Here is a 137,265-nt window from a genome sequence, read left to right on the forward strand (position 1 = left end):
TTGTATTTGTAATTGTTTGATGTGTTTAGCTGCCACAAGTATCGCGTAAGCTTCCGCTGTGAAGATACTTGTGCGTGGATGCAGAGGGCCAGCATCCGAAAAGGATGGGCCGACAGCAGCGTACGACACAGAGGAGTTAGTCTTGGAGGCATCTGTGAAGAACTCAGGACGTGTGTATTTGTGTTGAAGTTCCAAAAAGTATGTTCGGATGTGGGCAAGAGGTGCATGTTTTGTAACTTCTAGGAAAGACACATCGCAGTCTATAGTCTGCCACTGCCACGGTGGCGGGTATGCTACAGGAGCCATTAAACTGTGTTCAAGTGACACTGCAGTTTCTTCAGCTAGACACTTCAGGCGAACCGAGAAGGGCTGCCTCATCGAAGGCCTGTTTTGAAACAGAGTTGAGCTCGAGAAATCATTAATTGTAGAGTATGAGGGGTGCTTCTTGTCTGCTTTCACCTTAAGGAAATAAACAAAGGACATGTAAGTTCTTTGCAGATGAAGCGACCACTCATTTGACTCAACGTAAAGGCTTTCTACAGGGCTGGTGCCAAAAGCACCTGTAGAAAGGCGGATGCCCAAATGGTGCACAGGGTCCAGCATCTTCAAGGCACTTTGAGTAGCAGACTGATAGACAACGGCCCCATAATCTAAGCGGGTGCGAATGAGGCTTCTATAAAGGTTCATGAGGCATTGCCTATCACTACCCCACGTAGTATGTGACAACACTTTTATAACATTCATGGCTTTTAAACATTTTGTTTTTAAATACTTGATGTACGGCACGAATGTCAACTTGTTGTCCAAGATTAGGCCTAAGAATTTATGCTCGGCTTTGACGGACAAACGTTGCCCGTTCAGTCGAATGTCAGGTTCCGAGTGCATGCCTCTCTTTCGAGAGAACAAAACACACGTGCTTTTTTGTGGGTTAAGTCGAAATCCGTTTTCATCTGCCCATTTGGAGACCTTATTTAAACCCAGCTGAACCTGCCGCTCACACATTGCCAAGTTGCATGACTTGAAGCCAAGCTGAACGTCGTCGACATATGTACAATAAAACATATTGCGAGGGATGGACAAGTGCAAGGAATTCATTTTGATAATAAAAAGTGTGCAGCTAAGTACACCACCTTGTGGCACGCCTGTTTCCTGGACAAATATTTGTGAGAGAACACTGCCCGCACGGACACGGAATGTCCGATTGGACAAGTAACTCTCAATTATGAAAAGCATTCTACCGCGCACACCCAGGTGAGACAAGTCTCTTAATATGCCAAAACGCCATGTTGTGTCGTAAGCCTTTTCGATATCGAGAAACACAGAAAGAAAGTATTGTTTGTGGACGAAGGCGTCTCGGATCTGTGCCTCGATACGCACCAGATGGTCGGTGGTAGATCTACCCTCTCGAAACCCACATTGGTATTGGTCAAGCAGATTGTGTGTTTCAAGGAAATATAAAAGTCGGCGGTTTATCATTTTTTCAAAAAGTTTACAAAGGCAGCTGGTTAGTGCAATTAATTGGCCTATAACTTGAAACAGAGGAAGGGTCCTTGCCCTGTTTCAAAATAGGGATAACAATGGCTTCTTTCCAGGAAGTAGGTATGGTGCCAGAAAGCCAGATAGCATTGTATAGGGAGAGTAAAGTTTTTCGCGTTTCAAGCGGCAGGTTTTTCAACATTTCATACATGACATGGTCGTGGCCTGGGGCAGATTTACTGCAGGAATTTAGTGATGTTTGTAGCTCTGCTAAGTTGAAAGGTTGGTTGTATGCCTCGTATTTTGTACACTTGTATTCCAGTTTCTGCTTTTCGATTTTTGCTTTGTATCTTAGAAAAGCTTCAGTATAGTGTGACGAGCTAGAGACCTGCTCGAAGTGTGCACCGAGGAAGTTCGCCTGATCTTCCAGGCTGTCACCCTGTGTGTTCACGAATGGGAGTGAATGCACTTGTCTTCCTGCTACTCTACCAACCATGTTCCAGAGTTTAGCCTCTTGGGTATAAGAATTAATCCCCGATAAAAATTTGTGCCAGCTTTCTCTTCTGGCCTGCCGACGCGTTCTCCTGGCCTGAGACTTGGCTGCTTCCATCATGGGGGCGGCCACCACACCCGATGGCTCAATTTGTGTGGGCCTAGGCAGTGGCGGAGGGTGATGCGACGCTGCCCCCTGACGCGCCTCATCAGCGTAAGTTGTGCCGTGAAAAGCGGAACACCTTCGGCGTGCTTCCTTGAATGAGATATTTTCGCGAATCTTCAGTGTACTAATGTCTTTTTCTTTTTTCCACTGAGGACAAGAACGTGAATATGACGCGTGGTCTCCGTCACAGTTTACACAATGTAGGGTTTCATTACAATTGTCAGAGATGTGGCCTTGGGCACCGCATTTGGCACAAGCAGGTCGACCACGACAGCTCTGAGAGCCATGGCCGAACCTTTGACACTGATAACATCGGCGGGGGTTTGGTATATAGGGTCTGATTGGTGTCTTTGTATAGCCAGTTTCTATTGTTTGTGGTAGTTCACTGGTGGCAAAGGTCAGTACCAAGCGTTTTGTGGGGGTTTCCTGATTGTTCCTTCGGATAGTGATTCGCTTCACGTTGGTCACATTCTGTTCTTTCCAGCCCTCGAGGAGTTCAGCCTCCGTCAGGTCAAGGAGGTCTGCGTCAGAAACAACTCCACGTGCAGAGTTCATGGATCGATGAGGTGTTACGCTGATGGGGATGTCGCAGAATGTTGCAAGGTTCTTTAGTTTGTCAAATTGTGTTTTGTCACGGAGTTCTAAAAGAAGGTCACCACTAGCCATTTTTGTAACTTTGTAGCCATCACCTAATGTGGCTGTCAGGGACCGCGATACTATGAACGGGGACACTGTTCTGGCTGTTTTGTTGGGCTTCTCACTGTGTACAACATGATAGCGAGGGAATACTTCTTTGGGTCGGCTGAAAAAGGAAAATTCTTCGGTGCGTACGCGCTTTGAAGCGGCACGATCATTGAGGAGTGGAAAACTTCTCTGCATGATAGAGGAATGTAATTCAGTAACGATGGCGGCCACCCACCACGGAGCCCAACGAGGGGACGCTACAAGGTTCATGGAACGAGAAACATGCAGACGCCTGCCGTACACCGCTACGATAACCTAATGCGCGTAGGCCAAGGTTGGCTAGTTGCACAAGGTTAACCCAAGCCGCCCATGAAAATGGGGAAGTAACAGAAGAAATTAGAAGACAGGATAGATTTAAAGAGGAGAAAAGACGAAGGTGTGGGGGAGAGAGAGAGATAGGAAAAGGCGACTGCCGATTTCTCCTGGGTGGGTCAGCCCAGGGGTGCCGTCTACGTGAAGCCGGGGCCAAAGGGGTGTGTTGCCTCTGCCGGGGGGCCTTAAAGGTCCAATCACCCAGCGTCGGCTCAACCCCCAGGATCCCCTTTTCCCCGAACACGGCAAGGCCACGCACGGCTAGGCGTGGGAGGGAGTAGAAACTCCCCTGTTAGCTCGGGTCCGTGGTGTCGCTACACACCAAACGCCTACTTGCGCAGGCGCCCCGGCGGGGATAAGTGGACCCCAGATAACTAACTTCGCAGCAGTTAAGAAAAATTGAGGGTGCGCTAACACAAGAAGCACCAAGTTGTTGAATATAGAAAGCTTCTTTAATCTCGTGCTCGCGCCGATTTTTATAACCCCCGTGATCAACTCGTCAATGATTGGCTGACAACAAGACTTATTACAATGGTCTGCCAAGTGGCTAGGAAGAGAACCTTTTAGAGAGTTAGCGTGCTCCATCAACCGATCATTTATGCATTGCCCTGTTTGACCATGTAACCATGCCCAAAAGTAAAAAATATCTTGTAGAGAATCGCTAAAACACATTAAACATTCGCCGAGGTTCGCCGAGGGTCAGATTGATCGATGCGGTAAAACACTGAAAAGTCGTCAACGTAGCCGAACACTGTAACTGTACTCGTGTGATCGAAGTTAGCCATGAGACTTCTTTCATACTGGCGAGTAAAAGGTAACAAAGTACCGGTGCTAAACATGAGCCAATGCACACATCTGCACTGGTGAGATATTTGACGTTTTTCAGCGTGAAATGAAGCAACTGAAACTAAAGTCTGAGTTTAATTCATGACGACAAGTTACAATGTCTAGACTTGAAAATGCTTTTTTTGGTTGACCATGTATATTGGCGGTACAAACCTTGCTCAAGAAAAAACCTTCTTTTTACGTCCACCCATTCTAAGCTAGTCAAGTGAAGCATCGCTTTTTCCTGCCTAAAGGCAATTCTAACTGGCTCTTGTCACCGCCAGATAGAGTGCAGTTTCTCGCTCTAAGTTCACCGCCTTCAACAAACAGGCTTTTCTAATCCCCTGCTAATTTCTATTGCCGAGACTCTCCTAACGTCACTAAGATTGCCTGATAAGACACAAAGCAACAGCTAACTCAACAAGCCTCATTCTAGCAAGACTGTTATTCCCTACGTACACGAAGTTTCTCATAGGCTAAAGAAGGTCGCTGGAAAAGGTGCCGTCTCCAGTGTGTGACACCACTGGTCGTCTGCGCAGCGCATCGAATTGCGCACACACCGGCGGCGAGGCGCCCGCGGCGGTGGCGGAGTATCATTGCGCATGTGCAGACCAGTGATACGCGAAATTGGCTCATCGAGGCCAGTGTAGCTAACGCTACAATATAGTGTAAGCGTTGCGTTCTGAACATGCGACAAGCTCGCTGGCCTATGTCGCAGGGTCAACAGTGAAGGACCTAAGAAAGAAGCAGGCACTAAGAAACACGCTATGTGCCATGTTGAATGTGTTCTAGCGATTTTCTACAAGATATTATTTACTTGTGGACATTGGCCAAACAGGGCGATGCATGAATGGTCGGTTGAGGGAGCACGCTAACTCTCTGAAAGGTTTCCTTCCCAGCCACTTGGCACACCAATGTAATAAGTCTTGTTGTCAGCCAATTCTCGACAAGTGTTTGATCCCGTGGGATATCAAAATCGGCACGAGCACGAGATTGGTGGGGCCTTCTATATTCAACAATGTGGTGCTCCCTGTGTTAGCGTACCCTCAATTTTTCTTAACTGCTGTAAAGTTAGTTATCTGGGGTCCGCTTATATGACCGGTTGTTGATAAGGTAGGCCGTATCGTGCATGTATGTGCAATTCTGCTTATGGTGCGTGGTTATGCGCAGATTATGCTTTCTATATATTGCAGTTGGTTTGCAATAAACTTTGGTTGTATGTTCAGGGCTCTGTTCTCGTGTCTTCTTTCTGTTCTTGTTGTTTGCGCTGTTAAACACTTTCTTCATCTACCAAAATGTGAACTTAGCCAAAATGTGTTATATTTGCATTTTTTTCTATTGTAATACTGCACTTTCTATGAATGTCTGAGTAATGAATACTAACTACACAAAAGGTATATTTTGAGGAAATAATATTATGAGACGCGATTTGCACTGTCCAGCGGTCCAAATAAATATGACCTTCAAACCTAAATCGAAAGGAAAAAAAAAGGTATTTTCATATGCCAATTGTTTTCATTAAATATTTTTGTTTTAAGGAAGAAAATAAGTTTTGAACTTTCCCATTGATGAAAATAGGGAATTTCAAGGCGGCAGCTGTCGTATGACCAAATGGGAAGATAGGCGCCAATGGGAATGCTAAAAAATATTTTCTTCCTTAAAACAAAAAATGTAAGGATGGTATATGGAAAGAACTGTTTATTTGCTTACAATTTATGTTGAAAGGTAATCTTTAGTTGAGCCACCACATGGCGTAATCGCATCTCAATATGGACAAAAATTACGATTTTGTAAAATTTATGATTTTTTTTTTCATAAAGTTTACCAGCTTGAGAGGTCTCAAATATTCTTTTTCTCGAAATATACCTTGCGTGGAGTAAGTATTCACTACTCAGATATTCATACAAACTGCAGTATTGCAATAAAAAATTGCAAACATAACACATTTTGGGTTAATTCTTGGAAGCATATGTGCCAGTATAATTGCAATAATATTACTGAGCTTCAAACACCTTACACAAGAACCTTAACTCAACATTAGGCCAAGTTTGCTATAGAACGTACTTTTAAAATAGATTTTTTCACAAACACCCAAACGACATTCCGGAAAGTTCCGAAGGCAACCACGTGACCGAACATTTTTTTCTCTTCGAAATATCCTACCGTTTCACTGCTTTCAATACAGTTAATCAGCACAATATTTTTCTAATGCATTTGAGATGGTCGCCAAAATGGCTGGGCGTTTGGCATGAAATCACCCTAACAGCATGTCATGAGCACAGAAAAAGGTCCTATGCTTATTAAGCCCATTATTTACCAAAAAATATATTGAAAGTGCCTCCTCTGAGGCACTGTATAACGCTGCTCTTTTTCACAGTTCTAAGGCGGCTGCACGTGCTGTTGTTGTTTACATGTGCAGCAGTGCCGTTCATATCTAGTAGAACTCGCTGTTGGGATAGTTGGTGCATGTTGGCATTAAAGATTAGTCAATTTTGCGCCAAAATGACGACCACACTACAAAGAAAACACATAAACGGGATGGGCACTCATTTGCAATTGTTCATTTCTTGAGGAAACAGGCTGATATAAACCCACTTTTTGTCAACGCATGTGCAACCTACTTGGGCCGTCCCTCACCTAATCACGCTATAGGACACATGATCGCTAGATACCGTGCTTCCAGCTCATACATGATGAGTGAAGTTTTGCTAACGCAATCGATACCCCGTTTCTTTTGTGAAAGCCCTTCGAAATTGCTGGTGGTGTGAATCCACATGAAGTGACATGCGCTCTTGAACAAGCACCGTGGTTATTCTTTGCCGCAAGGGCGTGTTCCCTCGCTCGATCATTGACGCAGCGCCTCGTCGTCTGGCTAACATGTCTCTTTCTGCACGATAGGGGTATTTTGTAAACCACTTCAGTGGCAGACTTCGTGAATGGCCACGCGTGCTTGTTTTTACAGCCTTTCAGCTGCTCAGGATGATTTCCAGCGATGCACCGGCGCAACTTCGCTAGTTTGTTAGGGGCACGAACTCCATCAGTACTTCATGCCGACTCGTCACCTTTTTAAGGTTGTGTGTATGAATATATGCTATATTATGAATATATGCTACAAACAGCTGCTAGTGAGCACCCGTCCTGCCCATGTGTTTTCTTTGTGTGGTCGTTGTTTCCTCGCGAAATTGACTATTCAATTCAGGCATTCATGTCTATTTACAGCACATGTTTAATGTCTGTAGCACAATATTACATGCTAATTTCGTATTTTATTTGCATGTTCAAGAGAACAGCAGCAGCGTCAATTGTGTCAATTGAATACAATTTCCTAATTTTGCACGAAACCATTATGAAATGCCCAACCAGCTTCAATTATTTCTCAGTATTGTTAATTTTATCAAGAAACATAAAATCCAATATTCAACGTAAGTTTGTGCATCACCATACAATTGATTGATGTGTGCAGTTTGATGTCCTAAACCCACCATTTGATTATGAGACGCCTTAGGGGAGGGCTCCAGAAATTTCGGCCGCCTGGGGTTCTTGTGCGCCCAAATCTAAGCAAATGGGCCTACAGCATTTTCGCCTGCATGAAAACTGCAGCTGAGTACCTTGGCGACTAAACCATCGAGGCGGGTTCATCATCATCCAATCTAATACAGATGCCCGCAATTATAACTTTTAATTGACTATATTCTAACCTCACAGCAAAAGAAAGGAGTAGAACGGTTTAAAGGAAAGTTCTCCCCCTTTTCTATGACGTCCATAACGCTTTTTAAGTCACTTTTGCCAGAGTACGCTTTCGCTCTGCGGAAAAGTGTTTTATGATTTAGAAGTGGCTACTAATACTCGCTGTCACAGGGCACAAAATATTTTTTCCCTATATTACTCTGCCATGCAGATGCCATTCAATAAGGAGTACTAGTATGAGTGCTGGCCGTCTTTCAGAGTGATTTATGAGGTTTTTGCAGCCTTAAGCGACAATAAGGAAAATCGTATGCGACTTTTTTGTTTTCGCCACCCCCCTTGGGCTTCTCCTTTACGAATATCTGGAATTTCTGGGTCGCCTGTCAAACAGTTTGACAAGCTCGGCAAATACTACTGTGAGTTTTACCCCCGTATTTTAAAACGTCCCTTCACTAAATGCTTCGCCTTGACTTGAGAAAATTGATTCCAGCGCAGTCTCTAGGCAGAGTAAGTCACCCAATATCAGTGATAATCTGCAGCGATTCTCGAGAAACGCAGCATCATTTTTAGACAAGCGGTGGCGCTGTGCTCAGCTTGTTGAAATAAGGACGAGATTCGAGTCGAGGAGCAATCGTAAATAGGGAGGTTAGCAATGTTTGCACTGTGGAACAGTTCAAGAGTGCTTTTATTGAAATAGCTGCGCTCTCGTATATTTTGAATGAATTAGCGGATGTCAAATAAGTTCTACATATATTTTTCCTTTTGTGTGATTCAGTCTTATTTGTTGTACTACTGTAAATTTGGAGCTCCACCGCGGTGGTCTAGGGGCTATGGTACTAGGCTGCTGACCCCCAGGTCGCGGGATCAAATCACGGCTGCGGTGGCTGCACTTCCGATGGAGGCAGAAACGCTGTAGGCCTGTGTGCTCAGATTTGGGTGCATGTTAAAGAACCCTAGGTGGTCGAAATTTCCGGAGCCCTCCACTACGACGTTTCTCATAACCATATGGTGGTTTTGGGACGCCAAACTGCACATATCAATCAATGCTGTAAATTTGGAATTTCAGGCTCCAAAATGCTGCATTTGTTTTTCCTGAAACCTGCTCCAAATTTAAATTTTCTCCCTGGAAAAGAAGATATGATGCTCCAAAATATTGCTCCAGATGATAGCTTGGCTGCTCCACCTCTGCTAGCTGTAAGTGGTTACTCTTTCACCCTACTTTTGTGTGTCCATTTTATGTTCTTTGATGTTGCATTGTTTCAGGGAGACATATGTGATGCGCTCTATATTTTACATCTTTAAATCAATTATTCTGCGTGATTAATATCTAGTGACACTGTTAAGCTATTGTAACTTTGCCTATTGTTTTCACTCCTGTATTATTGTTTCTCCAGTATTATGAATGTCTGAACACACAAGGGTTATTGTGAAATGAAAATGCCATTTTAAGACTGTTTTGTCCTTACATTCATTAGACTATCACTAGCCTTGCATAATATGCTTAAGGCATGCCGTAACACATGTAAACTGTGGCGTATCAATAAGGCAATTGTAGTGTGCATTGATATATTATTTCAGTATATTGGAGGAATAAGGCATGCTGCATTGCACTACTCTTGCTGTTTGTATGCTTCACTGCACTGTGCTTTTGTGCTGCATTGAAGAGTGTTAAAATTAGTTCTCCATTTTTAAGTGCAAATAAAGGCTCTCCTGTTGTACTTTGATATGCATGCATCGGTAGTTAGAGCTCCATGCCACACCATTGATGTCTTATTTTCGGTCTTTTGTAGTAAATGGCATTCTGTTCTGCACAATTGAAAGAGGCTTTTGATTACGGTACAATTTGTCTCTGAAGCCTGTATGTGCTCTGTGTCTAATAAAATAAAGCTTGATTTCATTTTGCACTATGGCATGACTTTGTGAACGTTCTGTTATGTGTGACAGCTCATTTTGAGTGATGCCTTCGCATTAAGCTAGGATTACATGTTATATGTGAGAGCCTTATATGCCGTGCTTCATATATGCACCATAAAAGCTGTGCTAGGGCCAGGATTACCACACTGTGGCAGGAGCCACTACAATAGGACATCTGCACATGAACGGTAAAGGGTAAGCTTTCACGTGCTTCCACGGGGCCTACTAAAAAGGGGTAACACTCGAATCATGGTATTTTTCGCATGGGTGTTGGGGCATTATTCAGCATGAACACCCCCACACCCTTTTTGCTGTTTGGGAGAATTACACCCTTACACTACTTGTGTTTTTAAGGGTGTTAGGGTGTCAGCAATGTTACACCCTTAAGATTATATGGGTGTACATTCGCTTTTACACCCTCACTCCCTTAAGGCCACTTGGGTGTACATTTGCTTTTATACCCCAAAAAATATTTGTGTCATAGGGTGTAAATTGGGAAATCCGCCCAGGGTAATAGGTGTAGCCCTGCTTGATACACCCATTTCGTGGGGTGTAGGGGTGTGAGTTATAGACACTATAAAACACCTTTATGAGTTTAATTTGGTTTACAGTGCATAGCACTTTTGGTGAGTGTTCGTGTAAAAGTTCTTGGATGTCGTCGAGGTTTCTGAGAAGGCCCCCGACGTTCCATTGTATAATTTGAATGTTCATGATGAATGTAAAATCGTGCTGTGTGTACGAAAAGTGAGTGGCTGTTTAGAAAAGGAGTTTGAGTTCATGTACAGGGCTGTCACCATGCCCTGTTATCTGTTTTGTTTTCTTAGCGCTCCAAGGAGCCATGCCGCTCTTTCGGCACAAAGGGTACTGACGTATCCATTGCCTCCTCGAAGGCACTAGATGCCCACACGTGCGGGCCATTAGTTCGAATGTTGGGCCTCGCCTGGTGATATAAGGCCTTGAGACCTGAAGAATCTGGAGTCTCCGGTCTTTGTTTGGGAATAGGCGGTGTAGCCTGGACTACAGCCACCTTGGGGGCAGATGCCACAGCTGCCGGCTCGGTATGCGCGGACCAAAGAAGTGGCGAGGGCTGGTGCGGCGGTGCCCCCTGACGCACCGCATCAGCGTATGTAAGTCCATAGAATGGTGCAACTCTTTGCCCTGCTTCCTTAAATGAAATGTTCTCCTTCACCTTGCCTTACCTTCAATGTAATTCTTTCTTTTCCTTTTTTCCAGTATGTGCAGGAGCGTGAATACGCGGCATGGTTTCTTTCGCAGTTTACACAGTGTGGCGGTTGTTTGCAGTTCTCGGACACGTGACCTAGGACCCAACATTGTGCACAAGTCTGGCAGCCACGACAGGTTTTAGAGCCATGGGAATGCCTCTGGCATTGGAAGCAACGACAAGGGTTTGGTATATACGGCCTGATAGATGTCTTCGTGTACCCTCTTTGAATAGATTCTGGTAGTTTAGTGGAAGCAAACGTGAGTATTAAGTGTTTCGTCGGTGTTTCATTATTATCTCTTCCGATGATAATTCACTAAACATTAGTGACATTTTGGCTCTTCCACCCCTCCAAAAGTTCAGTTTCGGTCAGGTCAAATGAGTCTGCGTCAGATACCACTTCGCGAGTTATGTTCATCGATCTGTGTGGTGTTACATTGATCGGAGTGTCACCAAAAGTTGGAAGGTTGTGTAGTTTCTCAAACTGTTCCTTTTTCTCGAACTTCGAGAAGGCGGTCTCTGCTGGCCATTTTGGTAACTTTGTATACGGCCCCAAGAGTTTCTGTAAGACACCTGGCTACTACGAAGGGGGATACAGTTCTGGCTTGCTTGCCACTTATCTCACTATGTATAACATGAAAATGGGCTAAGTTTTCATTTGATCGGTTGAAAAAGCCTAACCCCAAACAACGAAACATTCCTTTCCTTCGACGGCGTCCTATCCTCACTAGAGGCTTCCTTACAACCAAGTACCGACGGAGGAAGCAAGCACACTCTGAAAGCTCTTTTCACCCGTCCTCGCGGGAGGTATAATTGCTGCGCTCCTGCATTCGAGATTATCGAATATAAGCTTTGCTCACAAGCGTTTATTCTGTAAAAAACGTTAGGTCACCTTATCACTTCCAAATTGAAGTGTTATTATATAGACACGTGTGCACGCTTTCTTCCAACTACGATTACTGAATGTGAAAAGCCACCGTAGTGGAGCACAAAACGTGGTGCGTTCTAGCAACACTGAAACGCCCGCCTCTTTAAACGCTGTTATGGTGGCTATAACGCTGTGAGTCTAAACGCGCTTCACGAGTCAGACATGCCTGCGAAAACACCCTTCTCCGAAGACGAGAAAGATCTCGTCCAGGACCTCATGTTGAAATACAAGACCCTCCTCGAAAATAAGTGTACGGACGCAATATCCATCAATGCGAAAGCCAAGGCATGGAAAAAACTGTGCACGGAATTCAACAGCAGGCCTTTTGTGCGCCCTCAGGACGTCAAGCAGCTAAAGAAGCTGTGGGATAACATGAAGCAAAGGTGGGAGCGGGAGAAAGCAAAGCAAATCCATGACGTCCTAACTACAAGTATGTTTCCCTTCTCTGTAAAAAGGTCGCCGGTGCTATGAGTTTTGGGGTATTTGCAGGAGGTAGCCCCCCACCACCGCCCATGGGCGAAAAGCTTGGGCAGATCGAAGCCATCGTTCCGCACCTGACCACGCGGGTACCAAATCCTTTCGACAGCGATCGGTCACTTGCCATGCCAGCAGCCCAAAGTGCGTCAGAAATTCTGAACGGGATGATCTGTGAAAATGGACCAGCTGACAGTGATGAAGGTATGCCGCCTTCTGCGAACTCCATAGTGCCGCCACGGAGATAGAAACTTCTGCAGGCAACGTGGGCGTTTCTAGCACACCACAGGTCACGAAAAGCGTTTGTGCTTACACGTTGTCGTGATATGGCAATGCATGCAGATTCCTGTCCAATTTATCTGCACTGCCACCCTGTAATGCCTTGTTCGATGTTGCCTCTTTTTTCCATTGCATAGTAGTACACTTGCATAAGTATATTTCTTGCAGTTGTTAATTCATCCGTTGTTTTCACATTGTTTTGGAGATAACACGCTAGATGTCTCAAATGTTATATTTAAATGTCGCCAAGTGTGGTGTCTGAATGCACATGTGCCTGTTCAGATGATGTTTTGAAGTTTTCATAAAGTCATTTGAAAGTATGAGCTGTGTCACATACACCTTTTATTTACTGAAACACCACAGCGGTGCAAGTAACACTGCTTATATAAATGCATGCAGGACTCTTTAAAGTCAACCATACTGAAGAGAGACGATGTAGAGCAGGAACATATTTTTTTAAACAGCGCCTGAATGTAGACACTTCAGGTTTGCACTGGACCTGTGTGTTCATTCCCAGAGGAAAAACACCAGCGAATGTAGCAGCTGCATACTTGTGCACCAGCAACAGTGTCGGAATCTACCTGGCTAGGGTTGTCAGGTAAATTAACGTCGGGGTCTACTTCATCAGAGAGTGGACATGGGTCCCGACCCAAACAGGCAATGTTGTGGAGCGCTGCACATGCTGTTATGATAGCTGCAGACCGATCAGTGTTCGTCAGCTTGGAACATACATAATGCGTGCGCTTCCTCGGCTGTGCCAGTGTGACCCAGTGTGCAGTATGTGCAGTATGCAGGGTCAACCAGTATGCAGTGTCTACCAGTGTGCAATGCCACACAGTATGCAGTGCCACACCGGTCCTGTAGGTATGACACTGGCAGTGGCACTGAATTTTTCAATAGGGTCACGCTTCGTGTGGGCGACTGTGTAGGCGACGTATACTTGTGGCGGCACGTCGACAGCTCCAATATTCAGGAATTTTTCGTTCCGAGGTGAGTTTGAAAACCCGGGAGCAGATGAAGCCCAGAAAGGCCCTCAAGGGTCGCAAGTTTGTGTAGAGTGGCCAGGTACGGGAGCTGTGGGTGCAAAGTCCCCGCCGACACTGTGGTCCTCGTCACTCAAGTAAGGCGTGTTCCATTGAGGAGCGCTATTCTCATGCACGTGCGTCGTACTCCACGTAGAATAACAGCGCAGTGGGATGAGAGCAGGCTTCGCTGTTCCCGGCCATGCATGTGCAGTGGCGGCAAGGACCTCGCCATCACTCTTGCCCATGAAGAAGACGTCGACGGCGGCTTGTTAACAAACTGGAAGTTTAGTCTGAGCAGAAACAAACATTAGCATCTGCGGCGAAATCAAGTGATTTAACACGTCTTACTTCAGTGTGGATGATCACGATATCAGCGGCGAATTTCTGCATTCACAACTCCCACAACCAGCCACTCGTCAAAAAGTTGTGGACCTTGATTGCCTTTCTCGACTCTAACTGCCACCGGGTAATCAAACTCGCTCTCGGAACGAGAAATTCATGAATACTGGAGCTGTCGACGCGCGGCCACAAGTGTATGTCGCTTACACAGTTGCCCGCACAAAGCGTGAATGGGTCACTCGGAGCAGATTCTCGTCTTGGTACGGCTCGAGGTCTTCCTGGCACAGCGTTGCGGTGTAGTCTTCCGGTTAGGCTGGCATCGTGCACGACTGTTCTGGGAGTTAAATTTGAGTCAAGCTCGCACTTGATCATGCCTGAAAGCTACGCCAACGCTCGCAAACACGACTGTGCTGCTGCACTTTCCGACTGCCTCTGACAAAAAACGGCTGCCTACCTAGAGAGCGTAGCGTCGCCACCGTTCATGCAAGCTCCCTATATTATAACAGTGGCTTTAGCACCAGCTATGATGGGACAAAAGCGATGCATCTAATAGAATGTATTGCGCATTCTCTCCACAAGCGTAGCACCACGGGCAGCCAAACATGTCATTGAACTGCACCATGTTCATAACAGCGGCACGGGCAGGTGCGTCGACATAGCAGCAGATTGCGTGAACTGTAGACTTGATGGCTGAGGATGCCGTCCTCCAGACTAGGTGGCCAAAGTTGTACACTTCTTCCACTAACTTGCTCATGAACAGTGACATGTCCGGATGGGGTCCAAACTAGAGACCACCAACCAAGCAGTTTTTCATACTATATTCTGGTGGCAGCTCATTTATCAAGAACAGAATGGGCCATATCGACAGTGTTGATGCCATAAACACCGGGCTTCCATCTGTGATGAATGTGATTGTCAGATCCATCTTGCCTACTTGCCCATTCTGGCGCAAATTTCTGAGCATTGTCCCCCTTGTCATTGAAGGCCCCAGGTGTTAGGTTGTTCTCATCATTTAACTGCGTGAGTTTTCTAAAGAGTACATCCTTGGTTCGAGCAATTACTGATTTTACCTGTTCTTTTAAATTTAGAATTAAAAAGTTTCCTTGGGCCTTCAATGCAGAGACGTAATTCTCTACACAAGTGGGACACCTCATGGTTTTTGCGCCAGTTTGTGGGTTCAGCAGGCTGCCACAGTCATTGCAATAGAAAAAGTGCTTGACTAGGCTCTTCGTTCTGGATGACCACATCTTTCTGAACAAGTGCTTCGTTCGTGGAAGAGTGTTTCCTGCGAATCCAAAAGGCCATCAATGAGACTCTGGAGGTCATCCAAGGCCACCCAGCTGAAGCCATGCGTTATGACAAAGGCCATGAGCATTATAACTGCAGCTGCCTTTGTTGTCGTCGAGCCTAGCAGAGTCTGAGACTCCAAGTGGGCAAAGTCTTCAACCAACAACTCTGACTCATCCAGAAAGGTGGGGCGCACTTCTTCAGACTCGTTGCCGATTTCAGCGTCACCATCACTTTCGAAACTGTCGTAACAGTCGCTGAATGTCTCGTCCATCGATGAAGGCTCATCCGGGGCTCCCTCTGAAGCATTGGAGCATGTGTCACCTTCCACATCTGTGAGGGCGCCGAAGCTGTCGTCGTCAACAAGGTCATCGGCCTGTGGCGGACGCACGTCTTCTGGACTGGAGCCGGCGTTGTTGTCTGGCCTCAATGAATCACACATAAACTCAAATGTGAGTGTAACGACAAGTCGGCGGCGGTCAATACAGGGTCACATGATAATGACAGGTCACCAGAGAATATTTGAGTTTCTGAGGAAAATCGGTCATCCTGGGAGTCATAGTCACAAGCGCGGCTGCGCTCTCGTTGCTTCTTGCAATACGCAGTCGACTGCGGCAGTTTGAATGACTCGTCTCTGTCGAGGTAACGCTTCCGAAGAATCCTGGGTGAACGTTGGCTCATTTTAAAGGCAAAGGCGCGGGCTCACCGAGACCGGTGGGAGCAGTAGCTACAGCAGAGAAATGACTAAGTGGATGTCCCTGTGACACTTTCGCTACTAAAATCAGGAGACCGAACCATTGCACAGTCAAATTTACGTTGCCTCAAATGCCTCGAACTGCCTCAAAAAAAAAAAAAAACACGGGAAAACATGTGAAGCCCTTGCAGAGTTTACATTTTAGTTGCAAAACTCCCCTCAGCCTACACGTATCAAAGTCCAAACACGTCCTTGGCCCCTTTACTGGAAGTTAACGAACTGTCGCACCATCTGTTGGTTGTAAACCCTACAATTATTTGCTTTTTTGTGTTTTGTACTACAGTGCCCAGGTGATGCAAATATCAGCTAACGTCTGAAAAGTTGGACCAACTGCGTGTCTATATTTTTGAATGCAGTTGTGCGATTCGTGTGGTTCAATAACTCTGCCTTCTACTGGGACTCTAGATGAGTGAATGTATAAGGCGCGACCTACACTAGATGAATAGATTATGTGACTCAAGTACCCAACTGTGCCGTATCTGTGGGCAAACTACATTAGTGAGTATTAAACATTGCGGACTATGAGCACGTGCAGGCAAAAAGAAGGATGCATACAGATGTATATATTAAGACATTAAATTAGAAAGGCGTAATAAATCGTCCATATCACTGTGTATATGTAAGAGCACATTCGAGTGGCTGTGTGACAACCCTCCGAAGGCTCTAAAATACTGATGTAAATGAAAAACTAAGTTCAAAGTAAAAATAGCGCAACTAAAGAAAAAGACACCACAAAGAAGGAACACTTACACAGGTCAAGCGCAACAAAACAGGTTGCGCTCGACCTTTTTCCTTTGCCATAATGAACCAACTAGCCCCCGAGACGTCCTGATAAAGAACTAAGCGTTATTACTGAAATAAGCGGGCTGTAGATGATGAATAGGGAGGAAATAATACATGCATACCTGCTTGCTCTCGCTGCATAGCTTTCAGAAAGTAGAATTCGCCACTTTGAGACACTGTCAGAATGGTTTCAAGCTACCAAACCAAATTTCCTACCATTCAGAATTGATAATAGAGTTTTGTTTTTTCTTTCTCCCGCAAGTACCAGTTACCAGTTTTCGTCGATAGTCTCTACCACAGTAGAAAACACCGATGATCTTCTAACGTGCTTTGACTATTGACTAACTGATCTTGTAGATGAGTAGCACTTGTAGAATGCCGTCTATAATATTACTTGTTTTTTCTGTTTCTGTTTCGACACTTATGAAAAAGCATGTGCCGCGACGACAATTTGCAATAATTAATTGTGGTCTCATTTGTCGTGCTCGGGCTCTCCGAACTCAAAGCGGGCTGGACCCGCGACGGGTCACGAAGCATTATCTCAGTCGCGGGGTGTTTCTATTGACCCACTGAAATCTATCATGCCCTCATTCGGTTACTACGCTTCAGTCGTTATAATGCACTCGTATCCTTGTCTTTTGATATAGTCGACGTTTCACAAAGATCTTCCATCGTGTCCCTCCTTACAGCTCCATGCAAATGAAGAGATTTCGCGAGACACTTAGAATTTGCGGGCCAATTAAGAACCGAAATTCAGGCAGTCCAGCAGGCCCACGACGTCGCGGTGAGGCTTGGCCTTGCCATCCCAACGTGGGAGCGGCCCGCTGTCCTTGCTCTATGAATACAGGAGTTACTCAGGATATCAGTAAAGTTAACCACTACCTACCTACCAACACAATGTACGTGACTATATGATATGCAGGAGTTTCTTGGTACAACGTAGACATATCCGCACAGTACGTTTGGTCAGAGATCCTCAAAGGTGCAACTAAAATTGAATGACACTTCGCAAGTAATAATGCCAAACTGTGCACTTCAGGCATGTTCAACTTGGCATTATTACAGTGTGCCTTTTCTTGCAAGTATTTATAATACAATAATGTTGGGGTTTCATGCCTAAAACCCACAATATGGTTATGAGGGACACCACAGTTGGCGGCTCCGAAAGTCTTGACTACATATTGGGCTCATTAGTGTGCGCCTTAAATCTAAGCACATGGACCCATGGCTCTCGCATGCCGCTTCCATCGACCACTGCCCCCACAGCCGGCATTTCATCGCCCCAACTTAAGGTCAGCTATCGACGTAAGTATAAGAATGTTAACAATGCACATGTAAATTATGTGTGCCCTCGTATATCGTTAATTATTGCGTCTTTCCCGTAACTTGTCACGCCCGGCATTGTGAAAGACATGCAATGATGCAAACCTCTCATGTTGCTCTGCTGATTTGCGAATGAGAAGAGTGGCATTACTAATTCACCTTCGAAATACAATACTTTACTTTGTGCTACAACTTAGTATAAGCTGTAAAGAAATCGGCACTGTTTCATATTTATCAATTTTCTGTGATTAGAACGCTTCGAGCACCACATTCTCTTCAAGAGAGTGTAGCTACAAAAATAGACGACACCATAAAAGTCAAAAGTCATAAAAGCCAAAAGCAAACAAAGCCATCCATAGCCTCTTAGGTCTAGTGGTGTACAGTGTCTAGAAATATAATTGGCGCAAGTCACTGCTTGCAAGCCCCTATTCCCGCTGAGACTCTGGTGCTGCGTTTTTTTTTTGTTTTATCAATTGTTTTTTTGTTTAGAATCATGTATGCCTACATCCCGTATAAAGATGGCGCAAAAGCCGTTGTGGCAGCCTCACTCATACGTGATTTCAGGCCGTCCGAAACAGACCTCGCCTCAGACAAAAATAAAATGATTTATTGGCAAGAGAAGCGGGAAGACGGCGACCTCGAAGGCTACTTTTCTGTCGATGTTGCGGAATTAGCAGGTGAGGAGCGTGCAGCTTGCTGTAAAGTGTAGCTGTTCATTACTGCTTGTGTGCTTCTTTTTTGTTTACCGTCTCTTCCTGCATTGAGTTATAGTGGCCCTTTGCGACTGTAAAGGCTATTTGTGTGGTGCAAGTTGTTTTCGGGGGTTCTTAGTTCTTGCGCTAACGCCTTGTGCAATAGAAGTGTACGAAGTTGCGCTTATTGGTACAAATTCGTGGTGGAACTCAGCTTGAACAACGATGACGAGAAAGACCTAACTGGGCTAGCGCAAATAGGCAGTGCTAGTCCTGTTTGGTCAATCTCGTCACCGTTCCTGCTGTGTTCTACAATTAATCTTGAACATGCGCGAAACATTTAACAGTGCTGCACGCACGCACGCACACACACACACAAATTCAAGGCCCTTAATTTAAACCCTCAAAACTAGTGGCGTATACCTGTGCCCAATAGAAGTTGGGCAATCGTAGCTCATTGTTATGCTAGTATGCTCGCAGGACAAAGCGCGGACTGGTCAGTCAGCTATTTTTTATGCATTTGATGAATTTAAACATTTCTGTATACCACCTTTGTCTAACCCATTGTGCAGTCGTATCGCGCGGGCTTTGAAATGCACCTTACCTCTAAGCAGGCCTTGCTACTTATAGATATACGTTTTAATTCGATCGTAACCACGCATTTTCAACAACATTGTTCTCTTTACGGGCTAAAATGTTGTCGCTTTTGGGCATGATGTCGCAGTGAGCTATCAGTGCTAAGTTGCGTGCAAGGTATACATCACCACATAGGCATAATTACATGCTCCACAGTTGCAAAGTGAACTTATGAAGTGCATGTCGAAGCTAAGCCAAATTCCAAACCAAATAATTTTGTCTTTTGACAATCAAGGCAGTTGAAGTGAATGCACATAAGCCACACACTGGAAACAACTTTACTCTCTCATCTTGTTATACCCCTGTCACACGGGCACTTAAAAGTCTTTGAACTCTTTCGCCACCGCGCCTATTCAAATCGTTCAATTTGAACGATGCATTTCAAATTTGAATTCTCACGCCTCTGTGCAGTTTACGGGTGCCTAACGCCATCTAGGTTAGAAAGTCGGAAACACACGAAGGGACCTGAGATGTTTTGCTTGTTTTTTGCTACGGAAAAGTTTTCTCTCACTGCGATAAGTTTCCGGTTGCGGCGTGCGCGTACTGATCATGGCGTCGTCGTCACGCATAGACGCTCCCAAAAGACTACACATTTCTCGCGAATCCAGCTCATGGACAGTCGATTTTGAGGATGTAATCAGCAGCAGTGAGTCTGGAGAAGATGTTGACTCAACAGATTTTGGCACCCATGAAGAGGATGCGTCAAGTCAAACCGCAACGTCCGACAGGTGCGTGTTTGCTGTATGCGTGCCGCACACTTTGTTGACTAATCAGTGGTTACAAGTGGCGGAGCGTGTACTCATAGCAATTTTACTCATTTTCAGGGTCTCAACATTCTACGGACATGATTCCTTGCCTGCATCTGTCAAGCGCGTACAGTTTCTGCCGAGACAAAACCCGGGGGTTAAAGTCGGCGGCGCGCTCCGGAGTAATGCATGGCGCTTCGTCCAGGCGGTCGATTTATTCCAGTTGTTTTTCACCACGCAGGTGATAAGCATGATCTGCAACTACACGAACAAATATGCGTGGATGCATATTTTAGAGAGGCAGGCGTACGCGGAAAGAGACGGCTCGTGGAGGAACTTCAGTCCCGATTGAAGTGATGAAGTGCAATGAAATGCTCATTTACATGGGAATTGTTGAGTTGCCTCGCCTTCATCTGTATTGGAACACCTCCTAATTATTTTCTGGTCTCATTCCTCCGAAGATTATGCCGAGGAGCCGTTTCTTTGTGTTCCTTGCCTTTCTCAGTGTCATGGACCCGGAGCAGACAGACCCCGTCCGCGATGGCAAGCTGCACAGGATATCAAACCTACTGAAGCACATCAATGACGTCTCTTCGCAGCTTTTTCAGCCGTACCGCAACGTGGGTGTAGACGAGAGAATGATAAAGTATAAAGGAAGATCGGGAATCTGTCAGTATATGCGGGACAAGGGGGTGAAATGGGGGTACAAACTCTGGGTCCTCGCAGTCTCAAGGACAGGCTACACTGTCCGATTCAGTGTTTACACCGGGAAGAGAGAGGCACCCAGCTCCAAGGAACTCGCCTATGACGTAACGAGCCTCTGCGAGTCTTACTTAGATCAAGGATACATCATCTACCTCGATAACTTTTACACATCCACGTCTCTGTTTGTACACCTACTTGAGCGGAAAACTCTGTCTTGCGGAACAACACGTAAAAAGATCGCCGCGGATTCCCCTCCCAGCAGAAAGATACCACATGGGAGAAAAGAGCAGCTCGAGGAGACGTTCGCTGGATGCGATGCAGTGACGCGCTGTACTTGCAGTGTAAAGACAAGCGCGTAGTAAACTTGATGAGCACAGCACAGACAGCAAACAAACACGTCATAGCAACGCGAAAAGTGAAGAGAACAGACAGATGGACCAAGATTCCCGTTAGGAAGCCGCTCTTGATAGAAGAATACAACAAGGGCATGCTTGGTGTTGACAAGTCGGATCAACTCATTGCTTCCTACAACGTGTTGATGAAATGCGTGAGATGATGGAAGACACTGTTCTTTCACTGCATCGACATTGCCATCGTGAATAGTTTTATTCTTTTTGAGACACACCGGAGGGATCACCCTGAAATAGATGAGCTGTCAAGAAAAACTGGCTTTGACCAGCTCGCATTTAGAATTGAGCTGATCAACCAGATTCTGGGCACGGACGAAAGACATGCTCTCCCTCCTCCACCTCCAAAAAAGTCGGATCACTAGCCCCAGGTGCAAGAAAAACGCCGAAATTGCAAGCTCTGCTACGACAAACGAAAGACACAGATGAAAACAGCAGTTTTGTGTCAGCCATGCGGGGTCTATCTTTGTTTCATCCCGACGAGGGACTGCTTTCGAGAATGGCACAAGACGCACCCTCACTAACTTTCTTTTTTGTGGGAAAAACAGTTTTTCGCAATAATTTTGGAAACTTGAACAACCTTTTTGCAACATAATAAGCTACAAATTGTATATCTTCAGTTTTTTCAACCTCATTATTTTTTAAGTTATACCCCTTTTTAAAGTGTTAAATGTATAAACACTGTATAAACTTTTCTATATAAATTTTTTTTCATTATTATCTGTAATAAATATATGTACAACTATGATATTGGACAGAACGTTCTTTTAGCTACATTTTGGTACCAAACAATGTAAATAAGGCATTAGTATCTAGCCATGAAAAATTTTTCACACCTAGTAAAAACGGCCCCTTTTCCTGTGGTAGCGAAAGAGTTAAGTAAGCGGTCTTTTTCCGAAAAGGAGTTCCTGACAGCAGACACACGGCACAGAGCGAACTCCTTTTCAAAGCGGTCTTTTTCGTAAACGGAGTTCGTCAATCTCTTTTACGGCTCCGAATGAGTAGCCTCGAAACCAGTGGGCGCCAGCAATTTTCGAGTGGTGGGAAAAAAATAGCGAATGCTTGTTTTTATGTCACCAAAACTCTTTGTAAAAACAAATTTCATATCCTGCAGAAGGTGTAATGAACTCTTTTAATGGTTCTTTCCTTTTCTACTTTCGTAAGCACCAACAACCCATCGGCAATATCACGTGGTGACGCTCGGTCTCGCGCCGCGCCATTTCGCACAAGCGAGGAAAGCGTGGCAGTCGTGTGTTTGCCCGTCATTCAAGTGGTCCGAGTCCGAGTGTCTATGGCCAACTCCGCAGATCAAGCAGCTGGCCCCCCCGGGAAAAGGCAGCGTCTGCAATGGTCGGAAGCAGACACGTGGAGCCCAATCAAACTCTGGGAGAACAACCTGCACTCGTTGCGAGCGCAGAAGCACAACGGCGAGGTGTACGTCAACGTCGCGGCTGCGCTCACAAGTGCAGGTGTCCCCCTCACGATGGACCAAGTGCACACGTAAATAGAAAATCTGACACACACCTACAGGTGAGGCAAATTATTTGAGTATGCTTGACGCGTCTTAGCAGCCTGTAAGCGTGAGGAGGAAAGTGTGACAATAGCGATCATGGGAAAAAATGATTTTTTAAATTGGATTGCAGGTATATTATCGAATGCTTCCAGTAAGTTTACTGGCTATTTGAGCAGCAGAATTTTTTCGCAAGCCGGTGAAGCGCATTTGGCGTGGGAAACGTCCGAGCAATCTCTTCGAAACGACGCCCCACCGTAGGCAAAACGCTGAACGCCAAGTGAATGGCCACGTTTGGAAGCATGCTTATCGCGTCTTTTAGCCGCACACAAAGTTTCTTTTCAGCGACTTGCAGTGGGATTGCTTTACAATGACGCGATGTTGCAGTTACACATGTTTAAGTACAAACGTCAAGAAACGCGTCTTTGTTGCTTGTTAAGCACGCAAACCTGTCATGAAACAAGAAGAAAACGCACTTGATGTGGCGCAGGTTTAACAATTGGCTTCTTTCTACTTTTCGCCGCGCAATCGTACATTTTGCATGTACCAGTGGTTTTCTCGGCGCGCAGTTGTCAGTCTTGTAACATTTGTTTAATCATTTATTTTCGTATTCTTTAGGAAATGCCTTACAGAAAAGACAACAAGCGCGTCCCCACTAAGCTGGCCTTTTTTGCAGAAATCCATAGGTTTCTTGGAAGCCTGCCCGTGAACGACCCCTTCTTGATGAAGGAGGCTGGGATCAGCTCGAGCCCAGCAAGCAGCAGTCCCTCAGTTGAGGAATTAAGTAACTTCTAGTGGCAGCTACATTCTTTATTGCAAGCAAGTAGCAGCGTTAAGTGCAATGGCAGTAGCTTTTTGTTTTTTGAAGCTGTAACCCACTCTTTGTACCAGTGTAGCACAGTGTGCACGACGTTGGTGCTTCATGTTTGCTTTAGCCATGTTCTCCGAGATATTGTCACTGTAGTGTTCTAAATAAACCAACAAAGAAATATATTTTCAGAAAGCATTTTCTTTTGCATTTAATCACCCACATCACCATAATAAAGTACGATTTACCATGGCACGGTGGCACAAACCAGAACAAATATAACAGGAACAGTCATAAGAGTACATCATGGGACAAATACTGCAGTGGCTAAAATACATCTGCACTCACAATGCCATTTCGGCATCACAGAGCTTTTGAAACCATTACACCAGTCCTTAGGGTAAACGTAATGATTAAGCGATTCGTGTGGGAGTCAGCATTGTAACACAAAAAGCACTCTTGTTGACATTTCCTTCTCTACGTGACATTTCCATCACTCAGACGTATAGCACACAATTGTTAATGGCTACTTTACATGTGAAAATGTGCAATCACTGCATTTCTGTCATTTTCTTGAAATGCAGCTCATCTCTGGCATGGTGGCCAGATCGTCAAGTGACGATACGAAAGTAGATCCACCCGAATTCACATCGGCTTGATCAGCACCTCAGCAGCCAAGCAACATTCAAGATTGTGTCACCAGGCCCAGAAACAGCTCAAGCGACAGAGGAGACGGCACCCGCAGAAAACGGAGGAAATAAATACACAGGTGCCGAAATCAAGGAGAAGATGCTGAATGAGCAGCGGCTCTTGAGGGAGCAATTTGAAGCCGCCCATAAAGAGGAAATGGAAATTCGCACCAAAGCATTAAGGCTGCAGAACTTGTGGATGCAATGGTTGATTTTTTTAATAAAAAGTGATGCGATTTCCTGTACTCGTTCCGGCGATTCTTGTGATTGGTGCGTTTTGGTTCACTTGACTGTAGTAGTCACAAGCGCCGCCCTTATGTCTGCTGCGTTTCCAACTTGGGCTTCTGTTGTGCATGACGGCTGCGGGAAGTCGTCTGACTGTTGCACCTCATTTAACCACTGCGGGTGGACATTGTCATTGAAGTGCTCACAAATGTTGCTTAGCACGCAGCATGTCCGTATTATAGTTGTGTTACACGGGCGTGCAAAGGGTCTTTTAAGTAAGCGGTCTTTAACAAAGTTGAAAGACTTTTAACAAAGAGGTGTTGCGGCGCAGACACACAGCAGCAACGATCTCCTTTTAGTGTTTTTGTTCGGGGACGCTAGCGAAAGTGTGGCGCTAGCAGTTAAAAGAGAAGCAATGAAAATTAAACGATGTATCACGATGTACAAATTAAAGACTTGTTGCACTGCTCGTTTCTTCAAGTAAATTTAAGAATAAGAGATGAACAAACACCAATGTAAAGTTTGTTGCACTAGTTAAGGAAGCATTCTCATAACTAGAGAAGCTCACAAGTCCGTCTGGCACCACTGGGCTTTTATTTATCGTATTTGTTTTTCGCTGCTCTCGACACGTTATGGGCGACTGTACGGAAGAAAAAGCGAGGATCGCAAGCCTCACGGCCGGCCTTCTTGCTCTGGAAAGCGAAGCAGACGCTGCAAAAGCCGCGAAGGAGAGGATCAAGCAGCAACTGCTGTTCAGAAATTTCTTGCTGTGCGCACTGGAGCTGTCGGAGAAGGCCTGCGATCTATCGATCTGGGCCTTCAGACGAAACGAGAGGTGGTTCGAGGGAACTGTACCCCACCTTGGTGAGCACAACTTCAAGCAATCTTTTCGAGTGTACCCGTCCACCTTTCGTTTCATTGTGGATAGCTTGCGCAGTGAGCTCGAAAGACAGTGCACCAGCATGCGTGAAACCATCCCTCCTGAGAAGCGAGTCAGCATTGCCCTATACAAGCTGTGCTCATCAGCCGAAGATAGGACTGTGGCCAACCTTTTTGGCGTTGGACGCTCGCCAGTTAATACCTTATACAGGCAGTTTTGCGAGGCTGTTGTCGCTGTACTGGAACACGAGTGGATCAAGATGATGACTGCAGAGGAAATGGCGAGGCACATTCAGGAATTCGAGGCCGTCACCGGTTTCCGCCAAGGCGTCGGAGCCTTGGATGGATGCCACTTTCCAATCTCGCTACCTAAGGAGCATGCCACAGACTACTACAATTACAAAGGCTGGTAAGTGGCCTAATACAACTTCTTGATGTAAAAAAAACATGATTTATACCGTATTTTAATGTGCCTAGAAAACAGCACTGTACAAACTTTTCGTTATGCTATATAGTTCACTCCTAGCTCTGCCACAAGGGCAAGTCCACATCGCAATAACTAAAAAAAAGCGATGCCAAGTGCTTTAGTCGACGCATAATTTGGTTCCTACCATGTCGCATCATTTACCGGCACTAGAGCAAGCCAAGCGACGCAGTTTTCACGTAAGACTTAATGCAACAGCATGAAAATGCCAGATTGCATTTGCAATGATAATTCCGACATGCTCATAACGGCCGCAGAAAGCAGCAGCTCATCTGCAGAAAACTGTATGTCTAATACCTACTTTATTGAAGATATATGACAAGGCTGCAAGAAAAAAAAACACCCCTGGCTCCATTAACGACCACAGAAAGCAACAGATTCTTAGCAGTACGCAAATTTACATGCTTTTGTGATAGTACTTTAAGGTAGCTGCACGACTGTAACAACTACAAAAACACACGCACACACATTTGGTGTCCATTGCACTTTGCTGCATTCACCTTACGTGCCACGCTCTTTGTTTTTTGCAGATATAGTATCATCTTGCTGGCACTTGTGGATCACAGATACCGCTTCAGGTATATCAACGTTGGAGCACCTGGACGCTGCCATGACTCGCACGTGTTTGGGTATTCGCAAATCTCCAATGCTATTGAGGGGTCCCTTTTTAAAGCTCCACTTGCCACCATAGCCGGGACTGTAGCACCACCACTAATTCTGTGTGACCAAGCATTTTCATTGGCACCCAGCCTGATGAAGCCGTTTGGACGCCGCAGGAAGATTAGTGAAAGTGAAAAAAAGTTCAACTATCATTTAAGTTCAGCCAGGAGAATTGTTGAGAATGCATTTGGAAGGCTTAAGGCCACGTTCTGCTTCACTGCAAAAAGGATGGAGTGCCATGTAGGCAATGCTCACTTCCTTCTTTATATATACTGGATTGATTAAAAATTCTGTATGGAATGCATACACGAAAGAGAACATGTCAAAAAAAAGAGGATTCCTTTGTAGCAAGATTATTCAGATACAGTATTGAAACAGGCTATAGGGCAACCAGTTCAGTGCCATATAAGAATACTTCATTGTGTGCATATTCCTGGTGTGCTAAGCTCCTTGCATTGTGGATATGAGCATGCATCATCGCAAACAAAGCACAGGTGTGTGACAGAAAGGTATGTATTTAGTGCAACATGAAAAAAATGCATGCCACTTCATTCTGCGGGTCTCACTTCTTGCCTTTGTCTCTATTGTTGGACAGCTTGGCAAGTAGGTAAATGGTCATATCGATAGAGATGTTGGTGAGAACCAGTAAGAGCACTTAAGCTTTTCTATGATTTGTAGGGAAACTGTGCTTGTGTGCAGGCTTAAAAGTTGGGATATTTGTGCACTGTCCAACAGTTCATTTTGCATTTACACTTGTCTAATAAGAAGTCCATGATCCAAAATTGTACTGCATAGTGGCACTTGCCAATCATTTTTAAACAATCCATCTTCGTGCGTGAATGTGATTTTGCATGTCATAATTATTCAGACTTTCGGCCACTTATGCATCATCATTAGATTATTATTGTACATTACTTTGCCTGAAACAACTGCACCTGACCTCATCACTTCCTCTCTGAGAAACTTCACTGAACTATTATTACAGAGTCCAAAGAGAACCTCGCCTGGAAGCTGCTCAGAAGGCGTCTGCGATTTCCCGAGCACGTTTTTGATGACGTCCTCAAAGCTGCGCCTTCTCAGGTGACTAAATTTTGTTTTCTTTCTGGCAACTCTGATGAAATGGATTGTACCTCGTTTCAGACCCGTAAGTTCACCTAAGAAAACTCAGTCATCAAGTTAGGTTTATTAGAAAGGTTCTTCAAAGCTTCTTGCATAGCTATTGCGGTCATGACGGGATGCCGTAAAATACCCGTGCACTGCCTCACGATCACATGCACTAAATGTAAGCCGTGTGTTGTAAGGAGGTAAGAGAACAAAAGTGCTTGAGGGCATGATGCACAATGAACAAGCGTACTTTCTTGCACCCTTGTCAACCTCACTTCTCTCCTAGATTGCTTTCGGCATGCTCACGTGCACGATTTTCTGAACTGACGCTCGTGACGCTCGTTCAAGTTGTACTCTAATGATATTTATTCAGAAGGAAATAAAGTATTCAAGCGAATATGTCATAAAATATTTTGTATATCAAAAATTAAAGGATTTCACAAGTGCTCAATACTTTCAATAATCCACTCTACATGGCTTGCACTACATCACAACATATGTTGTATATGTGTTAAAAGAATAAAAACATTTCGAGCAAGCACATTTTCATAGTTAAGAATGTGGGCATGTCGAGGCTGTAATCTACAGCCACGCAGAGTTGTCATGTAGTCAGATTCTGCACGGAGAGCCGAGCCAAAAGAAAGAAAAGAAAGGAGGCAGCGAAGCGTAAAGAGATGCTGGCCATGTGACAATTGCCTACAGTGGAAGGTGGCTACGAAGAAAAAAACAGCAAGATGGCCAGGCTCGAACAAGAAATTATATCTTTAAGAAGAAAACTTGCCGATGAAAAAAAACGAAATCGGGACTAGCAAGAGATTGTAGTCAAAGGAATGGGTAAGCATTTGTGCAGGGTTTGTGTAGAAATTGGAACACTTTGCAAACCCTTGAATTTGAAAGTTTCATTCTGAAGGCTCCTAAAGATGATAAAAACACTTGAACTTGGGATCAGTGCAGACTGAGATCCACAGTGCAATCTGCTAGCTAGCTGTTATAGGTTAGCATTACTACAGAAAACTTCCCCCTTCATAAATAATACACCTGTGCGAGTTCAGTTGTAGTCTGTTGGTTTATGTCTTCTACTATCGTTAATTTCACTCCTCATTCATCATGTCATCATGTCTTGCTTCCACTTTCTCTACTTATCTCCTTACGACATCACTTATTCCTGGTGCATTTATGCTTCTTTTGCCTGCCGGCCTAGGTTGACCGCCCTTCCATTTGTATTTCCTCTCTCTTCCCTGTCTTAACGAGTGGTGCATGTGAATGGCAAACCAACGAGCTACAAGCACTTCTTGCAAGATACAGTGAGAAGGACGTATTCAATGCAGAGGAAAGTAGGTTATTTTAAAAGGCCAAGCCGAATAGGACCTACACAGTTTCCGGCAGTCCCTGTCACAGTGGTAAGCGTTCCAAGAAGCGTTTGTTGATGTTATTTTGTTCTACTAACATTACCAGCACCAAGAAGAGAAAAACTGTAGGTGATTAGGCCGAGCAGCCTCGCACTTGCGGCACGTAAAGAACATGCCAGTTGAGTGAATTGCTAATACAAAGGCATAGATGACGATGAACATCTTCAACGGTGGGCTATTGCAGTTGTACAGGGTGATGATAAAGCAGGAGAGGAAGGTGCTACTCTTTCTGGACAACTGCTCCAGCCACATCAAGCCACCCTAGATGGAAGCGATTGAGCTGGCCTACTTTCCACCAAATGCTACCTCGTTACTGCAGCTGATTAACGAAGGAGTCGTGCATTCTCTTAAGGCTGCCTATCGTACTCGCCTTGTCAAACGCCTGCTCTTTGACATGCAGAATAATCGAGCGTAGAATATAGACGTTGGATTTCGTGTGGAAGTGTTGGCCAATGTTTGGCAGCAAGTCAGTGCTACAGTAATTAAAGATTGCTTCAGGAAGGCTGGTTTTCTACAACGTGATGACAGCACTGACGACAGTGCAGATCAACAGTCATCTAACCCAGATGAAACAACAGACCCGTCGGTGTGGCCTCAAGTCAGGGAGGCATTCAGGGCAGACAGCTTCTCTGACTTCGTCACATTAGACAACAGCTTCTTCGACAATGAGGAGCTGACTGAGGATGAAGTGGCAGCGACGCTCAAATCCCATTCTGCGCTGTCATCAGACTACAGCGAGCAAGAAGACGAGTCGGTCCAGCTTGACCTGGATGCCAGCCAGATATCAGGGCGCAGGACATCGACGTATATAAGCTCCAGCCAGCGAGCTACTAGAGGTGTGTTCCCACCGTGGAGAAAACCGCGACGGACTCAACGCGACGTTACCTGGTGCTACGGTCCTCGCAACAGCGGTGCGCGTGAGTGTTGTCCTGCAAACTTGGTGGCGCGGGAGTTAAGTGCGTGGAGTGTTAAGATGTAGACTTACATCTCGCATGGACAAGAACTTGCCCAGTAGACTTTTTTTAACATTGTATCGTCCTGGTGTTCTTGTGAGATTTCTTCGCGTGTGTCTTTGACCTCGTCCGATATAAAGAACGTCGTCGTGTTATCAGGTTGTCTTGAGTGCGTCGGATGATCTGGGCCCATTGAGTCAAACCCCCTTACTCACCTCAATTGGCGAGCCTTGCCAGGATGGGCACTACTGTCTTCCCGCCGATAATTCGTCACGCTGAAGATGCCTGTTAACTTGCAAAGACTACTATGTATTGGAGAGCACGTCGGTTGGTCTTGCTCCAATTTAGAGTGAATGTTGCGAGAAGACCTCGAAGAGGAATGCGAGAGGATTCATTTCGAACTGCAGTACATATGCAAAGATGATAATGACTATGAGCGCTTAAGACGGGAAGGAGAGAAGCTACTGTCGGAAATACGCACGGCTATCTCAGACATACGAAAGATCGCAAGATGCGAAGAAGCCCGTTATGAGGCTAATTAGGTGGATAGGGTAAAACCTCACCAATACGAGACATATATCGCTGGTTCGCTGACACACGAAAATGTGAATGATACAGAACTTGACGTTGTTGCTCCAGATACACAGTCTGCAACTACAGGTGTGAAGCGGGCATGTGGCGACAACAGAGTTTGCAGTGATAGAGAGCAACTTAGTCTTTGCCTTCCTTTTTTAGGACCTGTTATTCAAACTAACACTGTTGCAAACAGATCTTAGCCTGTGACTTCAGAGCCGCCAAGTGGTCGCGGTAGCAGGAATGATGTGAAGGAAAGTGCAGCCAGTAACCATGGTACTGTTGACGTGCAGGAAGCTTATGTACTTCACGAAAGCACGCCAGAGGAGTGTATGCTAGGCCCGAGTCAAACAACTACCTTGCCGGCTGAAATGATCGTTCAGAAGCTCAAGTTAAAGAAAGTTCCTGAAGACATTCCTGAAATAGAGCCGCAATGGCAAAGGTCGGGTAAGAAAGACCTGAACCCCCAAAGCACTAGAGCAGTTAGGAACGTCATGAGCCCGATATATGGCTATTGGTACCACTTCGGAACAGATGGGCATCCATCCAAAGGAAGCTTGCCGTGCTGTGGGTACCACCCAGCCGGATACTGAGGTACAGATTTCATGGCTGAGTACTGGTGGTCAGACCTTAGCAGCATCTATAAGGCTCTGCGTTACCCAGAAGCGAGCTGAAACGAAGAACGCTGGTTCTGCACAAGCCCTTGGAAGAAAAAAGAATCGGCCTATAAACCTGATGCACTGATACCCAACTGACCTGTGCTCCCACTGTATGTATACTTTTGTGATGCCAACTTGCGCCTCTTAGGTATCGTGACATGTCATATGTCAACAGAATAACCTCTTAGCTACCAGCGTCCACATTTGTGGACGTGGATGTTTAGGTACAGTATTCCAACAAAAACTGTTTCGGAGAATTCAAATTTGGCGCGTTTGAAAGACCGGCATTCAGTTTTCACAATCCCCGACAGAGAGCAGCACCAGTCGTTTAGAAGCGCTGTGGTGAAAAGTTGAAATGGCGGCAAATAGCTCGAGCGGCTTGCGGCGACCCAGGGGTAAGTTTTCGGCTATTATGCTCTACTTTATCAACATTATGCGAAACTTTTTGCTCACGCGTGGAACTTGCACCCCATTGAAGCGTAATAAGCTGCTACTCAGACGGTATTTACTTCCGTTGACGCGCGAGATGTGTGTTTACAATGGTCCACGTTTGTGGACAAAAGTTGTGTACGTGTGTAGAGCATTCTTTGGTTTGCTCTCAATAGCCAGGTTCCTGACCGATGAAGAGATCGCTGCCATGTTAGAGGAAAGTGATGCGGATCTCTCTGAGTCAGAAGATGAAGATGAACGTGGCTTTTCTCCTCCCGTAAGCGAGGATGAGAAAACAAGTGATTCTGGAGATGAGTCTGAACCTGAAATTTGCAGCCCACCAACAAAAAAGAAGAAGAAATGCGTCTGGAACTCGCGAGCGTAAGTGTTTTTAGTTTGCGGCTGTTGGTTAAAGGTAAACATACTTTCTCATTACTTACAGATTTCCAAAGAGGGATGGTCTTGAACCTGACAATCAAGAACTCCTCAATTTTCGGGAGTTTCTCACCCCGCATGAGTACTTCGCAAAGTATTTTCCGTTGGAGTTTTGGAGGGAACTTGCTGAACAAACGAATCTGTATTCGGTTCAGAAGCGAAGTCACCGATCAGTTCAAACCAACACTCTTGAAGTAAGGAAGCTTGCTGGAATACACCTGCTAATGGGTATCATGCACCTTCCCCAAGTGCAGCTGTACTGGTCCCGAGCAACCCGGACACCATCTGTTGCTGACCACATGACAAGAAACAGATTCTGCGAGCTGCGCAATCACTTGCACTTTATCGATGCTTCCACCATTACAGCGCATCAAAAGGAAGATAAGCTGCACCTTGTGCGGCCAATAGTTGATTGCTTCCAAACTGCGTGCCGAGCACTCCCGCGGACAAAAAACCTTTCGATAGATGAGCAAATGATCCCATTTTCGGGAAGGTGTGCATTCAGGCAATATCTCCCTTCAAAGCCAAATCCACTTGGTCTCAAGAATTTCATTTTAGCCTCCCCTGATGGTCTAGTCCTTGACTTTCTTGTTTACACAGGGAAGGATACTGTACACGCCAATGATTCAAAAGCGTATGGCCTGGGTGGAGCAGTTGTCAAGAAGCTCGCAACAACCATAACGGATAACAAAGCCCATGTGTTCACTGACCGGTATTTTACAGGCCTGCCAATCGTGGACTACCTTCTAAAAAGGAAAGTGTTTTTGACTGGGACTGTCAATTCAAACCGAACAGAAGGTGCAGTCAAACAACTTCCGAATGATAAGTCAATGAAGCGGGGAGACAATGCTTGCCTTGTGCGGGAAGATGGAGAAGTATGCCTCGTGAAGTGGAGGGATAACAAAGGAGTTCTTCTAATGTCAAGTGCCGTTGGATGTGATCCTGTCGGTACATGCAAGCGGTGGTGTAAGGAAGCTAAAAAGAAGGTTGCAGTTCCCCAGCCAGCAGTTGTTGCGGAATACAACAGGTGCATGGGTGGCGTGGACTTGGTCGATAGATACGTGTCGTATTACCGAACCAAAATCAGAACAAGAAAATGGACGGTGAGATTCTTCACTCACTTTCTTGACCTTGCAGTGTGCAATGCATGGGTCGAATACCAACGCGACAGTCAAGCAGCGGGCGTACCAAAAAAGGAAGTGCTTTCCCTCCTTCAATTCAAGCAAGACATCGCGGAAACTCTGATCAAGGGGAATCCAACACGTAACAGCAAGAGAAAGAATGACACGCCCACAACATGCAACTCAAGGCCTATTCAGTTACCGAATATTGACATACGTAATGACCGCTATGACCATTTCCCAGAGTCTTGCAGCCTAAAAAATGCAATGCGGTGCAGAAACGGGAGCTGCAATGGCAAAACAAGAGTGAAGTGCACCAAATGTAATGTTTTCCTGTGTCTTCACGGAAAAAACTGTTTCTTGCAGTTCCACAATGCTGGCAACTAGTGTCCCCATATGTGGACGCGTTTTTTACAACGTTGACAACTTATGTCCACAAGTGTGGACATTCCTGAATTACTTGAAATAACTGAATTTTTTTATTGTTTTTTTGGTTATGAACTATGGGCAAGGTGTTCAATAAATGTTTTAAAAAAAAAGTTGACTTTTTTCATTCCTTCTAGGGTCAGTAGTTAAGAGGATAAGTTGAACCGCTCTCCACTCTTTAGACAGACTCCCGTCAAATCTGTGCAAGACATGTTCCTTGGTGAAACGTAGATAATATATTCAATGTGACATCGGAACGAATGCTGCAAATAGTGCACTTCTATGCCGACAAATCTTCGAGTGTATATTGAAGTGCTCCCTAAGTGCCTGTGAAATACTTAGGCATTCCAGCCTACAGCATTAGTGCAACTTCATCTCCAACATGTGCGTCTGTACTTAGACCCGGCAAGGAACTTTGAACCGTATGAATGCCAGACACCAAAGTGCCTATCTGACACCATCTCTACATACTTCGGTATCGTCAAGTTGCACGCTCTGTGGACTAGTACAACCGTATAGCAGCCAAAGTGCGTGCAACCTTCTGAAACAGGGGGGAAGAATGTGATGACTGCGACGAGGGAGCCGTAGGGGCAAAACCCTGAGCGCGGAATTGAAACGAAAAGGAAGGAAAGAAGAAAGAAGACTGGTGCAGCGAACGTACGCAGCCTGCTTCGATGGTTGTCGGGGCTTTCGACCCCGTGTCCTGGGCGCTCGCCCCCGTCAAGCATGACCTGGACGCCAGCGATGGTTGTCGGGGCTTTCGACCCCCTGTCCTGGGCGCTCGCCCCCGTCCAGCGTGACCTGGACGCCAGCAAGATGTCAGGGTGCGGGACATCGACGTAAGCTCGAGCCAGCGAGCTACACGAGAAGGCGTGTCTCACTGTGGACGCTACTGCGATGGACTCAACGACACGTTGTCCGGTTGTGCGGTCACCGCAACGACGGTGTGTGTGAGTGTGGTTTTCTAGGCTTGGTGTCGCGGGAGCGAAGCATGCTGACCGTAACGATGTAGACTTTCTCCTTGTGCTGAAGGAACTTTATTGTAGGCTTTTCACTTATCATTGTGAGATTCCATCATATGTGTTCTTGTCCTCGTTCAATATAAAGAGCGTCTTCATGTTATCAGGTTGTCTTGAGTGCATCCGATTACCTGGGCCCAATGAGTAAACCCCTTACTAACCACAATTGGAGCGAGCTTCATCGTTTCGCTGCTATCACCATCATGGTAATTCCCGCGCACATGAAATGCTACATCAGCCCCGCACACCGACTTTCTATGTCAAAGCATGACGCACACTCTCTAGGGCAATGTTTTTCACCACACCTCTGCAGTAAAGCTGACTTCCTTCACATATCTATCAAAAGTGCCAGAAATAACAATAGCAATACTTTCCTTGCCTGCCTATTTTCTAGTTCTAATTAATGTCTGTGAGAAGCAGTGGTCACTGACAGCATTCAGTGCAAGTGTTTTCATTCAAAGACAGGCAACGAGAAAGTGGATGTTCAAGTGTTATTACAAAAACTGTTTGATTAAAGGCCATTACATGAGAGTCCTCCAAGCAGTAGGCTCATTATTTATGAGTGCGTACTACAGCTTTGCAAATTCTGACTTATGTGTGGTCTTCCAGCAGAAGCCACTGTGAAGGTGTACACTCTTTCTTTTTTCTCTCATAGAAAATGATAAATAAATTGTGGTATAAATGCACTGACAAGCAGGCAAAAAATTCACTGAGCAATTCAAGGCCTTAGGCAGGCTCCGAAAACTATAATCAGTTTTCTACGATTATAATTAATTAAACGTGCAAAGTTTGCCAACATCAACATCTTGTTGCTATTGCATGTTACTTGCATTCTCGTTAAGCATATCATCCTAGCGTGCATTCCTGGTGACTCTGCATGTTCATACACTTCAGTTGTAGCCTTCTGTGCTTTTCCGAAGACTCTCACATACTTAAATGTTTATTTTGTTCTCATTGCATTTACAGGGCAAAGCAACTCCTGTTAAAGCGACTTTGATTTGCATGGACCACCACTTACATGTTTGGCTCAGTCAGCAAGGGCAAGTATGCTGCAGGAGATGTTGAACTTGCTGTATATATTCTGTTTACCGCCTGCTGCATAAAGCAGTCCCTTGCGTTTTCTAGAAAATGCTGGTATGTCATGCTCCAGTGAACAGACACACAATCGCCTGTAATGCAAGCTGCTGCTTCCTGCAGTGAATAAGATGGTGAAAAGTTCTATACCTCAATTTTACTGATCTGACCTTAAATAGCATGAAAATATCACAAGTTAGTGCAATGTACAGCCAAACCTTGATATATTGAAGACACATATATATAAAATCATTGCCTATATAGAATGGTTCCTGTGCCACACAGCATGAATTTCAAATTTTTTATTTCGAACGAAGTTTGATATATAAGCAATATATCGAACCCAGGCACCCCAAACTGCCTGCGTTTGGTTAACAGGCGGCAAGCTTTCCCGCAATGCACTCGAAAATAGTGGTAGCACAGTGGGCAATTGTAACTGCTGCACACATCGATGGCACCGAGAGCCCCAGTTGAGCGTAGCAGGGTACACATGCCTTAACTTTTCAACATTGCAGCATAAATGATGACAACGCACTGCACTTGTTGCACCGACTCCTCCCCGGTAACGTCAATCGTAGTCGTGCTCGTGTGCTCGGAGTTGGGCCTTTCACGAATCATGGTCTGAGTAGCGATGACTGCAAGTGCGAAGAAATGGACGACCATGACATTTGCTGCTAAACTGAAACCAATCCAGATCGTTGAGAACGGCAAAAAGAAGTCCAGCGATGCAGACTCTGCTGAAAAACAAAGCAGGCATAAAGGCCAACACCGAAAAAAAGTCAGAACTCAGGTGTGCAGTGTGCAAAGCTGCCTTTGAAGATGTTAAGAACTTGCTCGACAAGTGGTTCATCGACGCAAGGGCCCAAGACATTCCTGTGTTGAGGCCCAAGTTGCAACAGAAGATAAATTTTGCCTTCCTGATTGGCATCGAGAATTTCAGTGCCAGTAGCGGTTGCCTGCGATGTTTTGAAGGCCTGCATCAACAACGTGAGGAAGACCATGTCAGGAGAGAACGAGGATGTCAATGACAAAGTAATTAGGAATTGGCTTGACCAAGAGCGGTCCAAAGTTTTCTCCAAGTATGAGCTGAACAAACCTTTATTGCAGTAAGAAGAGCCTATTCTGGTAAATGCTTCCTCGACAAACGCTGGAATTGCGGGGACAAGGGCCACAGAGCCAAGCAAGGCAAGGCCCATGTGACCTTCCTATCGGCTGCAGACATGACACAAAGCTGCGGCCACTTGTAATTGGCCAAGTTTCAAACATCGAGGTGCACGCGGAATTGCCCCAACATTACGGTGATTTATGCTTGGTATAAGAAGTCATGGACGACGATGAATATCTTTCTGAAGTGGCTGAAAGAGTGAGATTCGAACCTGGCACGTCAAGGACAGAGGACATGTCTTATTGTCGATAATTGCGCGGCACAGCACACTGATGCCCAGCTGAGCAACATTAAAGGGGTATTTCTGCCATAGAAGACCACTTAGAAGCTGGAACTACTGAACAAGAGCATTATCTGCACACTTGGGGCTCCACAAGCGTCGGCTGATTTAAATTTTGTATATGACACTCAGGAAAGGCCAAGATTTTGTTCTTATGGCCAACGAATGATGTCTTCCCGGTTGTACAATTGCGCACCGACTGATTACAAGCCGATTGCACCAACCTGTGCAGTCGCTGGATTCGTCCTTCGTCGAGACGTCTGCTATGTCAGAGTCACTTCGGGGTGCTGCGACGTCCACCATAAAACTGACACCTAAATGGAAGACTCGAGAAACAATTCGATGATGGGAAACTTCTGGACCGTGACGATACGGACCTCTATTATGAGCACATTATGAAAGATTTCTATATGGAGGCTGACCGTGACAGCGAAGACAGCAACAGTCAACACCAAGAATCAAGAACAACACCAAGAACAACACCAAGAATCACCTCATGTGGGAACAAGATAAGCTGCCTAATCAAGACATCAATAAAGCCCAAGCTACGCTGCGTGTCAGGGCTTATGTCGTGTATGCAGGGCTCACATGGGCACAAGTTAATATGCTTTTCAAGATTGTTAACACCCTCTCTAGTGTTGAGGTGCCACTGGTAAATTATCTGTACAGGTAGATATAAAAGAAAATAAGTTCACTGGTTGTGTGCTTTTATTGTCAGTGGTACTATTGTTACGGTGATTTTGAAAAAACAAATGACCGGTCAAGGAAGCTCACATGTAGTCGGAACAATGTGGCGTGTCTAGTGAACCAGCTTTTTGTTTATCAGGACAGTTTCTTACAAATATTTGACCTCAAACAACAGATTCTCAGCACGACAGCAGAAACCCCAATTAATCAGCACGGCTGGGTGAAGTGGGCAGTACCACCTGTGTATGGTGTCCTTATAACACCGCTGACATCTCAATCGCAGCACTTGTGAAAGCATGCAAGTGCATTGGTGTGATGTAACACACCACCAACACTGACAGTATATCCGTGCTCAAACATAGCAAATATAGTATGTGTCCTTAAAACGGGGTCGTTAAAACACTCAGCTTTCTTTCTTTTCGAAAACTGTGCTTACACAATGCGAGAAGCACAGAGCAAGATGTGAAGCGATGTTAAAACTGCGAGCAGGTATTTTTTTTTCTTTTCTCAGATGTACCCTGCAGATAATTTCAAAGTAATAATCAAATAGATTCATTAAAGTAGTTTATTGTCTCACGAACCGACCACTAGAAAAATTTTTAGTATCCTTGAAATATACCGTATTTACACGATTGTAAGACGACCCTTTTTTTTTCAAATTTGACAATCCAATGTTGGGGGGTCGTCTTAGAATCGAAATCGAACCATGTACCTTAGAATCGAAATCGAACCATGTATTGTCATCTCGAATAGTTTCCCGCTCAACCCAAAGCGCATGGTTTTCCGCGTGCTTATACAAAAGCTTTTCTTTTTTTAGCATCTACTGCGTGCATTACGAGTGCCTTTATGACGAGCGCACGGCTCTTGAGGGAGCACCGGTAATCGATGGAAGAGCCGCCGTAGGGGGGTATTGGTAGTTAACGGAAGAGCTCCTCTTTGTGATACAATTTTCTAAGCGGGCGCCTCGCCGCGTGCTCCTGTCGCTTGTGTCCACGACCGGCTCTCTCGAGTCACTTCTGTCTGACATGAGTGCCGTAGGCTCGAAGAACACTCGGCGCTCGTTTACGGCAGCGTTTAAGCGGGCTGCTATTCTTCATGCGGAGGAAACCAACAACTGTGCAGCAGGACGGAAGTTCGGAATCGGTGAATGTGTGGTGCGGAAGTGGCGGCTTCAGCGCGAGGAAATTTTCTCGTGCGACTCCAAGCGCCGTGGCTTTCGCGGGCCGAAGTCTGGCAGCTTTTCGGAACTAGAGGCGAAGCTTGCGGCCTACGTAACTGACCTACGCGATCAATCGTTGTTGGTCACCTGCGAAATGGTCACGCAGCAAGCCCGTGTCTACGCTGTTCAGGCAAGGATACCAAGGTCTCAATTCAAAGCTAGTAGGGCCTGGGCGTCTAAATTTAGGAAGAGGGCTGGTTTTTCTCTACGTCGCCGCACCAGCGTGTGCCAGAAGTTGCCGGCCGCATATGAGGAGAAAGTCCTCGCCTTCCATCGGCACTTCCTCAAACTCCGCGACACCCGAGGGTACTTGCTTGGCCAAATCGGCAATGCCGACCAAATGCCCGTCTACTTTGACATGACGAGCAACACGACAGTGAACGTGAAGGGTGCACGCAATGTAAACCTACTTACAACGGGCAACGAAAAGCTCCATTTCACTGTAATGTTGTCTTTGAACGGAAGACGATGCCTAAAGAGGCACTTCCCAAAGGCGTGGTGGTACGGGTGAATGAAAAGGGCTTCATGACGGACGACATGGTCGTGGAGTGGTACCGCCTCGTGTGGCTCCTGAGGCTGGGGGCATCCCTCAAGAAGGACATCCCCAACATGCTAGTGTTGGACTCATTCAGAGGCCACCTTACCGCCAAGGTAAAAGCGGTGCTCCAGAAGGAGCATACCGACATGCTCGTCATTCCCGGTGGCTTGACGGGGCAGCTTCAGCCTCTCGACGTGAGGGTCAACAAGCCTTTTAAAGACCTCCTGCGCCGCGAATACAATGAGTGGATTTCGTCAGGAAGCCGCGAACTTACGCAAACCGGGCGTGTGAGGAGAGCCTCCCTGGCTACTGTGTGCGGGTGGGTCCTCTCCGCATGGGCGGCCGTCCCACGCGATGCCGTGGTGCGGTCGTTCGCGAAGTGTGGACTCACACGTGACGACGACGTGCTGTGGGACTGCAGCAGCAATGACGGCAGCAGCACCAGCGAGGACGACTCCAGCGACGATGAATAATACTCCGCAACCACGTGAATAAATTTCCCTTGTGTAAAATGCGCGCGTTCTTTTTTTTCTTTTTTTGAGATGCGATTTTGGGGGGTCGTCTTGCATTTGAGTCGTCTTACAATCGTGTAAATACGGTACTAGGGTACACACAGGGAAAGCTATAAACACGGTGGGACAAGAGGGAAATTCGTTCGTCAGCACCTGTAATGACTTTAAGCTTTCTTTGTTTTTGAAATACGCCACTTACTTTTACTGTGACTACGGGTGCCCACATGGGTGTCATACCATGGCTGCCGCGGGAACTGCACAACTCATGATGCTCAAATCAGCCAGTGGCCAAGAACTTTGAAATTCTTTCTAAGTCATTTGGGTGTATGACATTATTTTTGAAGATGAGAGTGAGCAATTTTTACAGCTGACCATGAGAATAACTAATTGTATATTTCAAGCCGCATTCTGAGCTTTAATGTTCGAACAGCATGTTACTGACAGCTGCTGGCCGCAGGTATCTCAATTGTGGGGTTGTGGCTGCTGCCAGGAAGCAATTCGGTGCGACCCCCGGACAGCAGGATCTGCAGGACGAACCTCCTGCTCCGACTAGTCCGGGCCTTGTCTTTTTATCAGCGACGTAAGTCACATCACTCGAATAATACACCACGGGACCAGCACATTTTTCTTGATAGCGTTGGGGCGCTTGCGCTCGACAAGTCCAAAAGAAGAGACTTTACCAGAAGCTCCTTTCCAAGTACTCCGGTCCATTTGTCATTACCCGCTCTAGTGACGTCACTTATGTCATTGCGAAAGTGACAGCTGTGAACTGCCGTTTGCGCAACATGCAAGTTGTGCATATTGTTCATTTGAAGTCCTACAACAATGGATCACTCTGACTAGCTCGGTGAGCTTCGTCTTGCTCCGGAGGAAAATGCAACGCACATCGGAAGAGCGCACAAAGAGGAGGAAGAAGGACTGGTGCGAGGGATCGCTGATTGACAATGCTGACCATAATTTCAAGTAGACTTCTCGACCGCTTATCGCTCATTGTAAATAAACAGAACTTATTTGTAACAGTACATTGTTCACTTTTTCCATGTTTACTAGTTCATTTATAAACTGGTTGCCACTAAAAGCCCTTCAAGTTCTTGGTGCGGCAAAAAAAAAAAGAACAAGCTATGCCACACCACACCCCGAACATCACAGTGATGATGATGATGATGATGATAATGATCAAAACTTTATCACTCCCAAAAGAAGGGAGCGGCCGAGAGGTCGGTTACGCTGCTTAGAGGAGGTCAGCGGAGATCCCTTGGGACACTGCAGCCTCCAATGCGCGTGAGATTATTCAGCATTGCTGGCCGAGTCAGTGGTATGCAGAAGAGACTCCCATGTACATTCTGTATAAGAAGCATTAGCATACTGTGGGCACGTCCATGCCTTGTGTATGAGGGTGGCTGATTGTGAGCAGTATTTAGAGTGTGGTGTCACGACGTGTGGGTATACCTTGCTATAAAGCCAGGCGTTGGGAAAGGCCGCCGTCTGAAGCTTGCGCTAGAGGACGGGATCACGTCGAGGGAGGTCTTTATGAGCTAGAAGAAAGCGGAGACGGCCTAGTCTGTAGAATGTCTGTCTAAGTCACCAAAGGAGTTAGTTCTTTGCAGGCCTGGGAGGGCAAAGAATGAGAAGTGTAAGAACTCCACTTCTTGTGACTTGGGACCGAAAACCAATTCTCATCGCAAGAAATACCGCATCCGTAGATTCTGGCTTAATTAAGACCAGCTGGAGTTCTTTAATGTGCTCTACAGGGCAAGGACAACGGAATTTTTTATTTGGCCAACAACAAATGCAGCCATTTGCGGCCGGGATTTTTTTTTTGTCTTGTGGAATCTTGGAATCTCGCTCAGCAGTTTGGCGTACCAATTAGAATGTCATTGTTTTGAGCAGAGGTTCAGGATTAGAGTCTTTGCAAGTTTAGTTTGACACACTTAGAAAACAAAATTGCTGTACAGTGATCTAGCCCTGCAGCGCTGCACGCTGTGTGACACGTGCGGTGCAAATGTTCATGCAGTTCTGCTGTTATCACAAGGGCAACAGCAGACACAGCTGCCCCATGAACACAGCAGTCGAGTCTGTGAGCTAAAAAGAAGCGGAGAAAATTATTAACCTGTGAGGAGAGAGACAGTGCATCACTGAACATGAAGCATTAGCCGATTTTGGCCTGAATGTCAACACCCTGGTGGTGGCCTACTACGCCTTCATGGAAGATTAGCTGTCATCAGTAGAAGCTGCCAAAATTTACAGGTAATTACACAACGCCTATTACTGCATTCTACATTTCTTTTTTCTTTTTCTGCCAAAAGGTGCAAACTTTTTTTGCAATCAGCTTCCTTGAGCGCTAGACTTGGTTCAGCTGCTGCAAGACGGATGTAGTGAGGCTTGTGCGCAGTAATATGCCAATTCGCCGCAGTACATAAACCGGCGACAGCATGGAGGAACGAAACAACTGAAGAGACACCTCAATGTCACTCAATGTGAAGCCTTGGTGAAGCCGGAAGTCAGCTATATTGACCATGCGAATTCTCCACTCTTGTTTACACCCAAGAATGAATCGGAAAACGCAACTCCCTCTCTGCCGCGAAAAAAAAGTGCATTGCACAGCACGCACATGGTGCCGAGCTGAAACCACCAGAACGGGGCTCAATAGGCTGAGCCAGCATAACATCATTGGCCATACTGGCATTTCAGGAGCAACACTGCGAAATGATTGAAGAATGTACCACTTCAAGAAGCAAATGTGCACATTGAAACGTTTCTTAAATGAACTTCAAAGAAGATATTGATATTCTTCTTGCACCATCACCTATTTAACATCTGCAAGCTGCAGAGCACTATGCAGAAATTGAATAAGGCAATTTCATGGAAAGAGAGCCTCGTATGTGCACTGATACAAGCTTTTTTCAAAGGGCGGTGTGGTAATACTGTGGTAAGAGACTATAGCCCACAAGAGAGTACGCCGAAAAAGACGATGGCGTACGCATGAGAGAGGCTCACGAAGCTCGGAGCTGAGGAATGTCGCTGGGCAGAAAGCACAGGAGGCAGCCAGCTAGAGCGCCGGACGTTCGGTCTGAGAGACCACAAGGACCGAGCTGGTGCGACCAGACCAGCCGGGACGAGTTTGGTGTATTCTGGGGATGAGCAAGCGTTACGGGCCAGCCTGCCAACTGTTTCTGTGGGGCTCGAGTGTGCAGGCAGGAGCTGAGATCGTGGCCGGTGTGCCGCGTCCCAGGGTTTTCCGGCACAACCCGAGCTGACCCTCTTCCGGAGCCGAGATCCTGGCCTCGGTGCCGTGTCCCAAGGGTTTCCGGCACAACCCGAGCTGACCCGCTTCTGGAGCGGAGATCGTGGCCTCAGTGCCTTGTCTCAGGGGTCCTGGCACAAGCTGAGCCGATTCTCTTCCGGAGCCGAAATTCTGGCCTTGTTGCCATGTTCCACAGGTCCCGGCACAACTCGAGCTAAACCTGTGGCCGTGGTGCCATGTCCGAGCGGGCCGCCGCCAGCGTGGGCCTGTACGTTTCGCGACGAGCAGGTCTTCATCTATTCGTGCACCTGCACACGACTTCATCACCGCAACAGTCCACTTCGTGCTGGCATTGTCGCTACCTCTCTGCGGTACCGTGAGTGACGATCGACGGATCTATACGTCAGGACACGCCGATCCTCCCGTGTGTGGTTAGGACTTGACAGATATTTGTATTGTTTAGTGATTCACTGCGTGTATAATGATGATGTGTCCAGTCGATAAATGCGTTTCTTGTTTGTACCTTGCTTTTCAGCATGTGAGGGCCAAGAACACTACAAGCAGCTGCCTGAGAGGTATCTGTAACATTCAGCTGTCGTAGATAGAACAGAACACAACCCTAGAATTCACGTGGCAAATACAGAAATGAGGGCTACACCAGCGAAGGCAAGCTTTAGCAGCACTTATATCAACAGGCATTCGTTATAGCTCCATCTTAATATTAATAGCTCCTTACATTGTTCTATCCATATTGGCACTTTACAAGCCAATGTTACATTATTTGCCTGAAGAGACCATAATACCATGGTGACACTTCACGATATGAAGGAATATGCGGAGGAGGGTGTCATGAGTAGGAGCTCCATTTCCGAGACAAAAGGACGATGACAAAGTTCAGAGAATATTGAAAACTGCGCAAGCACGCGCACTGTACAGCGAGGCATGAGGTATGCGTGACCCGACCTCCAATCGGCGTGCAAGTAGCGATGAGCTGGCATTGTCGACGTGAGATTGGCAGGAGAAGGTCACATCGCCAGCAACCGCAATGACGACGGGAGCGGCTTAACATCAACTCGGCAATCTGTGACGCGAACGTCCCGAGAAGAAGACAGAGACTTCGACCTGCAGCGATGGAGGCTGCTCGGGTTACAGCAGCAGCACACAGCAAGCGCCGACTTTCCTGGCGCAATCCCCCTTCAAAGCAAGCCGACCAAGACAGCACCCGGATGGCCACGTCAGCGTGAAGCACCGGGTATTGTTTGAGGCCACTAGGCTTAACCTTGGAGGCCTCTACCACGCCAGCATCGAAATCTGGCGACGGCAACGACGGGCGACCCCGTCGGCAGCGGCATGGACAGCGACGTTCGCAGAAAAAATCGAGATCCCCAAAGGGTACCGGACATGACCAATCAGGACATTGGCGTCAAGATCACTAGGTCATTCGTGTCTGTCAAACAGGAGATTCTTAAAACTAAGAGCATTTGTCCAGGCAAGCTTATGGCTTCCTTTGCCAACAAAAGGGATGATTTAGATGCTTAACTGCTTCGTTTCGAAAGGATCGATGTGGGTCAAGGATGGCGGGAAGAAGAAGAGAAAGGGAGGGGTTGGAACGGCAAAAAGCATGAAAGTGCCGTGGTCACGGCAAAGCGTTCGCTGCAAGTCCATCAGCCGAGCTCCTGGTGAAATGCCTCAGTCTTCGCAGCAACGTACTGTGACCTGCGAGGTGCGACTAGGAGGGCAACCAGTTCAGCCCAGCGACACAGTGCTCCCAGAGTGGAGCAAAGGCTATGCTCCGTGGGCTGCGCACCCAAGACCGAGTGAGACAGCTGCGACGTGTACCTGACGCAATGGTTACCGAATACTACACGAAACCGACCAGCGTCTGGACGATGCATCGTACGGTCGTGCTACGGTGAAGTGTCGTTTTTCAAGGACACAACGGGACTTCGACCAGGAACCGGTGCCACTATGTCAGGGTCAGCAAGTCCTGTTTGAATTTTGAATACCTTATGCATGTTTTGGGGACACAGTGTGTACTGGGGACCCTCGCTTGTATTGTTGCGTTTTCACCACTTGTGGTGTACATAGGTTAAATTTTTGTCGCATATGTGTTTCTGCTTCGTTTACCATCTAAAGACCATGAAAGTGGAGAAGCAGCAAAAGCAGAGCTCCCTTTCTCTGTGCTCTAATTATTTTCTTTCTCTTATGTAACCATAGTATTAGGGTCTACACAGGAAAAGTGAAATGACCAGCCTGGCAAGTGCTACTAACTGTCACCTGCCGCGGTAGCCTGGAGCGTTGTGGTGCATCCTCCTATGTTGTATCCGAAACCAGCACTTTTGGCATGGTAAACCGCAAAATGAATACTGTTGTGCTAGGCCACTTCTCCTGATCAGAAGGTGTGGAGAAGACTCGAGACAACTCTATTGACAACTGCTCCTTGTTTCCCAACTATTGTTGGGAAACAGAACACAGTTTTTATCTGCACATTGTTCCGCGTTCTTTCTACATGTGCTCTACCAAATGACGACCCTGATATGTGCATGCACTTAGCTCAAGATAGAAGCCATGTCCCGCTTAAAACTGGACCCGTAACTCACGCAAGGAAGCACTATACGATAAGATCAGGCATTCACTGGACGTTGGCCAGGACTCACGCACAGCAGACGACCCCGGTGATGCAGTCTTTGAGGTATCACTACGCCCGCCACACTACTGAGAACACAACCAAACCACCCCACTGCCACAGGTAGAACCGCAGTTCCACATCTGCAGAGTAACATTTCAGCTTCAAAAACTCCATCATGTCATCCGTGGGTTGCCAACCGCAGCCACAAAATAAGTCTCCAACATGCTGGTTTCCTTCAGAGTGAACTTCCTGGCACTTCCTTATCATGAACTCAAGGCAGAGTTCTGTACAACAGAACAGCCGGATCAGAACAGACGGAAATCTAACAGTTTCTTTCAACCATTGAGCTCAGCGACCAGATGCCGACGCAGCTCCTTGGTTCACACACCCGCGCAAAAGATAATGTGTTGCTATACAAGTTGTTTCTCTAATGCTTGCCGTTTTCACGTGCAAATGATGCCAGCTAGTAGCATGAGAAGTCATGTCATTGAAACGACGATGCACATTGGCCAGTCGTCGTCAGCACTCCTTCCACATAGCTCTCATCATCATGCGCTATTCCTAGGTGACAACTACCACCCCTATTATCGCACTTTCCAACAGTGACCACCTCAGAGATCGGCTCGAGGAAATATTCATGGTAGCCACACCAAAAGCCAATCTGCCACGCCATTTATGAAAACATGGGTGATCTTCTTACACCCACTGACTCAGAGAACGTGATCAAAGTGAGTCTATAGGTTCACATTCGTGCTACTACCATCACGTCTATGCCATGCATACCACATAATGGTTTGAACTGCTTTGCAACAATGAGAGTTGTCCGTTGGGAACAACGGTCCATTAAAAACAACAGTAAAAGTGGTGTTCTGATTGGCAGCAGCGAAACAAAATTAAAAACTGCTGTAGAGAGCAGTTATTCATGATGCTACTTGGGAAGTGCTACTTTTTTTTTAAAGCAGGGCTGTTGAGAACTCCAGAGGCCACTGCATACCTTTCCATGAAATAAAGCTTGTTTAACAAATCTGACCATCGCTGTCCAATTAGACGAGTCATGAGGGAGACGCCAACCACCGACACAATACCCAGCGGACCGAAATGGTTGTGCCTGCACCTTTTTCACAGCGCCTTCGTGGGACAGTCTCGGATTACTTTCTCTGCCTTTTCCAACTCTCTAGTCGTAGTTTACAATAACCTAGTCTTGAAACAAATACCGATGTGTCAAGTTGCCTTCCTTTTGAGGCTCCTGCACACACTGCCCAAACCGCCCTCCCTGCTTGGCAAATGCGCAGTGAGAGAAGTGCCTACAAGGCGATTGCAATTAGAGTCAGTAACAAAGTTAGGGTGCGAGTAATCTTCTACAAGGGCATTATATTGCCACGTTCCATTTCCCAAGTTTTGTTATCGTCCCAAAACAGTACACAATTCTCAGCGCAAACCGCACCTGCAGTTTTCGAGAAGCTTCCGGACTGTAGCAGATCATTTCGATAAGATCACGCCTACTCTGCGAACTGTATAGATTATTCTGGAACCTATGCCACCGCCAGCGATAACGCTAGAACATTCGACGGCAAGAGTATAAATGCCGACGCGCTTCGCGGCTTGTCAGTAGTTGATCGACGGCCGACGCTCCGTTCACTGCTATCTGCGCAATACTGCTACTGTAATTGGACTTTTCGTTTACCGGGAACAGGTTCGCCCAAATAAACAGTTAATTGATATGTGGGGTTTAACGCCCCAAAACCACTATATGATTATGAGAGACGCAAAAATAAACAGTTAAATCCCAACATAAAGTCTCCTAACTTCAGCCACGTCACGACCTCGTGACATCTGGTGGAGGTGCAGGGTAAACGGAAAGTAATGCGAGACGGCGAACAAGCGACCTCGACGTTCTTATCGACAACCACAGTGTGACTGCTCTCGTCGATACTGGAGCCAACTACTCCGTCATCAGTGGGTCGTTCGCCGCGAAGTTAAAGAAAGTTAGGACAGCTTGGGAAGGCCCTGAAGTCCGCACAGCCGGAGGTCATCTCGTAACGCCTTCAGGAATCTGCACAGCGAGAGTCACCATTAATGGCCGTATTTATCCAACAGACTTCGTAGTCCTACAGCGTTCCTTGAGAGATGTCATCCTTGGCATGGCCTTCTTATGCCTCCATGGTGCTGTCATCAACCTAAAAACAAAGTCGATAACGTTATCCACAGAATAAGCACTACCGCCGCGCACGCCGCCAGGAAACCATGCCTTGAATGTGCTGGAAGAACAAGTCACCATTTCGCCTCGCTCAAGCGTCATTATTTCAGTCGGCGCTCCTAAATCCCCTGACTTGGAAGGCGTCGAAGGCAGTCAGAATCTGTTGGTCACCCGAAATATTTGCGTCGCAAGATAAATTGCAGAGCTGCAGGGAGGCAAAACAACGGTTATGCTCACGAATTTCAGCAATGAACACAAACATGTGAACAAAGAACAACGGTTGCATACATCGAAGAAATTGTCGAAGCCACCAGTGCTTTCGCCCTCGCCGATTCTGCGGAACTTGCTCAGAGGAACCAAGCCCCTCCCATAGCTTTCGATGTCAATCCCAGACTTCTGAATCATAAGCAAGAACAGCTCAAGGTCCTGCTCCTGCAATACCAAGATTGCTTTTCGTCGTCCTCAAAAATTCGGCACAGCCCAGTCACGAAACATCGCATCATAACCGAAGAAAATGCCAGACCTCTCCGCCAGAGTCCGTACAGGGTTTCGACGCGAGAACGCGAGACCATGAAGAGACAAGTTGATGAAATGCTGCGGGATATTATCCAGCCGTCCAAGAGTCCATGGGCATCCCCCGTGGTGTTAGTGAATAAAAAGGATGGGACCCTACGTTTCTGCGTCGATTATCGCCGCGTGAACAAAATCACAAGAAAGGACGTGTATCCTCTGCCACGAATAGACGACGCACTTGATCGACTCTATAACGCCAAGTACTTTTCATCAATGGACCTCAAGACTGGCTAATGACAAATCGAAGTCGACGAAAGAGACCGAGAGAAGGCGGTGTTTATAACACCGGACGGCATCTTCGTGTTTAAGGTGATGCCCTTCCATCTTTGCTCAGCGCCTGCAACTTTTGAACGCGTCATGGATACAGTACTGGCAGGATTGAAGTGGCAAACTTGCCTTGTGTACTTGGACGACGTCGTCGTGTTTTCCTCGAGTTTCGACGAGCATCTTCGGCGCCTTGAAGCTGTACTTCAAGCCAGCAAGACGTCCAAACTCACACTGAAGCCAGAAAAGTGCAGATTTGCGTACGAGGAGCTCTTGCTTCTGGGGCACGTTAATAGCAAGTCTGGAGTTCGTCCCGATCCACGGAAAACAGCCGCCATCGCCGACTTCCCGCCGCCCACTGACAAGAAGGCGGTGCGCCGATTTCTGGGCCTGTGCGCCTATTATAGGCGGTTCATGAAAAACTTCGCCCGCATCGCCAATTCTCTCACTAACCTTACCAAGGCCGACGTGGTGTTCATGTGGGAAACACCATAGGAACATGCTTTCCAGGAGCTTAAACATCGCCTCCAGACGCCTCCATTACTTGCCCATTTCGACGAATTTGCAGAGACAGAAATACACACTGACGCAAGCAGCGTAGGTCTTCGCGCAGTTCTTGTGCAGAGGGCTGACGGACTTGAAAGGGTTATTAGTTACGCCAGCTGATCGCTATCCAAAGCAGAAGCCAATTATTCCACAACAGAAAAGGAGTACCTCGCCATCATCTGGGCTACAACGAAATTTCGCCCCTACCTCTACGGCAGGCCCTTCAAAGTTGTGAGTGACCACCACGCCTTGTGTTGGCTAGCCACCTTGAAGGACCCTTCAGGTCGCCTCGCACGATGGAGCCTGAGACTTCAAGAATATGACATTACTGTGATTTACAAGTTCGGCAAGAAACACTCCGACGCCGACTGTCTCTCTCGTGCGCCTGTCGACCAACCACCACCTGACGACCCGGATGACGACTACTTCTTGGGAACGATAACTACCGACGACTTCGCTGAACGACAACGGGCCGACCCGGAACTTAAGGCTCTAATAGAATACGAAGTGCCACCATCATCATTTCTCAATCACCGCGCCGTGCCTCTCGCGCAGCTGATGCTAGCTCGAGCTGCGAGAGGACTAAACAAGCTAGCGCACTTGGTGTGTCGGACGTGGAAAGCCACGCGGCTCCGCTTCAGGCGTGGAATAAAGTGGCGAGAGAACGACACGACCACAATGGCCGCCGTCCCGTCTTCCTCTCTCGCTACATTGGTGACCCGGAGAACACGCCCTTCGCGGAACGGCCCACTGCCATGTTCCCGCAACTCTGCCCGCCAGTGCCCCCGTTCCAATCGACCTACCCCAAGGTATGGTTCATGCAGCTCGATGCCGTTCTTGCGCTGAATGCGTCACGGACCAGCCGCTGATGCACGCCATTCTTCATGACGCCCTTCCGATAGAGTTGTGTCATCTCTCTGCCACTTAAACCTCCAGCCAGCAGCCTTACGATGACCTCTGCTCTGCGGTGCTTGCCAGCTATGGCCTCACGTACCGACCACTTCCAGGGACTCGCGACTTTCAGGTTTTCCCGGCGTCGCAGCGTGCTCGACCCTCCAGCCCGAAGCTCTCATTTGACCGCAACCTAACTTCCTCGACAACGTCTCCCTCCACCTTTGGTCCGGCCAGTGGCGCAATGATTCTCGCACCCGGTCACAGATCCGACGAGGTTCTTGAAGTCGTTCTTGCTGCCGACAACCTGTCCACCACGAAGTGCGTTTTTTCAAAGTCCTCGGCCGATGGTCCTTCTGGCACACTTGCTACCTGCACGTTTTCCACGAAAGCGAGGGCATGCGACACCGTGGCCCCACCAGACTCCATGACGATCACCTTGCCGCCCGCCTCGGAGTCTGGCACAGGTTACCTTTCGCCCGTTATTGACTTCCCGACCTCGAAGCTTTCGCCTTCAACAACGTCCGATAAACAAGACTTAACCTCTCGTCTGGCCACTAGCAACGCGTGTCCTGCGCCCGACTGCGCATCCGCCAAGGTTCTCGACATTTGGGCTGAATGCAACCAGTTAGCCACGGGGTTTGTGTTTTCATCGTCCTTGGCCGACGACACTGCAGGCATGCTTACCACCGGCTCGTCTCGGCCAACCTCTATGGCTCACAACACGGCTGACACGTCAGGTTCTACGACGGCAACATCACTGAACGCCCTGGTGGCTACCACGACATGGGCATTGTCACGCCTGCTATTCACCTCCCGGTTGCGGAACCTTCTCCCTCCCCGATGTCCGAAGGTGACTGTCGACCAGCCTCAATGCTCTGCACGTCCTGCCAGCAACGACCACCATCGTCCTTGCAGTTTCCCGCAGCTGAAGTTAAAGCCACCAGCCATCAACCATGGCCAAGCTTCCAAGACGCTGCGACTATGACTGACACGCTTGAGAACGACGTGCCCGGTTCGCTTCAGACAGGGCTCACCAGGCATACCACGCCTGCGGTGGAGCAATCTAGGGGGTGTTGGCTAGAGGCACCCATCAATTATGCAGACCTGCACGCCAACTCTCGTGCACGGACTATCGGAGGTCATTACACGAGCACAGGTGTCCCGTCCAATACTCCGGGCGAGCCCACGCTGACTGGGTTCCACCACCACCATTCCCCGGAGCCTCTGCCTCCGGACGGCAACAACCACACGCGTGTCCACAACGCCAGCTCGTGTGTCACAATCGCGACGACGCTCATACCTCATACGTGTCTACCACCCATTACCCTACGTAGCGAGGACAACGTGCTTGGCGTCACACATTGCGGCAACTTTTGAGCCCTGCTACGCAGCCACGAGTTGCAGTCACAGCCCTGAAGAAGGCGCAAGCGCCTACTCGGCCTATCCGACGCAATGTCCCACCACTAGGCGTGTACCAGACTACCCACCGTACACTTCGCGGCATTGTTAGGACACGTTCCTGCATGCGTCGGCACGTCTATCTATACCGGCACGTCAGACGCGGATCGACTTTGAGGTCTGTGTTGCGTCGACCCCAATGTCAAAACCCGCACTGCCGACCCTCTGCCGACGTTAGCAGCATGACCTCGCGACACATGGTCCACTCTCGGCCTGTCCGACCAGGTCATCGTGAGACCCGCTTGTCGGCAACCACAGCGACCTGGCACTTCCTTCTTCGTCCCTTGCGCTTCTCCCAGAGTCGCCCACCGGAGACACACTGCTTACCAATGGCCTATAAACATTGACAACATGGAATTGCCAAATGAACACTTTATGGATTGTCGTTCATGTTTAGAGCACTTGTCGCTCTCTTTTTTTATATGCCTTCAAATCGCACAAAGCGCTAGGGGGGGAGCCCTGTAGTGTTATCATCACCATCATCAGTTCTCAATCACCGCGCCGTGCCTCTCGCGCAGCTGATGCTAGCTCGAGCTGCGCGAGGATTAGAACAAGCTAGCGCACTTGGTGTGTCGGACGTGGAAAGCCACGCGGCTCCTCTTCAGGCGTGGAATAAAGTGGCGAGAGAACGACACGACCACATTGGCCGCCGTCCCGTCTTCCTCTCTCTCTACAAATACCTCGAAGGCAGGCCCGCCGAAGTCCCGAAGGTATTCAAGCGCGCACTTGCGTCAATCTTCCTACCAAACGGTCTTCTACAAAAGAAAAACTTTTCACCACTTCGAGCTAAGTACCTCCTTGTGGTGCCTTCAGCTTTGCGACCAGAACTCCTGCAGGCCCTGCACGACGATCAGACGGCAGGGCACCTCGGCGTTTCTCGCACGCTCGTGAGGATACAAGAAAGGTACAAATGGCCACGTCTTACCACCGACGTCACTCGTTATGTGAGGACATGCCGGGGCTGTCAGCGACGCAAGGCACCGCCGACAAGGCCAGCGAACTTCAGCAGCCAATTGAACCACATTGCCGACCTTTCCAGCAGATTGGTATGGAAATAATAGGGCCGTTCCCGACGTCGGCTTTCGTAAACAAGTAGATCGTGGTAGCTACCGACTACCTCACCCGCTACGCCGAGACAAAAGCCCTTTTCAAAGACAGCGCATCCGAGGTAGCGAAGTTCTTCGTCGAAAATATCGTCCTACGTCACGGCGCCCCGGATGTCCATATCACCGCCAGAGGAGCGGCATTTACTGCCGACTTAACTCATGCGATCTAGGCATACAGCCAGACAAACCATCGCCGGACGACAGCGTACCACCCACGGACCAACGGCCTCACCGAGCGGCTTAACAAGACGATCGCCGACATGCTGGCAATGTACGTCGATGTCGAACACAAGACGTGGGACGCTATTCTTCTGTATGTGACCTTCGCATACAACACGGCGGTGCAGGAGACGACGCAGATATCTTCATACAAATTGGTCTACGGAAGGAGCCCGGCAACGAGGCTCGATGCCATGTTACCCAACGTCACCGACGAAGAAAACCTCGATGTGAGCGAGTACCTTCAACGCGCCGAAGAAGCCCGACAACTTGCGTGTCTCCGTATCGAGAATCAACAGACGACCGACAGCCACCGTTACAACCTTCGACGACGCTTCGTGGAATACCAGCCCGGTGAACGTGTTTGAATGTGGACGCCGATACGCCGACGTGGACTAAGTGAAAAGCTTCTGCGACGGTACTTCGGACCGTACAGGGTGGTTCGACGTCTCGGCCCACTTGAGTAGGAGGTTGTCCTCGACGGCATCGCGAACCCTCAACGACGCCGATCTCGACCTGAAGTCGTCGAAGTCGCGCGCCTCAAGCCGTTTCATGCGTGTTGACAAACTGAAAGTTTTTTTTTTGTATTATAATTGTATCGTAATTTATTCATTGTACTTTCTTGCAATATTGTTGTACCTTCATCTTTAGTTAAAGAAACGGGACGATGCCTTTTTCAGAGGGGGGGCAATGCCACGTTCCATTTCCCAAGTTTTGTTATCGTCCCAAAACACTACACAATTCTCAGCGCAAACCGCGCCTGCAGTTTTCGAGAAGCTTCTGTACTGTAGTAGATCATTTCGATAAGATCACGCCTACTCTGCGAACTGTATAGATTATTCTGGAACCTACGCCACCGCCAGCGATAACGCTAGAACATTCGACGGCAAGAGTATAAATGCCGACGCGCTTCGCCGCTTGTCAGTAGTTGATCGACGGCCGATGCTCCGTTCACTGCTATCTGTGCAATACTGCTACTGTAATTGGACTTTCTGTTTACTGGGCACAGGTTCGCCCAAATAAACAGTTAAATCCCAACATAAATTCTCCTGTCTTCAGCCACGTCACGACCTCGTGACAATATCTTCAAGTATAAAAATCATATTTTTCAGCCCTATGCAAAGTGAGCGATTTAAAGGTGAACTTTGTTGAAATAAATGTCATGGGGAAAAAAGGAGCCAATGGGACAACCCATCCTAGATTGGAATTATGCTGCCTCCTTTCCATGCCCATGAACAAGGAAACATCGGAGCCAAGCATGGCTGACACAAAACTAGCATGCAAGGCAATGTGTTCATGTTTGTATGTCTGCCTTTGGTGTTTTGTGCTGCTTCCATGTCAGTCAGCATGTAAAAAGTTTTATCTGTTCGTATGTGACCAGTGCACCTTGCACTGTTTTCAAGGTCGTGGATAATAACACTAATCTATTTTTTACTTAACGCTTTCGTGACCAGGCCTATCTCCATCGATAGTATATTGTCGATATTTACAACTGCAATATTTGTCTTGTTCAGAGCGTTTGTGGACATCTTACGCTATCCAACGTGTAAAAAGAGAAGTATACTATTTTCACTTTGTGTTTTTAATTGTCACCTCCTGGGGATTTTGAAGAGCGCTTATGCGCGGGTGAGCGTGCGTAGTTTCAATGATGGCACCGCCATCGCGTGCGACTTTTTCACGAAAACGGTGGATTTCGGATGACTCTCGTGCACCTGAGCTGGAACCTTAAAATGATGACAACAGCAGAGGCTCGGAAGACAACATCGACGCTTATGATTTCAGTACGGACGAAGATACATGGCCAAACCACCCCGGGAAAGCCGCAGTCGTCCGCCGGTAAGAGCAGCTTTGCGCTTGGGCCATGTTACGGTCGGCACTTGTCGTTGTAACTTGATCTGATGTGTTCTGAAGGTTAGGGGCTCTTGTCTCCAGGGTTTTCAGATACTTCAGACCCTTTCCGGCGACAGCCCAGAGAGTGCAGTTTCGTGCGCGGAGGCAGCCGGGAGTGAACTTTGGAGGTGAGCTCCGGTGTGCCGCACGGCACTCTGCGAGAGATGTCGACTTTTACTCGTGAGGTTAATGAAGAGAACACAAAACAAATGTTTTCTGTGAAACATGCACACCAAACCTGTGTTTTAGCGCATCACGAGAGTGCTTAGCACGGTGGCATGAAAGATGCCACATGTAATGTTATTCTTTTTACACACAACCTTTTGTATTTACACTGCTTATATTTACAGGACATTTGTGCGTTCTTTGTGCTTAAAATGTATATTTAGGTTTTCCTTTATGCTTATTCTGTTCAGAGCAGTGTTGATGGTTTTATAAAATTTCTCTGTTCATGTAACAATTATTGTTTATTGGATAATTTTTTCGAACTATTGTTAATGAACGTGTGGTTTAAAACTGCCTTTGAAAGACAACTCCTTTCTGTTCAATTCGATTAACATCACAAACTTTGGGTGTCATAAAGAATAACATTTTATAGACTACCTAAAAATGTCCAAACTTGTCGCGGTTACGAAAATGTAAAAAGCTCTCAATCCCATTTGCGGTGTTACAGGAAGGCGTGGTGCAACAAAGTGAAAAGGGTAGTTTTGAATAATGCATGATGAGGGTTTCTTGGCAGTCCAGACAGGGAGGTGACTCCATTTCAGATTATGCCTTCAGCAGGAACGAATAGAAGTACTAAATTGGTACTTTCACTTTGTGGCGAAGGCATAATGTGAATGTAGTCACCTCCCAGACTAACATTGGCACTCTGGCACAATACTCTTTTAGCAAAACAGTTATGCATTGATCAACAGATGATCACATTCAAAGGTAATTTGAGCAAAAAACAATACATCAAAAGGAACTGAAGGCCACGGGGCTTCAAGGTACATATTCTTACCTGCTAAGCCCCCCGAATTTCTATGCTTTTGTACAATAATTTTGTACAAGTTTTACTCTCTTTCATTCAAGGGGGGGGGGATGATGTGGTATATAGGTAACGGTTCCAGTTTGGGAACAGATTCTCTGCTCCCCTCGCCCCCCCTCAAGGTGGCGCTGTACCAATGCATATAGCATGCTGTAAATAGTGAAGAAGGAGTTTCCATGCTGGTCTCAACCGTGTCACTTCTTCGCCCCAGCCGGCGCTTTGAGCACCAGGCCCGAAGCGTCGTGCATTGCGCCTGGCGCACGATACATTAGCACCTTTGCTTGCATCATATTGATGAACAAGCAGAACATAGAACCAAGCCATAATTAGTGAAGCTGTCGGCCACCATTCCTCACAGGTTTACTTGGCTCAAAAAAAAATTTAAAAAATCAAGGAGTATGTCAAAGATTACCCTCCTATTGACATCAGAATGACAATCATGAGTGAATAGCTTTCTACAGGACGAGCTGCAATGCAGTTTGCTTGAAACAAGAGGACGAGCTGCAATGCAGTTTGCTTGAAACAAGAGAGTATCTTTTCCCGTATGGGAAAGAGAAAGCCTCCAACGTGCATGCAACTGCTCTTCATTTGTACAGTTTTATATTCTGTGCAGGACTCTCCCCCAGCCCCAGTGAACGCTCAAGCAGCCATGGCTCCAGCGGTGAACCAGACTCATGCAGAAAGCGAGCCGCCTCGCTATTTCCTGCGAAGCCATGCTCGGCAGGTCTCGCAGGAGCACGTTACTGAGAAGCGAAAGCTTGCGGCCAGGGGGAAGAGCAGTGGCAAGATGAGGCGCCTGTGGAGCCCCCCTGAGCAGGCCCAGCCCACGGAGGATCTGGCGTCAGCCAGTCCCGGCCAGCATTGCAGCCAGGGACTGCCTCACGGTGGGAGGACATATTTCGTATAACATTCGTTCTGGCCAATCATGTTGCTAGTGATGTTGAACTAAAATGTTTTCCACTGTATGACATCGGAAAGAACAGTGGTGTTCCAATTGTGCCATTTAGGTACAGTGCCATCTTCCTCTGCCTTGTTGCGCATATTCGAGTAAAGCTTGCACCAACTGCACAAAAGTCCACCAACTCTTCTAGTTTACAGAACATTGTAAACCACTTATAGTCCAAAAATATTTCCTGTCACGACAAACACTATGCAGCTTTTCCAAAGTGCCCTGATGCTCAATCCATTTCAGCAATGCACTTTTTGTCACAATATATTCTGCCTAATCAGTCTTCGCCACTGCATATATCGCCATTGTTGAAAGATGAACATGCTGTCAACAATTGCACATTTTTGTTAGCGAACTGGCATTAAGGGGTAGAGAAATGATCATATTGCCATAGAGACTGTTTACAATATCCGACATTATGAAAAATCAGCGTCCACAGTCTCTTGAGCACTCTTGCTTGGGGCCGCACGACTCATGCCTCTTGTTCACAGGCACGAGCCAGTGTGGGTTGGAGCTGCGAAGAAGAAGGTGCGTGGGCAGAGGAACAGTTTTTGTTTTTGGAACGCTCAAGCGGACTCTTCTATCTTTTCGCACATAATTTTCAGGGCACAAGTTCGCCCATAATAAACTAGTTTTTGACTTTTCCTCTCTTGCACCCGTTACATTCTGGTGAAGGTGCGGGGTATGATTGGAAGCCCCCTTGGCGCAAGAGAGCGAAGCCCCGATCCTCAACGATTCGAACCTGGCGAACTGACTCCGGTACACCAGCGTTCAAGCCGCCGCCTCCGAAGAGAGCCGCCTGAATTTGCACCCCTCTCCAGTGCTCCAGCAACACAAGCAGCGTCCACAGACAACGGAACGATGGCTTACCAGGTGACATCATCGGAACTTATTCTGTCCCCATCGTGCTTGCCTGAGCCCTTCCACGGTGACACGTTCGAGGATGTGGAGGATTAGTTAGAACACTTCGAGCGGGTTGCGAAAACCAACGGCTGGGATGAAGCAAGGAAACTGCATCGCGTGTACTTCGCATTGGAGGATGCAGCGAGGACGTGGTATGAAAACCACGAAGCGTTCATACCGACATGGGAAGAATTTCGACGACAAATAGTAGCTACATATGCCAGCACCAATCGTCGGGAGAAGGCAGAGAACGCTCTACAGTCCAGAAACCAGCGCACGAACAATAGCATTGGCATGTATATTGAGGACATGTCCTGCCTTTTCAAGCGCGCTGACCCGAACATGAACGAAGAGAAAAAGCTGCGTCACTTGATGCGAGGTGTCAAACAGGAGTTATTTGCCGGTTTGGTACGCAACCCACCTCGTACAGTTGCTGAATTCCGCAACGAAGCCACGTCCATTGAGCGGGCATTGCAGCAGCGCTCCCGTCACTACAATCATGACACGAGTAGTGTTCCTGCGGATGTCCTCTCAGCAATCCTGGGAAGCAGCAGCGAAGCATTGAGGGAAATGGTGCGATCCATTGTGAAGGAAGAGCTCCAGAAGCTGCTGCCCCGACATACCGCAACGCCAGTTTCATCTCTGACAACCATGATAAGAGATGAAGTTCGCCACGCCATTCTTCAAGCCGAACCCGAGGCGCAACCTGTTCAACTTGAACAGCAATTGCAGGAACGCCCCGTACCGACTTACGCCGATGCCGTACTCCAGCCCGCCGTGCATACTGCTTCGTTTGCAGCTCCCAGTGGCTACCGACCGGCTTCGCGTGACTCAAACTATCCAGCTAACTAGAGGCCCCAAAAAAGTGACGTGTGGCGCACACCCGACAGGACGCCTCTCTGTTTCCACAGCGGCGAAGCTGGACACCTGTACAGAATGTGCCCATATCGACGAGTTGGTCTCCGTGAGTTTTCTCCAAGCGCGCCATGGCCCAGAAATGGCGAAAGACCCGTTGAAATTCAAGATTACTTGTCCGGCCATCTGTTTCCAACTGCTGGTTTCCAGCATCAGCCTAGATCACCAGCGCCTGCTCGCTATTGATCACCAAGTCCTCGACGATTTAGTTCCCCTTCTCCACCTTCAACATCAACACACCGTCGTTCAAGCAGTCCCCATCAGGAAAACTGAAGCCAGCGACCTATGGAGGCAAGGCCGCTGATGTCCGACCAACTGAAGATCCTCCGTCAAGGTCCCAGTGCAGCAACGACGAGCCGAACACTACAATTAGGTTAGGTAAAGACAAAATTTCTTCAGACTTGCACGTTACCGTAGACGGGTGTGCATTTACCGTTTTAGTTGACACAGGTGCTGATTATTCGGTTGTCAGTTACGCTGCCGCAAAGGATCCAAAGAAAGTCCTGACGCCTTGGAATGGACCCCAGATACGCACGGCTGGGGGTCATCTCATCACACTTGTGGGAAGATGTACCGCACGAATCGGAATTCCAGGCGCTACTTATGTTGCTGACTTTGTCGTACTTCCGGAATGCTCTAGCGATTTAATACTCGGAATGGATTTTCTGCTAGCAAACGGAGCTGTAATCGACCTGCGGAATTCTAGTGTCTCTTTTTCGACCAAACTGGCTATAGACACGAATGAGCCAGAATACACTGCATTACATGTTATAGATTGTGATGTTACCGTGCCACCACGATGCAGCGTAATAGTCGGTGTAATAAATGAAGCATTCGTTGATTCTGAAGGTATAGCGGATGCAAACATCGAACTACTGCTCAAAAAAGGCATTTGTGTAGCTCGAGGCATTATTCAATTACGTGGTGGATGTGCCGATGTATTGCTCACGAATTTCGGAAACGAAATTCAGCACGTTGCAAAGGCCTCTGCTATCGCCTTCCATCACGGTTTTCAAACAGTGACCGACTTATGTGGTCTGGTGTCAGGGCCACCTACTTCGGAACCTGCGCACGATGTCGTGGCAAGAGTTGCAATCAGCCAAAATCTATCCCCAGCCGAGAAGAAAATCATTCAAAACCTCTTAAGAGACTTCACCGGATGTTTCTCTACCTCGTCAAAAGTACGGCGAACCCAGGTTGTTAAACACCGAATAATAACAGATGAAGCTACAAGGCCGGTACACCAAAATCCGTACAGAGTATCACCGAAGGAACGCGAGATCATAAAGAGCCAAGTGAAAGAGATGCTGGAGGATGATGTCATACAGCCATCCAATAGTTTGTGGGCATCGCCTGTAGTCCTTGTGAGGAAAAAGGACAACACGCTGAGATTCTGCGTTGATTACAGAAAGCTGAACAGCGTGATTAAGCGGGATGTCTACCCTTTGCCGCGTATTGATGATACGTTGGATCGGCTACGGCACGCAAGGTATTTCTCTTCGTTGGATTTAAAAAGCGGTTATTGGCAAATTGAAGTGGACGAAAGGGATTGTGAAAAGACTGCTTTCGTAACCCGGATGGTCTATATGAGTTGAAAGCACTCCCATTCGGCCTGTGTTGTGCGCCTGCAACATTCAAGCGCATGATGGACAGTGTCCTTTCAGGCCTCAAATGGCAGTCGTGCTTAGTCTACCTGGACGACGTTGTGGTGTTTTCAGCAACGTTTGAACAGCATGTGGAGCGACTACGTTCGGTACTTCAGGCTATCCAGTCAGCCGGCTTGACGATTAAACCGGAAAAATGCCAGTTTGGATTCGAGAAGCTTCATTTCCTCGGTCATGTAATCAGCGCTCAAGGTGTTGGCCCGGACCCGGAGAAGACTGTGGCCGTGGGGCTGTTTCCCAAGCCAAAAGACAAGAAGGAGGTACGCGGATTTTTGGGTTTATGTGCTTACTATAGGCGGTTTGTGAAAAATTTCGCGAAAATTGCCGAACCTTTAACAAGACTCACAAGAGAGGACGTGCAATTTATTTGGTGCAACGAACAAGACAGTGCGTTCAACGAACTAAAGAAACGTTTGCAAGCTCCACCTATCCTGGTCCACTTTGACGAAACTGCAGATTCGGAAGTTCATACAGATGCCAGCAATCTTGGCCTAGGTGCGGTCCTGGTGCAATGGCGGAATAGAGAAGAGAAAGTAATAGCATATGCTATCCGAACCCTCTCAGAAGCGGAAAGAAACTACTCTGCAACACAAAAAGAGTGCTTGGCAGTCATATCATCCTGAGACCACGCTATGGAGATTTTGTCCAATTTATTGGACAACGGTTTTGGGAAAGTACAAAAAGAATGGCTGTTCTGACGCCCCTGAAACCGACTGACCAACAAATAGGACAACTAGTAGTGCTACGAGCGGCGTGGGATGAGAATTGGTCGAGAGCAGGCCTGGTGGGAAGCAGTCAAGATGGCAGCCTTCAGTGGCACAGCGTTTTACGGCGACGTGCGCGAAAGTCAGATTTTTCTACTTTTTGAGTGTTTTGACATGATTTCTACCTCCAGAAGGAAACTATAACGTACTCAGAACGCGTTAGTTTGCGAGGCGAGCACACAATTGCATCAGTAGTTTCTACATCTCCATGAGAATGTGATGTACAATTTATTGGAAAACGGGACCGAACCACCATTTTCTTGCCCGTTCATTTCTTTCAATATGTCTTTATTTACTTCATGCTCTGCCTGTATTTCGCTCTCTTGTTTTTTTGGTAGAAGTGTTATCACTGTTTATTCTATAGGAACCCGACCCCGCGTTTGTGACGAAACGGCCAAGCCAACACTCGTAAAAATTGCAGCCAGAGAATCATCTGACTTCGACCTGTCTGACAGCGATGAAGAAGCGCCTGAGGAAGTTGCTGTTTGGGATGACCTGGAGCAAGATTTAGAACCGGATGTTGACAGCAGTGACGAGGAACCTGTACACCCTGTACCTGCAGCTCCAAAAAGGACCGCACTTTGCAAAACAACGGACAGGTATGACTTACTATTTCTGGTGACAAAAACGCGAGTATACTTTAACTTCAAAACAAATATTTCGCCCACATCGTATGAGAAGCGTCTTTTCTAGCACAGTACCAGCTTCTTGTAATGCCCTCCAGCTACTATGATATGTAAAGAAAAAATAAGGAATGAATGAATGAATGAGTGAATAAACAAATAAATAATCAAATGAACGCACTTTACTTGCAGTTCTCCCCAGGCATGGGTGCCGGACTGCGTCACCCACACAGCGGTGAAATGTGAGCCCTGTGGCGACTGTTCGAGTACTTTCAAGAATACATTTCGAGTGAAGTGCGGGAGACGATGCCTACCGCTATAAACACTGCTCATGTGGCCGAGACAAGGAAAAGGTTTTGCACAACCCCTGACGAGCTGAAAGTATTTTTTGCTCTTTTGATTACAATGTCGTGTTTTGGTTACACTCAAATTCGTATGTACTGGGCAAAACGAACGAAAGTGCCTTTAGTTGCAAGCAACATGACAAGAGAGCGTTTTTTCACACTTAGGTCACGACTCGAAGTTGTGAATGCCCTCGAGTTAGATGATGCCACGACAGCGCAGGACAGGTTGTGGAGGATACGGCCGCTTGTTGTTGAGGTGCAAAAAGGGTGTCTAAGTCTTCCTCGTGATGAACTTCTGAGTATTGACGAGCAAATGATACCTTTCACTGGGCGTACCCTCCTGAAGCAGTTTGTTCCAAGGAAACCTAACCCAGAAGGGTTCAAAAACTTTGTGCTGGCTAGTCCTTCCGGCCTAGTCGCTTCTTCACCCTGGGAGCTCAGGCATTGGTGAATCTGCAGTACTCGGGCTGACACAAAGTCTAACTGGAGGAACGAAGCTTTTCTTCGACAGGTATTTCAATTCTTCAGGGCTACTCGACAAGCTGGCCAAAAAAAGAGATTGAAGCAACCGGCACAGTTATGAACAACCGTGTGACAAAAACAGTGAAGCTTTCATCGGAATCACAGCCTAAACAGAAAGTCCTGGCGCATCAGAGATGTGGGTGCGAAACGACAATAAACAGGTTGTTGTCAGGTGGTATGACAACAAGCCGGTGACACTGATGTCGTTGTTACATAGAAATGAACCACAAGACACTTGCAGACGCTGGTGTGCCAAAGAAAAAAGGCAATGCTAACATGGAAGGAGTCAATATGGCTGACCGCATGCTAAGCTTCTACCGTATGGAAACCTGTGTGAAGAAGTGGACGATACGCTGTATTTTTCACCGGTTTGACATCGCGCTCTGCAACGCTTGGATCTTGTACATGCAAGACATATCCAGCTTGCGCAAACAGAAACAAGACACTTTGAAGTTCCTAGACTTTCGTATGTCAGTCGCTGACGTGCTTGTGGCCCAGAGGAGCCAATAGGCAATATGTCAAATTAACAGCGCCATCTAGTGAATGCAGCAGGTACCGTATCCGCCATTTTGATGCTGGCGAGGCTTGACCACTACGCGCGGGCGACCCACATGCGAACGTACGCGTTTCGATGCTTCAACTGTCGCAGTCTGATTTTTTCGCTGGCGAAATGTAAGTACACTGCTGTGTGCCGCTGTGTAAGCAGGGCAGAGTAACAGACAGCGATGGGAGCAAGGTATGTGGCATGAATTACGATTTTGCAGTGATCATTCAAACGCAAAACAGGGTATGGCGTGCAGAAGCTTTATGGGCACATTCTAGGATGCATGAATCTCCGTGGTGCGCGGGCTGCACGAGAGCAATGCAGGACTAACCAATTTTCTGTTTTACGCAGACAGGCCGTGTTTTTATAGGTTTGTCAGCTTTGCAGCAAGGTGTTTTCTTTACGTCGGGCCTCTACACGACAGTGGTGCCCTTCGATTTACCGTCTCGGACTCGCTGAGAAGCTGTGCGGCATTTTCCTATGACTTCGGGGAAGCCTCGGACTTTCTGCGGACTATGCGCGGAGAGTCTGAGATGGCAAATTGAAGAGCCCCAGTGATTCCCTGCAGTCGAATGGAGAGTCCACCACTGCTGTTGGGGTAACTAGTGTGATAGAACCGAACTGTTAGGACAAGCTGTTTTGTAATGAGATTACATGTAGGCAGACGACGTAGAAATGCTATTTTTGAAGGTCATTGCGCACAGAGACGTGCAGCGCTTCCACTACTCTGAGTAACATGCCGTACACGCATTCTAGAAAGGCAGCTCGGTTGCTTGTCTGCGTTCAAGCTTTGTTGTTTCCAATCACCACGCAGCAATAAAACAGTCATTCGGAAGATGAGGGCTATGCCCACTTTGGAACAGAAAAGTATCTGCTCAGGTGCCTAACTTCAGTTACCCCATCGTGCACGGACACAACTTTTTCATTGGGGCCTCTCGCACTGATTTTCCATTACCAACGAAATAAAATCGAAAAGTTAGCCGTGCGCACTGCCGTAGGTTTGAAAAACTGGTACCATGAGTATCGCCAGGGCTTGACTGAATGACGTTCTGCATGAGTTCAGAGCGCGGCAGTCCCATTTATTGATGAGACAGGATTCATTCTCTGCATCTTAGTCTCTTTGGCTCAGTGGCGTTGCAGCTTTTTTTTTTTTGTTGCAACTCACCTCACCTGAAAAATGTTTCATGTTGCATTATAAAACATACACCTGTGGAGACAGCCATAACTTAGTCGTATGGGATTCTGCCTTTTGGCTGCCTTACACTCATAGCTCCAAGAAACCTTTGAAGCTACTTAGAGATAAAAAATAACTGAATTAAATTCCCCCGAGTGTCCACAAGTGACTCGTGCCTCTTAAGGCTTGCTGTGAAGGGCCATATCTAGGAAAGACTACTAGGAAAGGGGAGTGTGCACAGAAAAAAGCTAAGGGGGGGGTCACATTACAAGTGCATCATTAGTCCTGCAGTGCATGTATAAGTGTGACCTCTATTCCTTGTGCGATGAATTTGTGATAGCGCCTGTGTTTGTAAACAACATCGTTTCAACAGCTAAGAGAAACCTAGCTCATAACGTCGCACTGAATGTTTGTTTGCTTATGTCTTGTAGGTATCCTTCCACCACTTCCCGAAAGATGCAATGATATACAAGAAGTGGATTGTTGCGATCGAGAGAGATGAAGACCCGGAATTTCAAGTCGGCAAGTCAACGAAGGTCTGCTCGAAGCATTTTAGGTCATAGGACTTTATGCCAAGCGTTGCGAGTGGCCGCAGCCTCGTTTGGGACTCGGCAGTTCCGTCAGTTTTTGCTTTTTTCAAGGAAAACAAAAAACGGAAGCCCCCAAAGCCACGTGCTTCACCACAAGTAAGAAGCCAAAACTCGGCTTTGGGCCCAGAAGTGCTAGCCGATGAGCCTATGCATAGCCCAGATGAAGTGGAGGCAGCACCGGTGGGTTTAGAGGAACCCACTAGGCTCAAGAGCTCACTTGAAGGCGAAAATGCACGTTTATCCAAAACGATAAAACAGAAAAACAAGGAAATAGCGACGGTAAGGTGTACGCTTCCACGGTGAAGGCATAAGATTTGGTTTGCTGCTTGGATGACGTCGGAGCCTGCTTTATAAAGTCTTCTACAGTGTCATTCGATATATGCGGCAAGTTTTCTAAACAGTTTATCCACATCACATGTTTGGGCACTGCTGTGGCCATCCCAGTAGCTCAGCGCAGTGAAGCAAGTGTTCAGGAATCGTACGGCCATACTAGCAAATGTGTTGCCGTCGACTGCTCACCCACATAAAAATGACGGCGAGGTCAAATTGCACAGTGTTGCCAGAGCACAAAGCAATTTCGCATATGGTCTATTGAGCAGTGACGATGAAGACGCACTGTAGTCTCCTCCAGAAAAACGATCTCCCCTGCCTCTAAGTGAGATGAGAACAAAAACCCTGGGCCACATGCCACGACTTGCCGACATTCCCAATGCTGCTCATTGTAGATGAGAGGCCTGCTCAATGAAAACTAAATTTTTTGTACCAAATGCACACTTTTTCTTTTTGCATCATGAAAGAAAGGCACTGCATTGAGAAAGCACACTGGAAATGATGTTGGGATTGTATGGAGAGTACTACCTTTTTATGTATATTTTTCTAGGTGCAATGTTTATGAAATTGTTGTGATTATGAAGGTCATGCAAAAAGTGTTTCTTGCACAAGTTTTTTGGAATCACAAGTTGTTTTGGAATCAAGCTCCATTCTAGTGGATCGTTTGTATGATGTTTCCAATAAAAAGTTTACAATGTTTTTAATTTGTGTACATTCATTTCTATACCAAATGAAACAATTTTTTTTTTCATGCTTGCTCCAATATCATCAACCGACAACGGACATCTTAAGACCCAATGTCCAATACATTGCACTATTGGCCACTCCACCAATGTCCAATACATTGGACAATTGGCCACTCCAAAGCACTGTACGATGCCACAAAATCGGATGACACTTTTTAACATTGTACCAAGAAAAGTCGATTTTGAGAGTTTCACCAAAAATCATGATCCTTAACTCGCGCTGGGTCTCAGGACGATATGGGCGATCAGCAAGTTCAGGCCATACCTCTACGGCAGGCCGTTCCGTGCCGCCAGTGACCACCACTCACTTTGTTGGCTGGCGAGCTTAAAACACCCATCGGGACGGCTTGCGAGATGGAGTCTCAGGCTCCAAGAGTATGACATTACGGTCGTATATAGGTCTGGCAGAAAGCATGATGATGCTGACTGCTTATCACTTTCACCAGTCCACTCGACTCTTTCAGAAGAAGAGGACTTCCCACTCCTTTGTGTGATAAAAATCTCAGAAATCGCCGAACATCAACAGGCTGACATGGAACTGCTCCCATTAATAAAGTATCTCGAAGGGCACGACGAACAAGTTCCTTGCGTATTTAAGAGAGGGTTATCCTCATTCTGCCTGCGAGATAATGCACTCTACAAGAGGAATCTTGAACACAACAAGGAGAAGTTCTTACTCGTACCAGCAGCCATGAGGCATGAAGTCTTAGAAGCCTGCCATGATGAACCGTCGGCGGGCCACTTGGCGCGAGTCGAACTTTCGCCAAAATTCATCAGAAATACTACTGGCCCAAGTTGCTAGCGTCCGTGAAGAATTACATCAAGACATGTCGCGAGTGTCAAAGGCAAAAAACACTACCCCTCAAGACGGCCGGCCTTCTCAAGCCTATAGAGCCACCTGCGACACCATTTTAACAGGTTGGAATGGACCTCCTCGGAACGTTTCCAATGTCGGCATCAGGAAAAAGGTGGATAATAGTTGCGACTGACTATTTGGCACGATACGCTGAAACCGGCATATCGGAGCCACGGGAGCGGCCGCGTCAGCAGCACGTGTAAGTGAGCTCTGCACATATCTGCCTATAACTTTAGGAATTTTGGTTCTAGGAGGGTCAGAGTGGTGTCTATTTGTTCGTGAAGATACAAGGAGTTCAACCGCTACAAATACTGCTATTACAAACGAAAATTTTTAATTTTAGGAGCGGAAAACAGTGTGAATCTGTGAAAACAACAACAGTCAGACCACGTGTTTTTTTACGATCGCTTGTAGCTTCGTTAATATTCTACCGGGAAACTTCTTATAGAGTTGAAAGTCCTTAGGGTAGACCTGACGCTACTGAAGTTTGATCAGGCTAGGTTGAATAGTTCCAGAGTTATTCCGCAATCAAAATTAAGCCTAATCACTAAAAAGATTAAATTGGTAATATCACCTCGCAAACACATATAAATTTTGTCCGCTTAATATAATAATAAACCACACCCCATAGGCTACCAGGAGGCCCAATTCCGTACACTCTAGGCCCTTAAGGTGGTAATCAGCAAAAAGCTCATTTCATTAAAACAAATTTTCAAAAGGAGCTACAAACGCCACCGTAAAATAGCTAATATCTTCTTTTAGAACACAACAGTCCGTTTGTTTCCGTGTAAAAATAATTTTGATAGCTTAAGGTAACCCGAAGATACAGATTAGAAAGAATATAACGAAAACAGCTAATAAACGTGTGGCGCCCGCGTCTTCCCTCGCTCAGAGGAGGAGGGTGGCTCACTGCTCGGGAGAAAGGTACGCCCGTCAGATCAAAGTCTTGAACCACGTGTTTTTTTTTTTTCCCCTTACGATCGTTTTTAACTTTGCTAATAACCTACCGGGAAACTTCTAACTCATACAGTGCAAAGCCCTAATTGTAGACCTGTCGCCGCTCAGGTTTCATCAGGACAGGAGTAATGGTACCGGAACTATTTCGTGACCAAAATTAATCCTAATCACTAAAAAGATTATTTTGGTAACATCACCTTACAAATGAATTTAAATTTTGTCCGCTTAATATATCAATAAACAGCACCCCATAGGCTAATCGGAGGCCCAACTCCGTACTCTCTAGACCCTTAATTAAGGAATAGTCAGCAGAATATAATAGGGCTGAGTGAGGTTAGGAGGACAGATGAGGCCTATACTGTGCTACAGAATGGGCACGTCATTTGCTATCGGGGCTTGGCAGACAGAAGAGAACTGGGAGTAGGGTTCCTAATTCACAGAAACATAGCTGGCAACATAGAGGATTACTATAGCATTAATGAAAGGGTGGTAGGCATTGTAATTAAACTGAATAAAAGATACAAGATGAAGATAGTACAGGCTTACGCGCCTACATCCAGCCATGATGACGCTTCAGTTAAAAGCTTCTATGAAGACGTGGAATCGGCAATGAGTAAGGTGAAAACACAGTATACTATAGTAATGGGCGACTTTAATGCAAAGGTAGGGAAGAAGCAGGCTGGAGACCAGGCAGTAGGAGATTATGGCATCGGCACTAGAAACGCCAGAGGAGAGCAACTAGTAGAATTCGCAGAACGCAATAATCTGCGTATTTTGAATACCTTCTACCGAAAACGAGAAAACCGCAAGTGGACATGGAGGAGCCCTAATGGGGTAAATAAGAACGAAATAGACTTTATAATGACTGCACACCCAGGAGTCGTGCAGGATGTGGAAGTGGTTGGCAAGGTAAGATGCAGTGACCATAGAATGGTACGGGCTCGAATCCGCCTAGACTTGAAGAAGGAACGACAGAAACTGATACGCAAGAAGCAAATCAATGAGCTAGCACTGAGACGGAAAGTACAGGAATTCAGAGTGTCACTGCAGAACAGGTACTCTGCTCTTAGCGAGGAAACCAACCTTAGCGTAGATACAATGAATGATAATCTGACGAGTATCATCACGGAGTGTGCAGTGGAAGTTGGAGGCAGGGTAGCTAGACAGGACACCGGCAAGCTTTCCCAGGAAACGAAGAACCTAATTAAGAAGCGTCAAATCATGAAAGTGTCAAGTACAACAGACAAAATAGAACTGGCAGAGCTTTCGAAGCTGATTAATAGACGTAAAGTATGCGATGTAAGAAGGTATAACATGGAGAGAATTGAGCACGCTCTGAAAAACGGAGGAAGCGTCAAAGCAGTGAAGAGGAAACTTGGGATAGGCAAAAGGCGGATGTATGCACTAAGGGACAAAGAAGGCAAATTAACTACCAATATGGATAGGATAGTTAAAATAGCGGAGGAGTTTACAGAGATCTGTAGAGTAGCCGGGACAACCACAACTTTAATACTATAAGAACTAGCAGTAACCCACATGACACCCCACCAGTAATGATAGAAGAAGTCAGAAAAGCTTTGGAGAGCATGCAAAGAGGCAAAGCTGCTGGTGAGGATTAAGTAACATCAAATCTGCTGGAAGATGGAGGACAGATTGTGTTAGAAAAACTAGCCACCCTGTTGACGAGGTGTCTCCTGACGGGAAGGGTACCAGACTCTTGGAAGAACGCTAACATCATCTTAATACATAAGAAAGGAGATGACAAGGACTTGAAGAATTACAGGCCGATCAGCTTGCTCTCTGTAGTATACAAGCTATTTACAAAGGTAATTGCTAACAGAGTAAAGAAAACATTAGAATTCAATCAACCAAAGGAACAAGCAAGATTTCGAACAGGCTACTCAACAATTGACCACATTCATACTATCAATCAGATAATAGAGAAATGCTCAGAGTATAACCAACCACTATACATAGCCTTCATAGATTACGAGAAGGCGTTTGATTCAGTAGAAATATCAGCCGTCATGCAGACACTGCGGAACCAGGGCGTAGATGAAGTATATATAAACATTCTGGAAGAAATCTACAGGGGATCAACTGCTACCATAGTGCTTCATAAAGAAAGCAACAGAATACCAATCAAGAAGGGTGTAAGGCAGGGAGACACAATCTCCCCAATGCTTTTTACCGCGTGCTTACAGGAGGTTTTCAGAAACCTAGAATGGGAACAGTTAGGGATAAGAGTGAATGGAGAATACCTTAGTAACCTGCGCTTCGCCGATGACATTGCATTGCTGAGTAACTCAGGGGACGAATTGCAACTCATGATTACGGAGTTAGACAAGGAGAGCAGAAAGGTGGGTCTTAAAATTAATCTTCAGAAAACGAAAGTAATGTACAACAACCTCGGAAAGGAGCAGCGCTTCGAGATAGGTAATAGTGCACTTGAAGTTGTAAAAGACTATGTCTACTTAGGGCAGGTAATAACCGTAGAGCCTAACCACGAGATTGAAGTAACTAGAAGAATAAGAATGGGGTGGAGTACATTCGGCAAGCACTCTCAAATTATGACAGGTAGATTGCCACTATCTCTCAAGAGGAAGGTATATAACAGCTGTATCTTGCCGGTACTTAGCTACGGAGCAGAAACCTGGAGGCTTACAAAAAGGGTTCAGCTTAAATTGAGGACGACGCAGCGAGCAATGGAAAGAAAAATGGTAGGTGTAACCTCAAGAGACAAGAAGAGAGCAGAGTGGATTAGGGGACAAACGGGGGTTAAGGATATCATAGTTGAAATAAAGAGGAAATGGACATGGGCCGGGCATGTAGCGCGTAGACAGGATAACCGCTGGTCATTAAGGGTAACTAACTGGATTCCCAGAGAAGGGAAGCGGGTTAGGGGGAGACAGAAGGTTAGGTGGGCAGATGAGATTAAGAAGTTTGCGGGTATAAATTGGCAGCAGCAAGCACAGGACCGGGTTGATTGGCGGAACATGGGAGAGGCCTTTGTCCTGCAGTGGACGTAGTCAGGCTGATGATGATGATGATATTCTGTTTACTTTCTATTTTTCTTACTCATCCTTATTTCTGTTTTCTTCCTCACTACTTTTGTCTTGCTCCTATTTTTACTTTGATCAGAGAAGTAGAATACTCCACTAGAAATTCTATTTAACACTGCATTGCAGAAAATACATGTGACACCAAGGCCCTTACATAATATCTTACGCTGTTCTTGCTGTTGCCTAAAACGACATCACACATAGCAGTTTCTTTAGCAGGAAAAAAAGTAGTTGTCGTGCACCTGCACAAAATAAACCTGTTCGAAGACTCATTTATGTTATGAGACTGTTGTATTGCCAAAGATTCACCATTATTTATAACCAGAATAACAGGTCCCATCCAATGAAGTGTCATAGCCATGTCATAGCCAACATCAAGCTATCCCTTGACTCTGGACATCAGTCTGCATCATTCCACGTAGGTTTTCCTGGGGAAAAAGCCTTTACTAACAAAGCAAAATGGGCATGGCTGCTTTCGTGGTCAAAAGACTTGCTCTTATGCAAGGAAGCCACAAAGCTGCCATCGGGTGTCAAAAGACTTCAGAAACAGAAACATAACAGGAGCACTGTGTCAGCACTTCACACTAAAAAAAAAAAAATCAGACACTGCCAAGAAAAGAACTTGCACCGCTGAAGTTAGAGTTGGTTTACAGTGAGTCTCTCGTTTCTCATCCCTGAAGTTTGCACTACTAAGCAGCTCCACGGAGGAGCGACTAGCCCAAACAAGCACCTTGCAGAGTATATCAGGCTTCGGAAATTTTTCATAATCTATTGATGTCGAACTTTGTCAGGTGGATGAAGTTATATATGCTTAAAATTTTTCAACATTCTCGCTCATTATTCTGCGGAGACACCCCTGATAAATATGTTCAAGGGACGCTAAGTGATGTTTCAGGGCGTAAAAGGCTTGTAGTGTCATCATCATCGCCATTCATCATCATCCTCATTTTTTTAGCCACCGCGCTGCGCCTCTCAGGAAGCTCATGCGTCAGCTCGAGGCGCGAGTGGGGAGATCGAGCTCACACGCCTGGCGGTTCGGACGTGGCAGCCGCCGCCGCTCCGCTTCGGCAATCACCTTTGATAATAAAGTGGCGAGAGAACGACACGACCACGTTAGCCGCTGTCCCGTCTTCCTCTCTCGCTACATTGGTGACCTGAAGGACACGCCCTTCGGCGAGCTACCAGCTGCCATGCTTTCGCCACTCTGCCCGCCAGTGCCGCCATTCCACCCGGTCTTACCCCAGGCATGGCACATGCGGCTCGACGCCGTTCTCTCTGTGAATGGCGTCGCGGACCAGCTGCTTATGCACGCCATCTTGCTCGACGCGCTGCCGGTCGAGTTTTGCCATCTTGCTACCACATCAATCACGAGCCCGCAGCCATATGACGCCCTCTGCATTGCGCTGCTCACCTGCTACGACCTCACGTACCGACCACTTCCAGGGTCCCGCGACTTTGGGGCTGTCACTGCGTCGCAACGTGTGCTACCAATCGGCACGCAACCCTCTAATGACCACGACCTCACCACTCCGGCTACAACTTTCTCTACCTCAGATCCGGTCACAGGAACATTGAATCCTCCACCCGACCACGACAACGAGGTAGAAGACGCTCGCACTTCCACTGACTACACCACCGAGAGCTGCGTTCCGTTAGCGCCCACGTACAAAGGTTCACCGCAGATGCCTGCCACATGCACAATTTCCGTGACATCAACGGCACGCGACACCTCAGCGACTCCAGACTCCACGACAGCTACCTTGCTGCGCGCCTCGGTCTGGGCACGAGATATTTTCACCCAATATTCGGCACCCGATCCCGGAGCTTCCCAAGTCAACATTATCCAATCAACATGATCTTCCATCAACCTTGGCAATCTACGCATCTTGCAAGCAGCCCCTACCATCTGCCTTGACGTCTCCCGCAGCTGAAGTTGTTGCCCGCGACATGCTACAGCAGAACTTCAGAGATGCTGCTAGAATGACCAAGGACAAGATGACAGATTTGCCAATGGCAGAACAGCCAGCACAATCCATAACAACCACACAGGCGGACATCCACCAGGCTTCCCCGACGAACGCGGGTGCGCCAGCCAAGTCTCCGGTAGAGCCCACGCGTTCCGGATCCCATGACCAACCTCCGGAGCCTTGCAAGGGCGACACCGCAACGCAACAATGTACCTTGAATTCAGACATGACCCTCATCATGACCCAGGTGACTACCACCTTTGCGCGGAACATCGGCAGACCGGTAACAGTGGACCTAACTGCCTGCAGTGACTTCCGTGCGCTATTTCTACCCCGACGTTTCCATGCCCGTCGACTCGGTCACCCGCGCCGGCATGTCAGCCACACTGCAACGCTCAGGTCAGTGTTTCATCGACGGCTACGTCCGGGCCAGAACTGCCAGCCCACTGCTCCTTGTCAACAGCCATGTCGGCGCAATGTGTGCTGTTGGAGACGCCGCCGCATCCTTTATATTTCAGTACTCGGTCGTCCTGGTTCCGCTTCAATGCATAGTACGATCTCGCCACCATCAACGGCTCGGCCTTTTCGGCCCCCTCCCACGGCTCCACCAGTGGGTACCTTTGTCAGCCAAGCATTCTCAAAGCACCGGGTGCGCTCTCAAGTGATCCCGCCAAGTCATCATGGGACGCACGTGTTTATGGCCACAGCAACCCGGCGCTTCCATCTTTGCCTGCTGCGTTTCTCCCAGTCTCGCCCGCCAGAGACCCACTGGTTGCTGATTGCCCTTCCCGTTGGCGACCTGGACTGCTCACGGACCCCGTTTCGTTCGCGAACATAACTCGCTTGTATATACGCTCTCATTGTTTTTATTCCAGCTTCATTTCTGCGGGGGGAGTGATCTGTAGCGTCATCATCATTGCCATTCATCATCATCCTCGTTTTTTTAGACACCGCGCTGCGCCTCTCGTGCAGCTGATGCGACAGCTCGAGGCGCCTGTGGGGAGATCGAGCTCACGCGCCTGGCGGTTTGGACGTGGCAGCCGCCGCCGCTCCGCTTCAGCAATCGCCTTTGATAATAAAGTGGCGAGAGAACGACACGACCACGTTTCGCCGCTGTCCCGTCTTCCTCTCTCGCTACAGGCTCATGAAGTTGAGTAGGTTCATTGCAAAAATGCTAAGCAACTTCAATAAACGATGCATGAAAAAATATGATGTTCCAGGAATTGAAAGGCTCAACAACTTCAATAAATGATGCAGGAAAAAAAATGATGTTCAAGGGACTGTAAGGCTCAAGAAAATAAATGCACGAAATGCTAAGCAACTTCAATTAATGATGCATGAAAAAATATGATGTTGCGCAAACTGAAAGTCTCAAGAAGATTATTAGATTCATTGCAGAAATGCTGAACAGCTTCAATAATGCGTGAAAAAATATGCCAGCCTCAGGAGTTTTCTTCAGGACCGAGGCTATATGCACGACGTCGTGTGGACCATCCGGAAATGGCTATACGCACGACGCGACTGTTGTGCCACCCCGTGACAAGTTTGTGAAGCTTTTTTTTTTTCTTCCCCGACGGCGCGAAACTGGCAAACAGCCGGCGAACCAAACGCCGCTCGCCAGCGTGTTTTGCGGCGCTTCTTCCCTAGCCGGCCGCGTCGACGCTCCCGTTTCGCTCAGCGCACTAGCAAAGAGAAATCGAAGAGATCTTGGTGCGCCTGTGAGCGCCTTGCGTTCTATGTCATGGCGATTGAAGTAGGCGCTACGTTTAATACGTTCGAAGAATTTCGCAAAGCGCTAAGCGATTTTCAAATCAACAACAACGTTCTCTTCGTCACCCTGACCAAGAAAGTTGAAGTCGTGAACGCGCGTCTCAGTGTTGGCTTAGAGAGGCTCGACTCTAAACTTAAGTACGCTAACACGACTTACATCTGCAGGCATGGTGGCGTCAAGAGATGTTCCAGCACCGGCATCCGACCTCGTCAAAGGTAAGCAAATAATGACAGCATCTATTTGTGCAGTTTTATTGATCGGTGCCTAAATGCATATTGTGTGCAGGATAATGAAACAGGAATACCCAGCCACTATTGTAGTCGCAGCACGACGCGCAAGCCAAACGCTTGAAATCACGAAGGCTGACCTTAATCATAACCATGAAGTCAGCAGCCAGATCTACAGCTTCTACCCAGAGACTCGGCGACTCACCAGCACTGTTGCCAGATTGGGCTATCTATAGCCAAATTGGGCAACTTATTTTTTTTTTCTGGCGTTGTTTTAAACGGCATGGCTATGTGGCTGTTTTTGGGCTGCATCTGTACAAATGATAGCCCATTCTAAAAAGCGTGTTTTATTGATGCGCGCTACGTTTGGTAAGCGTGGAACTAGGTGCTGAATGTGCCGACATTTGTTGGTTGGGTATGCAGCGTACTAAAAGCTACGGAGAACTGAAAGAGAGGTGTGCTGTTCGGCGCTGGTCGGAGGGTAAGCAGCGCCCCTGGCGGCCGCTGCTTACCAACTGGCCTCACAAGTTTTGCTTGTTAAATTTATGCTGTTTCTCTATTTAATAGTATAAAATTGTATGGACTTTAAGATCTCTTAAATTTGGTTGAAATACATTTAGGCGGCGCTGGCTGCAACAAAAATTCGCTGGGGCACGCCGGACTCGCATTCTCCATTGGTGATAGTTTCCTGCATGACACACGTCTATCTGCTAGTGAAGCAAGGTCCGCTGGCGCGCGCCATATCGCGTTAGGCGGAACAACGTGCCAACGGGCGTGATACTGAAATCAGCTAACAAGAAGAAATAGACGACGTTTCGCTATTGTCTCACGTTGTTGCCCGAGTACTGGCTGAGGTGGCGGGACTGCGCACATCATGGGAAAGTGGGCGAAATACGCTCGAAAATACCAAAAAGAATGGGAAAACAACGAAGACTTCAAAGGTGAGTGCCAGCGATTAGTATAATATGTACCCTGCGATATATTTGTGGGTTAACCACTTTCGTTGTACTGCATTTTCCGATAGACTGGCTCACGTCGTCAAGCGAGAACAAAGGAGACGGCACGGACATGGCGTACTGCAAGGTATGCGACTGCAAGCTGCGACCACACCTGCAAGACCTGAAGCTGCACACCACAAGAAACAAGCACGTAGAAAATATCAAAAGGATGAAGCTGGCTGCTGTCACCAAACCTATCGACTCGCATTTCAAGCCCGGACCCTCGAAGCCTACAGGAATGGAGTTAAAAGTTGCGGAGCTGCGCCTTGCGGCACACGTCGCCGTGCACAGTTCACTCTCCACAGCCGACCACTTGGCTCCACTCTTGGCAAGCACGTTTCCGGAATCAAAAGTTGCTTCCGGAGTGACGTTGGGACGCACGAAATGCACAGCTTTAGTGTCGAAGGTCCTAGGGCCTACTTTTCGGGAGATGTTGCTCGAAGACATAGGAGAGCAGCCGTACTCACTGATAGTGGACGAAAACACTGACATATCTTGCGAGAAAGAATTAGGAGTCGTTGTCCGCTACTTTTCCAAGCGTGCCAATGATTTCCTAACCCGGTTTCTTGGGCTCATTTCGATAACAGATGCTTCTGCTACGGGAATGTTCAACGAACTGAAATCATTTCTTGAGTCGTGTAACTTGGACCTAAAAAGGTGTGTTGGCATCGGCACGGACGGTGCAAGTGTGATGTGTGGACGGAACCATTCGTTGTATTCCCTGATGAGAGACGAAAACCCTAAGCTGATTCTTGCAAAATGCACATGCCATTCCCTTCATCTAGCCTGCAGTGAAGCGACTGCTGCTCTCCCAGCTAACATAGAGTTCCTCGTGCGGGAATGCTATAACTGGTTTTCATGTTCGCCGAAACGGCGAGAGCAGTATCGCCGGATCTATTCCGCGATCAGTGACTGCGACCCACTCAAGCTCATCAGCATAGCTAACACAAGGTGGCTCAGTGTCGCTGCCGCAGTAAATCGCATTATTGACCAGTGGAGCGAACTGCGTTTGCATTTCGGACTAGTGCAAAATACTGAGCGGTGCTATACTGCACGACTACTGCATGAGATGTTTGAGGACGAAAAAAACCATTTGTACCTCCTTTTCGCTCAGCCCATCATAATGGAATTTGACAAAGTGAACAGGTTATTCCAATCCGAAAATCCTGTCCCGGTCAAGCTTTTTGAAGACTTGGAGTTGCTCGTCAAGTCAATGCTGTTGCGAGTAGCTTTGAAAGAGGACGCTTTTCCCACTGCGGAGTGGGAGAAGCATTTACTTCATGTGCGGGCTTGTAATTTTGGAACTGTTTTTTTAGACGCGCTTCACAACAGCACCATTCGGAGGAAGAGAAGGACCAGATGTTGGTTCGCTGCTGTGGGTACCTAGTGTCGTGCGTGAAGTCTCTGCTCAAAAGGCTGCCAAGCAACCTGGAGTTGTTCGAGAACTTTAAGTTCTTAAGGCCCTGCTATGTTCGCGACGCATCTTTTAGTACATTTCACAAGGTCATTTCTATGGTCACAGCACCATGCAGCACATCAATCCTTGAGAGTGAGTATGTGTCGTTGCAGGCAATGCACTCTTCTCTTGCATTGAGCGACAATGTTAGCGAATTCTGGAGGGCTGTCGCGAAAGCTACTAACAGTGTGGGTGAAGCTCTTTTTCCTAACTTGTCAGCGATGGTGTTTGCACTTCTTTGTTTACCTGCGTCGAACGCCGCTGTAGAGAGAGTGTTCAGTCTCGTGACTGTAACAAAGACGGACCACAGAAACAAACTCACTGTGCGGAATCTGGAAATGATTCTGCACGTTCGGTGTGGCTTGAAAGAGTATTTCGGCTGCTGTAACAATTTTAAGCCAAGCGAGCGCTTTTTGGAGAAATTTAACAGTGCTGTCATGTATGAGGTGTAATACGTTCCTAGAGCATCGAATAGTGCGCGACGATGTGCAATATTTTCCTAGTCTTGCTTTACATCAGTTTACTTGTAATCACAAGGAAGTCGGCCAGTATTTTTCGGTCTCATCAGTCTGGCAGCAAGTTGTATGTACGGCGAGGTATGCTGTGTTTTCTTGCATGTCTCATGTCAGTTGCATTTACACAGAAGTTAGTATTTTCTTATCTCTTTGTTATCAATTTGGCAGCAAGTCTTGTGCTGCGAGGTGTGTGTTTTCATTCTTGCTGTATCTCCATGGATGTGTATTTAGAAGAAATTCACTGTCTTTTTTTATGGTTTTTGAACATCAATCTTGGCTACATTGGGCTACAAGTTTTTTAAATTTTGGCTGCGCCCCATTCTGCCATCTGGCAACACTGCTCACCAGCGAAGAGCAGGAATATGTGCTACCGCTAATGGAGATGAACGTGCCCCCAAGCGTGCTTGCGAGCAAACTTCACGAGACGACCGGTAAATAGACCTTAAATATGTGTCAATAGATTTTGCGAAATTTGATATTCATGATTAAACTTTCGACTATTCACCGAGTCCCTGCTAGGATGCATGCGGCAAAGCCAACTTATACTGCACGGTTTGGCAACATTCAACTCTACGGCAACATTCGTTCTTTTTTTTTTTTTGCTGAAGGTTTCGCTGATTTGTTGTGAAGTCAAAAATAACAAGGTGATGTTAGCATTTTGGGGCGCAACAGCTAGCTAAGATATATAAGCTTATGCATTTACCGGTTAGAATTCGTTATCACGCTTATTCAATTTCGATCGATACCACCAGGGATTGATGTTTTATATTGCCAATGTCGACATGCTGTAGTCGTTTCTCGTGCACCTATACGCGCCCCAGTAGTTAGCACAGGCACTGCATGCACTTTCAGAATCAGTTCAAATGTTCCCGCTCCGGTGACAGACATTTTTACCGCGTTTTGCGAGCTGAGGAGCCGCTGCCTTCGACAAAAATGCACGCCACTCGTGACTTCGCCTCACCCACGCCTTACTTCTGCTACAACAGCTCCAGCTGTAAGTTTAAAGTTGGATATATCAGTTCCGACAAGGAGAGCGCTTATATCAGTTCCGACAAGAGTTAAATGGCTTTTAACATATTGCATTAGCTTATACATTCAAATTTATCACATTAGGGCTCCTCAATCAGCTTTTTTTAATTCCAAGTTTCCTTATGGTGAAACAAATGTTAACTACATAATTTTCTTGAAATATGCTCTCTTCCGCAGGCAAAACCGTCCTATCGAAAGACTTGTGCAATTTGAAGCGGAGTCTGGAAGAGTCTGATGAAGCTGAGCTGCTAATGCGGGAGATAGCTAACTGCCAAAACAATCACAAGGCGAAGGTGATTGCCATCACCGATGAGGCCAAAAAGCTCCAGTTCTTACTCGTGCAAACAGCGCACATGCAGCGTGCGTTTGAGTCCTTTCCTGAAGTGCTTCTGCTCGATGCGACGTATCGGACAAATAAGCTGAAGATGCCCCTTTTTGTTTTTCTTGTCCAAGATGGGTGTGGCGCTAGCCAAGTGGTTGGCTATGCCTTCGTGGCCTCAGAGCAGTACCACGTTTTGTCCAAACTTTTGGAAACATTTGTTAAAGAGAACCCCAGTAGTCAAGAGACTCAGGTAGTAGTTGTGGACAAGGATTTCACAGCGATAAATGCCATCCACAACACATTCACAAGTGCCCCTTCTGTACAGCTTTGCCAGTTCCATGTGGTCAAGGCATTTGGCGTGGCAGCTGGCCGTTTGGGAAGGTCACTCGAAGAGAAACAAAAGATGATTTGCACTTTCAAAGAAATGCTGCATGCTCCCACCATGGAAAAATTTGAGGAAGTGAAAGCAGACTTTCACCGTTATGCCAGCAAAGAGGCAGTTGCATACTTCGATGAAAACTGGGGCAGCATTACGGAGATGTGGGTCCGCCATATTTGTGACAGGGAATTCACGTTTGGTGACAACACAACAAATCGTGTGGAGTCGCACAACAATATAATCAAGAAAGTGCTCAAGTCCTCCAGCAAGCTTCATGAAGCACTGGCCAATCTTTTGAAGTTAGCTGGCATGAGCAGACAAAACACATGCCATGCTGCAACACTACTCAAGACCTGCAACTTCTACTCGTACAACACCTCTCACGACATCGAGAGGCAGTGCGAAAAAGTTTTGACTCCATATGCATGCCGTTTAGTGAGCAAGCAGCTAATGAAGATGGAAGAAAGCAATCGTGCAATCAGAAAAACAGCCGAAGATAAATATGAAGTCACATCTGGAGTAGGCGATGCTTGCCATCAGGTTTGCCTGGACAGCCAGTCTTGCAGCTGTACAACATTTTCAAAGATGGGGCTGCTGTGCAGGCATTTCTTGGCAGTGTGTGTGAAGTTGTCAACAAAACCTGATCTAGACAAAGCAGTCCACAAGCGTTGGTTTAAGAACTACCAAATGAGCTTTGTTGGGCCATGTGAAGATGTGAATTCGGAAGAAAGCCACTGTCCAGAGAATGTCGAAATTGTTTCTATGCCTGGGCCCTCTTTCAAAAAGATGAACCGGAATCAGCGGTACAACTTTGCAATGCAGACCCTTAACCCTTTATTGACGAACGTTGCCCACAGGCAACATAGCGGAAAATATTTTTTTTTTGGATCACTTTCGGTTTCGCGAGCTTCTTTTTCCCTCCAAAGTCTCCCCATGTTACTGCCACTTGGATGTGTGGCGCCCTCTGATTTGTAACTAAGAAACCGACGAAGAGAAAAAAGAAGTTTGGCGCGCAAATCTCTGCAGAGCGCTCTACGACGCGACTTCAGCGTTCGAACATCTATTTCCGGGTAAGCATTCGTTGTTCTCTCTCTGGCTTTTTGCAATGACTTAGAAAAATGCCTCACTTTCCTCGTTGTCAAATTATATAAACAGCGCTGCTAATTTGGGCCCGTACGGGCGCGTGAGGTGTTTGTTGCCTACAGGCAACACGAGGCACAATGCTGTGTTTCTCATCTTGCTAAGGTTGCGCTGTGCAATTTTGTCTGGTAGCGCGCTCCTCTGCCTGCACTGCTTCCATTATCGCTGCACCACCTCACGCAGGACACGCAGACAAAGCAACGAATTCGAAGAATGGACCCGGGTGCATTTTATGGAAAATTTGCTGCAAAAGTGCCCCCTGACTACAGTGATGACTCTGACCTGGATTCATCGAGCGACGAAGAGCCTGAAAACGCTGTTTTAGCCCGGACAAGTAAGTATTTATTTTGTCGTGTCAGTCGGAACTACGCTATCATTCGATTGACGAATAAAGTACGGTTTCTTGCATAATAAAGCGCAGCGGGATGAGGTGAAGGAAGGGGTTGCTTGTATTACAAAAGGTTGTGTGGCCCGGCGCTTTCACTTGAGGCTGTCGGCATCTCTCACAGCAGACGCTTCTAGGTGTTCCCAAGTTCGGCAGCTCTGCGTGGGACGCGGATAGTCTGGCATTCCGTTTACGCTTTGCAGCAGGCTGGCTCTGTGTATTTCAAACAGTGTCATTGTTTAGGCCAGCTAGCGAAACAGTATTTCCGCAACTTTTTTTCTTTAGCAGAAAATAGATTTTACTGAACACAGAGAGCACTGATAAAATTTACGAGAGTAATTACTATTTTTAATTTTGTTGGCTTTTTCTTGCACTTTGTTGACATCGCAATAATTTTCTGTGCAATTTTTACAGCACCGCCAGCTGACAGTGAGGATGAAGAGGTCTCAGGAGCTCCAAGCGCGGGCAGTATCGACAATGCGCTTGAAGAAATCCCCAAGCCTTCGAAGGATTCTCCCACATGGAAGGCTGTCCGAAGCTCCTCGAGTAATGCCATGCCTGAGTGGAAAGACGTACCACCCTACCCATCCAAGGTGGAGTCTCCCATCACCTATTTCAGAAACTTCTTTGACGTGACATTCCTGTCTCACATCTGTGAGCAGTCCTCCCTGTATAGCGCTCAGAGGAATCCCAACAAAGTTACTTCAATGACAGTCAATGATTTAGAGCAGTTCATCGGTACAGTGCTCACTATGTCGCTTATGAAGCTGCCTCAAACACACATGTACTGGTCGCAGAGATTCCGAGTCAGTCAAGTAACCGACACCATGACGAGAGACAGGTGGGAAGAAATCAAGCAGTCACTGCATTTTAGTGACAACCAGGAAGCACCGGACCAGAATGACCCCGAACGTGACAGGCTTTACAAAGTGCGGCCCCTGTTGGACCACCTGGTCGCCAAATGCCACGAGATACCAAAATCTCAAAAGCTATGCGTTGATGAGCAGCTGGTGCCGTTCAAAGGCCGCAGCTAATTGAAGCAGTATATGCCCAACAAGCCCAAAAAATGGGGTTATAAGCTTTTCCTTCTCTGCGATGAACGCGGCATAATGTACAACTTTGAAGTTTATACAGGCAAAATTCTTCCTCAGCAAGGTTTTCCCGACATCGGCGCAAGTGGCAACATTGTCCTGCGAATGGCGAGTATCGTGCCCCGCGGTCTAGACTACATCTTGTATTTTGACAACTGGTTTTGCGGGGCGGACTTAGAAGTAGTCCTCAAGAAGGTTGGAATCAGTTCCGTAGGGACAGTACGCGAGGCTCGCCTAAAAGGATGCAAACTTCCATCCGACAAAGATCTGAAGAAGAAAGGGCGTGGCTCTTACGTGGAAATGGCGACCACATTTGAAGGGGTGAGCCTGAGGGCTGTCAAGTGGTTTGACAACCGCCCCGTGACTTTACTGTCCACGTTTGCTTCAGCGTCACCCGAGCAGGCCGTGAAGCGCTTGGACAAGAAGACCCGAACGACTGTGAGCATACCCCGCCCTGCTATTGTCGGCAATGAATGCATGGGAGGTGTTGATCTTTTGGACATGCTTGTGGCACTCTACCGCATCCACGTAAGGGTAAAAAAGTGGTACAGGAGACTCTTTTTTTCATTTATTGGATGTAGTAGTTGTCAACTGCTGGCTCCTCTACCGCCGAGATGCGACCGCGGCTAACGTGCCTTGCAAGCACCAAATGACCCTGCTAACATTCAAAGCAGACATTGCCTGCGCGCTGAGGCAACAGGGAAAGGTATCAACCCCTTCGAAGAAGCGACCATTGGGCCCATCAAAAGTCGAGAATGAATTGCAGGCGAAGAAGCGGCGCGGGCCATCAGCTCCTGTTCCATGCAAAGAGATAAGGCTCGACACTATCGACCATCTCCCGATGTTTTCTGCAAAAAAAGGCCGTTGTAAATACCCAAACTGCACAGGAATCACGCGAATCATGAGCAGGAAGTGCAACGTACACCTTTGTTTCACTCCAGGGAAGGAGTGCATGCACAAATTCCACACTAACCCGTAAGAAGCACGCAGTGAAGCCTATCATCTTATGGCTCGTGCCTACTGTTGCCCAACAACTCTATTGTAACAACTCTATTGTAACACAGGCAACAAAGCTGTATTTTAGAAACTATACGCAGAATTTTTTTTCTTTTTATGAAATATGCTTAGTCTTGTTGCAACAATTGTAAATATGTAGAAGATAAATGTTTTTTGCAAGTATTTTGTTGTCTCGTCAATAAAGGGTTAAAGCTCTGGCCGACACACTCGCAGACTGCCGCCCAGAGTTCTTTCAGGCACGCCTCAGGTATCTTGAAGACATAAACGCAGTTTGGCTGAAAGGGGACGATGCGGGAGAAGCAGGCTGCTCCGAAGAACGCACCACTGAAGCCAACTGCGGTGACCATGATCAGTGCAGCAGCGAACAACATGACAACATCCCAGAGAACGGTTCGCAGATTAATCATACACAGAATAAGAGGAAGCAGGATGTAGAAGAGAATGACGTCCCTATCAAGCTTCCAATGGTTAAAACCAGAGGACGGCCAACCAAAAGGCTTCGGCAGCGAAAGCTGAAGAAACTCAGAAAAGGTGGCCAGCCCATGCCTTTCTTGGAGCTCTCTTCAAAAGAACAAGAAAAATGTAAGCAAAATTATTGGTTGCTAGAACAGTAGAACTTAACTTTCAGAGGCAGCTAGCAAGTAAATGAAAAACATTCATCATAGTACTCATAATACTCGAGCGGGTTTATGACAGAATTAGATTGCTGTAGGTTTTGTGTACTGCACTCCAATTTCACATATGCTTCAAAAATTTGATGTGCTGAATATAATGCAACTCTATTGTAAGCTTTATAACATTTACTTGTGCAGTGCAGATCTTAAGCCCCGAGACAGTTTCAGTACTTTCCCAATGGGCTATCCTAGTTAGAGTTTTCTACTTTATAGCATAAACATGCATGGTCACGTATGTAAACAGCTATGGACGTTTGGTAAATCTCTCTTCGGCAATGAATTTTTTGTCGTACTGATTCAGAACAAAACAATTGTGTCAAATAGGCAGTATAACTCCACCTCTACATTTGAACAGTTCAAAGGCTACTCATAGCTGTTGGTGGCAGTTATAATTGTTTCCTTTTCTGCCCGCTACAGTGATTCTGACTTCCATTGCTGGTGAGGACGTGGCAGGTCGTGCCCTTGATGGAAACTTCCAGATGCAGGAAAGTCATGTAGAGGTTCGACCTGAATGTTTGCCAAGCTGCGTACTTGACTGCAAAGCACCATTACCAAAGCTGAAGAAGTACTTCACACCAGATGCCTGGCTTGCACTAACATCAGCGAGTAAGATTTTTTTCGTTTAAAACTGTTGCTTTAAATGACCATTTTGTGCACCACCTTTCTTGACAATTACAGTTGCAACTAAGAAGCAAGGGAGCCTGTGGTATTGCGGGCATTGCAAGGACAAGTACGATGGTGCATTGAACATGATCTGCTGTGAACAATGCCTAGAGTGGTACCACTGGTAAGCATGTGATTTTACAAATGTGTTGAGTCATGCTTACAGCAAATTTTTTCTTGGCAGGTCTTGCGCAGGAGTACAAGAAGAAGATCTCGGCCGGCACTGGTTTTGCCCCAACTGTTCAGGCATCGCGTGATGGAAAAGACAATGCAAATGTGGAAGTTCAAGTAAAATCAGCTTCAACTTACTCATGAGTCCCAATAAAATCTGAATGCATACGTAAGCTTGTATGCCCCAACGTCTTTCTTTTTGTCAAGCTGGAGGCCGCCGTTGAAAATAGGGAGTCTTAATAAGTACTGATGGTAATAGTTGCATTCATTAAGAACGCTTTCAGTGTCAGTCGAGCCCACTGTAGAGATTTCTGCAACGTTGATGCTGGGCAAACGTAGCTCCAAACAGCAGGTATTAATTTGGCACTTGTAGGACAGTGTGTTGGCATAAGCGCGTTCAGGGTCCCACATGAAGGGAGCCAGTTGTCATTGGAGAAACCCCCTCCACTAATCCCAACTTCGAGAATTACCCCAGCACTAATTTTCTCCCCTAGCAAGAAAAAATCATTCGTAAGGTGCCTCATTGACTCTTGCTGAGCCATGTGTCAGGAAATTTGCGTTCCGCGCGTTTGTCTGGAGGCGAACATCAATCTCGGCCTCCTGCGCATGCCTCAGTCGACCGTTCAAGAAAGGTACAGACCTGAGTACGATCGTTCAAGAAAGGTACAGACCTGAGTACAAGAGAAACTGTATTTTGTATTGAAGTAGCTCCACTTCGATGTCGAAAAGAAAGACGAAACGTGCGTTGTTCCCCCGTAAAACACTCGCTAAAATGCAACAAGGTGTGCGTCACACCTTGATCTGGTACTGAAACCACCGCTGCAACCGCCGCTGCGAAGGACTTGGGAGCACTGCCACACACTGCCCGAACTTCATATGGAGGAGGTCACACTCGTGACGGCCATAATCACGTATCGAAGGGCTCGAAAGCACTGCCCGAACGTTGGCCCGAACTTCGTGGACGATGCCGAACTCGCGTCCCTGTTCTGACAGCCGCAATCACGCATGCAAAAAAAAAAAAATGGGCGACAAACATTCAGCGCCGAAAAAAAAAACAGGGCAAAAGAAAAATTCATTTTGTTTTGCAAACTCGCACAACAGTCGCGTCGTGCATATAGCCACTTCCGGATGAGCCACACGACCTCGTGCGTATAGCCTCAGTCTTTCTTCAGTGGTACATGAAGGTCTTACACTCATGTATACACACTACTTCATTAGCGAGATATCTTACAGCATGCCTTGATGTACCATATTTTTCGTTGTATAGGCCGCGTTTTTTTTTTCTGAATTTTTCGTCGGTGCGACTTATATACAGTCAAAATCAGGTTTGATGCCGCCGCGGCCGCGGCTTCGATTGCTTCGGCAGCCTGAATATCGCCGTGCGCCCCCTTTTGCCATGCACAGAAACCGCCTTTTATAACAAAATAAAAATAGTGGTAAATTAACTCTCTGGAAATAACACAGCTGATGTAGCTTAGCACAAAAATAAATAATCAAAGAGGGGTGAAAATGTGCAGGGATTTTGAAATTTTTAAATGATGAAAGGCGAGTTTGGATTTTCGAGCCACTTCCTTTGCCGTCACTTTCGTCCGCACTCGCGGCTGCTGCTTTGGTGAGTGCGTCGCGTGTGTTGTGCCAGTCGTAGCGTGTGGCGTAGGCTCAGCGGCCTCGCTAATCTGACAACAGCACCGTGGCTCCACATGAAAGGCAAAGTCGGCGAAGTTTCGATGCCAAGTTCAAGCTGTGCACAGTTGAATTTGCCGAAGAACATGGAAATTGTGCTGCAGGGAGAGAATTTGATGTCGCCGAAAAAATGATCCGGGACTGGCGCAAAGCCCACAACGTCCTCTGGACAATGAAGTCTACAAAGAAGGCCAATCGCAGCAAGAAGGCACGCTGGCCGGACCTAGAGTGTAGCCTGCGAACGTGAGTGTTGCAACTGAGAGCCGAAGGAAGAGGCCTATCAACAGTGCAGCTGCGCCTGAAGGCGAAGGCTCTAGCAGCGGAGACAAACGCTGTGGGGTTCAATGGTGGTCCGTCGTGGTGCTTCCACTTTATGCGGCGGAACGAGCTTGTGATGAGAGCCCGCGCTACAGTGTGTCAGAAGCTTCCCAACGACTTCCAGGAGCAGCTGGTACGCTTCAGCTCATTCGTGCGGGAGGAAGTAGCGAAGAACAACATCAGCGCGAGCCACATCGTCAACAGTGATGAAGTGCCGTTGACCTTCAACATTTCGCTTGGGAGAAGCGTCGCCGAGAAAGGCCAAAAGACTGTCAAGGTGAGGGCAACAGGCCACGAGAAGCCTCACTTCACCGTTGTGCTCGCCTGCTGCGCAGATGGCACCAAGCTGCCTCTCATGCTTATATTTAAGAGAAAAACCTTGCCGAAAGGCATTTTCCCTTCTACAGTGGTGGTTCAGGCGAACACAAAAGGTTGGATGGAGGAAAAAATGATTGGTGTGTGGCTTGACCGCTGTTTTTCATGTCGACCCGACGTATTTTTCCACGTGAAGCCAGGAATGCTGGTGATGGATAGTATGCGGGCACATATCACCAACGTTGTCAAAAAAAAAAGATCGATTCGAAGAATTGTATGCCTATTATACCCACCGGCATGACAGAGATGACTCAGCCACTCGATATTTTGGTTATTCGCAGCTTTAAGGCGGTCCTGTGAAGTTTGTGGGAATCATGGATGTCGGAGAGTGAACACAGCTTCACTAAAACAGGGCGCATGAGACACGCTGAGTGCGCAGCAAGCACGAGCTTATACTGATGGCGAGGCCCTTGAGGCCCCGAGAAATGCCGCTGAAGCTCCTCTTCTTCACTACAATCGCCCTCTGCACAAAAAGACGCCATCCTGGCGGATTAGGGAGAAGAAACGACTAATGGGTCATAATATGGCTTGAGGCGAGAGACGTGGACAGTGTCGCGGCCGCGGTAGCGTAGGTCTGTGGATGGGATGATGGGCTCCACGATATAGTTGACGAGTGACGTTTGCTCTACAACGCGCTACGGCCCGATGTATTTGGGAAGAAGTTTTGCGGAGCGGCCAGATGCGGTAGCAGGTGCCCGATACCATACCAAAGAACCAGGTGGAAAGTTTAGACCCGAACGGTTCCCAGTGTGGCGAGATTGCTGCTGCCACTGGTCCTCGGTAGAAAAAGAGCGGGCAAGCTGGCGGCATTCTTCAGCATGCGGGGCAGCTTCAGACAGAGTTGTACTTTCGGACTCATAATGTTTATATGGAAGAATAGTGTCTACTGTATTGAAAGTAGGGCGAAAACCCAGTAGTAGCTTGTACAGCAGTATTAAACGCGTAGGTGACGAACGGGAGAACTTGGTCCCAATTTGAATGATCAGAGGCGACGTACATCGACAGCATATTGCCAAGAGTATGGTTGAAGCGCTCCCTCATGCCATTCGTTTGAGGGCGGTACGCTGTACTTGTGTGGTGCACGATTCGGCATTCGTTGAGTAATGCCTTCAAAGCGTCAGAAAGGAAGGCACGGCCTCTGTCACTTGAGAGCTGGCGAGGGGCACCATGACGCAGAATGAAACGTTACAACAGAAATGTTCCAACGTCACAGGCTGTGGCAGTCGGCAGCGCGGATGTTTCGGCATAGCGTTTCAGATGGTCTATCGCAACAATAATCCAGCGATTACCTGCTAGAGTTGATGATAGTGGTCCATAAATGTCAATGCCGACGCGATCAAAAGGTCGACTAGGACAAGGAAGAGGTTGTGACGGGTAGACTTTCCCGGGAGGTAACTTTTGTCGTTGGCACTGAGCACACGAGCGAATAAATTTTCGCACGTACATGCCACGCCAGTAAAATGTGAGTCGAAGCCTAGCGTATGTCTTGAAGAGGCCTGCATGGGCGCACTGTGGGTCCGCGTGAAAAGCTTCGCAGGTAGCAGCTCGAAGATGGCGAGGTATCACAAGGAGACACTTGCGACCGTCAGAAAAGTAGCTGCGTCGATAAAGAAGATTATCCCTTAGGCAAAAGTTGCTAGCCTGGCGGCAGAGAGCGCGAGACGGCGAAGGAGTGAGAGGATCAGAAAGAATGCTTATGAGGCCACTAACCCAGGGATCCTTTCGTTGTTCCACCGTCATGTTGCACAAGGCGGATGACGCAAGTGCAGGCTCGAGGGAAGAGAGGGAAACACCTTCACCCGATATGGGTGAGCGAGAAAGGGCGTCGGCGTCCGTGTGCTTACGACCGGATCTGTAAATAACGCGGATGTAGTATTCCTGAAGTTTGAGCGCCCAGCGAGCAAGTCGTCCGGAAGGGTCTCCAAGTGTGGATAGCCAACAAAGGGCGCCATCAGCATAAGGTCCTCTTCTTCACTACAGTGCTATTTGTCAGCGACTCGGAAGAAGACTTCGATGGCTTTGATTAAACGCTTCTAGCCAACGCAATAAAGATACTTCAGACTGAAAATATTGTGTTTATGTATGTTGGGATGAGCTCGCACGCGAGTGTGCAAACAGCTGGAAACTTGCAAGCGCGAAGGCCGCCTCTAGGATGAATTTTCGTAGTGCTTTCTCATGACGCGGCACTCGATGGCCGAGTGGGCAGGTGCGACTTATATACGTTTTTTTTTTTTTTCGGAAAAACTGCCATTTTGAAGAGGGTGCGACTTATACAAGGGTGTGACTTATAGACCGGAAAATACGGTATACATTCCATGGTCACCAAAAAACATGTACTTTTTTCATGGCCTGGCCAACCTATTGGCTCTCGTTATTAGAAGCACAAGTTAGCTGGGCACAAAATAGATGTTCTGTGAAAGGTAGCTGGCCATGTCAGAACATTCTTATACGCTGTCAATTCAATTAGATAGAAATGATGTGGGGCCAACAAAGACTACGTGGCTGCCAGCAATACACTTGAAATGCGCGGCATTGAAAAACAGCAACACGAGTGCAGAAAACAGGAGGCATGAGTGCACTCCCAAATATATTTAGTGAAGAGCTAATGTAACTGAATAACATACCTCCATAGCTTCACGAAAAGCTGACCCTACAGCAGCTGGCAACATTACAATGTTACACTGAGTTAGTGGAAGAAATAGATAACACGAACAGTGCCACAGTAAAATAACCAACGAATGCCCATAACGTGGCTGTAGGCTGTAAACATAAAAACAAGAGTTCTGTGTCGGATTCTTGAGCTAATCAAAGAAAAGCAAAAAAGTTAGGAAATTCAAAAAAGAGCTTGCTGCCTCATTTTTCACGAAACTTTATAAAAATTGAATCTGCAGTAAAACCCCAAGAAAGCAATCATACATGGATATGTTGATAATACCAGAGAAAGGTCATAAATGGAGCAGCAAAATGGGCAGCAGCGTTATTCTCTGAAATAGCGAAGAAATGGATACAGCCAGAAGCATTTCCAATAGGAGAGAGTACAATTTGGTCGGAACACCTTACAATGTTATTGACAAAGCTAATCGTTGCACTGAAGGTGTATGGCCTATCTGTCTAAGCAATGGTCTGCGACTACAGCAGCAGTGACTATTTTTTCAAGGACACTGGGTGTGAGCCCTGACAAGCCTTTCTATTGGTAAAAAGATGACTTACATTTTTTCATATCCCCACCTGTTCAATGTTGGAGCAATTTTGGAGTAACCATGATCTATTGGTTTCCGACACCAATTAAGACTTTGTATAAATCAAAACAGCACCAAAAACTTGTGGGAGAGCACAGGCGTGGCCAAAGGAGAATCTGGTTCCAACCGCTCCCAACCGCTCAGACTTCGAAGTCGGAGCATAGCGCGTTATTTGGCCAAGAGGACGGCACAATCCGGCAACCACATGATCACGAATTACCTAGTTGCCGGCAGGTGACAGTGGAAGCGTGCATTTTGTACAGTTACAGTCTACGACCGATATTTCGGACGCCTAATTTTTCGGACATTTACTTGGCACCAGGATATACCCTATAAATTCAATGTATTTTGCAGCTTGCAATTTCGGACACTTAAGGACGGGCTGTTCAATATTTCAGACTTTCCAAGCGTCAGTCAAGCCGACAGCCATCATTTTTCGCGCCGCCGCGCTTTTGCTTGTTTACTTTTTCATCCAGTAGCCTCGAACCGGTGCTGGCCGTGTGCGTGGCGTCTGCCAGCCTCTGCTAGGGTGGCTACCTCGAACTGCTGGATCGAGGCTATTTTCGCATCAGCATTGCTGCCGAACAATATTTCTTTCTTCTCTGCTGTGACCGTTGGATGGACTGGACCGAATCGACTGACTGTTTGCCTGTGCGTGTGCCATGAGTGTTGCCTAGCTACAAGCGCTGAATCAGAATGGATAAGGGATCGCCGATGTCGTCGACCTCTAGAGCTCCGATGAAGCGCGGAAAGTATGTCACCATGTCGATGGCGAAAAAAGCTGCCATTATTAAGCTCGTTGATAGTGGCAGATCGCGGGCAGACGTTGCGAAAGAGTTCCATATTTCTAAACAGACTATTTTGGACTACATCAAAAATAAGAAGATTTTGGAGGCGGCGGAAAAGCCTACTGGATGTCAGCCAAGGCACCTACCCTAAGCTCGAGGAGGCCCTTCTCGTTTGGCCGAAGTCGACAGTGGCCAGCAAGGTTCCCGTATCCGGGGGCCTCCTCAAACAGAAAGCTGAGACGATGGCGCTTCAAATGAACATTGAAGGATTTAAGTTCAGTGAAGGCTGGCTAAGAAACTTCAAGAAGCACTTTGATCTCAGTTTTAAAAAACTGTGCGACGAAAGTGCAGCTGTTGACCTCAGCGTTATTGCGAATTACTGCTCTCAAAAGCTGCAGTTCCTTTTACAAGAGTACTCGCCAGATAATACTTTCAACTCTGCCGAGACCGGGCTTTTTTTCAAGCTGATGCCAGAAAAGACACTTGCCTTTGCTGGCGACCCTTGCCATGGTGGCAAACACAGTAAGGAGCGAGTTACTGTACTAATCGGTAGCAACATGTCGTGCACAAAAAAACTGCCGATGCTCGTCGTCCGGCAAGTTGAAAGCTCTGAGGTGCTTCAAAGGCGTAAAGTCTCTGCCTGTTTTGTACGAGGCCAACAAAAAGGCCTGGGTAACTCAGCAGCTTTTTGAAAACTATGTGAGAAGACTGGACCGCGAATTTGATTTAGAAGGCTGCAAAATTTTGTTGTTTGTCGACAACTGCACTGCACACGGGCACATTATTAATTTGAAGGCTGTGCACGTCGAGTTCTTGCCACCGAACACACAAGTGTCCTACAACCGATGGACCAGTGTGTCATACGCACTCTCAAAGTGAACTATCGATCCTGCTTGCTTTCGCATGCGGTAGTGTGCCTCGACAGTGGAAAAGCGTACTCGGTCGATTTGCTTGGGGCACTTAGCATGCTCGCCGATGCGTGGAAGTCGATGGCATCGACAACGCTGCGCAACTGTTTTCGCCACGCGGGATTTGTGTTGAATGGCGAGTCGGCCCCCTTTGACGAGGACAGCGTCGCCAACCACGTGTTGGGAAGCGAGCAGTTTATCGACGACCTTTGCACTGCGGGCGTCGATATTCCATCAGAAATCTCATTTTCCGAGTTTGCGTGTGTGGACAACGATTTGGAACTGTGCGCTGGCCTAACGGATGAGGAAATTATTCAGCAAGTGCTTGCGGAGTCCGAGAGTGACGATGACGACGACGACTTACCTGCAACAGCACTAACCAGTAACCAATAAAATGAGCATTTTTGGGGCACATTTGCTTTTTCGTACTGCCAGATTTTTCGGACATTTTCGCGGTCCCTTGAGGGTCCGAAAGATCGGTCGTCGACTGTACTTAAAAGCTACTTTTAGGTAGCAGAGTTATGCCAATGTTTTCGGGTGCCGCTTGGTTGGCCTTTGACAATTTCAGCAATGCTATTGGTGGAACATCATCATGTGATGATATGTGGTTCATTTGCACTGTGGAGAAGCCAACACTGCGCAGATGACGTTAACAACGTCGAACACTCCGCAGAGTACAGGCAGCTCAAGATTAGATTTGTGGGGTTTAACGTCCCAAAACGACAGGCAGCTCAAGCGCGGTTGACATCGGCTGTTGTTATTCTCGTCGCGCCAGAGAATACCTAGCCGCGCTTCTTCGGCACTGTCACTAGGCTGCCTATCGGTCACGAGAAATGTGGTAGCAAGTGCATTCTGTGTTGCATTGTACTACGCACAGCCCATGTGATTAGACGCATCGACAGCTATTTCGCTATGACAAGGTGTTGTTCACCGAACTGCCACAACTGCAGCAAAAATGGTAAAATATTCCTCGGGGAGCCATGAGCGAAATGTGCGGCACAAGTAGGCCGCGAACTCCAGTGGTTTCTGCGTATGGGCAGTGACAAGCCGCCTCGAAAAGAGCTAAGTGCAGAGCACTAAATATTTGTATGTTTACTTGTGCCCACTGTTTTAGAATGTGACAAGTACAACAAAAGCACTATGATGATTTCAATTTTCCCGTCCATCTGCATTAAAATTTTCAAGTACAAGACACCAGCTATGCTTTGTCCTTGTGTAACTATTTTAATTGCATGCTACGCAGCGGGTGTTGCTATACAAAGATTAGTGTTCAGTGATGAAGAAATAAATGCGTAACTTTTTTTATCTATCCACGACACTGCAGAACTTGCTGTGATGAGGTCCCCTGATGGTGCTGAGAGGTCAATAAAGTGACGGCAAAAACGCACAAGCACATGCACTGAAGCGGGAGCCGTTCAGCCACCTTCAACTTATCTCCCTGCACGTGCCCACATGGTGCGTGCTAAGAAAAAAGAACCAACCACGTGGGCCGATCAGACGGAGAGAGAAGCTGCAGCGAAGAAGACGCGCTAGACGTCAACGTTCAGGAGGCCAGCACTGCCAGAACATACCTCATGGGAAGTCAACAACCGAAGGACTTCGTAAACAGCACGCCTTCTGCTCCAGCGCAGCGGACACAGTAACTGCGACAGTCCGCCTGGCCCTTCTCACTCGACAGCATCAACGCCGCCTGTGCTGCTTCATCGATCTTCAAATGGGTAAGCATGCCATTTGTTTGAAATGACTTCTTAACGACGCTTTGTATACTATTTTGCTTGCTCTGTTTTTGTATTTGTTTTGCTTGTGCTCGTTTCTGTTTAAATATATGTTCGCTGTGCCACTTGTGTCCTATTCCTTGCAATCTTAGCCAGCATCTGTGACATACACGACTAAGCATGCTCCCCAAACCTTAAATAACACTTAAATAACCCTTAAAACTTTGACACCTGCCCAAAATGACTGACAGCTACATCTACGAAAGTGCATTTGGTATAATGAAAGTGAAGTCGAGTCTCCCTTGAGATGAGCAACAGGGTCTATCTAGAAATAGAAGCATTCATAGCATTTAGTGCTCTACCACCAGTAACCAGAAACATGGCAGAGTTCATTGAAAAATCGATCATTTGACTCATCTAACAGTTCTTGCATAGAAAAAATTAGTTATGTAATTGATACTTCAACAAGGCACACTGAATGCTTGCATTGCATGGAGATTCAAGACCAAGGCAAAAACCATTCAGGGCTGGCATGTGACGATTCAAGCGATTTGTACATTGTGGGCAGACCTACAAGAATCTTGTAATTTTAAAATTATGCTTACTTGTCCTCTGATGGAGGACCCTCTTGGAGAACTTTAGTATAACTCAGCAGCAGCACGGCTGCAATAAGACTCCAAACACATCTGAGTCCATTGCTGCTCTCAGGCACATCATTTTCAAGAAGCTCTTTGCAGCAACTGGAAAACCAGGGTTCTCCCCACGGTGGTCGGCGGTGGTTTTGCCGTCCACCTCTCCAGTCGGCCGTCCACCACTGCCCACCTCTCGGGGTTCAAGCTTGCTGTACTCGGGGAAAACTGGAACCTACGAGTGCGAGACGCCGGCACGCCGGCTCCCGCAAGCACGAACCGAAAAAGCAGGCCGGGAAGGAAATGTTCAATGAACGGACCCGTCAGCGGCTGGAGAGAAAAGTTAATGTCAAAGAACGCGCTCATCGCAAAAGAACAGGAGTTGAGAGCGCACGGTGATACCGGTGCCATTTCCCCTTTCATGCCTAGGCTTGGCCGGCATGGCGTTGGCTTGGCTGCGCCTCCATACAGCTTCGGCATTCGGCTTGCCGATACCGATCGTACAGCTCGCGCGCGCGCTCTCATCGTTGTTGAGGGCCTCTATTCGCAACGTTGTCGCTGCTTTCTTCCTCAACTTTATTTATTGCTTTCTCAAGAAGCTGCATTTTCCTATTTGCGCAGAATCACTAGTAAAGACAGCGCCTACACGCTCGGCGTATATGTACATTTTTAAAACATTTGTGGTGTCGCGCCACTGAACGTCCCATCTTTATAACCCCGTAAATCCAATCCAATCCAAGCAAACGAGGCGGGCGCACGCGCGCTACGCCAATGGTAGATATTCTCTGACTACGCGAACAAAAGCCTCGTGGAATTCGTAGTCGTTCGTTGTTCGTTCAGTCAGAGGTTCAGTCGTTCAGTTGGTTCAGTGCGCGGGAGATGGCTGCGAGAAAAAATGGGGCGCAGCCGTCTCTGCTGTCATTTTTTTCTCGAAAAGCTACCGAAGAAGTGACCAGTAGTGATCCGCAAGAACAAACTACGCAGCCGGAAGCACCCGACGTGGACGCTGTTGAGCCCCTGACATCGCCTGTGTCGCAGGGACTGAAATCCAGTGCGCATGATGGCGGCAGTTCAACCCCAAGCGTTGAAGCAACGTGTGATGAGACAAATGCTTGCGAAGTCGGCAAGCAGGCAGCAGTCTTCAACGCATCTTGGATACGTGACCATCCATGGCTTTTTTATGACAACATCAAAGGTGGGATGTTTTGCAAGCTGTGCATAAAAATACAACAAGAGGCCTTTAGAGAAGCCCGTATGGAATGAACCATGCAAAAGGATACGGCTAGACAGTGTTCGTAAACATGATGCATGCCATTCGCACCACGACGCCGTCACGCTTGAGGCAAACAGCAAGGTGGCCGTGTCGCCGCTTGAAAAAGTTCAGTGCCCGGTCTCCCGCAACGCCATGAGGCAAGCATTTGCATCCATGTATTACTTGTGCAAACACCGGATACCACACACAACGAACTTCGAGCCGCTTCTCGGTCTGCTGTCTCTGCTTGGCCTTGATGTGAAAGCACAAATAACAGCCGGAAAGAATGCTACGTACTGTAGCCAGAGATCAATTCAGGAGATGGTCACGTGCCTGTCGGATGTCATTGAAGATAAAATCTTTTGCGAACTTCGTCAGAGTGAGCACTATGCTCTCATGTTCGACGAAACTACCGACTGCGCAACTGTGGAGCAGCTGGTCATCCACTGCAGGTACATTTTCGGTGGGGAATTAAGAGTAAAATTCCTGACTATGATTGATGTACTGGGCAACCACGAACCACACCAAGGTGACGAAAGAGCATTAGCTCTCAATGCCACCAACATTGCTTGTGCCGTTGAAGATTTTATGAATAAGAAGGGTCTGCTCTTTGGTGCCCTTCGCGGAATTGGAACTGACGGCGCACCTGTTACGACGGGAAAAAAAGGGAGGGGCTGTGAAGTTATTGATTGACAAGCAAAAAGTTCTAACAGCTCCCCACAGCTTTCAGGCTGTAGGGGTTCATTGTGCGGCACACAAGCTCAACCTAGCAGCATTGCAGGCCGCCAAATCAATTCCATACATCAGTAAATTTAAAGAACTTTTGCAGCAACTGTACAACTTCTATGCATCCAGTTCAGTTCGAACAGCTGGGCTGAGTGCTGTGCAGAACATTTTGGAGTCGGAGCAAATTGGAGGGAAAATCATCGAGCCATCTGCCACACGGTGGCTGAGTGTTGGCGGGTCATGCACAGCCATCCGCAATAATCTCTCGGCCATCATCATCAGTCTCTCTAGGGAGGCAGAACAACGCAGTGACATCAGGGCAGCGGGACTGCTCAAGTTCGTGACGAATGCAAAGTTTGTTGGGACTCTACTGATGATGTGTGACCTTCTCCCAGCAATTGACAGGCTTTCCAGAACTCTTCAAACATCATCCATGCAAGTGGACCTAATACAAGGACTTATAAAATCATGCATAAAGACCTTGGAAACGCAAAGCAACATCCAAACAAAGGTCAAGGATTTTTGTGTCAGCCATGACATAGAGGTAACCATTACAGAGGAATCTGAACAATGGCTCCATAACACCAAAAGGGCATTTGTCAAGAAGCTGCTGGAAAATATCCAGGACAGGTTTCAGGACCACCCTATATTGGCCAGCTATTCTACTGTATTTGACCGTAGCAGCTACAAACAAATGGTTGGTGGCAACGGCACTGAAGTTGTCAGTGCGCTGCAGAGGCTTTGCCCCACTCTTGGCAAGCCATATACTGAGGATATGCTTGCAGAGTGGATTGCTTTTGCCAACTTCGTGCTTGAGTGCGACCGTGTACAAAAGCTGACAGCTGCAGACTTCTTGCTTTTTGTGGCACATGATATGAAAGAACTGTTTCCTATCATGGCTTGTTTAGCAGGGTCATATCTTGTACTGCCACCGCACACTGTACACTGTGAGCGAGACTTTTCTGCTCTTAAGCTAATGAAGACGCAGCTAAGAAACCGCCTGAAAGAAAAGTCGCTGGACTGCCTTATTCGCATTGCATGCGAAGGACCTGATGTTGACACCTATCCATATGAAGAGGTTGTTGAAAAGTGGGCGAAGAGCAAGAATCGGAGGCTGAAGGTGTAACATGTCTGGGAAGGCAGAAATGGGAAGGCAGAAGGCAGAATTTTGTAATTCTGCTTGAACATCTGCACATCTGCTGTTGCGCTGTCATTATTCGGTTCATGCTAATAGGACCCACCCTCCCTCCCCCTGCTTGACCCTCTGTTGTGTTGTCATTATTCGGTTAACGCTCATATGACACGACCTCCTCCTCCCCCTCCTCCCCCCCTCGCCATCCACCTCTCAAAATTTTCTGGGGAGAACCCTGCGGAAAACAAATAAAGATGTTATTCTACTGGGCTAAAGAAATGAAGAAAGTCCTACTGTCGCCGACAACTTCTGCCGAAATCAGTAAGACACCGAGGAACCAGCAGATAAACCAGAACTGAACATAGTTTATGCGTCAGGATACCCAGTACAAGCAGTTCTGAAAAAGGTGCCATGCTGACAGTGCGGGGATCTCTTGAAAGACAAAAGCTAAAATTTGTCTTACCAAACAAAACCTACATGATGTTCAAAGCAGTGACAGTGCGGTGCAAGAATCTAAGAAACTAACAGTGCTCACAGAAGCAGCTTTCAATTTTGTCAAAAAGTTGGTAAAAGCATTTTCTTTTCAAGTATGTGTTGTGGCCCACTTGAGAGGGATGACTCTGCAACAGCTACTTCTCCCATGGAAACTCAGGCAACCTATGAGCACCTGTCCATTGAGCAGGTGAATGCACGGCAGTCCGCCCAAGAGGCAGCGCCAGCCTTCGTGAAGGACGTGCCAGCACAAGGCATGCTGAGCTTTCGCAGGAAGAAAGGCAGCAAGCCAGCCCGCATGCAGCAAATGTCCGCAGCACCCCCGGGCACTCCTGTCATCCACTTTCCTGGGAGACCTCGACCTGCTCCTAAAGGCTATTATGCCTCAGCGAGGCCGCCATTAGTCCAGCGCTCTGCTGTCTCCAGCGTTCCGGAGGACCAGCCAGATGCCGAAGGGCCTTTCCATGAGGTACGATTGAAGGCTACACTGGGGCGCGGGAAAAAACTGGCTGCTGCTGCCCTGCCAGTCCACCCTGCGGTCATGGGGACGGTGCTCCACAGGCCCTCAGCTCCTGGGAGATGCAACACGGATGCCCCGCTTGAGCTTTGCCCAGACACTCTTGTCACGCCCTGATGTTGCTGAAATCAGGGTGAACTATCGCCACAACATTGTGGCGCTGAACGTGACCATCAGGGAATGCCTGAAAATGCTAGTGGCCATTTCAGTGCTGCAGTGCATCCCACTCATTGCCAAGGAGCCGGCAGACCACCGGACAAGCACTGGCTACTGCATGGCATCGACGGAGACCCAGAGGCGGAGACCCTGCTGCCTGGCCTTCTGTTCACAGTGCCTGTGTTGTTGGCCACCAGGGAGGGCCGCACCAACACCCTGCAGTTCGGAGACCCTGTTCCCCCAGAACATGCGACGCTGTTCCGTATGCACTTCCCTGTACGACCGACCAGGCCCCAACCACTCCAGTGTGGGCAGTGTGGCCACTTTCGCCATGTCAAGGAACGCTGCAGCTGGCCTGAAACCTGCAATACGCTGCAGTCGGACCCACCCTAGGGTGCGAGACTTCCCAAAGACGCGGCCGCGGTGTGTCAACTAAAGTGGCACTCACCCTGCCAACACGACCAGATGACAGCCTACCTCCTGCTGTTTATGCAACTGGCCGTCGCCCTGCTGCCAGCCGAACACCCTCTACGTGCGATCTGCCTGCAGGCAGTGGCTTTGCAGCACCTTTCTAACCAACATGGCTAGTTCTCCTGCCAGAGCCCGTTTACCACGCCGTCCGAGCATTATACCGGAAAATGTCAACTCTTCGCAGGGACGGCGGGATTACTTGTACAAGCATCTTGAGCAGGTCGACCTAGAGGTTCTGAACTTGCAGGAGGTCGATACCCGGGCTGAGGAGGTGAGCTACAGCAGCAAGACCGAGCATACCCTGGAAGCCTGCCCTGCTACCCCCTGCCCGGACGATCGCCACCAAATGAAGGGAGCCCGGTGTGCCGTCTACGTGAAGCGTGAACTCCACTAGGCCGAGGTGTCTGTGGTTGACCTGGTCGGTGGCGCCTTCGAATGCTGCGCCATTCGAGTACGCCTCGAGGGGGGTGACACCACCGTGGAGACGGTACTCTCAGTGGTTCCAAGGCTGGTTCGGCCAAACCAGCCTTGGAACCCTAGGTGCCTACGACAGATGGCACACAGGCTGGGGAGGGAGTTCGGGAATGTAAACGCACACCAGATAGCGTGAGGCAGCCACAAGACCACCCCACGGGGTAGGGCTCTGAAGGATGCCCTGCCGGAGCTGGGCCTGGTGATAGTGAACACCAACGTCCCCACTTTCATTCATTCCGGGAGCTGGGCAGCCCGCACGACCATCGACATCGGGGCCGCCACGGATGGATGTCAGTACTCATGGTCAAGGGCTCAGGACACATGGGGCTCCGACCATCTGCCCCTCCAACTGTCTCCCTACCGCAGCTCAGCCCTCAGGGACCGTGAATACTATGTGGTGGGTTGGCGGGTCTACTGGCAGATGTTCGAAGAAGACACAAGTGGCAGGGACCTGATGCAGTTGGGGGCCGACAGTTCCAGGGCAGCAACGATCGTCGCCATGGACCAGCAGGGGCAGGGGCAGCCCATCTCGAACATGAAACACCTAGCTCTGAGGGGAGCACGGCGGCGAGCAGAGCGACAAGGCCCCGCGAAGGCCCTACTGGAGCTTTAGACTGTATTCCGGAGAGTCGGCGTAGTGTGCAGACGCCATACTCTCAGGTTTAGGAACCAAATCTTGGGGAGCATTCGCCGCTCGATGAACGACTCCAAGGGTGGTGCTCGTGCCTGGCGCCTGCTCAGGTGCCTAAACATGGTACCTCGAGCCTTCAACCAGGTGCTCTCGGTGGCGGTCTACCTGACACTGCCGGGCCATTTGAAGCATGTATCTCCGTCCGTAGAGGCTCGCTGAATAGCTGACACTTGGGCAGCCATACCCAACACAATGGTGGCAGCTTCTTTCAAGAAGTGCTCCATTTCCAACTCGCTGGTTGGCGTCAAAGATAGTGAAGTTTGGGAATGCGACAGCAACAAAAAAGCAGTGATGCTTTTGATGATGACATCATGATTATACAGTGGCACGGCTGATTATTGGGCACTTAAAAGGTGGGATATCAAATAACATTTTTGGCAAAATATCTCGCCCAATATGAGTGTGCAAACTTTTTTCCTTTTCTTTGGTTCTTCAACTCCCCCTCGCCTTATAATCATGGCCACCTTATATTGAAATAAGAACAGTATTTAGCATATTTTTTCTAAGACCCCCCTCAGTGTTAAACTTGCACCAGAACATGTGCAAAAACTCACCCCTTTCTTTCAATTTTCGCAACACTCGCCAAGATACAGGCCGACTTGGTGGCGCGTAATTATGAGTGTGTGCAGACGCGCATAGATAAATTTTTCCGGCCATTGAGCCAATAAAAGTGAAGCAAAACTGCGATTCAGCCTAGTTAGAACATATCCATCTTGAAATTTTTTCGCAAGCACACAGGAACACAGAAAGCGCAGATCCGAGCATTATAAAGTGAATGTTTTTCGAAAAATAACCCAGTTAGATTGCACACGTTTGTATTTCTTTTTGTGTGCTTGCGCAAAATTTTCAAGATCAAAAAAAGTGCTTTTTGGGGGGTCAATCCTTTTTCTGGACTCCCAATTATTCGGCCTTTTCGGCGATTCCCGTCCAGTTCAAATAACTGGTCGGTGACTGTGTCTGTACATCTTTTTAACACATGCCAAGCCTTTCTATTTGTGATCATATTTCTCTCAGCATGAAAAAGACCCTTTAGCAAACACTTGCCGGCATCATATCAAAATAGTATAAAGGCCCGTGTAGACCACTCCTAAGTCCAAAATAAATGAAAAGTCCTGAGCGGGCAGGCAAACTCATCGGGCTCGAAAATAACTCCTCAGGCAAAGGAAAAGTGTCTTGCGAATTAGAAGGGCGAGTACAGGTTATATTCAACTATTCATCAACCCATTAGCCATATATTATTTCTAGAGAACTGAGCGATGTTCCCTACCATGCTGGTTGCCCCAAAAAGGGTGATTAACGAAAAACAGGTAGTATCAAAATCGTATAAAGGCCCGTGTAGACCACTCCTAAGTCCAAAATAAATGAAAAGTCCTGAGCGGGCAGGCAAACTCATCGGGCCCGAAAATAACTCCTCAGGCAAAGGAAAGGTGTCTTGCGAATTAGAAGGGCGAGTACAGGTTATATTCAACTATTCATCAACCCATTAGCCATATTTTATTTCTAGAGAACTGAGTGATGTTCCCGACCATGCTGATTGCCCCAGAAAGGGTGATTAACGAAAAACAGGTAGAAAAATTGTTCGTGAAATGTAAACATTTCATGTTCGTGAGGTAACATTTCGTTTCAGGGACAGCCTCGATGCAGCCGTGCCAAACGATCCCTGGGCAGTGAGTGGGTTTGATGCTGCCGATGCAGAACTTGGCAAACACGAAGCGGCTGCAGCTGAAGGAGAAACTTCAAGCCAGTCACAGAAAATAGAAAAAACGAAAAGGGTGCATGGCACTCCGATTCAAGCTCTCCAGCACGAATTCAAAAAAAGCCAGAAAGAGAGAGAGGTGCGGTTGATGAGCCTTCTCGAACGCCTGGTGACTGCCATTGAAAGTCAATGTGGGAAAAATTGAGAATTGAGACTCAACCGAATTGGTTCTCCCTTTTTCTTAGACAATAATACAGTCCACTCTTGAATATCACAAATTGTTCGTGACATCCTCACATCACACTGTCATTCATGATATCCCAGTTTAGGCACTAACAATGCTTTTGAGCAATGGCCTTTCCAAAACATTTTCTGTATGCTGCAAAACTTTGGTCTGTTACATCACTCTCACTATCATTTTAACTTCTTTCAGCCGTGCAATTTCTTGGAGCTCAACAAAGAAGTCCCTCTCTTTACTGCATTCGTTGTGCAGCACACAAGCAGCAATTATTATAAGGCAGCAACTGTTTGACTGTAACAGCACTGACAAAGTAAGGCCTTCGAAAGCATTGTTTCAGATGACCAAAGGCATTTCAATGGCAGATCTCTCCTGAGGGTGGTACTTGTTATAGTGTTTTTTCTATGCTGGAAAAGTCTGCTCATTATCCCAGTATGACATCAACAACCCCGAAAGCAAGGAGTATGCAGTCTCTCCAAGCAGGTAACTGTCGGCACACAACGTCTGTGCCATGTCGAAAAAAGGGCCTTCATAAAACACCCTGAAATCGTGTGCAGATCCAGGAAATCCTAGTAAGACGTCAATGAAATTGTTCCTATCATTCCATATTGACAGATGGAAATCTTCTGCGGCTGAAGTATTGAAGTACGAATGCAATGACTCTTTTGGCTAAAAAGCGTCTATGTGGCAACTGTCCACACAGCCTTCGGTGCCCCGCCGTGGTGGTCTAGTGGCTAAGGTACTCGGCTGCTGACCCACAGGTCGCGGAATCGAATCCCGGCTGCGGCGGCTGCATTTCCGATGGAGGCGGAAATGTTGTAGGCCCGTGTGCTCAGATTTGGGCGCACGTTAAAGAACCCCAGGTGGTCAAAATTTCCGGAGCCCTCCACTACGGCATCTCTCATAATCATATGGTGGTTTGGGGACGTTAAACCCCACAAATCAATCAATGTTGTTACATTGCAGCCTTCAGTGTTGCTTGGGACTTTACCTTTGCTCCTCAGCAAAAAGCCAATCTTGATCCACTCTTGTTCATCACTGTCTGGCCAAGAAATGACTCCTTCGTTTATGCCATTTATAAAGCTCAATACATGCTCACACACGGCTTTTGTATACAAAGAATTTGTAACTCACTTAATGATAAAATAAAACCACTTCTGATTCTTAATGCATGTGCGAACTGCGAACTAAAATATATCAAGCCTGTCGACAAGGGGACATACTCAATTGGCTACCCAGGTAGCTCAGCACTACCAAGCAAGTCTTATTTGCACTTATCCGTGGGCCACCACCAGCAGAACCTGGGAAGAGTGAGGACATCTGCTAGAGGGCTACGAGGACCCTGAGCGTCTCGCGTGACAGCCGAAACATCCATTTAAACTCAAAACCAGGACACCAATCAACAACGTCCTCACAATACCTGGGCATGCAATTTCTGTCCAGTCTCGCAGATTTCATTGCTACCGCAGCAACTAAGTCATCGTACTCTTAGTTGTTGTCAGAATCCATCAGCTTCATGGCGACTTGCACAACAGTTGTAAGCAGTGCAGAGTTCAACTTCATACACAAAAGTGACAGGTGGGAGAATGTTAATTCACGCACGAAAAGTGCATAGAGGAACGCACACCTTGTACTCTCGATGCACCCGCGCGCTTGTTTGGAATACGGCGGAACAATTTGCGCAACAACTGAACTTTGGCATTCGATTCTACGTGGCTCTGCTATCCATTTAGGTCAGCACCGCTGCAGCTCTGCTGAATTGCCCGCAACACGCAACAGAGGTGAACCTTTCGGCCACTGTCGTGAACCGGTTCAGACTGGTGCAGGCAAACCGAACGGACCTATAAGTGCTCAGCAATGGAGATTGAGGCAGTTAGCAAAAAAGGTTAAAGAGAGATTTTCGCGAAGGCAATGTCACCCCAAAGGCTTTTTTTTCTTTTTCAACAACAGCAGGAGCTCTTTTTTTGTCAAATGTGCTTGTTAGAAGGTCAGCCGGACAAGAATGCAAGTCAAAGGGGAAAAGCTGCATTCGGTCATTGTGTGCCCCGCACCCCAAACGAGCGAGCCACCACTGGGGCCTTTGGGACAACGGAGGACAGAAACTTAGGCTCTTGTTTGCGTACTGACGCTGTTTTTGAGAATGTGCTATGTATTTCCAAAAACTACTGCAGTTTTGTTGTAAGGCAAGATTCACCCAACTACGTTATCACGTGTTGAGATCGGTTATCTTCGGTTTGCCCGATCGGTCCGTATAAGCAGTATTCCAATTGATGGAAAACGGTAATCTTCTACGTGGTCCACGTACACGTGGATGCTGCATAATGCCGTTTAGTTAGCGACACAGACTTTTTTGGGGAGAGCCGACTCGGGGTCAACAGCGCATCTTATCCCCAAAGAGCAGTTATGCGAGGGGTATGCGATCATTTTCTATGTTTTGTATTTGTGACTCAGTGCAGTGCATTGTATAAACTTAAAATGTGTTAGATAAATAAACCACCAATGAGTGCTCTTCGAAATCATTGAGTCACTTCGGATCGATTGCCAGTGCAGAGTTGTTCCCACACTTCTTAGTCACCCTGGTCTTCGGATGCGTCTAGCTTCAAAAGTTATGCTACAATATTTATTGGGCCCACGACGGAGGGAACAAAAACAATCAGTGCTAGAGTCTCCGTGGTTGTTTCATGGTAGAGAAGCAGTCAAGACACATTAGAAAAATTTGTACAATGGACACGATCGTCAAATTCTAAAGACTACAGGTGTTCTTCAACATATTTTAATGCATGAGACTGCCATGATAGCTCAATTTGATTGTTTTGTTTCCTTTGTCCTAAACACCATCCAGCTTGTATGTTGAATTGACCTGCTGAGGATTGCAATGATAGCTCAATCTGATTGTTTTGTTCAGTTTGTCCTAAACACCATCCTACTTGCATTGTGAATTCACCTGCCGAGTATGCTCGTGCGTACTTGTGTATGTAATACCTTTACAGCCTTAACCGGAAAGATATTTTGCTTGTGTTATCAAGTATTGACTCTTACTCGGCCTTTCGACCACAACTGGTGTTCGCTGACGTAGTCAAAGAACCTAGCCAAAATTGTTCTCACTTTTGTGGAGCGTTTAAAAGGGCTATTGCGTCAGCCCTCAGAATCTTCCGAGTGATTGCTTCCCCATTAACGGGATCAGCGACAGTTCATCGTTTAGCCGAATTTTCTGGAATATTATAGTCTCAAAAATCTTAAACACACAAATTCCACAAGTAGTAGAAATCCAGGCTTTCACTGATGATATAGTATTGGTATTAAGAGCACAAAACAGGCACAAATGAAAACAAGGGGCAGTTGCGCATGCTAAGCAATATGAAAATAAAGGGAGAAAAACAAATTAACATTTTCCTATGGTAAGTGCAAATACCTGTAACTAAGCATTATATCAGATTAAACCACCAATCCTTATATATGAAACACTACTATTAAAAAATGAAATGAAGTAAAAATGCTGAGTCACTTTCAAAAATAACTTTTCCGTTTTCAACATACTTCTTAATAAAATTAACAATACAAACCATTACAATAGGATAATATTTGGGGAATGTCACTAAAGCAACTAAGACATATTCATACAAGAGCTACCAAAAAAGCGATTGTCTGTGCATCACCAACATGGCATTCAAATAAAAGCCGCACAGTAGGAAATTAACAAGTCTAGAACAGAAACCATTAAATAATATATCCAAACGGTATTGAATAATCCTGAACACACCACTTAATGTGTTTGCGAAAGTTCCCTTAATTAATCTAACAACAGAAGCAGAAAATGAACTTTACCAAATTAAACATAATGAAAAAAAAGTATTTAACTGGAACAGAGAAAATTTCACTAAAGCCCCATCTCTCGACCTATGGGCAATTCATCCAGCGAATCTAAAATCAATAAGATGTAACAAATATAAAGGAATCAGACAACTTACTCTTAGCAGAGAGGTCAGCGTCTTGTCATGCCATGGCCGTTTTGACAGGTTTGACCCGGGTGTGCTCCAAGACTAGAAAGGTAGACATATCATGCAATGAACCTAAAGAGAACATAAAACTGTTGCCCACCAAGTGTTAGTTGACAGACCTTCAAAAAATGAACCAAGTCTGGTACGCAAAAGTAATAAGACAAGCAAAAGAAAACACTTCGAAGAGAAGCCTTGCTAACCACATCCCCAGCTATATCGAGCTAAGCACCTAGAAGGCAGCTACAAGCACAGTATAGATGTCATCATGACTGACTTCTAGGTATTATTAAAAAAATGTTAAGATGCTCAAGGAAAATTGAGGCAGTTTCACTCATACAAGAATGTTGACTTCTGTCGGTTGTTTGCAAGGAAAAAAAAATGTGCACACTGTCCTGCTTGAGAGTGAGCCCCAATCGAGGTATTTTGTAAGAGCCTGCTACTCGATGACCATAGGCCTCTCCTGGACCCCCGAAGACATGAGACACTATGTATAGCAGCTACAGCTGTGTCACTATTACAATCATGATAATATTATGGACTGTCAGATCGGTGAAAAAACTTCACAGTTCAAAACACAATATTGCCACTAGTACAAGTTCTACAAGTATTATTTATACAGATGCTGGCATGCTTGTATGTGCCGCTCTTAAGAAGAGGACAAAGATGCGCGTGCAGAGAAAAACAATAGTCATACTGCCGTTGTTCGAATCAGTTTGACGTCCTTGTGTGCCATCATCTGCAGCTTGCAGTTACGTTGTAACGTGACACTGGTGGAGTTGCGGGGTAATAGTCTATGCACTGTTCCCACGAGGAAGATCTTGGTCCCAACATCGACACCTTAGTAGAAACAGCCTACCTTCGACGCAGTCGGCAGCAACTAGGCCTACCACCCCAACTCAGCCCTCCTCCGGAACGCTCCAGAACCATGGCATATGCGACAACTGCAAGCCAGACTGAACCGACCGCGACTCCGCCAGCACCATGGCTACCAGCCTCTCGAACGCCAAAGCCCTTCCATGGGGAGCCCTACGAAGACGTTGAAGACTGGCTGGACCAATACGATCGAGTCGCCGTCGCCAACAAGTGGGACGAGCACCGGAAACTGCGGTATGTTTACTTTTACCTGGAAGATTCGGCGCGTATTTGGTTCGAGAATCACGAGGCCGCTCTGACAACCTGGCCGGTGTTTTGCACTCAGCTGCGGAACACGTATGGTAGCGCCGACCGGAAAGAACAAGCCGAACGTCTCCTCAATAGGCAATATGCGAAATTACCAGCACCATCTAGTGAACGCAGCAGGTACCATATCCGCCATTTTGATGCTGGCGAGGCTTGACCACTACGCGCGGGCGACTTACATGCAAACGTACGTGTTTCAACGCTTCGACTGTCACAGTGAGATTTTTTTGCTGGCGAAATGCTAGAACACTGCTGAGTGCCGCTGTGCAAGCAGCGCGGAGTCACAGACAGCGATAGGAGCTAGGTATGTGGCATGAATTACGATTTTGCAGCGATCATTTAAACGCAAAACAGGGTAAGGCGTGCACAAGCTTTATGGGCACAGTCTAGGATGCCTGTATCTCCGCGGTGCGCGGGCTGCACGAGAGCAATGCAGGACTAACCATTTTTCTGTGTTACGCGGACAGGCCGTGTTTTTATAGGTTTGTCAGCTTTGCGGCTAGGTGTTTTCACAACGTCGGGCCTCTACACGACAGGGGTTCTCTTCGATTTACCGTCTCGAACTCGCTGAGAAGCTGTGCGGCATTCAAATTTTCTTATGACTTCGGGGAAGCCTCGGACCACCCGCAGACTATCCGTGGTGAGTCTGAGATTATAAATCGAAGAGCCCCGGTGAATCCCTGCAGTAAAATAGAGAGTCCGCCACTGCTGGTGGGGTAACTAGTGTGACAGAACCGAACTGTTAGGACGGGCTTTTTTGTGACGAGATTACACCATGTAGGTAAACGACGTAGAAATGTTATTTTTGAAGGTGATTGCGCACGGAGACGTGCAGAGCTTCCGCTACTCCGAGTAACATGCCGTGCATGCATCCTAGAAAGGCAGCTCGGTTGCTTGTCCGCGTTCAAGCTCTGTTGCGTCCGCAAGTACGGTCACCGCGCAGCAATAAAACAGTGATTCGGAAGATAAGGGCTATGCCCACTTTGGAACAGAAAAGTATCTGCTCAGACACTTAACTTCAATTCCCCCAACGTGCGCGGAAGCAACTTTTCCATTGGGGCCTCCCTCACTAATTTTCCATTACCAACGAAATAAAATCGAAAAGAGCGGGGCGCACTGCCGTAGGTTTCAAAAACTGGCACCATGAGTATCGCCAGGGCTTGACTGAATGACGTTTTGCATGAGTTCAGAGCGCGGCAGTCCTATTTATTCGTAAGACGGGATTCATTCTCTGCATTTTAGTCTCTTTGGCTCAGTTGCGTTGCAGCTTTTTTTTTTTTTTTTTTGAGTTGCAACTCACCTCACTTGAAAAATGTTTCATGTTGCATATAAAACATACAGCTGTGGAGACAGCCATAACTTAGTTGTATAGGATTCAGCATTTTGGCTACCTTACACTCGCAGCTCCTAGAAACCTTTAAAGCTACTTAGATATAAAAAAATAACTTATTTAAATTCCCCCGAGTGTCCAGAAGTGACTAATGCCTCTTAAGGTTTGCTGTGAAGGGCCATATCTACGAAAGGCTGCTAGAAAACGGGAGTGTGCCCAGAAAAAACTGAGGAGGAGGGGGTCACATTACAAGTGAATCATTAGTCCAGCAATGCACATATAAGTGTGACCTCTATTCCCTGTGAGATGAATTCGTGATAGTGCCTGTGTTTATAAACAACAATCGTTTGAACAGCTAAGAGAAACCTAGCTCATGAAGTCGCACTGAATGTTTGTTTGCTTATATCTTGTAGGTATCCTTCCACCGCTTTCCGAAAGATGCAATGACATACAAGTGGCAAGATGTAGCAAGATTCCTAAACAGTTTGTCCACGTCACATGTTCGGGCACTGGGAAACATCTTGCTGTGGCCATCGCAGTAGCTCAGTGCAGTGAAGCAAGTGTTCAGGAGTCGTACGGCCGTACTAGCGAACGCGTTGCCGTCGACCGCTCGCCCACATTAAAATGGCGGCGGGGTCAAAATGCACAGTGTTGCCAGAGCACAAAGCAATTCCGCATATGGTCCATTCTCGCAATCAAAGACCCAATGAAAGCGTGGCCATGTTCGTTGAGGAAATGTCTCGTCTGTTCCGTCGAGCGGATTCTGCAATGACGGAAGACAAAAAGGTACGCATTCTGATGCGGGGTGTCAAGGAGCAGCTGTTTGCAGGACTTGTGCGAAACCCACCAGCTACCGTGGCAGAATTCCTCGGTGAAGCTACGACCATGGAGTGAATGCTAAGACAGCGGTCTTCGCAGTAAACGGTCCGACAACCTTGCATGTCTGTCAGCACCCTTAGTAACACCCGATGTCACGAGCGTGAGAGACCTTGCTGAGCTAGTCCGTACCATTGTACGCGACGAGCTGAAAAAGCTTCATGCAGTGCCTTCACAGCCTCAAAGGCTGCTCTGACAGACGTTGTCCGTGAAGAGATGCGGCAGCTGGTACGACCATTAGTGCCACCTCCAACCAAAGCTCCTTTGCTAACGTATGCGGAAGCTGTACGTACTCCTGCACCGGCAGCCAGCTATTTCCCCCGACCGACCAGCCTTCAGACACCACAGCACTTCTCGGGCGGGCCACGCTATGAAAACCAATGACCGACTTGCCTGGAGATGCCGCAGTACTTCTCGGGCCCACCACACTATGAGAATCCGCGACCTAATTTGCGGCAATCTAGCCTGTGGCACGCTTCCGACAATCTGCCACTATGCTACCACTGTGGTGAGCCAGGTCACTTGTACCAGGAGTGCTCGTTCAGACAGATGGGCCTACCTGGATTTCGGCCAGACGCTCGTCGGCCCAGGGCGGCGAACGACCACGCGCCATCGCAGAGTACTTGGCAAGTCTACCGTCTCCGAATCTTCAGCGACGCCAATCACGCTCTCCGTCTCCTGAACTCTCTACGTCCGCGAATCAATACTCCACTTTCGCCGATGTTGTTGCGGGACGATCCGCTAGGTCCCCAAGTCCACGCCGGGGAAACTAGAATCAACGGCCTCCGGGGGTGGAACCGCTGTTAAGCTATCAAAACAGCCTCCTCCGACCCATCCACCGACCTTCGACGATTCCTTTCAGCCGACACCTCACATCGCTGACGAACCCGTTTCTGCTGACATTGCCGTTCGTGTCGACAACCATCCAGTGACTGCTCTAGTCGACACCGGCGCCGACTACTCAGTTATCAGCGCTGAACTTGTGGCTGAACTCAGGAAAGTCACGACTCCTTGGGGGCATGGACCAAACCTTCGGACAGCCGGTGGTCATCTCTTGACACCAATCGGGAGATGCACAGCAAGGCTGCAAATCTGTGAGTCGACGTTCATTGCTTCTTTCGTTGTGCTTCCCGAATGCTCCCGGAAAGTTATCCTTGGCATGGATTTCCTTCGTGAGCACGGCGCTGTTATAAATCTTCGAGACTGCCTCGTAACGTTTGCTGACGACTATGGCCCGAAGCCTAGAGATACCAATCCGCAAAAGACTGCGCTTCGCATTGTCGACGACACCGTCACACTTCCACCACGCACCAGTATGTTCGTTACAGTACAGCGCGACATAGACCATGACACTAGTGGTATCGCTGAAGCCAACCTTTCGGTGCTCTTGTCTCAGCAAATCTGCGTTGCCCGCCGAATAATTCAATTTAAACGTGGGATGACTGAGTTGTTAGTAACCAAGTTTAGTGGAGCATACCAACATTTGGCCAAGCGAACAACTATCGCTCATTTAGAATCCATCGACGATGAAGCGTGTGCGACGATGGCCCCAATTTCTGCAGCCGTTGAAAGTGACACCGCGGTAACCGATGCAGTCGATGTCAATCCGAACCTGTCATATGCGCAGAAAGAGCAAATCCGCTGTATCCTCCGCATATTTAGCGACTGTTTCGCGTCTACATCCAAGATAAAACAAACGCCAACCGTAAAGCACCGCATTGTCACTGACCATGCTGAGCGACCCATACGTCAGCACGCCTACCGAGTATCACAAAAGGAACAAGAGGCTATACGTTCTCAAGTGAAGCAGATGCTCGAAGATGGCGTAATCCAATCCTCGAACAGTCCATGGTCGTCCCCCGTTGTACTAGTAAAAAAGAAGGACGGCACTCTCCGATTTTGCGTCGATTACCGCAAACTCAACAAAGTCACAAAGAAAAACGTTTATCCGCTTCTGCGCATCGACGACTCACTAGACCGCCTCCGACGCGCCGGATACTTCTCTATGAATTTACGCAGTGGCTACTGGCAGATCGAAGTTGATGAACGCGACCGAGAGAAAACAGCATTCATAACGCCTGATGGTCTGTACGAATTCAAGGTGCTGCCCTTCGGTCTGTGTTCTGCCCCTGCGAAATTTCAGAGGATGATGGATACACTGCTCTCCGGTCTCAAGTGGGAAGCATGCCTTGTTTACTTAGACGACGTCGTTGTCTTCTCCCAAACGTTTGAGCAGCATTTGCAGTGACTTAGATCTGTGTTTGCTGCAATTCGCACGGCAGGCCTATCAATGAAACCAGAAAAATGTCATTTTGGTTACAACGAATTAAAGTTCTTCGGTCACCTTGTTAGCCCTGATGGTATTCGGCCTGACCCAGACAAAACATTGGCTGTCGCAGATTTTCCACCACCTACCAACAAACGTGATGTGCGTCGATTTTTAGGCCTCTGCGCATACTACAGACGCTTTGTGCAAAACTTCGCAAACATTGCCGAACCCCTCACTCGTCTGACAAAAGACGACGTTCCCTTCGTGTGGGGTCTTGAGCAAACACGCACTTTCTCCGAGCTCCAGCAGCGTCTCCAGTCTGGGCCCTTACTCGGACACTACGACGAATATGCCGTCACTGAACTACACACAGACGCCAGTAACATCGGCCTTGGTGCAGTCCTCGTCCAGTGGCAAGGCGGCGTCGAACGCCCTATTGCTTATGCAAGTCGGATTTTATCATCTGCGGAGGCGAATTACACAACAACTGAAAAGGAGTGCCTAGCTGTTGTCTGGGCAATAGCTAAATTCAGACCGTACCTGTATGGTCGCCCGTTCAGAGTTGTTACCGATCATCATGCGCTCTGCTGGTTGGCGAACCTTAAAGACCCTTCCGGACGTCTGGCCAAGTGGAGCTTACACCTTCAGGAGTTCGATTTGACAGTCGTGTACAAGTCTGGCCGGAAGCATACTGACGCGGACTGCCTTTCCCGAGCTCCTCTTAAGACAGCGTCAGGTGATCACGATCTCGACGGCCGTTTTCTCTGCGCCGTTAGTGTATCCGACTTGGCTGAACAGCAGAAGAACGATTCCGAGCTTCGACAATTCATCGAATATCTCGAAGGCCGTACGCTGCACCCACCACCAACATTCGCCCGCTCGTCATCATCGTTCTGCGTCCGCAGAAATATCCTCTATAAAAGAAACTTTGACCCTTACGCGACTGAGTACCTGCTCGCTGTCCCGCCAGTGTTACGAGCCGATGTCTTGTCCGCCTGTCACGATGAGCCTTCCTCAGGCCACTTGGGATTCACACGTACCTTGGCCCGGATTCGCAAACACTACTACTGGTCTAAGCTCAGTCGAGACGTGCAGCATTACGTGAAGACGTGTCACGAGTGCCAGCGCCGTAAAGCACCACATCAGCGCCCAGCCGGCTTTTTGAAGCCCGTCGCTCCTCCGACACAACCGTTCCAACAAATTGGCATGGATCTACTCGGACCTTTTCCCAAGTCTCGTGACGGCAACCGCTGGATTGTAGTCGCTACTGATTGCATGAAGCGCTACTGCGAAACGAAGGCGTTACAACGTGGCACCGCCATTGAGACTGCCCACTTTTCTCCGACATGGAGCACCAGCAGTTGTGTAACTGATCGTGGCACAGCTTTTACCGCCCGGATGATACAAGACGTCATGCAGCTTAGCGGCACAGTACATCGAAAAACTACTGCATACCACCCACAAAGCAACGGCCTTACAGAGCGACTAAACAAATGACGATCACCGACATGCTATCCATGTACGTTGACCAAGACCACAAAAACTGGGATGACATCCTCCCTTACGTCACGTTCGCTTACAACACCGCTGTGCAAGAAACAACTGGATTCACACCATTCCGATTGCTTCACGGCAGGGAGGTCACTACAATGCTGGATGCCATGCTTCTACCAGACAGACACCAGATTAGTGTCAAGACGAACGAATTTATCAAACTGGCAGACGCTGCTCGCAAGCTTGCAGTCAAACGAATCCATAAGCAACAATGCATCGACTCGCTGCGGTACAACGCTCGTCGTCGCGATGTCTCTTACCAACCTGGAGAACGAGTATGGTTGTGGACTCCTATTCGACAACGGGGCGGGTCGGAAAAGTTGTTACGCCGCTATTTTGGTCCCTATAGAGTTCTCCGTCGTCTCAGCGAAGTTAACTACGAGGTTCTTGACGAGGACATGGCTCGTCAATCCCGCCGTTCACAACAGCGACACGTCGTCCATGTTTTGAGGATGAAACCATTTTACCAACGCTGACTGTTCGTCACACCACCTTGAGTAGACTTACAGTAATTGTGAACACCCCCTTGTGTACTGCTTATCGTACGTCTTTTCATCTGGCAATTATGTTATGACATCGGGACGATGTCCTTTGGGAAGGGGGGTAATGCCACTAGTACAAGTTCTACAATTACACAGATGCTGGCATGCTTGTATGTGCCGCTGTTCAGAAGAGGACAAAGATGCGCGTGCAGAGAAAAACAATAGTCATACTGCCGTTGTTCGAATCAGTTTGACGTCCTTGTGTGCCATTATCTGCAGCTTACAGTTACGTTGTAACGTGACAATATGATCACAGGCATCTTATAGAAGGGTATCAAAGGCTAGCTTCAACAATTATACCAGGGGTTTTACGTGCCAAAACCACAGTATGATTATGAAGCTATAGTAAAGGGCTCCAGAAATTCAACTATCTGATGTTCCTTAAAGGAGCACTAACATTAAATTTACTCATGCCAAGATTTTTGCGTCTGCGAGTAGCTATAGACCCTGTAGCAACGATTTGCGACCTAATACGCAACTGAGAGATGAATAACTATCTCTTTTATTGATTTATATTATTGGGATCTAGCGCTATTCAAAAACGGCCGGCAATGCCGCCATTTTTAGTGCTGGGAGCACTAGCAGTGGCGCTACCTCGCGGTCATCTCCAGATCACGCCACTGCTGACCACTTCACAGAAAAAAGTGACGTTAGGCTCAGCTGCTCCACAAACATTTCGTCTGCTAGGCGGACACATTCAGTCATGCCTTGTCACCTGCATTGTTCTCGTCGCCGTACAAAATGTCGACTCGGGTTCAATAAAATAGTCTGGAGCATGGAATCCCCGCAATTCACGACGTCGCGAGTTATTTTTGCTTGGGTCGACCTTTTGCAGAACAGTAATTTCGAAATGAACACCGCTCCAAGCAGCACTGCACATATGCCCGAGGATGCATGCTTCAGCCATGTTCGCTCGTGTGTCTCAGCTATTTTGGTGTGTTTTGGCGTGCAATGCATTCAGCTATACGCAGAGGGGTCAGTGCAATATAGCTATCGCGAATGAGCATTAGCAGAGAAATAGAATATGTTTCCTGCTTGTCAGGTTTCTTTTTCACGCCTCCTGATGGCCCCACCTATCCCGCCTCTCGCAGTTAACATGGTATTACCGCTTTTACGTGGACGCAAAGTCTACGGAACGGATGAACTAAAATTCAATGATACCTGCGTGTTACTTCTTAGCAATGATATCTGCCTACATGCTCTTCCACTTTTGATAGCTTGTGGTCATGTTGATGTGTAACACATACATGATATGAAAAGACACCCTCATTGCGCTTTTCCCGTGCTTTGAACTAGACGACTGCAACTCACCTGCAACTCACAACGATTCCCTGACATGCTGACCGGCAAGCACAAGCATGCTCATTTCTTTCATCATTCTTTTAGAAGTACTTTTTATCTTGACAATTTCATGAAATCGTTAAAACCGATGCGACGAAGATCAGACGCGACAAGCGAGTGCGCTTCTGCACTTCGGCGCCATGATAAGAACACTCGGATCATACACGTCATCGCTACTAGGGCATCGTCACTCAAAATGGTATTTGTGGAAAAATGTATCACACCAAACACGTAGCACTAGTGTCGATGTCGCAGGGCAGTCTATTTCCGTTTTTTTCTCCTGAGCTTTTCTACGCTGCTTGACATCGAATTAAAATAACTTCCATGCGACGGATGCCGTTCAAGTTTGGCCAATAAGACCTATGCATACCAAGCGATCGAATGATGGGCACATCTCGATCTTGAGATTTGATGTCAGTGCTCCTTTAATGTGTACTAACATCACAAAAAACACAGCCCTCTTAGCATTCTGCCTCCGTAGAGAAAGTGACCACATCAGCCAGGATTGAACCCGGAACCTACAGATCAGCAGGTGAGCGCTGTAACTGCTAAACCACTAGGGCGGACTCCAAACTTTGATCACCTGGTGTCAACACGCATGTGATCAGACAAATTTTTTTTTTATGTTTTAGTGCACACATAGCCAAGCTCATAACTGCTAGTACCGGTTGATTGACAAAAAACAGACTTGCTGGCTGACAGTAGTCGGATAGTATGAGAACTAAGGAGTAAAAGTTCACCTGCTCGCACCTGGTAGAATAGATCTAAAATAGACGTCTCCCTGCTTGCAAGCAGTGTGACGTCACTGCAAACACTCCACCCACCATCCTCTCCCTCAGAGCAGGTACTGCTTGGCAAGAAGTTCTGCCGGCAGGATCGTTTTGCATAGCAGTGCTGCGTGTGTCGACATGCCTTCGACAGAAATTTCTGTTCTTTTTTTTTCTAAAGTGCCAGCCTTTAAAAAGGAGGGTCACTGCCTATGATGAATGATTTTGTTCAGTTAACATGTGGCAATTCGCTCGTTGTAGATGGTAGCCATGAAAAAAATCTTGTTCTCATTGGAAGCGAACGTACTCAAGTTCTATCGTGACATGTGCACTGCAGTTTTGAACAAGGTACAACATTAGCGGCAGTATGGTTTTGAGCTGCTGTGCACGAGGTCACGGGTAAAATACGCACTCACTGCGAAATATTTCTTGTGCATTAGACTGAGGTAACGAAACCCCGTGAAAATTAAAGCAAAATTCTCCTCTATATGCCATGCCTCATAAGCCACTTCTGTGATTTTAAATGGGATAACTCAATTATATAGATGACAGATAATCTATAACGCAGTTATCATGCTGGATCTGATGCCTACAATGTGTTTGCGTACTTAATTTGCTTTTTTGAACCTTACAAACAATTTTTAATGCGCATTCTCATTTCATAAAGATCAAGCCTAAAGGTACCAAGCACATGAGCTGCTGTTTCTATTAAACGTATGAGGTCTTAGATGGTCGGAGTTTACATATATTGGGTTAGCGTATTCGCCGTGGCACAGCATATATGCAGCTTTGGCAAAGTTAAAACATGGTAATTGCTCATGTGCAATCGCATCAATCAGCCCACAGATCATACATTCTTTCTTTTTCCTGCACGCGGCGCAAGCGCTGAGATGTACCCAGCTGCAGATAATCATGTCAAATGCACTTTCACACTGACTAAAACATTGAGTAGTGAAATTTCCTTCACGACCGGATACTGCCACCTGCCCACAACAAATGGCAACGTTATCGCAAACAAGACGCATCCTTATTCGCCCAGCACACACCACACACAATATTTTGTTTCACCATCTCTAATGATAAACCAATATTGTTGATGCCTTTCAACACACACTACAGGCCACAATAAACACTGCACATTTCTAAAACGACGTCGCTGTTCGTTGCACAGGCCGCCACATAGGTTTACTTCTTTAAGATAAACAGTCAGCCAGCGGGGCAAGTATATTGTCACACAGTTTACCACATACACCTAGATGTTCTCTGGCACCTACCACATGCATTAAAAAACAAAAAATTGTCTCGAGCACCGCGCGACTATACCATGCTGAGGCACCAACAGGAATGTTAAGCCAACCGCCTTTTTGCACATGCGCTGGTGACGTCACGCTGTGACGTACCCCGATTGCCAGCTGGCTGCAATCACACGACCAGTGGCGACATATCAGCCAAACATATGGAGCCTCTTCATGCATCATGGTAGCTTTCAAGAAAAAGTTCATTCTATCAATGTGCATGTTTCAGAACAGAAAACGCTGTTAGTTATGCCTTGTTACGTCGGACACTAGAATCATGAAGATGGCATTGGCTGGTGAAGACTTGGGTGGAGTTTGACTGTCATTAAGACATGCATTTGCAGCAGGTGGTATCCCCCATCTTATAAACAACTGTTCAAAGGTTAGTCCTTGCCTTGATTGATTGATATGTGGGGTATAACGTCCCAAAGCCACCATATGATTATGAGAGCTGCCGTAGTAGAGGGCTCAAGAAGTTTCGACCACCTGGGGTTCTTTAACGTGCAACCAAATCTGGGCACACGGGCCTACCACATTTCCGCCTGCATCGGAAATGCAGCCTCCACAGCCGGGATTCGAACCCGCGACTTGCGGGTCAGCAGCCGAGTACCTTAGCCACTAGACCACCACGGCGGGGCGTTAGTCCTTGCCTTTACTCAGCTTATTCCGTTCAGAGGATTGTGGCATGTTGGAGCCCCGTCTTAGGGCATTAACCCGAATAGTCGAATCTTCCACTTCTGCTTTGAGAAAAAGTAAAATCAATGATTCAACCTAGCAGAGAAAAAAAAAGTTGCTGAGGAGCTTCCCGGGGAACGGAAATTATAGCGCAAACAATGTCGAAACACTAAGACGCTTGTCGAAAACAACACGCAACAGTGAGGTTGCTTCAAAATTAATGCAGTAGCACTGTTCATGACCTCACAGGCAAAGACAATGAGCGGCTTAATGCATACGCTTGCGGAAACATTACTGTCATACTTCCTTGCGACGTTGGAAGTTCACATTTAGAACACACCACTGCGGCACCCCTTCATGCGTTGAGCAGCCAACCAAACCTCTGCATTCACAAATATTTCCCATGCACATAAGCAGCTGCCTACTTAATGGTCATACAGCGTCCGTCCATGTCATTCGTTCAATGCCAAGCATGCTCATGTGTTACGCAGTATCTTGACAAACAGCTGAGCAATTGCGGATGAACTACAACTACACAGCACACAAGCCGAGTACCCGTTCATAGCGGTCATAGAAGCGATGTCAACAACGGCAGTCATGCGACAAAAGCTCGGCACATAATTTAGACGACCGGCAAACAAAATGCTTCATAATAACAAGCGCACAACGTCTACTTTTAGTGAAATGGTCATATCAATCGTTATTAGATACGTCAAAGCACATTGTGTTGGCGCCGCGTCGCATTTGCGGCACTTACGCGTTGCAGCGCTCCTCGCCACTTGCGCAACGGTCTAACTGCATTCTCTTCACGGTATTTACATACAGAACAGCACAATAACTCACTGGCCATACAGTCTGGCTGGGCAGACGCGATCGAAACAACAAATTCACTTACAGCCCGCAATCAACCACGTGCGCGCGCTTTCCGTCTCCCATTTCTGCATGTACCAATGTTGCTAGGTCACAGGAAACAACGCAGCCCACCTTTGGAGAAAGTGTAAGCGACACAAGGTCCGTTCGATTCGCCTGCACCACGTGAACCAGTTCACGAGGTGCTGCACCTTACCATTCGTTTCAGCGGTGCAGCATTGACGACCACTGAACCCTGCCATTCGTTTCGAAAGGTGCAGAAGAGGTGCAGCACCGGTTCACAATTTTCCTGCACCTCTTTCGCTGACGGTGCCGGCTTGGTGCAGGCGCCCGTGCAGCTGAGCAGACGACGCAACACTTAGACGTAGGGGGCTTAGGCGCCGTACCCGCCTCTACAAATGCGGTGTGTTTTGCCAAGATGTTTGCGCCCCATAAACTGTCCGCATGTGCGTTTCGCCTAAGGTCGGTGTTTGCTGAATAGTGTAAATTAACCGAAAAGAAATAAGGCCAACACCTTGTCGGCACATCGACATTTATTTCGGGTGTCGTGCTGTGTCTGCACCGCTGAACTCACGCTGCACAATTTCTGAACTTCACGTGCACAGCCGTGAACCGGTTCCGACCGGTGCAGGTGAATCGAACGGACTTGATGACTACGCGTTTTCGTCTGCTAGCGAAAGCTTGTTGCGCCGCCAGTGACACCAAACCGGAAGCTGTCCCGGCGCCATGTGACGAGTATACTGTGGCAAGACGCCGTGGCGGCAGTTCTGAAAGAGCTCTGCCAACAGTATATTATCGAGATTTGTTGTGCTGCCGCAGAAACTTAGTGCTGCGTAATATTTAGCGGCGTAAGGCAAATACAGTATATTTATGGTATCCTGAACGGCCCACAATAAACAATGCTTGATATATATAGCATAACATACGAGCCTGTCGGTTAGTTATGCTCGTGTTAGCGACCCTCGTGTGCCACCATCTGCGTGGCAGTGCCACGCCAGCGGGAACCTCTGCACGACAACCGTGAGGGCGAGGTGGGCTCCCCTCTGTTCCCCCCCTTTTAGCCGTGTGAGCATCCGACTCCACTCGCACGTTGCCCGTGGCGGACCTCTCTGAGGTGGGGAGAGCATGATCCGAGGTCACCGCTCCAACTAGGTTGGATTACGTGGGCGCGCCACCACCCATGCCATCCAGGCACCTGGATCATGGAATGGACCGGAAACTTCTCTGCCTGGCGTTCAAGGACCGACTCCCTAGCCGCGGCATCCAGATACGCTGGATTACAGAGGGACGCAAGCACCTCCTGCCATTTCTGTCTAGTCTGTCTGGTCCTGTCTCAAGGAATGCGTTCCTAATGCCAGCGCTTCGTAGTCGTCAGATTACAGGAGCTTACCATTCTCCCAGCCATTCTGGCACTGTTTTGTTCGCATAGAGAACTAAGGTGTTAGCCTTCCTTGGGAACACACCATGGCAGAGTGAACCAGTGTCCATTCGTGTGATCTTCATTTTTTTGTCTTGTCCGAGGTACCTCGCCCCCAGACGCTGGGTTACAGAGGCTCGCCACCCCCTCCGGCGTGGATATGACCGGGTACCCAAGTAGCACAATTATGTTATAATAATGTTACTTTTACGTTCAGCTTTAATGTTGAAACAGTATTGTTAATGTCATCGAAACTAAATGTTCTGCTAACGTTTTGAATAAATGTTGAAATAATGTTATCTTAAACATAATGTAAACAATAATAAAACGTTATGATAACGCTTGCATAACATTAAGCAAAACGTAAGAGTGGCGTTACAAGTTACACTCTCGTAACATTTATAAAACATTAAGAATTATTGTAGATTATGCTCATGCAACGCTGAAAACAGGCCCAATGTCAGAAGTCTTTTTCACTGAAAAGACAAACTTGTGAATCATAGCTGGAGCACATGTTCAACATGCAGTAGGGTATTCTAAAGTACATTAAATTATTTATGGAATGCATGTGTGTTAGCGGCTTGTATATATATGCATGGACCGAACCAGACTGATTCGAAGCACTCTAATCAGCAGTTTCAACAGCTTTCTACATTTTGCAGCTGTTTGGCAGCATTAACTCATCTCAACTGCATGTCTTGATTGCGAATATACTTTATTGCATGATGCCCTTATATATTTTATTCCTCGATGCTCATCCGAGGCTTGGCTGTCATCAATAAGCAGGCCGCGGCACTTTGTTCTGAAAAAACAGGAAATATTCAGGAATTACTGCAGATAATAAACAAACAAAATAGCTTTAGTAGCATCATAAACTATACAGATGCTTTTTATAGGACAATGAAAACCATTCACCCCCACTGCACAATTAATGCACGTAGATAGATAGATATGTAGGGCTTGACGTGCCAAAACCACCATATGATTATGAGAGACGCCGTAGTGGAAGGCTCCGGAAATTTCGACCACCTGGGGTTTTTCAACGTGCACCCAAATCTGAGCACACGGGTCTACAACATTTCCGCCTCCATCGGAAATGCAGCCGCGGCAGCCGGGATGCGAACCCGCGACCTGCGCGTCAGCAGCCGAGTACCTTAGCCACTTGACCACCGCGGCGGGGCAAAATTAATGCACGTAGCCTTGTAAGTGCTCTGTAAAGTACTTGTTCGCAGCAGCTGTTTAAAAACTCGAATTTCATCCAACCACCAATAATGTTCACTGTCAGCACTGCCTTGCAATAGTGCTACCTTTCTGGTCTACATCACACATCACATTTGATAGTGCCATGGTGGTCCCTCGTTGATATATGCTGTCACTTGCTGCCTGCTCCCACTTGACCGCACTTCAAAATTTAAAGCTTTTGACTTACTTATACTGAATCACTGAATGGAAGCAGATACCTTGCAGCGCTGCTGGAGCTACGCGGAATACACTGGCAGCAGACTTGTGCAGTATATACAATATAGTTCCGGGCAAAGCTGTTTCATTAAGCATATACAAGGGTTTTAGCTATGCCTCTTGCATGAGACGCTACAGCTATAAGAAGTACGTTTGGCATGTACTTGGCAAACTCTGAATTCCTGTAGCCATTACCAGCTGGTAATCGCAATAGCCTCCCTAACCAAGATGACCTACAAGCAGCATGGCAGCCCCCATACAACCCAGACCATCTGCTTTCATCCAAATTTGTGCTTTTTACTGGCGCTCTACTAAGACAGAAAAAAATAAGAGGTATAACCTGTCATCACTTAGTCTCATCTAAACCTGAAGACAAGGCATCAGGTACCTTTGGTGTGGGAAAAATACTGTTATCTAACAACCCAGGGATCCAGCTGTACGCAATAAATAAAGCTGGTGTAGCCAACGTGCTTAGTAAGAACCCTATATGCACATAACTACTGCACTGACCAAAACACATCTACCAACCTTATACGTTTAACTTAAAGCAAAAAATTGCAGCACAACCACTCGTAGAGTGCTTCCCATAAAACTGATTACCACAAGCTGTTGTTATGTGCTGCATTTTTTCTTCTTTTGATTCAAAAATACAGCATAACTGAGCTCGTAATATATATATATATATATATATATATATATATATATATATATATATATATATATATATATATATATATATATATATATATATATATATATATATATATTACATTCTATGTTAGAATAACTATAAAAAAAGTGTAAGTATAAACAGTACCACTTTCTCTTTTTTACAAAAGAACACAGGAAGGCCTGTAAAAAAGTTATGCCATAAACCTAAAGGTGGCAAGGACAAAAAGAGTGATAGCTTGGCTGAATTATAAAATAATAAACGTTAAGTTTTTGCTTGCCTTGGACGCAGTAAGCCTTGCATTGGCAAAGCGTAACCAATCGCCAATCACGTGGCTGATCTCAGCATCTGTTGCCTTGGATGTTGTACGTACAGCAGCTGGAAATAATATGCATAGCAACCAGGACCATCATTTTATCATTTTTTTTTTCACGAACAGTAATAAGTACACCAGGACATAAAAAATTTGCGTCCCCTTACCAAATACAAGACGAACAATCTTGAGCTCCGCTGCCCGTCGTTTGCCTTTTCTTCCAGTATAGCTGTACAGTACCACTACACTGTCATGAAGAAGCCTCTTCATTACTCTTTTTGTGGTGGTGCTTATGTCACAACCTCCAATTTGGCCCAGTTCTTTCACCTTGAATGAAAAGATGTTGAAAAAGATTCACACAATACTCTTGTAGTCCTGGAATTTTGAAGCAACACATTATGTTATTGTTGAACCAGCTTGCAGCACCTGCAATGAACAGCAACACTTACCAGTGCAGCGAAATTGACGCTGTTTTCGAGACCAGCTTCAAGTGTCCTCAATTCTTCCTCATTTGTAGCAGGGTAGAGGGGCATTTCATTTAAATCCATGGCATTTTTAACGGTGGTGTCTTTATTTAGGCGATGCTCAATTCTTGTCAGAACTGCACTTTGTGCAGCTAGCTGCATTTTTAAATGTTCAACCTGCGTGAGCACTTTTGCAAGAACTGATGGAAAGAAAAAAAAATGTACCATATGATTGCACTGTCATGTCAAGTTTTGAACAAAAGAAAGGCACAGCATATTACCACAGAAAAAGAAAGAAAATTAAGTTTGACAGATCGGCTGCTGATTTTTGCACTTGAATAAACGGCGAATGATACAATTGGCTCTTGATAAGACTAGATTAATTTAAACTATTACACAAAACAAAAGAATGAATGAAATCAACTGCTATACTAAGCAACAACTTTTCTTGGCACTGCACGGAAAGCTACGGAGGTGGAGTTTCTGCACATGTAGCACTACGCGAAGTAGTCCGTTTTGGCGTGCGTCTATAACGCTATAGAAAGTGACGGGGGTGCGCCATCAGTGGTTCATGTATAGACGCAAATGTCGCTTAGCGTTGGAGGTGCACGTTAAAAGGGTGGGACGTACAGGGTTGGTTAAAAGTTTTTAGGCCACTATCTCATGTATTTTTATGGCAGCGTGGCCTGGGAACTGTTGACCCCTCCTGTACTTTTGTGTCAGCCACGGCGCGGTTCCGCGTGACAATGGTATTACATGCATGCAGTAGTTTCACTTCATCGAGAGTAGCAGCTTTAAAGTGCAATGAAGTCATTTATGCTAACCTTCATATACTATCTTCACAAGCGTGAACGAAAAGCGCGCCGGTCTCGTCGTCACGATCGTCTACGCTCGCCAAGAAAACAGCGAAAAACGCTTTTATGGTTGCCAACTTGAGCCAAAACATAGAAAAATTAAGCGCTTCATCTTATTAAAACTGCTAGTGCTGCAACAAAAACATTTTTGCAAAACAAAACAAATTTTATTTCAATATAGGGAGTTTTTGTTAACTAAATGAAATATGTTTTTTTTAAATATCAAAAAAATTTCACAAGCGTTACCTTCTCAGTTGAGCAAAAACAGAGGTAAAAACCGGGCTGCACCCGTGAAGTGGCTTAAATTGTAAAAAAACTAGGTTCTGTGGTTGAGTGGTTACAGACAACTCCTTGTTACACTAAGTAGAGCCGTGAAGCAAGCTGCGCTAGAGCTGCAATGACCCATTGGCGCCCCGCCGCAGTGGTCTAGTGGCTAAGGTACTCGGCTGCTGACCCGCAGGTCGCGGGTTCGATTCCCGGCTGCGGCGGCTGCATTTCCGATGGAGGTGGAAATGTTGTAGGCCCGTGTGCTCAGATTTGGGCGCACGTTAAAGAACCCCAGGTGGTCGAAATTTCCGGAGCCCTCCACTACGGCGTCTCTCATAATCATATGGTGGTTTTGGGACGTTAAACCCCACAAATCAATCAATGACCCATTGGCGAATTTAGCGTCGTAAAAGATCGTAATGGTAAAAAAATTTGATGTGGGGCATCGTCTCGAAACGTATGGAGTGTGTGTGCATCATCTGCAAAACTGAGGGTTCGTTCGTGATTTGTTCGTGTTGCAACATGTATATACACTGGACGCTGACATTCGGCGCACAGTTTGGCCTTCACAGATCTTGAGACTCTCAGCGCTCGCCTACTGTGCTTTTGATTTGATCGTGGAAGGTGGTTGGTGCGTTGATCGGTGCCAACCTGTCCCACCTTACGGCATGTTGTCTGGAATGTGCTTACTGTGTTCAGCGTGTTACCAATTAGGTTCAGTTCGTGGTGCGGCCCAGCAAGGGTAGCTAGCCCAGCTGCACACTGCCTTTGCGCGCTGTCTTCACGCCTTGCATTCATGATTCACCGAAGCGGCGAAGACGAGACTGTGCCAGTTGACCATATTTTGTTGGTTGCGATGTCATGTCTGTGCACGGATTGACTTTCGGCAGGACATTTTCTGACTAGTGTTCAGCTATTTTGACCGAGTGGCCGACTGCATGCAGTTGTACAGCTTACGAGGTGTGTTACTGGCACACTTGCGTTACGCCCCGCCGCGGTGGTCTAGTGGCTAAGGTAATCGGCTGCTGACCCGCAGGTCGTGGGTTCGAATCCCGGCTGCGGCGGCTGCATTTCCGATGGAGGCGGAAATGTTGTAGGCCCGTGTGCTCAGATTTGGGTGCACGTTAAAGAACCCCAGGTGGTCTAAATTTCCGGAGCCCTCCACTACGGCGTCTCTCATAATCATATGGTGGTTTTGGGACGTTAAACCCCACAAATCAATCAATCAACACTTGCGTTACGTCTCATATATGTCGCTTCCCTGTTGCTGTTCTGGCTAAGGAGTTACGTTAGCGTAATGCTTTTCATGGGACGTCTCATTTTCGGCCAGTTTCATTCGGGCTGTGCTCCAGATGAAATGTAGAAACTAACCTCATCCTATTAACGCAGTGCCTACAATCCTGACCGAGTTGCCATATCTCCATTAATTTAACACAAATTCAAGGTGCACATGACAGAAACGGTGTGAAATCTAGTATTGGCTCTTGTTTAAATATTGTTGCACAAGAGCAGACTGCACACAGAGAATGTACAACATGACTGCTCATGTTAAATGTTTCTACTGCTCTGTTTTCTTTTATGCACTGAAATTTAAACAGCCAGACTACTTTCACTGTCATGTCCTTATGTCTGGCTTTGTATAGTTTTAATATTATTATTATTATCGGGGCGTTTACATGCCAAAACCAGAATATGAATATGAGCGCACTGTAGCAGAAAGCTTTAGGAATTTCAACTATCTGATGTTCCTAAACGACATTGCACCGTACAATTGTCGATCTGATGTTCTTAAACGACATTGCACCGTACAATTGTCGGAAAGCTTAACTCGAACGCTCTGCAGCGTGTCTTGTACTAGCTTGACTGAGGCGAGCCGCGAAACACTGGGCACTGTTGCCGAGATAATAGCTCGGTAAGCTTGGATTGTATGTTGGCATGCATGCGTAACACCTCGGCAACAAAACTCAAAGCTGTGTGGCGCTGGTGTCAACCAAACTGCTTCAGGACATGTTGTGGAGCATTCGAGCTAAGCTTACTGACGACTGTAGATGGGCCTCTGGCATTTTGCCTGTAGCTTTGGCTGCTGGTTGTTAGACGGTGAATAAAAACAAGCCAGAATGAGGAGCATTCTTTACATGCTCACGCTACCATACTTATTAGGAACAGTAATTCTTACTGAGATGAGAAATGTTTTGACATGTTAATTATAAACGCCCCTTAAATTATCTCAGATCCTGGTGGAAGCGGAAACTATACACAATATTTATATCGCTTCTAATGCAGTGACGTACAAGAATTGGCAAAACTTGTACTAGGCTGCTCAAGGCTTGAAACAGCAAAACTGGACGATTGTGAAGACTTATTGGTTGCTTCTAGGCTTTAGCTAGGTGATGCTAGGTTGTTTTTACGTTGATTCTTTGATCAAAGAAGCCCATAGACAGTCACAGGCACAACACGGTTATTCAAATTCCAGAGACAAAAACTCTCCCTGAAACTGAGCGTCTACACCTCTTATAGATCGATAGGCACGTCTTTAGCACAGGTCTTCCATTGCTTCGGGGTCTTCTCGCCGCTGCTGTTGCCTTTCTCATTTCATAGTATTTTCTCATAGGGGCTCGGAGGTCTTTGGTTCGCTGTTGCTTTAAAGCGATTTGTTGGGCTAACTGTTGCTTTCATCATTATTAGTGAACCAGGGGCGAGTAGTAAGATTCTTCCAATTTCTGTCACACATGCCCATTTATAATGATGATACCATACTCACGCTACCATACTTATTAGGAACAGTAATTCTTACTGAGATGAGAAATGTTTTGACATGTTAATTATAAAAGCCCCTTAAATTATCTCAGATCCTGGTGGAAGCGGAAACTATACACAATATTTATATCGCTTCTAATGCAGTGACGTACAAGAATTGGCAAAACTTGTACTAGGCTGCTCAAGGCTTGAAACAGCAAAACTGGACGATTGTGAAGACTTATATGGTTGCTTCAAGGCTTTAGCTAGGTGATGCTAGGTTGTTTTTACGTTGATTCTTTGATCAAAGAAGCCCATAGACAGTCACAGGCACAACACGGTTTTCTGGTAGGCTGCATAGAGTCACATACCTTTTGCAATGATAGTTTTTTCCACCGACTCGCGATTTCCTAAACAGCTTCGCTGATAGAAGTCTAAAGGATCGCAAAAGCCCTGGTGAGGTCACGCTACGATGTAGTCTCTCAATTATCTTAAGTGTCTTGTCTTTTAAGAATTACCAGAATCTAAACGTCTTCTGTAGTAAGATAGTTAACAATACTTACAAATCTTCAGGCTATTTTCATTATAACTTGCATTTTGCCCCTTCTTGAGTCAAATTTTTGAGCTTACAAAACATGAATTGGCCCAAAATTAATCATATGCAGTTTGAACGCAGCCCAAATGAAGTCTATGGAGCTTGACCTAAACCGTGAAGTTATATCAATCTGTTCCAAACCCTACTGTTACTCGTACTGTACCAGCTAGTGTTGCTTAGATAAGGACAAACCCAGGCGTACATAATGTACACCTGCAACGCACAATCACTAGAATGTACTTGTAGTACCGAATGCACACATTTCAATATAACTTCCTAACTGCTCATCATACTTCAGCCCACACACATTACCACAAGGCGGTCGACCTACCTCTTGTTTGCACCGTGACCCACTGTCGTTCCTTTGCTAGACAACCCAGGACTGGAACAGTCTTTCTAAGAGCATCACCATCATTCAAACTTGGATAGCTTTAGCGAAGCCTTAGAATCTTTGTTTTATTTACAATAATTGTTTGGCTCACTCCCGCATGTAAAGCATTGGGATCTAAATAAAAAAATTGCATTACTGTTTTGCCAACCTTATGTGAGTCACCAGTGTTCTTGGGAATCAGCAGGGGCATGCACATTTAAAGCATCATTTGCCCAAGCCACACCAGCACTCCCCCACTGCAATGCAACCCCCCCTCCCCCCGCCAAGACTCAACTCATTCATGCCGACGTCCATGGTAGTTTGGTTCATATGTACAATGTACTTTAAAGTACGTATGTACATATGTTTCTCACACATCACTGTAATATATACTACAGTGATATGTGAGAAACATGAAGGCTACTACAAATACATGACCAAATGACAGCTGTGAATGACATTTCAAGTAGTAAAACCAGTTCATAGGCGTGCATAGAATAGTTGCAATATCAATTGAAGAATAGCCACAGATTGACTGCACTACATGTTATTGTAACTATCATTATGTGGTGTCACTTAGCAAAAACCAATTTCATTTCTTAAATGAAATTTAATGTTTTCTCTGTACATCATGAATATTTCCCTGCAGCTATAAGTTATTAAATTTCTTGGTTAATGGGCATTTTCGGCAAATAATGATGGAAAAATATTACATGAACATTACTGGAATGTTTACCTGTTATGTTAATTCTTTGTGCAATTTTAACATTTTTTTAGTGTTTGAAATGTAACATGCAACGTTCAATGTTTTGTTTGAATGTTGCACTAATGTTCCACATTCAACCTTATTTTAGGAGTGTATTTCTAATATATATATAACGTTTTAAATACAACAAAGAACGTTATGTGTTTCGTGTAAAACGTTTAGACAACGTTCTTGGAAAACATAAAACGTTTCTTCAACATTCGCAACAAAAATACAACGTTACTTTAATGTTCTGTGCTACCTGGGTACACCTCCAAAGAACACACCCCCCACCCGCCAACAAAGACTACCCTCGTGTGCCACCATCTGCGTAGCATTGCCACGCCAGCGGGAACCTCTACACGAGAACCGTGAGGGCGAGGTGGACTCCCATGTGTATGTATGCATATATGTATGTGTGTGTGTGTGTGTGTGTGTGTATGCATGCATGTATGTATGTATGTGACCGCCTTCCTACAGTTCCATTTTTGCCGACTGTCCACTGATTCGTCCTTCCGAACATATTACTGCGCCCCATCACCAATCCCCCACTTCACCCACCATAAAGGAAATACTGTTGAGAAGTAGTCAATATGAAATGCAAGATGGTCATGTACTTATATCCACGTGCGCGTTGAAGAACCATAGATTGTCCCATTTTGTCAATTCCTTGTTTGTACGTGAGCGCCTATAGTTCCACCTTTGCAAACTGCCCCCTACTTCGTCCTTGCAAACATTCCACTACGCCCCATCATTGATCCACCACTTCACCGACCATAAATACGTTATAATGAAGGGGGAAGGGAAGCGACGTATAGCTACCACGTACGAATAATGAAATTTCTTGTATAAATCTATACGGCGTATGACACGTCCTTGATGATGTAGTGGGGAATATTTGTGGGCGGTTCACAGTTTAGCAATGAAACCCTGCAACGCTTCGTCCCATTGTCATCATTCACTTCGTGGATATGCTGTGATTTTTTTTTTGTTGTGTGGTGTACTACTACTTTCTTCGGTGGGGTTGCGCTGCTCTGCTTTGGGCAGCGTTATGTTACTCTGCTGAGGAGGAGGGGGTGCTTTGACTTATTCTGGGAGAATCACTGTATTCTGCCTCAAAAAGAGGTGATTTACTCTAGGAAAGAGAGTGAAGTATGGGACAAGAAAGTACTTTCCCAATGAGAGTGCCCAACACTCTATTAGTTTTTAGATTGTTCCATAACCTCCATTACACTGACATTCCATAAGATTTTATAAAGCCACTGAATTCTTGACCAATCCCCCACAGTAGGTATCTACCACAAGACAAGGGGAACAATAACGAGAATTTTCCTGGGGCAAAACCGCGATTGAAGAACGAAGAAGAAATAGAAGTGATTGTTGCGGCTAGAAGCGCGATTGCCAACACTCCTCTGTCGATTCCGCATTCTAACGGTTCAAACCTTCTTAAAGTTCTACAGTTTACCAGCGCGAAAATCAGAGTACGCATTTATCAGCGACCCTGACTCTTTCTTTTTTGCACGTTGGCCTCGATTTCATACCCATCAGATAATTTTCATCAAAAAGAAACTGGATTGCATAAATGTAGACATTAGCACAGTAATTAAATCTAATTCCTCAACGCTCAACATTAGAATAGAGTACGATGAAATCTTCCTCCCGCAAGCCAAGTTGCATTCTCTTAGATTTTCGACCACTACATTAAACGATTACTTGGTACATGCAGAAACAAAAAATGTAATGGCTACAGATGCTTCTGTCAACAATGAAAAGGCAGGCGTAGGAATTGCGTCTGATTTCCTCGGCTGGCCTTTTCCATTAAGGCTTCCAGATTTCACTCCTATGTTTGAAGCCGAGCTAGTACCTATTATTTTAGCTATTCGTAAAATTCCTACGACCGAGACCAGTGCAATCATCCTAACAGACTCACTTTTTGTGTGTGCAGCTCTGAGAACTCCCGAACAATCTCTTGCCCTAGCAGCGTTCCACACATTAGCACCGCCGCACTTAAAGCTCCTCAAATTAGAATGGGTCCCAGGTCACTACGGATTACAATTATATGAATTGGCAGATGCTTTGGCACGAGCATCACTCGATGGACCAGCAATTTCAGTACTTCCCGATTTAGAATACTTATCAGGGGTTAGATATAAGAAATTAGCAATTTTTACAGATAGTTTAGAAAATATCACACAATGGACCGATTATCAGCACCTCAAATTTCCATGGAAAGCCCAGTGGAGTCCGTCAAAAAAGCTTGAATTTATAATCTCCAGATTCCGGTGCCATTAAATTTATATTTACACAAAGCTGGTCTGACACTCCCCCCCCCCCCCTTTGTCCGTTTTGCGAAGAATCAGAAACTATTGAACATTATTTCGGCTCATGTCGTAACTATGCATTAATTAGGAAACAACTTTTAGATATTCCGTTTGCAAAGCTAGGTTTAAGTTTAACCACCGAAAATTTTCTAAGTTTTGGTGCGTCTGTTTTGGGAAATTGCCACAGAGATGCATTCGATGCGGTGTGATTGATTGATTGATTTGTGGGGTTTAACGTCCCAAAACCACCATTTGATTATGAGAGACGCCGTAGTGGAGGGCTCCGGAAATTTTGACCACCTGGGGTTCTTTAACGTGCACCCAAATCTGAGTACACGGGCCTACAACATTTCCGCCTCCATCGGAAATGCAGCCGCCGCAGCCGGAAATCGAACCTGCGACCTGCGGGTCAGTAGCCGAGTACCTTAGCCACTAGAACACCGCGGCGGGGCAACGGTGTGTAATTTTATTCAAGACCCTAAACGTTTTTCAACATAAAGCCCACGTTAACAGGTACTTAAAAAAAAACCGGGTCGAAAAGTAATTTTCAAATCTGGATAAATCCGTGACATACGAAATTATTCGGGTTTGGCAAAACCAGTTGTCTGGTCGGCTCCTAAAATCAAGTTATATCTATTAGTGTCTACTTTCTTTTTCATTCTTTTTTCTCTATTTAAATCTTTGGTTTCTTTCTTTTTTTAACATACTGTCTTCACTATACAACTCCCCCCCCCCCTTTTTTTTTCGTTGCAAGCAATAATGCAGTTATCGTCCATATGAGACTATATGTTCTCTTGGCCAATCCCCTAGAGTGGGTATGAGCCATGGATTAGAGGCTACAAACAAACAAACAAACAAACAGGCTGCCGTTGTTGAATAGTCAATAATCAATCAAGCGGTGAATATCAGCGGTATTGATCCCCTTGCGTCCGAGCAGCAGCTACGACAGCTGCCACGTTAATCTCTGAGAGACCGAGATGTACTTCATCATCCATCCAGCAATGCTGGGAGTGGTGCTGCTGCTTCCCTCGGTGATCATCTGGAACAGCGGAATGGCCCTGGCACCTGGCGAGTTACAGCCACCCAAGGCAGCAGCGCCGCCTCACTGGCTGTCGGAGGTCGGCGACAGCGTGAAGCGACGGTTCGTGCCAAAGCGCGCAGAGCGGCGGGATGAACACGCTGCGTACGTGCTGGGTGCCTACGCCGACGTCCGCGTGACACCGCCCGTCGTTCGGTTTCTAGTGGCGGCGAATGGGGAAGAGAAGAGGCGCCACTTTCCACCCTTCGAGTGCCGCTTTGCATTCAACAATTCAGGTGAGCTAAAGCATTTTCACAGCGGGTCTACCAAATGAACACTTCCTTGATCTATACAGAAAAAAAACCATGACCTCCTTCTAGTTCAGAGGAAGCAATGTCATCTCATAATGACGCCATCATGAAGTCACATATTGCCAAAATCGGTGACGCGGTGCCATCATGACGTCACACAATGACGCCGTCGATTGAGATCGTCAGTCGGTCAATGTTACATCGATCACTGAGGCCGTGCAGAACACTAAAAGGTGGTGTGATTTCCGTGCGTGTTGCAGTCGCGTCTTGGGGCTGCGTTGGTGCTCTTCATCCCCTTTTTGAGTTCGGAAATGCTCTGAAGGTTTTTTGTCAAGGAATATTGAAAACAATTAAATGTTTATGTTACGGAAATGAATTCATACTAATGATTCTTCAGAACAGTTAAAGCAAGAGTATGATTTACAACAGTCTCTGAAACATATAAAATAATAATAATAATAATAATAATAATATAATGATGAGTATGATCATCATGATCATGCTGACTGTACCCACTGCAGGAAAAAGGCCTCTCCCATGATCCGCCTGTCAACTCGGTCATGTGGCTGCTGCTGCCACTTTATAACCGCAGACTTCCTAAATTCATCTGTCCACCTAACTTTCTGCCTCCCCTTCATTTGCTTGCCTTCTCTTGGAATCCAGTCTTTGATCTTAACGACCAGCGGTTATCTTGACTTCGCGCTACGTGCACGGTTCATGATAATTTTTATTGCGATAACAATTATATGGACACTGTTAGCTGGGTTTTGCCGCCGGCGTCAGCATCGACGTTGACATCGGCGTCACCGTCACTTATATATCTATATGTATTATGACGTCTCGGTTGTAACGAGGTTTATTGGTCGTGCACTCGGGAACGAACAAGCGCAACGGACCCGAAGATGAAGCGCACGTTCAAAGACGATGATGATTGTCAGCCAGAACAGATGATGATTGACTGCTGTTCAGATGAGGATGACGCGCATAATAGATGCCTACACTGATTCCCCCCACGTGGAAGCGGCCAGCCTGGCCGCTGCGGGCGGGTGGTCAAGGTGACGAGGAACGTCGTGTGAAAAGCTTCATGCGGGAAACGTGTACAATTTAGGTGCTGCAGTAGCGGCAGTCAGTTGGCACGACAAGAGGCGTAACACGATAGTTGACAGGTAAAGTCTGCTCTAAACAACATATGGGCAGGTGAATTGAGGCTGGAACTTGTCGCAGAGACCAGGTGTGCAAATTGGTGTCAATAGCAGCAACTCGTCACCCGGTCGGAATGATACCACACGATGAGAGGTGTCGTAGACGGCCTTCCTTGCTTGTTGCGTAGCTTCCGTGTTAATACGAGCGCGCTGGCGGCACTGGGCAAGGCGAGAAATATATTGTTGGCAAGAAGATGGTGATGGAGGGCCATTGCTGGTGAAGAAGGAAACATCGATAAAGAAAGTAGGTGAACGTCGTCCGTAAACGAGATAAAACGGTGAGTAGCCGGTTGTGCGCTGAACAGCTGTGTTGTAGGCGAAAGTGAGGAACGGTAGAAGTTTATCCCAGTTTCTGTGACCCGGTTGAATGTATACGGCGATCATGTCGGCAAGGGCTCGATGAAATCTCTCGGTCAGACCGTTTGTTCGGGGATGGTAGCTTGACGCCATTTTGTGTGTAGTACCAGAAACGCGAAGAACTTCACCTTAAAGCCGTCATAAGAACACCTTTCCACGGTCACTTAGAAGTACACGAGGAGCACTATGACGTAGTATTATGGCCTGAAGGACGAAGTCAGCAACTTCCGATGCTGAACCAGTAGCTACTGAAGTTGTCTCGGCGTAGCATGTCAGATGGTCTACGGCGGTGACTGTCCATCTATTTCCAGCGCCAGTAACAGGAAGGAGCCCATAAAGATCGACACCGACGACCTCGAAAGGTGTTGTAGGGCAAGTCATTGGCTGTAACTAGCCTGCCGGGGGAGATGTCGGAAGTTTGCGAAGTTGGCACGGAGAGCAGGAACCCACGTACTTTGCTACGCTGGTGGAAATCCCAGGCCAATAAAAGCGGCTTCGAATGCGGTCGTAGGTTTTGTGAAAGCCGAGGTGGCCAGCAGTCCAATCGTCATAAAAGGCGTAAAGTACATGATGTTGAAGAGCTCGTGGCAGGACAGGTACCCAGCGTTGACCGTCAGGATAATATATGTGACGATACAGCACACCGTCCTGAAGCTTGAAGTGCTCGAGTTGTCGACAAAGGCGTGCATTGGGTGGACGCGTACCTCCTGAGAGGTGGTCTATAATGCGCCGACAATACGGATCAGCCTGCTGGCGAGAACTGAAGGATTGGCCATCGTCGATTGGCGGTTGGTACAGCGAGGCGAGCAAGGCAACAGAAGTGGGAGGCACGTCCACACTGGTGTCGTTGGAGGTGGCAGCTAGAGTGTCGAACGAAGCCGTAAGTAGTGGGCAACGAGAAAGAGCGTCGGCGTCTTGATATTTTTTGCCCGGTTTATAAATAATCTCAGACTGATACTCCTGTAGGCGTAAAATCCAACGACCCAAGCGTCCGGACAAGTTCTTCATTTTCGAAAGCCAGCATAAGGCGTGGTGGTCCGTTACAATGGTAAATTGATGGCCGTACAGATAAGGACGGAACTTTTGTATGGACCAAACCACAGCGAGGCACTCCTGCTCAGTGATGGTATAGTTCTTTTCGGTAGAAGTAAGCACTCAGCTAGCGTATGCGATGACCCTTTTTCGTCCAGAGTTATCCGTTGGAGGAGAACAGCACCTATACCGCAACCGATGGCGTCGTTATGCAGGAGTGTCGGGGCGGTGTCGTCAAAATGGCAGAGTACAGGCTCTGACGTCAAAGCTTCCTTCAATAGGTCAAACGCCGACTGACATTCCTCACACAAAGGGTGCATTAGAAGCAAGCAGTTTGCGAAGTGGCGCAGCTATTCAAGCGAAATTTCGTATGAAGCGACGAAAATAGGATGCAAGGCCAGGAAAACTTCGCAAATCCTTAAGTCTTATGGGGCGTCCTTGCTGACATGACTGTCCTTGCTGACATGACCGAGAACCTTGATAGATTTGGTGGCGAAACGGCATTTCTTAGTGTTGAGCTGCAGAACCGCGCCGGCAAGGCATGTTAGGACGTCATCCAAGCGCTTCAGGTGCTGAGAAAACGTTGATGAAAAGATGATAATGTCATCAAGGTAGCAGAGACACGTCTTCCATTTCAGACCACGCTGGACGGTGTCAATCATGCGTTCAAACGTTGCGGGCGCATTGCAGAGCCCGAAAGGCATCACGTTAAATCCGTATAAGCCATCGGGGGTTGCACATGCCATTTTCTCTTTGTCGTCATCGTGCACGGGAATTTGCCAATATCCCGAACGCAAATCAAGGCTTGAAAAGTATTCGGCGCCTTGCAGTGAATCAAGGGCGTCGTCGATGCGTGGCATGGGGTATACGTCCTTGCGTGTGGTGTTGTTAAGTGCCCGGTCATCAACGCAAAAGCGCACGGAGCCATCTTTTTTTCGTACCAAAACAACAGGGGAGGACCAAGGGCGAGTTGATGGACGAATTATTTCTCGTTGGAGCATGTCAGCGACGTTTTCCTCGATGATTTATCGCTCAGCGAGAGACACGCGGTACGGACGGCGATGTACAATAGATGTTCCCTCCATCTGAATGCGATGCGCTGCAGTGGTAGTTCGGCCCAACGTTGAGGAGCAGGTGTCGAAAGAATCGGCGTGTTTCGTTAATAACGCAAGCAACTGCTGCGCCTGCATAGCTGTTAAGTCATCACTGATAAGGGCTGGGAAGGGAGAGGATGATCCAGACTTACTCATAGAACGGTCGTTGGTAGAGGCCGGTTTAAGTGGCGTGACGCTGACAGGCTCAGCATCCACCACACAGGCTACTGCAGTGCCCTCTGGCAGGAGAACTTTCTCTGGCGTTGAAATCGTAGTAATGACGAGCACGGAGCCATGGTGAAAGCGTACGACACCTGATGCAAGGGCTACGCCTTTAGCGACGCAAGTCGACGAAGGGGACACCATGGTCGATGTCCTTAGAGGTAAGGGTCACAATTCGTTCTTGATGTGGCGGTAGTTCGAGATCTTCGCGAGCGAACAGGCGTAGTGGCTTGTAGACGCCTTCGTCGAACATGAAGTCCGTATTAGTTAAGTGCAGAATCCGTTCACCACAACATATAGCGGCTGAAGAAGAAGATAGGAAGTCCCACCCTAGAATTAGCTGGTGAGTGCACCGGGTAAGCATAGTGAACTGGATATAATGCAAAATGTCATCAATAAAAACACGAGCAGTACAAAGAGCAAAAGGGCGGATAGTGTTCCCCTGGGCTTCGACTAGATTGGGTCCATTATAAGGTGTCATTACGTTTTTCAGGCGTTTGCACAAATCATACGTAATCACAGAAACTGTAGCACCGGTGTTTACCAAAGTATCCACGAGAACTCCGTCCACCATAACTGAAACCACGTTGAACGGGCGTGCTGAAGGAATGTGAGTCCTACTGTTGCTTGCAGTTCCTCCTCCAAAAACTGCTTCATTTAGTTTTTCGACCGGTTGTCAGTCGTAAACGAGGCTGGCCGAAGAGGAGAGGAGGAGCGACGAAAGGACGAAGGTGATCGGCGTCGGCTAGAAGGG

The 137,265-nt window shown here is 47.0% G+C and overlaps 1 long non-coding RNA gene across 1 annotated transcript; it reads right to left on the reverse strand.

Moving 5' to 3' along the window:
* Nucleotides 1-22,418: 22,418 nt before the first annotated feature.
* LOC142803387 (uncharacterized) lies at nt 22,419-119,086 on the reverse strand. Its single transcript, XR_012894086.1, has 3 exons — nt 118,953-119,086; nt 106,338-106,409; nt 22,419-22,555 (listed from the first exon to the last, which is right to left on the reverse strand). It is a non-coding gene; the product is annotated as an uncharacterized LOC142803387 (long non-coding RNA).
* Nucleotides 119,087-137,265: the final 18,179 nt, after the last annotated feature.

The sequence above is a fragment of the Rhipicephalus microplus genome, chromosome 3, assembly GCF_043290135.1.
Source record: "Rhipicephalus microplus isolate Deutch F79 chromosome 3, USDA_Rmic, whole genome shotgun sequence".
NCBI lineage: Eukaryota > Metazoa > Arthropoda > Arachnida > Ixodida > Ixodidae > Rhipicephalus > Rhipicephalus microplus.